Source organism: Rattus norvegicus, chromosome X, assembly GCF_021556685.1.
Source record: "Rattus norvegicus strain SHRSP/BbbUtx chromosome X, alternate assembly SHRSP_T2T, whole genome shotgun sequence".
NCBI lineage: Eukaryota > Metazoa > Chordata > Mammalia > Rodentia > Muridae > Rattus > Rattus norvegicus.
This window is the reverse complement of record NC_141554.1, coordinates 105,782,088-105,896,669: the sequence shown is the minus strand read 5'-3', so window position 1 is coordinate 105,896,669 and position 114,582 is coordinate 105,782,088. Positions and strand designations below refer to the sequence as shown.

Genomic DNA, 114,582 nt, shown 5'->3' with positions numbered 1-114,582 from the left:
GTTATTTGAAATGATAAATGCGGTCAGTAAACTATTTTCTAGAGTAATCACAAGAAAGGAAGAAGAAAGAGTTAGATGAATAAGATTAGAGGTGAAAAGGAGACACCACAAATGACCACTCCTCTGGACCCGAAGGAAAAATGGAAAACTTACTGGACATACAGAAGCCACACATAAAAACCACTAGAACTCAACTAAGAGGTGATGTTTAAAAAACTTAAATAAATCAATAAAGAGCAGCAAGATCGAATAAATAACAAAGCACCACTCAATCCAGGTCCAGATGGTTCCACTAATGAATTTACCATTTTTTTAAAAAAAATATGCATGTGTATGTTCCTGTGTCTCTCGATGGGTGCACATACATTTATGTGGGTAACTATGCAAGCCAGAATAGTGCACCAATTAAACTCAAGTCCTCTGGAATTGCAGCAACCCATCTGTTATGGGTTAACCACTAACCCATCTCTCCAGCTCCCTTTCCATAATTTTAAAAAAGAATTATGACCAGTGCTTTTCAACCTACTTTGTAGAACTTCCGAATTTATCTTATGAGGTCAACATAACGTTATTGGCTAACCAAAATCTGACAAGGAGCAAAGACAAAAATTATGGACCAGTACATCTGATGAATATAGATGCAAAAATTCTCAGCAAAATATTTGTAAACAGAATTTAATTAACACATTTAACACATCACACCATCAATTTGAGCAGGGTGGTTTATGCCCATAATTCCAGTGTTATATAGGCTGAGCCATGAGGATTGCCACAAATTTAAGGCCAGCTTGGTGTACCTAGTATGTTGGAGATACTGTCTCCAAACAAGAATCATACAACATGATTGAGTGGGTTTCATTCCAGGCACACACGAATGATTCAACATATAGAAATTGATAAACATATCACATAAATAGAATCAAGGAGCAAAATCACATGGTCATCACGAGAGCAGAAAAAGTTTGATAAAATTCAATATCCCTTCAGGATAAAGACTCTGGACAAATTACAATGGAAGGACTATAGTTCAAAGTAATAAAGTACACAGCCATACAGCAAAAAGTGCATAGCCAGTATTCTACTGAGTGGAGGAAAATGGGAGACATTTCCTTCTTTTAAAAGATATATTTATTTACTCTATGTATATAAGTACACTGTCGCTGTCTTCAGACACACCAGAAGAGGGCATCTGATCCCATTACAGATGGTTGTGAGCCACCATGTGGTTGTTGGGAATTGAACTCAGGTCCTCTGGAAGAGCAGCCAGAGCTCTTAACCGCTGAGCCACCTCTCCAGCCCCCGAGACATTTCCTCTTAATCAGGAACAAAGTAAATGTGCCATTGTCACTGGTCTCCTCCTACTCAAACATAGTAGTAGATGCCGTAGATAGGTAAATTAGCAAATAAGATTCAATAAAAGGCATTAAAATAGGAAGAGGGAAGTAGAATCACCCGTTTTCAGATGATATGCTGCTCTACTTAAAGAACCCAGAAGATTCCACTAAGAGATTTTTAGAACAGATAATATTTTGAGTAAAGTAGCACAGTGCAAGCTCAATCCCACAATAAGCAGCCGCTTTTCCATTCACTAGAATGACTGCAGCGAGAATGGAGTCAAGAATGTGATTCTATTCACAATAAACACAAACACATCAAAATATTTACAGCGCAAAGGATAGCTACAGCGAACATTTATAAAGGCCTGAAAAGCACAATTGAAGAAGAAACTTGAATGGCTGCGAGTGTTCATGCGTTGGAATTGTAATACCGATTAAATAGCCGCACCTCAAAAGCATGTATTCTTTCATACAGGACTATAGAGGCTAATGAATGAGTGAGCAAGTGAATGAAAACATTGTTTTCATACAGAACATACCTGGAAGGGGCAAAATTCAACTGTAGCTCTAGGCCAAGCAACAGCATCTGAAGTTATTTTTTTTAATTTGGCCTAGCAGAAACTGTCCAGAATATGGTATGTATATGTTTATATTCTTATTCATATTCTTGGAATGAGTGTAGTGGCACATACCTTTAATCCCAAGACTAAGGAGGCCAAGGCAGGCAGATATCTATGAGTTCGAGGCCAGCCTGGTCTGCAGATTGAGTTCTGGGTTAGTGGGCAACTTATAGCAAGAACTTGTCTTAACAAAACAAAAACATCTTAAGGCAGGGATTAGGGTTAAAACAGGACAAGCAAGTGGAGACTGATCTTAGGAAAGACTGGCATCAAGAAAGAGGGGACTATGCAGTCAATGAAACAGAAAGGTACCCCAGGAGGGAAAAAGTTGGGAACCCTTTAAAACTCTAAGCCTAGCAGGGTGTGATGGGTTTGCTAACTGTGAATTTTACTACACGTGAGGCCAGCATGAAGGAAGAAATCCATTACACTATTTCCTGTATTTCGGAGTGCTTTATAACCTGGGCCATTTTGAGAGGGAGTCTATTGTCTGAGTAACTCATAGCACCTAAAAGCAAGAATGGATCACAAGTCTGGGAGCCTGGGGACATCCTACTGGCGTCTGGATGGGAGATGGTCACAAGAAGAAGTTATGAGGAGATCATCCACATGTGGGATGTGCTAGGTTGAGCAGCAGGGAGCACAGGCTGTGGGAGACAAGGAAGGAGACAAACTCCTTGTCAGTGACTATGGAGCCTGAGGGTATAAAGCCGGGGCCTGGAAGACTGTTGCGTGCAGAGCTGTCCTGTCTGTCCTACGTGATTTGCCGCGAGGTAGCACTGAGAATTATGAGCTCGCATCAGGCCAATTGCTTGATTCTGCCTTCCTCTGCCTCTGTCAGGCTGCTTTACTGTTGAGTCTGAGAGCATGGACAGCAGCAGATGGACTTCTCAGTTGCTTGGATTCTCTGCAGGGTTTGGTGGGCTGGTTTCTTCCTTACCTCCTCTATATCTCCTATAGCATACAGCTTCGACATTTGTCACCCCTGCTAGCACAAACTGGGGGGTTTCTTGAGTAAGTGGGAAAAAAGTTGGGGCTGTGCATGTCAGATGTGGCTCTAGTTTCCCAAAATAGAAAAGCTTCTAAACTGACTAAAGCCCTGGCACTGAGAACAAGTCTTTGTCTGCTTAGGCACTAAACCTGTGTAAACATTACCAACATGTGTAGTGGGAAAACAAAAGAAATACAAAGGACTTCAGCCATGAATCACCACACTGCTAACAGACTCTAACATAAGAAGACTCAAAAAGAACTTTAATGACTTGTGGGGTTTTCTTTCTTTCATTCATTCATTCATTCATTCATTCATTCATTCAAGTATTATTTTCACTTTCTAAAAAAATCCTTTACGTTTCTCTTTTGGTAGCCTGCAGAGTACTGTCCCATACCAAAGGCATAGGAACATAGGAGTGAAGGATCTATGTAGGCCTCAGATAGTCCTCTCTATGTTCAGTGAACTTGTGCAGGTGTTGTCTTTAGCAATGGGACCCGAACAAAATCTTTAATATATAATCTGTTCTGCCTGCAAAATACACTACAACAATGGTAGAACAAAGCTTGTGGGAGTGACAAGCCAATGTCTGACTTGACTTAAGGCTCTTTCTATGAGATGGGATCCATATATGACACTGCTTGAGTGGCCAAGAACCAGAGAATTGATAGCCAAAGACCTAGGGTAAAAATCAAACGCTATTGATCTTTTTTTTTTTTTAAAGTAACAGTAAAGTAACTCCTAATGATATTCTGCTATACTCATAGATCAGGGTTTGATTCAGGTATTATCAGAGAAGCTTCCTGTAGGGAAGATCCACAGTCAGACATGGTGGGGGGGGGAGAGAGAGAGAGAGAGAGAGAGAGAGAGAGATTAAAACACATAGCTGTAAATGGGATGACTCCATCAAATCTCTCCCTCCACTCAGAGCTCAGAGGACCCTGTGGAAATGAAAGATAGATTATAAGAGCCAGAGGTGATGGAGGTCACCAGGAGAATGCAGCCCTCTGAAGCAATGGAGTAAGTAAGGCTCATATGAACTCACAGAAAGCAAAGAAGCAAGAACAGAGTCTACACAGGTCTTCTGCCACAGGTCCCCTGCATATGCATTATAATGTTCAGCTTAGTATTTTTTTTTTGGTTCTTTTTTTTTGGAGCTGGGGACCGAACCCAGGGCCTTGCGTCAACTTAGTATTTTTAAAGGCACTCCTAATTGTATGGAGGATCGAGTCTCTGACTGTTGTGCCTACCCTTGGGCACTTTCCGTTCTGTTGGTTTGCCTTGTCTAACATTGGTGTGACCGGTTTTGGCTTATTTTATATTTTATATTGTTATGATTTTGTTGTTATCTCTTAGAAGTCTATTCCTTTCAAAGGAGAGTCAGAAAGGGAGTGGATTGGGATGGGAGGGGAAGTTGGGGGGATTGGGAGATGAAACTGTAATTAGGATATATTGTATTAGAAAAGAATCTATTTTTAATTATAGGGGGGATCTTTTGAAAATTCTTTTCTCTTAGTCCCTTTATCTAATTCTCAGTATGTATTTCCTTATTTCGTAAGGAGACTTTTAAATCTCTTTCTGTTTTCCCTTCCTTACTTTCCTTTTTCCCCCTTTTACTTTAAGCTTGCCTTCCTCTCCCTGTATTCTCTCTGGGTGTCCCTCCTTCAGCTCACTTTAAAAAAATGATCAGAACTTTACCTTGGTTGATCTTAACTTTGCAGCTTATTCTACATCATTACGGTGTCTTGCTTTTTTAAGGTTAATAGTGAGGTCGTAATTATCCTTAACAGATATTTATTTCGTTTTTGCGTGTGTGTGTGTGGTCATGGTGGTATTATAAAAGTGCCCTTCTTATGCTTGGAGTAGTAGTGGGGATTGGATGCAAAAAAGAAAGCGGACCGCTAAGGAGATCCACACGTAAAATCAAGGAAATATTCATTCTAACAGATGCACGAACTAGAGCAAATAAATGAGAAATACAAGAGCAAGAGACTATGACTCATCCCTCAGAGTTCATAACTCTGAGAGATGAGTCCAAAGATAGGGAAATAGTTGAGATTCAGACAAAGAGCTGAAAAGTCTGGTTTCGGAATAACGAGTGTGGGGCTAGACAGCTGTCTCATTATTTGGTTAGAGGCACTTGCTGCTCTTACTGAAGACGGCGGTTTGTTTTCCAACACTCAACAGGAGCCTCATAATCATCTGTAACTTCAGTTCTACAGGATCTAATGCCTTCTTCTAGCCTCCAGGGGCCCTGCATGTGTGTGGTGCATTTTTATAGGTTCAGGCAAAATTTTCTTATACATAAAATAAATAAAAATTTTGAAAAAATGATCAGTGACTTCACACCGAATTCATATAAATAGGGGGATGAAGGGAAGATATCAGTTGAAGATTTGGATGAGAGATAGTCATTCAGTAAAGATAGACGCAGAAAATGTAGGGGATGTAAGAAATAAAATCATAATATATCAAGTAAAAATCTTAATATTTATCACTACCATTAAGCCAGGCCAGGCAGGAGAAAAATATACCAGCGAGTGAAGACAGCAGAGTTATTTGATTTATATGTTCTGTGACAGGCTTTTCTCAAAGAGACAACACACACACACACACACACACACACACACACACACACACACTCATGATTCACCAAACTGAACATTTGTACAATCCTAATTTTTGTCTGTGGTGGGTGGGCTCCCTTTCTGGGTTGAGTAGGTTTTAAGGTTAATAGTGAGGTAGTAACTATCCTTAACAGATATTTATTCCGTTTTTGCGCACGCGCGTGTCTCCCTTTCTGGGCTGAGTAGATGTGTGTGTGTGTGTGTGTGTGTGTGTGTGTGTGTGTGTGTGTGTGTGTGTGTGTGTGTGTGTGGTGCATGCCAGGAGTATAGGTGAGGATCAGGGATGATTCAGAAGCAGCTGCATCACTGAAAAGCCCACCCAGACATAGATGGCCACTTGGGGAAATGTGCAAACCTCCTCTACAATCTAAACATCTCATTTTCCTTTTTGCGGTTTGGTGGCTCAGAGTCTTCATCTCTAGTAACTGTTTATTCCTTTTCTATTGTTGGTAAGATTCCTCAAGAATCTTCCAAGCTTTTGTTCACCTAGACTTGTGACCTTTGGTTTATCTACTGTTTTCCCACTGAGGTAAGGTACATGAGCCTTCTGTTTTCCTGTTGAGGTAAGGTATGTGAGCCTCTTTATCTTTGGGACCAAATGTTACAATCTGGAGGAAATGTTGCAATCCCTAGAAATATGCCATACAAAAAGCATAAAACTAAAGAGAAACAATTCATTGTCCCAACATCCAACCCCTGGCATACAAGAGATCAGACATATGAATGCATGGTGTACAAGAGGGTGCCAGGGTACAGACTAAAGGCATAGAAAAGCGATTCACTAAAATCATAGAAGAAAATTCCCCAGACCCAGGACAAGAAAGTATAGCAGGAATTTAGAGCCCCCAAATAGCATGACTAGAAGAGACCCTTTCTGCCTCACATGATAGCTGAAGATGTTGAAACGGTTGGAAAAAAAATAGACTACTAAATGCTGCAAGAGAAAAATGGCAATCACCTTACAAAGGAATTATTACAGCAGACTTCTCGATACAAGGCCAGTAAAGCAGTATCTCAATCTCTGACAGAAAATAAATGCCAATCCATAATATTATAACCAGGAAAGTGACCCTTTAAAATGGACTGAGAAATAGGGACTTTTCCCCGATGAGCACAAAATGGCGCATGACGGCTAGGCTAACCTAGCACTGCAGGATTAACTGGAAGCAACACCACACAGGGAATGGGAGGGAAATGTACACAGATGCACACGCACCTGAGAAAGAAGAATACCTCTCACTAGAAGAGCAAACAAAAGACAAGTAGAGAGAGAATCAAACTTTATTAACTCAGCCAAGCAAATAAATCACTAGGATGAAGGGGAATTACGTTATAACATTTCATTAAATCAATGTAAAAAGTCCCTAGTTAAAATTAAGAGATGCAGACTGGGGCCTGGCGAGATGGGTCTGTGGTTAAGAGCACTGACTGCTCTTCTAGAGGGCCCAGGTTCAAATCCTAGTACCCAGATGGTGGCTCACAAACATCTGTAACTCCAGTTTGAAGGGATCCCGCACCCTATTTTGACCTCCACTGGTGCCAGGCACACATGTATTTACACACACACACACACACACACACACACACACACACACACACACACAATCCTGAAAGTTTCAAAGTATTAGAGGAAAATGGGAGCTTTGTAATATAGACATAGGAAGGACTTCGTGAACAGGACTCAAATAGCTAAGGAAATAATGTTGAGTTGACAAATGACAATCATAAAAATAAAAACCTCAGAAGAATTAGTAGAGTGAATTAATAGCCTTAAATGGGAGAAAAGTTTGTCAGCCATTATCCAGACTAAGTATAGACATATTCTCAAGACATTAAATACCAATAGAACAGCACCATCACCACAAAAACACAAACCGATAAACAGCAAAGGAACTGAACAGATACTTTAAAAATGAACACAATAAATACATGGAAACAGCACATCATCTTTAAATGCAAATCAAAACTACATTGAGATACTATTTTACTTCAGTGAGAGTGTCTATCAACAAAAGAAAACACAAACTGGCCTACCCAGGAGGCTGTCAATAAGATTGTAAGTTCAAAGCTTTCCCAACTACAGAGTGAGTTCACTATCAGCTGAGCAACTTGGTGAGACCATGTCACAAAGTAGAAAGTAAAAAGCAGTCCAGACAAGGAGTTGCATGTATGATGACGTAGGTTCAATTCCCCTGCACTGCAATAACAAGAAAGTGCAAAATAAAAACTCAGCTTCAAGCCAGGCAGTGGTGATGCACACCTTTAATGCCAGTGCCCAGGAGGCAGAGGCTGGTGAATCAGTCTGAGTTTGAGGCCAGCCTGCTCTCTGACAGAGACAGTTCCAGGACAGTCAGGGTCACACAGAGAAACTCTGTCTGGAAAAAACAAACAAAAAGACTCGGTTCTGCTGAGCAGAGGTAGGAGGACTGAATTCAAAGCCAGTCGGCTTCATAGCAAGTCTGAAATCTGTGTGAGTTATACGGTTATTGAAATTATGGCTCAAAAATGAGAAAACACACCTCTCTCTCTCTCTCTCTCTCTCTCTCTCTCTCTCACACACACACACACACACACACACACACACACACACACACACACACACACACACACACACACTCTCTCACAGAAACAGCAGATGTTAGAAAGGATGTAGGGGGAAATGAACCCAAACCCTTATATATGGCTGGTGGATATGTAAATTAGTATAGCCCATAACATAGAATTTAGTATGTAGATTCATCAAAAATTCAAAATATAGCTATCATATGAGTCACTTATATAGTTCAGAGTAAACACCTCCTAAATTCAGGTTACTTTAGTATAGATTTGCCTGTATGTTCATGTTTTGGCTATTCATAATATCCAAGTGTTAGAATCAGCCCATAAACAGATGGATGCATAAAGAATGTATAATACAATATGGAATTTTATTATTCTTTTTGTTCATTTTTAAAAGAACAAAATTATGTCTTTCACATAAAAAAAAAGATGTACAGAAACGGAGACATCATGTTGCACAAGATAACTTAGCCTGATAGGCAAGTATCGTGTGTTTATTTGCACATGTGGAGTTTAGGGGAGAAAAGAGATGTGGAAGGAAAAGGGGAGGGCTGGGGTAGTAGCTCAGTGGCACTTGCCTGGCATGTACAAGGCTCTGGTTCACTCCCCAGCACTGCAAAAATGAGATAGGAGTTATTTAAAAATATCTAGGGTAGAGCTAGCAAGATGGCTCCACAGGTATAAGTGTTTGCTGCCAAGTCTAGTTACCTGGATTTGATCCCAGATCCCACACAATGGAGTAAGACCGCCAGTTCACACCAGTTCTCACTTGACCCTATGAACACCATTGCAGAAATGTAAAATTAAAGAAAAACCCCAAACACCCCAGTATCTAGGATCTATATGGATCTGAAAAAAAAATTAAATGCCAAAACCAAAAACATCTAATCAGTAAGGACCAATGCACTGAATAGGTAATTTTCCAAGGAAGAAATACAGCCAATCAGCATTTGAAAAAGTGTTCCATGATCTTAGCCATCAGGAAAACACAAATTAAGATTGCTCACCTCATTCCAAATGACTGCTATCAAAGAAACAAAGGTTGCAGAGAAACCCTTTGATTCACTACAGCTAGAATGTATCTCAAAACACTAAAAACAGAAATGCCATATCATTTGACTATAGTCTTCTATACCTGAAAGACTAAAGTCACCAGAGCAGAGAGATCCTTGCACATCCATGGTTATTGTCGCATTATTCAAAACAGCCAGGAAAAGGTATCAACCTGATGCCCACCAAGAGATAAATGGATAAAAATGTGGTACACATACGTGAAATGGAATCGTATTCAGTCATTATAAAATGAAACATATTTTAATAAAAATGAGATCATGGGATAACAAAATGAAGTCATGACATTTACAGGAAAATGAATGTGACTGGAGATCATTACGTGAAATCATCCATACTCAGACAAATATCACACTTTCTTTTATATGCAGAACATAGATTCAAATTTATATATACAAGGGCTGGAAAGATGGCTCAGCAGTTAAGAGCACTTTCAGAGGACGTCAGTTCAGTTTCCAGAACTCACATGGTGACTAACAACTGTCTGGAACTTCAGTTCTAGGTAATGAGCTAGGCGCCAGACATACAGGTGGTATGCACACATGCAAGCAAAACACTCATATACACATAAAATAAATAAGTCAAAAAGGAAAATTGCATACATGTATTTTGTGTTTAGACATGCATTGGAGTCATTAAAGTGGAAAGGGGATCATAGGAAGGGAAGAAGAGATCTTAAGAGGAGAACAAAGAGTAATGGGATAGATGACGTTGTGGAGGGAGGGACTATATGGGCAAAAGAAGGGAGCCAATGTGGGGTGTGGGGGAAGTCTGAGCGGAAGTGAGCAAGTGGAAACAATGCATCGTGACACACACACTTATGGAAATGTCAATACACTATTCTAAAATTTATTTTTTAAAAAAGTCAATAAAACACATTCTGCTCTGAAAAAAGTAAAGGGGGGAAACAGGAAAGGTGAGACTGGTGAGGATACTAGAGAGGCAGAGTATGATCTGTGTAGAGAAATGCACATTCAAACTGTTATACTGCAACCCATTACATTAGGGACAATTACTATGGTACCAAAATAAATTCTCAAGCAATGCTTTTCGGAGTATTACACTTCTAAAGAAGCCGCTACAACACTCCCCTCTTCTATCCAAAAACTATTTCATCAGATATTTTTGCTAGAGCACTATTTATCTAATATTTATAGCTATTTTTTTTAAAAGTTCTGAGCAGTTTTCAGTGTAATTTAGTGTACATAAATAGGAATAAGGAAAGTAAAGAGAAGGGTTGACACATTGCAATCAGGTCAGTACTTTAATTTTAAGACAATTTATAATTGTTTATTATGTGTGTCTGTGTGCACATGAATGCAGGTGCTCTAGAGGCCAGAGGTATCAGATTACACAATGGAGTTGAAGTATCAGATTGTGCACAACCTCATGTGGGCTCTGAAGTGTGGTTCTTTGCAAAACCAATCTTTGCTCTTAATTGATAAGCCATCTCTCCAGCCCCAGGTTCAGTATTTTAGGTTGCAAGTTAGATTTGAGAGTTCTAGCAGACATCATAATCTATATTGATGGATTCCAAAACACGCCAAAACTTTCTTTTGAACTTTTTTTTTTCTTTTTTTCGGAGCTGGGGACCGAACCCAGGGCCTTGTGCTTGCTAGGCAAGCGCTCTACCACTGAGCTAAATCCCCAACCCCTCTTTTGAACTTTTAAAGATCTGATAATGTAGCGTCATTGAATATAAAAACCAAGTATATATCTAGAGGAAATGATTTCAGGAGTTTGTCAAAACAAAAAAAAAACACTTTAAAAATAAGCCTTAATTAGGTGTTTAAGCAGTAGAGATTATAAAATGTTAGGCAACAAAATGTCTTATTGGTGTCACTGTCTCTTTAAGGGAAATATATTGTTGCATAATTCTTGAACATTCTGGAAAACTCTAGTACCACGTGACAAAACTCGACGCCATTTTAGTCCCCCACCAGACTCTCCCCAGTTACTGTGGGGCATGGAGCGCGGTGAGGAAGCACCCGCTGAGGGTGCTCCGACTGAAAGAGCTCCGGCTGAGGGAGCTCTCGCTGAGGCAGCTCTCCCCAAGGCAGCTCTCGCTGAGGCGGGGGCCCCCGATATTTCTGAAGCCCCCTCAACACATGCTCCAACATCTGAAGAAACGGGCCCCAAAGAGCCCCAAGTTCCTATCAGCCTTGGCGCTGAAAGTGCTTGCGACACATCTGACACTGGAGGTGCTCGAGGCCTAGTGATTCCTGTTCCTAGTAGGGCCGAGCCTCATGGGACCCGCCCGAGTACAGCCCGTGGCAGAGCTCTTCAGAAGGCTATGCGAGGTGAGTGGCTTTGAATGTTAGCCTTCTACAAAGGGGAACTTGGGGGTGTCAAAAGGTCCTCTGAGGTGTGACACCCATGGGGACACGGTAGAAGCCGCAGCCTGGCCTTGCTGACAGAAAGAAATGGCTGATCCGGCTGGACCTGATCTTGGGCCCGGGGTAGCGGCGAGGGGCAGGGAGACAGCCGGGACAAATGGGTGAGATGACGGGGATGATGACACCCCCTCAGCACCGCTGGTGGCAGTTTGGGGCCTTGGCAGGGTGGCACGGTGGCGCCCCACAAACGGAGGGACCCGTGAGCCCCGAGAGGAGGCCCAGCCGCCATAGGGGCTTCAGCCTGGCCTATGTGGGCCTTGCTGAGGAGGCTTCCGCATTGGTTAGTCAGTTTGGGGCCTGGGAGGGGGGGCGGCCAGGGGCGTGGGGATGAAGGGGCAGGGACGCGGTGAGCACGGTGAGAGAAATTGGTAGTGGGGGGGCGGGAGCCGGGGGGCGTGGGGACGGATGAGTTGACTGCTTGTGGCAGTTTGGGGCCTGGGGGACCCCCACAGCACCGCTGGTGTTAGTTTGGGGCCTTGGCAGGGTGGCACGTTGGCGCCCCACAGGAGGAACCCGTCATCCCCGAGAGGTGAAAAGGTCCTCAGACGCAGCTGCTGTAGGGGAGGTGCAGGCTTCAGCCTGGCCTGTGTGGGCCTCTCTAAGGAAGCTTCTGGAATGGCTAGTCAGTTTGGAGATGGGCGGGGCGACCAGGGGCGTGGGGATGAAGGGGCAGGAATGTGGTGAGCACGGGGAGGGGAAGTGGGGGGAGGGGTAGAGGACGAATGAGTAGACCACCTGTGGCAGCAAAGGGCCTTGGCAGGGTGGCACGTTGGCGCCCCACAGGAGGAACCCGTGATCCCCGAGAGGTCAAAAGGTCCTCAGGCGCAGCTGCTGTACGGGAGGTGCAGGCTTCAGCCTGGCCTATGTGGGCCTCTCTGAGGAGGCTTCCGCAATGGCTAGTCAGTTTGGGGATTGGGGCCTGTAATGTTTTAACTTCCTCGCCAAGTGACAGACTAGAGGGTTGAGCATGTGCTGTGCCATCGTGTGTGTGTGTGTGTGTGTGTGTGTGTGTGTGTGTGTGTGTGTGTGTGTGTGTGTGCGTGCGTGCGTGCGTGTGTCCCAGGTCCTTCGGGTGGACTCAGGTCCCGCCCCGCTCTGCTCCCTGCCCCCACCTATGAGTTAGTGGCTGGGGTTTGAGGACGCCCCGTGACCTGTCCGCCCGTCCCAGCCTGGTTGCAGCAACGGGAGCCCGTGCACTGGCTGCGCACGCAGGCGCAGGCCGGCAGGAACAGGCTTGCCAGCTCACTGCCTAGAGGCTACACATGGCCTGGAGGCCTCGAGGCCCCAGCCCTCTGATTGATTGGCGGCCTCGTGGGGGAGGCGGGGCGAGGGGCGGGGCCTGGGCGCTCGCTACTTGTAAAGCGGAGTTCTCTTCCACGCTCCGACCTCTCAGAGATTCCAAGCTCCCTGAGTTAGGACCTCAGCCAGCAGGGATGTCCAAGAAAAAGTCCCGGCCAGCAGCGGCAGGTGAGCCGGAGGACCACCAGGCTCCGGGAAGGTGGGAAGGTGGCTCCTCAGCATCTTGCCTCGCCCGGGTTCATGGACCTCGAGGTGTGAAGGCTCCCGTGGCTTTGCAGGGATATTTTTTCAGCACAAATGCGCAAAAGCGGGAGGAGCGGAACTTTTTCCGTTGGGTTTCCCCAGGGGGGAAAAAAAACACTCTCCAAAGGGCAGGACAAGGTTCTGCGCTTTAAAATTAAAATGCGGGACCAAGTTTGGTTGTCTGGAGCAAGGGCTTTTGGGCTCTCTGGCTACACCTTTCCAATTGTCCCGCCGAAGGGAGATAAGCCAGATGTGAGCTGTGGGCAGCGGTTCGGTTCATTTAATTAGGCTTCCGAGAGTGCCTCGTGGAATTTTCAAAAACAAATTAAGAAAAATGAATATTTCTTGGAGGAAAATAGGTTCATTTTTTAAAATAGATAGTTCTTTTCGATTTTTTTTCTGCCTTGGTAAAGTTCGTGTTTAGTCAGATCTTTTTTTTTTTTTTTTGAGTATTTCTTATTTACATTTCGAGTGTTATTCCCTTTCCCGGTTTCCGGGCAAACATCCCCCTCCCCCCTCCCCTTCCTTATGGGTGTTCCCCTCCCCATCCTCCCCCCCTTGCCGCCCTCCCCCCAACAATCTAGTTCACTGGGGGTTCAGTCTTAGCAGGACCCAGGGCTTCCCCTTCCACTGGTGCTCTTACTAGGCTATTCATTGCTACCTATGAGGATGGAGCCCAGGGTCAGTCCATGTATATAGTCTTTGGGTAGTGGCTTAGTCCCTGGAAGCTCTGGTTGCTTGGCATTGTTGTTCATATGGGGTCTCGAGCCCCTTCAAGCTCTTCCAGTTCTTTCTCTGATTCCTTCAACGGGGGTCCTATTCTCAGTTCAGTGGTTTGCTGCTGGCATCTTTTCGATTTTTAAAAACTATTAAAACTTCTCAGAGAGGTTTTTCCCTTTCTCTCCCTTTAAACCTTTTTACTGGGACTATTAACAAGGAGATAGTATACTTTAAAACCTTTTGAGTTCCCTAAAGTTTTATTCTGTAAAAGAGGAGTCGCCAAAAAGGCGTTAAAATGAACGAAATGCCCTAATCTTAGTTCTGCTGAGGAGCCTAAAAAATAAGACTGATCTGTGAAATCTTGCTTAGCAGCTTTCTCCTTAAATTCTGTGTGTGTATCCCTGGTCTTAAGTTTTTTCTGTTTTCTCTCGTTAAGTGGTATATCCAGCCCCAAGGTTATTTCATTTACTTTTTACTTTCAAATTTTGCCCAAGTATGTATTAATTGTGCAAAGGGGTTTCATTGACATTTTCAGATATGTATCAGTAGGGGAGCTCTTGAGCTGTCTGTGCACGCATACCAGCAGGCACAGGCCTGCAAGCACGCACGCACGCAGGCACGTACGCAGGCAGGCACACACACACACACACACACACACACACACACACACACACACACGCGCGCGCGCGCGCACAGCTTAGAGAATGCTCGCATGGCCTAGAGGCTTTGAGGCTGGAGTCTTAGGGAGTCATACACTCTTATGTTTATTATTCATTATTTATATACATGGGTGTATATTTAAAAGTAGTAAAACAAATAAGTATCAAAAATAATGTATTCTCTAGCCCCTTCCTGGGTCTTTTTATAAATTCTTGCACTCTTTGTACTTTATAACAACTTTTAAAATTATACTAAGGGATTAATTTTTAAAATATTTTTATTAATTGACATTCTGCATAATGTATTTTGATCATATTCATACACCTTCCTCAACTCAGATCCTTCCTAACTTTCCTACAGATCTAATTTTGTGATCTTTTTTCTTTGCAGTAAATGGTAGTAATGAATAAATGAAGTAATACTTTAGGTTCTATGCATACCACTCAAGGAATTTATTCCAAGAAGCTAGTGTATATGGTCTGGATATGTAAGCATGGGACTCTTAACGTTCTCTCCGTTCTCTCCAGGGAGTGCTGAGCAATTGCAGTTGAAACATACAAAAGCTTCTTGCTATCCCATGGTCTCTGTTTAATTACCACTGTTAGTCTATTTGGATGACTTAAATATTGAAAATTAAATCTTTTTTTACTTCAAATCAGTGTATCTACATATAGGTTCAGAGGCCATTTAGTTTGTTGAAATTTACTATTTTATTTGACAGTCATTTCACAATAGCTTAGTTATTCATCAAATAATATCGTGCGTAATTTGGATTGACTTTGGAAATGACTTTTAGAAGTCAGATGCCAAATAAAATATTACTTAACTATATGCACATTTTTAGTGAGAATCATGGATAAGTTTTTATATAGCATAACCAATACTAACAGAGATGGTCAGCACAGTGAGCAAGAGTTTTTAATGACCTTCTTTTTTTTTTTTATGACCTCAAAAACAAGCTATGAGTTTAAGGCATGAGGAGTCTCATGAAATTGAGGAACAGTTCATATTGCGTCTGCCACCGGTAAGTAACTTTTATACCTCAGAATACATATCTTCAGTGCAAAAGTGTAGTTCTGCGTAGATAACATTGGTGTTTTAGGCTGCGTAGATAACATTTGTGTTTCAGGCTATAAAAGATCAGAACATTTCCTTCCATAAATCATATTCATTAAGCAGTCTTATTAGAGTGCATATTCTTCTCACAATCTTTCTTTCTTCCTGTATATACTATCAGTCATGTGGGTTAATTCTCTGGCAAAACAACTATGACAATTACGGATCATCCACTCACTCACTATAAACATTAACAGCCGGTGTTCCGGACAGCCAAGGTAAGATTGTTCTAAAACGTTTTCTGTCCTCTCAAAAGAGAGGTGCTTGGAGGGATTACCACTATATACCTGCAAATTCCTCACCAAGCAAGGTTATCAAACTCATTTCAACATTAGCTTGAGTCTTTCCCCATTGATAACCATGCTCAAATATTATTTCATTTATGAAGCTATGATAGAGATGTGCAGGAAGTTATTATTCAAGTACAGTTAATTAATATAGCTAGTAAACCATAGCCCAACCTTTCCAGTGGAAGGATAGCAGTAAGAAGTAGAACTGAAAGGCTGGGAGAAAGCACCAACTGTAGTTCTAAAAGATAATGTCAAAATTGCATAGACTGTATCTAGCTTGACTTATACAATGCATGGTCTTTCATGGTACATAGCATAATTAATTTTTGGGAAATGTAAGGTTCATTTAAAGGGAAGACTTGCCTTGAAATGTTTATTCCATTAGCTTTCACTTAGACAATCTTTCTGATTTTTAATTTTCCTCCCTTTTAGGAACAAGCTTATGCTGTCAGGAAAATTATACATTCTAGAAATGCTGCCACAAAGGATAAACTAAAAATTGGCTTTTCTCGTAAGTATTTAATATTAATTCACAACATATTAAACAATTTGCTACAGATTGCTATGTGCCAGACATAGGAGTTCTGAAAAAGAATAGAGTATGTTATCTTTCCAACTTTAGACAACATACAAATCCAATGTTAAAAGTGACAGCTTTTAACTGGAAGAGCTTGAAGGGTCTCGAGACCCCATATGTACAACAATGCCAAGCAACCAGAGCTTCCAGGGACTAAGCCACTACCTAAAGACTATACATGGACTGACCCTGGACTCTGACTCCATAGGTAGCAATGAATATCCTAGTAAGAGCACCAGTGGAAGGGGAAGCCCTGGGTCCTGCTAAGACTGAACCCCAGTGAACTAGACTGTTGGGGGGAGGGCGGCAATGGGGGGAGGGTTGGGAGGGGAACACCCATAAGGAAGGGGAGGGGGGAGGGGGATGTTTGCCCGGAAATCGGGAAAGGCAATAACACTTGAAATGTATATAAGAAATACTCAAGTTAATAAAAAAAAAGTGACAGCTTTTTTAAAAAAATTAATTTATTTACTTTACATCCATATTACAGCTTCCTTTCCCTCCTTTCCTCTCAGTCCCTTTCTCTCCTTTCCCTCCTCCCCTCCCCCACCCCCTCCTCCATTTCATTTCAGATAAGGGGGGCCTCCCATAGATATCAGCCCACCTTAGCATATAAAGTTGCAATAGGACTAGGTACATCTTCTTTTTTTTTTTTTTTTGGTTCTTTTTTCGGAGCTGGGGACGGAACCCAGGGCCTTGCGCTTCCTAGGTAAGCGCTCTACCACTGAGCTAAATCCCCAGCCCTGGTACATCTTCTTCTATTGAGGCTAGACAAGGCTGTTTTATTTTAAAAGAAATGCATTTAAATGAATGCTATTTGCTTTTGGTGATGACAAGAAAACAGTTGCTGTCTTTCTAATCTTTGCTACCATTAGAAAGAAATTTACTTTTTAATTAGTAAAATACAATATGAAAAAGCAAGCTATTTTTTCTAGAAGTTACTAATTGAATATTGATTTGTAGCCTTTAAAGAAATAGTAAGTTTCACTGAAGAAATTGCCTCTCACATAAGTCTTCATTATTCAAATTCTTGGAGATTAGAGAGTTCACTGAAATGTCAATATTTTTTCTACCTTCCTTTAGCTGATGGACATCATGCAGTTGTTCAAGTAGAAAATGTTTCACTGCCTGCTAAGCTGGTTAATTTGCCTTGTGTTATTGGAAGCCTGAAAACTGTTGATAGAAAAACATTTTATCAGACAGCGGATATTTCTCAGGTATGATTTTGTGAGATACGGTCTCATATATCCCAGGTTAGCCTTGCACTCAGTATGTAGTTGAGTATGACTCAAAACTTCTAATCATTTTGTCTTCAACTATGAAAGGCTGGGCTTACATGCATGCCTTTCTGCACTCTTAGGTGTACTGAGGATCTTAGGGCTTTGCGCATGCTAGATAAGCACTCTACCAGCTAAGTGATATCCCAATATCCACAAAACCTTGTTTTGCTTTTGCTTTTTAGTGATCATGCATGCTAAGGCAAGTGCTCGTGCATGCTAAGGCAAGTGCTTGTGCATGCTAAGGCAAGTGCTCTACCTGCCATTATGCTATTTCCCCTCCACTGGGTTGATTTTCCTAATCTTTTAGTTCTCGTAGCTTTTGTGGAAATCATAAGTCTTTCTGGCACTATTCCTACTACATGGTAAATGCTTTGGTTTTTGGTATCTGTTACTTAACTTTTCATTTCTTTGCTTTTACAGACTCCTGATCCCTATTGGCCATTTATAATGGCTCTCAATAATTTAAAAATAGGAAATGGCTAAGGTCTTTTTTCTGCACCTTCTACTAAAGCAGTATGCTAACTGAAGAAAAATTGGTTCTTACTCATCATCTCTGCTGGTGCTTTTTTGATTTTCTCTCTAATCAATGCTAAAATGTATGCATTTCATACTATGCCTTCTGCAATGGTAAACACTGGGTAACAGTGGAATCTATATATCATGTTGACGGGAGAGAGGGAGAGAAGGGAGAGCAGGAAGGAGGAAAGGATGGGAAAGGGATATAGTAAAGAGAATCTGAATGTATATTGCATACTACTTGGCTTTGGGAAATGCTGGGAATCTTCTGTGCTCCAGATTTATGGGGTATGATCATGATTTATTACTAACCAGTATTTGGGCAATAATCAAATTCTTTGTCTGTGCTCAATGTAGATGCTTGTATGCAGTCCTGAAGGTGAGCCTCATTCTTCTCCTGAAGAACCAGTTATCTCTACTGGTCCTACTGTTACTGGACATATTGAAGGGAAGGCAGAGAAAAAAAAGTATAACTGGAAGCACGGCAGTAAGTCACCAGTCCGTTGCTCATTCTGGCTGACTACACGATCTCTTGAATTGCAAGTCACTATGAACCAGGAACCTCTTACCTGGTTTATTAACCTCTTATTTTTAAAGAAAAAAGTCATTCTAGGAGCACAGCATAGTTCTTTACCGAATTCGTGTAATTCGAATTCGTATAGGTATAGGACAGTCTTCAGTTATATGGTATGTTTCATCATGTTTTTATTTTAGTTACTCCACCACTTAAGAATGTCAGAAAGAAAAGGTTCCGGAAAACAACAAAAAAGGTTAGTCTCATACAACTTACATTTCTCCAGGGTGGATTAGAGGAGGATTAAGAGGGAGAAAAGGGATTCATTTATATATATGTATATATATATATACATATATATATATACATATATATATGTATATATGTGTGTGTGTGTGTGTGTGTGTGTTCAATAAATTCCCATCATATGTTGTGGTACCTACCATAATCTGAGCACTTTGGAGGCTAAAGGAGGAGGATTATGAGTTTAAGGAATCCTTGGCTGTTTCTATTTCTATTTTGATCATGTCTCAAAAATGTAAAAATTTAAGAATATGCCAAATCCACAGCATTATGAGCAGTTGGGACTACAGCAGTAAATAAAAACAGACCCAGTTCTTTCGGTTACAGGCTCATTGTTAGGGGTTTAGAAGAATCATGAACTTGACATGCTTTCAGTTTTCAGCTCTATAGATTTAAAGTCAGGCATGTTGGTTTACACCTGTAATCTCAGCATTTAGGAGCCTGAAGCAAAAGGATTGCCATTAGCTGGAAGACATCTTGGGCTACATTGCTAGTGCCAGGGTAGCCAGGGATGCATAGTGAGATTTTTTTTGGCGGGGAAAGAGGAAGGGAGGGAGGGAGGGAGACAGGGAGACAGGGAGACAGAGACAGAGAGAGAAAAGAAGAAGAAGAAGATTGATTTTGATTGAAACCCTCTATTCTTACTTCAGGTGAGCTATAGGAAGAGTACTATACCTTGGGTTCATCTTAAGAATTAAATGAAAATAATGAAATAGTCAGATGTTCATATGAAATTGGAAGAAATAGAAATAGAAGTTTGTTGTGTAATCTTTTCACAGTTTACCCTTTTGTAGCATTTTTTTCTTTTCTTTTCTTTTTTTTTCAGAGCTGGGGACCGAACCCAGAGCCTTGTGCTTGCTAGGCAAGCGCTCTACCACTGAGCTAAATCCCCAACCCCCTTTTGTAGCATTTTACAAAGCTATAGAACAATATCACAAATCAAATGGTCATCATTGCAATTCATCCATCTTAGGAAATACTGTTTTATATTCCTGCCAATAATATATGACTGGTCCAAATTCTCCACCTCCTCTACCTACACTAGATCTTGTCATTATTTTATTTTATTCTACTAGTTCTGATAACTGTGTAGAAATTTTATTGTGGTATTTAATTGTATATGGATAGTTTATTAATACCTTCAAAAAGTTGATAGCTTGAGGGTTTAGCCCTCTTCACAAGCTCTTCCATACAGCAAGACTTTTAGTTTTGACAAGACTTAATTTATTGATGTTTTTAAGTATCCTGCTTTTTTTGTTAAATCTAAGGAGTCTTTGTTTGTTCTAGATAATAAAGATTTTCTCATTCTTTTTTTCAAGTTTTAAATTTTATATTTATGCTTGCAATCATGATTCTCCTTTTCCCGTTCTTCGTCCTCTACCCTTTCCCTCTCCTCTTCCACCTCTTCCTTGGTGTTAGATATTGTATGATATTGTTTATGGGTTCCTTATTTTTTTCCACTGATCCATGCATCAATCTCTCCACGGATACTGTAATGTGGTAAGTCTTGAAATTGGAAGGTTGATTGCTACCACTTCATTTTGCTTCAATATTGTTATAAACACTTTAGAATCTGTATACTTCCATATGGATTTAGAATAAACTTGTATGTGTAAACAGAAACCTTGTTAGAATTCTGAAAGAAAGTGTGTTAAATTTGTAGATCAACTGTTCTAATTTATGTGTTAACTTTGGATTAATAACCTGTCAGTGAATGAAAGTTATTGTCTTCTAAGTAAAGTAGTTAAATATAGTTGTAGACGTAAATAGAACAATCAAAATATAACATTGTTCTTTGTTGTACTTTACTACATAGCTCCCAGATGTCAAACAAATGGATGAAATCAACTTCAGTGAGGTACAGCATTGGTCATAATCTTCGTTGTTTACTTTAACATGATACACTCATATACATTTGCTGGGTTTTATTCATTGAGTAATAATTTAATGTTCAGTAATAACTTGTAGGTGAAAGGAGAAACAGTTTTGCTAATGATACCACGAGTCACAGACTGCTTTCTCACCTTTAGTTTCAGTTCAAAAGCTATTCCTTGGAGTTCAGGATTCAACTGACTAACAATTGGTTGAAATAATCAAAAGCCTTGTTTCATATTTGTGTCATGATGAGTTAATCGATGTAGAGTAATTGCTTAAAATTGTATTCCAGGGAGAACATGTAGATAGGGTCTAGTTTTGTAGGAACATTTTAATACAAAAGATAGGACAAGGAAATCTGGGAGTTTAGATTTTAAACCAATCATTTATAAGTAACTAACATTGAATTAGTGCTCTTTTATAATATGAGTCAAGGTAAATAATAAAACATAAGCACTTGAAATATTTTCCACAGAGCTGTAGAAAGATAAAATTAAACATCTCAAGTGATTTAATTGTGAAAAATGAACTCACTCTACAAAAAACAGAATAGCACTATTTAAGTAGGACTTGGATTGGATAAGCATGTAATAAGTCCCAATCATTTTAATTCAATAATATATAGGAAAAGGGTATTTACATAAAACAGTGTGCTAGATGACATTACCGGCATTTTTCCTCTACTTTGCTTCAGTACACTCAGTCTCCAAGTGTGGAAAAGGAAGTGAAGAGACTGCTATGCTCAGATGCTGAAGCTGTCAGTGTCCGTATCCTTTATAGCAAATACTTTTCTTATAGTCTGCTTCATCTTGTGTAAATGTGCTGACACATTGCACCTCTGGTTGGTGATTTCGCTTTTGTTTGTGATGTTTGGGATCAAATTCAAATATACATGCCAGGTAAGCCGTGTTTCACGAAGCAGCATGAGTAGTCTTTCAAGTGTCTGAGTACCAGTTTTGAAGTGTCTAACTTAAGATTTTTGAAATTTGATTTTCTAGATAGAAACAATAAATACAGACCACGGAAGTTTATTTATGTGTGTAACTTAATATAAGGCAGTTCTCCACACCAGGAATGCAGCTACAATGATTCAAATTTGGCCTAAATTAGATATTAAGAGCATTTTTAGTTAAAGAGCACTTCCCTTTCTACTGTGTTCTCTCTCTCCCTTCTGCTTTTTCCTTGACTGCTATCCTCTCAGGCTGGGAAGTTGTTGCTGATGATGATACTAAGGAAATAGAAAGTCAAGGGTGCATCTCAACTACTTCAGGAACCCCACAGATGGGTGGTGCTGGTTCATCAGGTAATTTATTGAAAACAGGAGGAGCCTCAGAATACGGCAAGTGCTAACTGTGTGAAAGATCCAGTCACAAAAGATGCCTTTGTCCTTCATCTTTATTGGTCTTCTTGTGCTTCTAGGGTTTTAGGTTGGAATTCTAATCTCCTGTATGCCCCGGTATTCAGTTTCCTATGAGCCCTCCTATTCTCTAGCATCTTGCTAATTGAATACATGGATGACTGTTAGTATCTCATATTCCTTGTTCTTATTTTACAAAGGGAATGATCTTTCCATAGGAAAATAATTTATAAAAGTCACTGGTTGCCCAGTGAATTTGATGAAAAGGTTATGATCACTTGTAAAGTTTCAGATCAGTTCAATGTTCCCTTGCTTAAAATCAATAGAATATGATGTGCTTCGGGAGATGATGGGCGAGACTGGCAGCAATAGTAATGATGTGGAAGATAAGAATAGCAAAATTGAGGATGAGGATGAGGATGATCAAGAGGATGAAGATGAAGATGATGGAAATGAAGAAAAAGAGGAGGAGACAGACAATTCTGAAGAAGAGTTAGAAAAGGAGCTGCAAGCCAAATTTATTCAATCTAGCCTCCATGAAAAAGAACAAGATTACACTTCAATAAGTAAGTCACGAAAAGATGAAGGAACTGGATAGGGTGGGCGGCAGTATTATAATATGACAGCTTGGGACATGCATTATCCACAATGCTTAGTTTTAAAAGGTCCTTGGACTTGGACTTGATCCATAATTTAAAGTTATACTTACATACAAAAATCCTTTCTCTGCCTTTTTCAGTCATGGAAATTCAGAAACTGATTCATATCAAAGAACAAAAGCTCCAGCAAATTTATAAAAAAGCCCAGCGACAGAAGGATCTCCTTCGGAATGTGGAAAACTTGACCCTCAAGGTAAGTTCTTTCCAGCTCAGATATCCTGATGTCTTCCTTTCACAGACCCATCTGTGTTTTTACTCATGCCGTTGCTGTGTGGTTCATTCATGAACCTAAACAACTTCTTAGAAATGTCTACTAAAACATCCCTGTTTTATTTTATCTGAGTAATTTTTAAAATCGAAGCAATTTTAAGGGAGAAATGGTACCGGGTGACCTGAGACAATGGCCAGTAACAGTTCCAAACTGTGTTTTGTGCTTCTCTTCCCTTGAGGTACATTTTTCATCACTGATACAATTTTTTTTTTCAGAGACATTTCCAGAATGTTTTGGAGAAGCTTAACATACTGGAAAAAGAGAAGTGTGAGCAGGTAAGAAGGATATTTTTAAATAAATATTTTGCTATGAAGAACTCACCTACCTCTAATCTAATTTCAGGCTGTGTGTCTCACAAGAACAGCATATTCTGAGTGAGAAAGCAGGGTAGATGAAGCTTTTTGAAAGTCTGTTCATTCAGTAGTCATTGAATACCTGTGGAGTGCCATGTAGGGTAGACTAGGAAAGGTGGATTTTAGTCTTAAGTGTGTTTAAGAAACTCATTGCTGAGTATGAAGGAGCAGAATCAGATCTAGCTTAAGCTTTTACTTTAAAATTTTATCGTGTGTGTGTGTGTGTGTGTGTGTGTGTGTGTGTGTGTTTGTCTGTGTATGTGTGTTACATGATATACATGGGAGGGAGGGGTCTGGAAAGAGGGAAGGGGAGGGGGTAATATAATCACAAAGATTTTATTAAAAACTTTAACATAAATTCATTTTGAGAAAAGACTATTCCACTTGTTTTATCTAATCTCTTACAAACTGACTACAATGATCTTTTTACCATGAACTATGACCTCTGTATATTTTTCGTAGAAGCCCAGATTCTTCTTTTCCTTTTTTTATTGGATAGTTTTAAATTTACACTTCAAACGTTATCTCCTTTCATGGTTAACCAGTCCATAAATCCCCAATCCCATCCTCACTCCCCCTTCTTCTATGAGGGTGCTCCCTGACCCACCCACCCACCCCTTCCCGCCTCCCTGCCCTGACATTCCCCTATACTGGGGTTCCAGCCTTGGCAGGACCAAGGGAGGAGACCAGATTACTGCGCACATAGTCAGTTTTGGGCATGTTCAGTTTTAAGCTTCCCTTTATAACTGTGGACACTAAAAGACATCATGCTCACAGCAATGGGCCTGAGTTATCCATGGTGAGACTGTTCTTTGGAACTCTGTGACACTACAATTCCAAGTAACAGTTGCTTTTTGGTCTATATAAATAAATATTACATGAAGTGATGCATTTTAAGATTGTAAATATCCTGTCTGTTTCCCTCTGGTTTGTGATCTGAAACAGTGAGGAATTATTTAATATGAGAGGTTTTCTTTTCTTTGTGTGTCAGTTTATGGGTTTTTTTTTGTTTTTTGTTTTTTGTGTTTTTTTTGCTTGTGTGTGTGTGTGTGTGTGTGTGTGTGTGTGTGTGTGTGTGTGTGTTTTGGAGAGTTTTCTGAATTCCGGCTACAAGTCAAAACTCTTAATACATTCTGTGAATGAGCTGCAATCCTATGATTATGAGTTGTATCTAGGGACTGGTCACTCTAACTAGAATCTTTTACCTTCTTAATCTATTTTCAGATTTGGGACATTGTCATTGAAAGTTCAACTTTGTATGAACCAGGAATTTTTAATATCAGAGGCCACATATCAATAATATATTCTGTTCAAAGAACATTTAGATTTATGTTTACAAAAAAGAGTTAACCAATAACAGTAGAACATGAGGGGACCCAGCTAAAGGACCGCTGGGATTCAGCACCATCGCAAGTTGAATATTTGGGAGTCCAGACAGGAACACTAGTCAGTAACAGTTTTTTCCTTTGTTGAACTGTCCATTTTTTAAATGGATAGTTTGGTTTAAAGTGGAGGGATTAAACTATAAATGTGGATGATGTAGGGAAGCCTTAAGAACTTGAAACAAACTAGCTGAGTGTTATATTACATCTCAAAAGTCACACAAATGCCTATGGTATTATTTTTCAACCTTTTAAATATTTTCCAAGAGTTTGTACATGTTTTGAAGTGGTACAGAAAGAGCTTTGTCATGCTTTTGAAATTGTAATGAAGGATTTTTTTTTTTAAAAAAAACAAAGCTTGGAATACCAGAAAAAAAAAACCTCACAGAACTTTTATAATGTTTCTCTGCTTCTCTCTCCTCAGATTTATCACCTACAGGAACAACTGAAATGTTTCCTGAAGGAGTAAGGAAAGCCTCAGCCTAGCACACAAAGTGGATTAACTTTCCAGATGAAGAAGACTCAGGGGGACCACATACTTCTGTCCCTCTAGTTACTTTGTTGGGTATTTTTTTCTAGTTAGAGTAAATTTGAGGATCATAGTTATATAGAAGGAGACATATATAGAAGGAGTTACATAAATGCATAATAAGTTTAGAAACCCCACTAAATAGGGGATTTTGTTTCTTTTTGTCAATTTGGGATTATATGTATGCATTTCTTTATCTTTTACTCTATGGTACCATGAGATCATCCAGCCATCTTTGTCAAAGATCCATAGGTGTTTTACGTAAGTTAGCTTTTCAAACACTGTTTTAAGTATTTCCTACTGTATTGAAAATAATCAATTTGTCAGCAGAAGCAGAAGGTCAAATTGAAGGCCAGGCTGGCCTTTATTGTAAGACCCTTTCTCAAAATAAAATTAAATTAAAACATGAAAACATCTCTAATTTCTAACAAGGGTTGGGTCCTGTCACAATTCTTCAAATGCCTACCTCTCAGCAATTAAGTACTAGGTCGTGCCCTGCCTTTCTCAGGTTAAAGGCTGCTTGCCTGCCCACAGATGGTTTCTTGCTACTCTTCTTTGCTCTATGAGTAGGTATTGAGGGCTGTGGCTGGTTGTTATTCTTTAGCTAAGAGAAGAGTCAGAGGAAAGATATTACTTATTCTAAGTCTTCTCATTGTAACTCCCATAAGAAAAGATTAGTAAATCTAGATTCCTGTAATGCCTTTAAGGCATTAACAATGCTGTAAGACTTTAACAACTCTGGATTTCATAAGGGTTTTTAAAGCTATGTGATTATTGTATTCTCATATGTGTGCTCTAAGGAAAATGATGTTTATCTTAAACAAATGGCTGTGCTTGTAATCAAACTCAAGGCCCACACAGGCTAGGCAAGTACTGTGTTGACAAGCTAAACCTCTTACCCCATTGATCTAGAAGAATCACACTTATATTAAAACACAACAGTAAACTCTACCTTGGTCCATTTAGGTCACCATAACAAAAATACTATAGTTTTCTAAATTTATAAGTAAAACCAACTTATTGCTCTGACTCCTGGAGGATGAGAAATGTAATATTAAAGCATCAACAGACATGGTCTGACCGCCAGATGGCATAAAACCTGACTTATACATCATGACTTCTGAGCATCTTTACATGGAAGAAAGAGCAAAAAGAATCCTCCAGGTCTCTCTTATAAAGGGTATTACTCAGGCCTTCTTGACCTAATCACTCAAAAGCTCCACATGTTATTGTAGGTAGGTAATGTTTTATTGGGCAGACACACTCACAGTAACACTTTCTGATAGGAAATGACACAAGATGCCATTAATAGAGAGCCTATTAAAAGAGTCCTTGGGATACAAAACAGTCTGTGTCTTTTTGAAGGAAGCAGACCATCACATCTTAACTATAACATTTGGAGAGCAAAATGATGGAGTACAAATGAGTAGCTCCAGTGTTCGAATTAAATATTCATGTAGTAGAAATGAACATATGGCTGCAGTTGCAGCTCTAGCTACCATTTGTCCTGTATGTAGGTCACCTATTCGAGTGTCCATCTAGTTATCAGCTAGACCCCAGTCTGGTTCCAATTGAAAAAGTGATTACTGCTCTAAGAAAGATTACAGCCAAATGACAATAAGCAACGGGAAGAGAAGAGTAAATCAGTGTATAAAGGTCGAGCCTGGGAGAGTAGGTCAAAGACAGCCAGAATGCTAAGGGAAATCCACAGAAAGTAGTAGAACCAAAGGACATAAGTATGTCCAAAAAAAGTAACGCCAATGTCAGGACAGAAGTATAAGAAAATCATAGAAGCAAAGATGATACATAATTGTTTTCTAGAAACCTAGAACTGAAAAGGTGTGAAGAAGGCGAAGATAATGGGGAAAATTCTGTTTTGGGTTAGGCTAAGAGGCTGAGTTTGAAGTGGGGCTGGACTTTCCAGGTCAGCCAAGGTGGAAGGCTGGGACAGAAACATCTAAACACACTGCTAGACCTCTGAGACAATGCACGAAGTGACTTGTAAGGGTGACCACCAGACTGTTTACTCGCCTTCCTATCTATGGAGGCTACCATGACGCAGTGTCTCATCTGCCTTTCTCATTCCTAAAGGGTGGAGGGCTTTCTGCTTCTGGGGTGCAGCTATTGGCCACAGACCTGCTCAGCTACTACATAGCATTGGCAACTCAACAACAGGGGTCCACCGCTGTCCATGTCACCTGATCTCTTTCACATCCGCATCATCTTTGAGACTAAAGGACCCAGGGAGCTTATAGCACATTCCATTTCTGTTGTGTCTCTAAGTAATAAACTGTATAGATCTGGGTGTTTTGTCTTATCACAAGCTGACATTTTTGAGAATTCCAAAGACTCAGAAAAATGTGAATTATTCCCAATAAGTGTTTAAATGAATAATAATTGGAAATGGATAGCTGGAAGGATAGTATTTGTTGTGTGGGCTAAAATGGATGTGATTGGCATTTGTACTGGGCAATGAATTGTTATGGACTGGCAAGGAAAGAAAAATTGGTGCAGATGAAGGACTAACAAAGCTTTATTTTGGCATGAAATGGCAGTAAGCAAAATGATTATCATCAGTTCATGGGGACATTTTAACACACACTCTCTCCATATATATGCACATATATATATATGCATATATATATTCATTCTACAATCTCAGAATAAAGGACAGAGCTTAACAGAGTAAATGCACTTTCATGGAAACTCACAGCAGTGACCCTGATTTTTCTCATACTGCTTCAGCTGCTTGAAAAACTCAGATTGATGAGAAAATTTAGAAACCATTACTTTTTCTGTGAGGCAAGCTCTTCCTTTTGAAAGGGGGAACTTGAGGGGCCACCAGTCCAGGCAACTGCCCGTCTGTCAGTATGCCTGTGGCTTCTTCACCTCTACTCTTTTCTGTCCACCCTAAAATACTAGAGGACGGTGGAAGGCCATGAGCGGAGAAAATAACCAGAGGGACCAAAGTAAACAAATACAAATTTATTCTTCAAAGCGGAATTCAAGGATAAAATGGGAAAAGCACCACAGTGAGTGGCAACTGACATTAACCCATTTGCTCCTAGCCCCCTTCACCCCGAACTTTAATACATTTGCATGCCACCCTTGACACCTCCCCTATCCCCTAATTTTCATCCTTGTGATCAATTCTTGCAGCCAGCAAGCAGCATAGTCAACTTCAGTCTGCCTTTTATACTGCCTTGGGAACAGCAAGGGCATTTGGCAGGTCTCCTTCCAAAAATGGCAGCTAAAGGAGGAGTTAAAACAGCGAGGAATTGCTGAAGTATTTTTCTTCCAAGTCCCAGGGTTTTGCAGGGAGGCCCACAGATTGGGCTACCCAGCTGAGGAGCTGAATTTCCACAGCCTTAGGGGAATGCCTCTAGGTTCTCCTCCAGGACTGTCCCTCAGTTTGTTGGTTATTTGTCAAAGTACCAAGGGAAACTGGATGGGATTAATAACAGAAAATAGTCCCAGAGGCCACAATTCTGCCATTGAAAATGTGAGTTCAGCAAATGCTCTAGCCTGAAGCTGGGGACTGAACCCCCAAACCCTTTAAAAACACACACCCCAGGAAGGAATAGTAGTCTTTAACATTAATCTGGTGGTAAGAAATTTCCCAGGCTTTGCCTCTGCCTTGCCCCTTGGTTTGTTTTTCACTATTGTGACCTGCCAGACCAGTTCACAAAACACCTGAATCCCAATCAGATTTCTCCATAGTGAAGTCCTGCCAGAGTCTCGGCCTTGTGAGGAACATTGAGAACCTTGATTCTCACCCTTGCATTCTGAAGAGAAGGGCACATGGCCTCCTGGGTAGAAAACTATGGAACTATATACCACAGTCTTGTGTCTTCTAGCCAGTCAGCCTTCCCTTACAATTGCCAACCAGTGTGAAGCTACTCTGAGCCGAAAGCACAGCTACCCTCCCAATGGCTTATTGCTCTCTATCAAATTCTGTCCAGAATAAATTGCCTACATTATTTGATAAAAAATCCAGTAAACACATTCCCCGTCACTGATGCTATCTCATAACGCAGGTTACTAATCCAGCAACTCTTTCACTACCTTCAACTGCAGGGTTATACATTACACAGGGCTCCTTTAGGACCTTCAACACACAACATACCCAATAACATAGAGCACATTTTGCTAAATTCAACCCCAGTATGGACTCACACTGTCCGAGGAGTCATTTTCATCACTGCAGGCAACTTGCCTACATAGGCAGCAGTGACTGCTACTGGATCCCTGAGCAATGTACTCGTCTGGGGTATGGCAGGTAAACACAAGATGGCAAAGTGCCAGTGACTCTCCTAGTGAGACTTCAACCTTGACCTGCTGCTTCGGTCTACATCCAGCACAAATTCTACATAACAAGATCAACATCTTCTCTACCAAGTCCAGTCCATTGAAGTTGTCACAGACCCTCGGTGGCCTAAGAACTCTTGGATGGGGCTTACAAAAGGACTCTTAGATTGTTTCATAGTATCCATGTCCCTAAGCCTTAGGGAGGCATGCAGTTCATAGTTTCTGAGTCCCCTATTCCACAACAAATTTATTTGAATCCTGCCCACAATCTAGGCTCCTACAAAGATGCCTCATTCTGACTATGACCTGGTTCTGTGTTTGATGCTTGCCTACCAAATGCTCACAATACAAGCAGATACCCAGTTCTTCTGAGAGATCTCCAGGCAGGAGATTTGACCCTTGAATCTGTGGCTTGGTTGGGGAGAATGCAATCTTGATTTCTGGAGCCAAGCTACTACTCTACCTCCCTGGAACAGATCAAGCTAGGTTCCTAGCAGGTCCATGTGTGTGCTGTGGCTTGGATTATAATACAGAACTGTAAATATCTCACTTTCTCCTGACTGTGATGACAACCACTGCATTCTATAAGGCCATGATGCAGACCTTAGGCCCTAATGGGATAGGATGTATTCTGTCTTAGCCTGGCAGAGACTAACATATGCCTTATTTATTCTTTCTGTGTGGAGTGGGTAGAGCTTGGATGTGTTCTACTTTGGTTCCCAAATCACTTTTTAAGGGTGGTAAGAAAATTTTACCTAAGGCTCAAGTCTCAGTGGAACAAAGTTTGAAATAGTGAAGAGAACAGAATGCCTCTTCCTGTTAGATTACTCTGTGGCCACAGACTTTCTTTGGATTGGTCTAAAGGTCAATGTACCTCAAATATCAGTATAGAGAAAAACGTCCTTAAGGGCCCAGCCAGGATGCCTTCCCTTCCCTTCCTGCTAGAGACTGAGGCTAACAAAGAGCAAGGCAGGACACTAATTCTTTAAGAACTATTAGAATTTAATATTTGAGTAAGGCTGGGAGAACACTGATGTACAGTAGAAATGTAGTATAGATATGTATATATAAACTCAAAATTGAGTCCATTGCAAGACTCTGGGGTGAAAGCTCTCCTCTGTAGAAAGTAGTCAAAGTGGGCTCTGCCTCTGCTTCAAGTTCTCCAACCCACTCTTTCCACATCCACATTCTGTTCTGAACAGTTGCTAGCCAAAGGAGTCAGAGTGTATACAGCCGAGGAGAAGTTAGTTCATTTTGAGGACCGAGTTCATCTTTCATTGTTAGCAACAGTTTGATATACAGGAAGACCTCGCTGCTATTCCACTTTGCGTGGAATGTGGCCAGTTTTCTGATTCAAGTTTAGTAGCTTTAAAGCAGGAATCACCATTCAGGCTGGTCAGTTGGAACTTTTCCAGTGAGTATTTGGGGGCAATCCGCCATCTTACCCAGTCTAACCTATGCTATCAATTGGTTATATCCTCGTTTATACTCCTCTAGGATAGAGGGTCTCTTTTCCTTTCTCTTTCTCTCTCTCTCACACACACAAAGAGAAAGTAAAGGCCTCTTTGTTGAAGAAGATGCCACTCCTGCCAGCAGCTCAGTGAGGACAGACTCAGAAAACCAGAGTGACTTCGGATGGCTTTCCAGAGCATCTCAACGAGTCTCTTGGGATGCCAAGGCCACCAGAAAATAGGATCATGGGGGGGGGTATTTAAAGAAACAAGTATTTTTTATGTTAATGTTTCCAAATATAGGGTGGAAGCGTGTCTACAATGAAAATGCTCCTCCATCAGAGAAGCTCTGCTAGGTACTGTGGCAGGATGAATTAAAGATATTGGAGGAAAAAACATGTAGATAGAATCCTCAAGAACTATGCTCTGGAGCTGAACTAATAGGACATAAACTGCCTAGACTTCCTAAGGCGCCCTTTGGAGGAATGTCTCAGGGATACCCATTTGTCTCTTTCAGTTGGGCCAGATAGTAGGAGATCAATAACGCAGAACCTCGAGGCCATTAGGCTTTCCCTTCTTTGATTCCATGGAGAAGCGAAAGGGACCAGTGGGCACTGCTTAGCTCTGCAAGGTAACTTTCTGCTCCTTATCTGGGTGACAAGTGCCTTTGCCTGGGCTGCAACAGCAGAATAACATAAGGGACAGGTTCAGTCTTAAGGATTAATGGGTACATTTCTAGAGTCAGAGGTAACACAGCTCTCCTCTCTTCCTCCACCACATCTCACAAGCCATTAGATCCCTGCTGCTGCCCCAGGCCCAAATATCTCTGGCTGAGGAATGTGGGGCCAGTGGCTACTGGAAAGGTTGGGCAAAGGTTAAGGGACGGCATTGACGAGAATCAGGAAAGGACTATGAACTACAGGATGGGGGTATGACTCCATCAAGAGGCCAGCAGAGTGTTCGCAGTCACATCAGAGCTTCGCACACTGGGGAAGGCGTGGCGGAGCTTCTCCATGATGTCTTCTAAGCATAGGCTGACATCCTGACTCTTTGAACCCACATCATCTAAGTTAGAAGAGAGATGAGAGATTTTGAGATTTCCTTTATAAGAAGAAAGGCAAGAGGCTGAGCTAGGCTGCTATTTGCTGAATAGTGGGTTCAGAGTACTTGTACCCTCCCACTCAAATGACCAGTATGGAGAATGCACTCACTAGACATTTTTAGAAGAAACGTATGAGAGAGACAGTCAACAAACCAATTATACACAACCCTAGTCCCAGCTCTAGTAAAGTGTTGGGCAGGACAAATCACTGGAGGAAGTGGGTTACATGAGGGAACTTACCTGCAGCCTCAGTGTCTGGAGTAGTCTGTCCCTTCTCCCGGGGATGACTGCCTTCTGACTGGCGTGGGGAGGAGGCTAGGGATGAGCCTGCAGAGCCATTGCCATCTGATTCAGTGGGTGGCTAGCAAGAGGTGAGACATGATTTAAGTGGCTTTGTCTTCATAACCTCATTCTTAGACCCCTGAGCTTAAAAAGGAACCTTAGAGACTCTGTGCCTGCCCTTTTGTACTGGGTCCTTAAGAAGCTTTTCACGGTGCCATAAGCTGTGCCTTCTTCCTTCAGGAAACCTCTTAGATCGTTGTTAGATCCTTTTAACAACAGGAGTCAAAGGTTCCTGGTTCTTACAAGAATGGCACTGCACCTAAGGGTCTTTTGATGCCATTTCAACTATATTTAGGCTATTTAGAGCCCATTTTTCCCTGCACTTTCATCGTTGCACACCTGATCCTCAGTTCATGGCATAGCGCATGTTAGAAAACTGCAGGAACTCATGGAAGATTGTCCCTGGAACTAAAGAGGCCAATGAAACACATGGCATAAGAGAGCAGAACGGAGGGCTGACTGGGAGAGAAGGAAGGGACTAGAGGGGAAGCAGGGACACAGAGGAGGGAAATGGAAGGCAAAGTATGGCGATTCAAATGTACAGAGGCCAGGATGAAAATAGTATTTTGAATGTGAGCTTAAAACTAGTTAAGAAAGGAACAAGGCTGTTCCTTGGATAGTAAAGAGAACAGGGACACTGTTGCATACGATGACAATGACAGATGACATGCATGATTAGTGTGCTATATTCCTGGTACCTTGCTGAATTCTGCATATACATTATTTGATTTTAGGATGGTTATAATCCTCTGATGTAAAATGTTTACCTATTATTAGTACTGTGTATATGTGTGTGGCATCTGCAGATACATTTATGATATGAAGCATGTGTAGGTCACAGGACAACTGCATAGAGTTGGTTCTCTTTCCACCTTTATGTGGGTCGCAGAGATTGAACTCAGTTTGTCAGGCCTGTGTGGGAAAGACTTAACCAGCTGAGCCACCTTGCTAGCCCCCCTTTAAAAAGGTATGTTTTTATTTTTATGTGTGTGTCTGTGAGGGTGTGCCGTGTGTGTGAGTACCTCCGGAGGCCAGACAAAGGTGCCTGATTCCTTACCCCTGGAGTTACTCATAGTTGTGAGCTGACTTACACCGGTGCTAGGCAGCTGAACTCCGGTCCTCTGCACGAGCATTCTTAACTTCTGACCATCTCTCACTGTCCATTGATTTGCTTTGTTTTGTCTTAATTTAAAGCTAATATTATCATGACCTCTGTTTTACAGAGAACCGGGGCCAAATAAGGTTAAATAACTTTCTGAGCCCCCACAGTCAATATATTCAAGCCCAGGCTGCCTGACCCAAGAGTTGCCTGACCTTCCAGAGACAAAAAGGGCAAATTGCAACAAAAGAGCCCTTTCTTGTAAAAATTTTTCTCTTGGGTTGGGGTTTAGCTCAGCGGTAGAGCGCTTGCCTAGAGAGCGCAAGGCCCTGGGTTCGGTCCCCAGCTCCGGAAAAAAATTTTTTTTCTCTTGCCAAACATGTCCAAACCTGAAAATGCCACATTTTGGATTATGACTTGGTGTTTATGTGTCCTTGAATGCGTACACATTTGTGTGCACTTGAGGATACATGTATGCACATGCGTGTGGAGGCTAGAGAATAACCATGGGTGTCAGTCCTTAGGTGTTGCCCACCTTTTTTTTTCCTGTTTTCATTTCTTTGTTTTAAGAGACAGGGTCTTCCATGAGCCTGGAATTCACCAAGTAGACTAGGCTAGCCAGGAAGCCCCAGAAATCCATGTCCCTGGCATGGAAATTCCAAGTGTGTGTCACCATACCTGGCTTTTTAAAAAAATTGTCTCTGCAGATGTAGCTTAGGTACTCATGCTTGGTGCAATACTGAGTCCCTTTGTTTAGGATGGTTTTTTGAAATTTATTCTTTTAATACCAGATTCCAGTGGGCTGTGAAATACAGCTTCCTTAAAAGTCCTTAAAAGTCCATAGGGATCTTAAGAGTGACACACAGAGGAGGCATGGAAGTGAACGGGAAGAGGACTGCTTAAGCATGGACCCATTCTGCCCACTTTCTTCTGCATTTCTTCATCCAATTGCCAGTCAGCTCTTCTCAAGAAGTCACCTGACTGCCACAACCTAAGTGGCACTTTCTCTTTCTCTGCTCCAACCCCAGCTCTCTGAGCCCTCCTGATTAGGGCTCTGGTTCTGTAACTGCAGCCTCACCTGCAGGAGCAGCTCTCTCAGGCGTTGCAGCTGAGACTCTAACTGCTTGTTGTGGTCTTCAAGGATCTGCATGCGTGTCTCCAGGCGGCTCTTGTGCTGCCGCAGGATCCTGGCTTCAGCTAGAAGCTCTTCATTGCGGTGGTCTGGGGTTGCTTCAGCAGAGCCCTCAGCTAGGGTAGGTGCCTCGACTGCTTCTTCGTGCTGCCATTTCAGGCGCCTCAGCTCTCCCTGAAGAATCCTGCCACGGACACAGATGCCAAGGCCTAAGGCTTTAACAGGATCACCTAGCTATCCAGAATCCACGAGTGCCCTGTTTCTCATGTGTGAGGAGGTCTCTGCGATCTCCCAACCCACCCCCTGGAGATGCTCTGCTTGAAATGGCCACAGCCACTTCCTCTCCAGCCTGCTTGACATTTACACTGCCATCCTGAAGCCTTGGAGCAGTAAACTGACATTTCACATAAGAAATGTCTTAGGGCTTTGATGCTTTGGGGATTAATTTTGACCTTAAAAAGCAGGTAAGAACATGTTCTGCAAATATTAGTGCCAATGGCTCGCCTATTACTCTACTTATAGATTTTTAGATTCTCAGCGAAGACATAGCATACATAAAGAGATCACCTATACTGCAGCCTCTCTCTGCATTGACCTGCTTTGAATGTTCATAATGGGCCATCAGGAGACACTCCACATTTAGGCATTATCACTTTCTGTTGTCCAGGCGAAGAGAATCCTGCTCTTTCTACCATTCTCCAGAGCCTGCTCTCTGCTGCTCCAATGTAGCAGTTTTCTCTCCTTCCCTGGAGAAACCAGGGCATTGATCACAGTTCACTCCATTGTATAAGGACCGCTTTGTCCTAATGTTCACAACTAGTCCACAGTTCACACCACTGCTGTGCCCTGCCCCACACGTTCAACAACACACAAATCGATCTTGTGTGCTTTTATCCTGACAATGTTACCTTTGCTGGAAAAGTCTCTAAAGGCTTGCTGTATGTTTGTGCATTTATCTTTCCAGGATTGGTGACACACACTTTGTGAACCAGACCTCACCTGCACTCCACCATCTGAGGAACATTGTTCTAAGACTTGCTAATCCGAGGGCGGTGTGGGGACCAGTGACACTAGCTAGTCTCCCTGACTGCTGGTTAGAAATAGAAACTCAGGCCCTCCACACCCAGGAGTGAGTGGGTGAGTGAGCTTTTTTTTCAAGCTTTGCCATTGACTCCTGTGCATACTAATGCTTGAAGTGCACTACCCTAAGAGGCTCTGCAGATGGTACTCCCCTCCCTCCAAGAGCCTTCAACTTCTGTCAGGCCCATGCAGCCACCTCTACTTCTGTGGTGATTAATGCGACTAGTGGCCCGTCATCTCTCTGCTTCGGAAATGCTATGTGTAGTTTCAAAAAGCCCTGGAATACTTTCATTCAGTAACAAGTAGTTCTTTCTACTTTCAGTACAGAAAGTTTTTTGACAGCAAGGACAAGTTATGTTCTCATCTGCATTCTTCTGGTGTTCTCTTTCCCTGTATCTCGTGGATACTCAGAAAAGGTCAGGGTTATATTACAAGGACTCAAACAATTATTAGAAGAATCAACATTGATTAACCCTTACTATAAGGACTGACACATTCTATGATTGATCTCATTTGGTCTTCACAATAAGCCTGGCAAGTTAGCATCGCTGTCATCCCTATTACAGAGCTGAGAAGATGGACGATCAGAAGATGTAAGTGACTTGATCCAGGTTACATAGCACATTAAGCATCAAGGTTGAAGCTCAATCTGCCAGCCTCCGGCACCCGCACTAATTTATGCCATGACCGTACCTACCGGTTCTCATCTTCTAAATGGGCCAGGATCTTCTCGAGTTCCCCCTTGCTTTCTGTGGCCATGCTGCACGGAGCCTGCTGTCCAAAGGCCGGCTCTCGGTCTGTGATGGGGCTGGAGTGCCTCAACAGGTACTGGTCCTCGTCGCTGCATGGGAGTGGGCAGAGCAAAGGAGGTGACTGGGTGTTGAACATAGAAACAGGCCAGGGAGCCAGTTCCCAGATCCTAGCTTGGAGCCCAGGAAATGTATGCTGGCGCATTCACTTTGAAGTCATATAAAGAAAGGCTTCGGGATACTAAAAGAGGCAGTGTCTGAGAGAGGATTGGGAGATATTTCCAGGATGCTGACGTTTCTGGGGTTTTCTCAAATATAATGAGAAAACCACCTTCCATTCCAGGCTGTTTCCCCATCTATGTGTCTTTCCTTTTTCACCTTCCAGAAGGATCTGGTCCCAGTTAGGACCAGACTGTCCCATGTCAGCAGTTCCTAGGCCTTCTTTACAGGCAAGGAACCTCTCTTAGAGATGCAAGAACTCCCTCTCTGTCCTATGGCACCAGGCCTCCCTTAGGCCATACTTGAGTAATGGTTCTGTTTCCTCTTAGGGTTTCTGTAGCATTAATGGGGTTTTGTATCTTAAGCTGCTTAAGCCGCTTTGTGCAGCTTTGGACAGGAGCTTTTTTTAAATTTCTGTCTTCAAAGTTGTGCATAGGAAGATGATATCATGTTATATGAAGGGACCTTGGTAGATGGTTCAGTTGACAGGTGAGAAATTGCTTCTCTTCCTAAACACTGTAGTCGGGAAGCAGCCTTCCTTCCTCTGGGAGTCAAGGACCCTAAGCACCGGCCTCCCATTCTCTTGGTGAGATACCATTCCCAAACAGTGGCAGAAGGATCCCAAGGACAGCTATTTCTGGGAAATTAGCAGCTGTGGAAACTCACATGCTGTCATCCGGGGACAGGCTGTCATTAAAAAAGGAACAATTTTGACTTTCCATCTCAGCAAGCCTAGAAAGACAGAGCCACAATAGGAGAGAATGTAGGATGTGGGGCCTGCTTCCATCCCCAGCACTCTAATAGAACAATAAGATCACTGGCTTAGGGAGCTGGCCCCAACTCCCCACCACTAAGGATTGGGCCTTGCTGGCCATGGTACGTTCTACTTCCCACCGCCCCTGGCTCATTCTAATTCTCCCTGTCCTTGGACTTCCTACAATTCCTACCCTTTTCTCTTTGGACTTCGAATAGTCCCCACTCCCACTGAAAGGCAGTGGTACCTGCTGGCAAAATGCTCAATTCGAGAGTGTGTGTCAGCGTGTGGCAACATCGGGGAAGAAGCAGGTCTAGAAGAAAGCAGCAAAGATTCAGAAGACCCAAAGCAACTGAAAGCCCATCTCCCCGCCATCCTCCCCGCCTGGATGCTAACAAGATACAAAGAGTGGATCCTAGTCTATAGCTCAGGCCAGAATCTAGGTCAGACATAAGCCGAACCACCCTGTCGCTGGCGATTTTTCACACTGTCCAGCTCATCTGTGACTCAGCCCCTGGCCAGCACATAGGTGAGCTGGATGAGGTCACCTGGAGTCTCTGCTCAGCCGCTACTACTCACGTCTCACTGCAGTCGCTCTCCAGTACTGACTGCACAGGCAGATAACCTCGCTGAGGGTGTTTGCTGAAATACTGCTTGGAGCGAAATTTATTCTTTAAGGTTGTGGCAAAGTCCCTCATGTTTTCACTAGATGTGGTCTGCAGGGAGACAGGACAGAGAGAGCCACGCTAGTGACATCAGGACACCATGAGATCTTGGAACTCCTTCACTAGAGCACAGAATGTGTCTGGTACCCCCCCCCCAATAAATCAAAACAGAGTCTCAACGAAATTCACTCTAAACTCTCAACACTAGTTGCCTCTGGGAAGGTAGACTGGAGCGGTGAAGAGAAAGGAAGACTTTCATTTTAAACTCGGAACACTCCTGTCTGCATACTTTGAATCTTTTACAGAGAGCATGTAATTGTACATTTGAGGTTTATTTTATGTTGTTACACTAGGGTTGTTTAGGTGATCACATTGTTGAAAGCTCATGGGTTCTTCAGTGTTAAACAGAGAAGGCAGCATCTCACAGCGGGTGCCCCGATCTCTGGCTCTTACAATCTTCCTGTGCCCTTTTCTGTGGGATCGGTGGGAATCAGGCACCCCCAGTCACTTATTATCTACATTTTGACTAATTGTGGATCTCTGTAAGAACACAACAGCAGATGACATGCCAACACAGACAGGGGAAATTCCACAGTCCCACCCCTAGAGGAAGAGCTATAAGGGGTCAATGCTTGCTAAGGGAGAAAGAACCATTCTTCTTCAGGGACAAGTTCCCATACAGGTTATCCAATGCCAAGTGGTCAGCTTTGGACACATGTACATACTAGCAAAGCTAAATGGACTCAGTGTGTGCATACATATGTAATATGTATATAGATATGTATGTTTTTATGATTTATTTATTTTGTATTTTATGCATCTGGGTGCCTTGCCTGCACGTATATCTACCCCGTTGGAACTGGAGTGGCAAACAGTTGTAGGCAGCTTTGTGGGTGCTGGGAATCGAACCTGAATCCTTTAGGAACAGCAGTGCTCTCAACTGTAGAGCCATTTCTCCAGCCCAAGTGGATTGTGGACAAACAGAGGTGTGTGTGTGTGTGTGTGTGTGTGTGTGTGTGTGTGTGTGTGTGTACACATGTATATACAAGTAACAATAATTAAAGAAGATATCATGCATTTGGGCGGGGTCACAGCAAAAGTTGGAGGGGATAGGAGTGCAGTTCACATATGATGTTCTCAAAAATAAAATTATCATATAAAAACTTCTTATTAATGTCTGTTTATAAAACTTGAAATTTTATTTACTTTGCGTGCGTACGTATGTACCCACTACAATACACAGATGGCAGTCAGAGGACAACTCACAGGAATCGCTTCTCTTCGTCTACCATGTGTGTTCTATGAATCAAACTGCAGTCATGGGGCCTGGCACACTTTACCCACTAAGCCATCTTGTTGTCCCTTTTCTATAAATTCCAAGAATGGGAAAGATAAACAGGAGGCAGAGGATTATCAGCTTCTCTCTTCCAGCGAGTTTCTTCTGTTTGTCCTTTATAATGTTTTGTGTAAATGATGATAAAGGAAAAGTAACAGACATGGCCCCTACTCTCGCTGCCTCACACATCCCTGTGCTAACATAATTTGAAGATAATACCTTAGAAAGGGGAATTCTGGAGAACCAGGTTAAAAAGGGAGAGGTGGGGAGGGGAGAAAGCCAGTTGGACTGCACTTGGGGTTCTGGAAGAATCTAAGGGAACAGAAAAGTATAAGATGTTAAGAGGGGGAGGGAAAGATGGCTCAGCAGTAAAGAGCTCTGATGTTTCAGAGGACTCGGGTTCAATTCCTAGCATCCACAAGGCTACCCACAACTATTTGTCACTCCAGTTCCAAGGGACCTGACACTCCCTTCCGGCCTCTTCAGGCACCAGGTATGCAAGTGGTTCGCATACGTACATGCAGCCAAAACACCCAGATGTATAAAACACAAAATGGATAAATCTTAAAAGATATTGAAAGGACAAGCTCAGGATGCTACCTACACATGTAGCAGCCCTGTGCCCAAGTTCTAGGACATGGCACAAGATGGGCTCAGGCAGTTTTGAAGGGAAGGTTGCCTATGGAAACCAAGTACAAATGGTGAGTATAGGTCAAAAGCATATGTTTCTCATTTTAATGGACTGTGTGACTTGAGCACAGACTTTGGTACGCAAGGAGGGGTAGAAAAAAAAGACAAAGTAGAAGAAAGAGACCCAGGGATTCAGTACAGGAGCTATACAAGAACGAGCCAAGAAAACTCATATCAGCAAGAGAAAGGAAGGTATCTAGAACCATCTTTCTCCTCCTTCCAAGACCCCCCCTCCCGCCCCAGGGTATTTTTCTGTAGCAAAACAGTTAATGCCAATTAAAGGACTAGGAGGGCACAGAGCTCCCTAGGCAACTATGGCCCCAGGGTCAGAAAAGCTGTGATGGAAGAGTAGGAACCCCAAACCAGTGAACCCCCATTATTTGGGTAATGCTCCATTGGGGAAATTTGAGACCTGTGTGCCAATGCTGTGCAAAGAGGATCAAAACCTAGTGTGTGAGAAATGCCTGCCCTCCCACCTGGTGTGGAGGCTGCATACCGGTGTGTAATACTCCATGATGGGATAGTGGAGCTTGTTGCCTTTGCTGGCCTTGCCTGTCAAGAAGCAGGTCTGGCAGATATCCACGTTAAATTGTTTCAGACTCCGGTACCTGGGGGAGAGAAGGTATGGTCATGGAGATCATCCAGCGTACCACCGTTTCCCCAATCCAAATACACACAGAGAAGGGAGTGGAGCTCAACCTCGACAGGTGAATAGCCTCATTCTACAGACCATAAATCCTGCATTCAACCACAGGACCCCAGGGAGTGTGCAAAGGGGCATTGTGTCAGCCAGGTCTTAAAGGGGGCCAGGTAGGAATAAACATCTCACTGTGGTAGCTTTCTAAACAGGGATGGTCCCAAAGGTCCCCTCCCTACTCTGGAGAAGTCAAACCTGCTAAATGAAGGCCATTTATTCACTGGCTGCAGTTAACAGAAGGTTGTTTTCAAAGGTTCTTATAAAACTGTATTTATATTATTACAGATTATAGAATAGTCCTCCCAATCTCCTTTTAAAGGCAAGCTAAACTTCTCTAGTCCTGGGAGCATCAAAGAGTGAAAAGCCTAGCCTTAGGTAATCCAATATCTATCCCTTGGTTTAGAGCTAAATAGCCAGTTTATCTTGGGCAGTTTACTCAAGTTATAAAAAGCAGAGTGTTTGTAGGGGCAGTTGTATGTTAGTAGTCTAAAAAGCTAAAAGGTTGGCTGGATTGAGGTTGGGACTCAGTGTGTTCCTAGCATGCCCAAGACCCCGAATTCTATCCTCAGCAGCACATTCACAAACTTCAGGCATTTTAGGAGAGCAGTTAGCTTTGTGGAAGAAGGAGTGGGTTATAATCTGGGAGGCTTCACAGGAGTTTCAATAATGTTTTATCCCTTAAGCTTGGCCCTGGGTATGCACAGTGTGCTTCGGTCAGTTGACACTAAAACATATTCCCATCTATGAGGTTTATAGTGGAGAGGAATGTGCAGTTGACTTACGAAAAGCCCTCATGTGTCATGAAAGTTGCTTTTGGGTTAGGGTGCATTCACAGCCATTCTCAGCTGCAGAGCTGTGGGTCGTTCATGCCTCTGAGGCCGTTACATCTATAGGACTGATTGGGTCTCCTTTAGGTGAAAATGCTGGCCGTGTTTGCTCAGGCTTTGCTGACTGAGCATCTGGAAATCCAGACATCCCTGATAGAGCATTGCATACCAATCTCAGATTTTTAAAGATTCACTTATGTATGTATTATATGCATATGGGTGCTCTGTCTGCATGTATGTCTACACACCAGAAGAGGGCAGCAGATCCCATCATAGATGGTTGTAAGCCACCATGTAGGTGCTGGGAATTGAACTCAGAACCTCTGGAAGGGCAGCCAGTGCTCTTAACCAAGGAGCTTCTCAGGTTTTAGATTAGGGATATGTGAGCTGCGTGGTGGAGTGTGTATCTCTTTCTAACTCTGCACTGGGATCTCCTGTGTGTAGCCTACTAGTCAGCTGTGTGGGGGACAGTATTTATTTATTTATTTATTTATTTTTCATCTTTATTAACTTGGGTGTTTCTTATTTACATTTCGATTGTTATTCCCCTTCCCGGTTTCCGGGCCAACATCCCCGTAACCCCTCCCTCTCCCCTTCTTCATGGGTGTTCCCCTCCCCATCCTCCCCCCATTGCCACCCTCCCCCCAACAATCCCGTTCACTGGGGGTTCAGTCTTGGCAGGACCAAGGGCTTCCCCTTCCACGGGAACAGTATTTATAACACATATGATATAAATCAGTTTTTCTTTCTTTCTGTGGAGTTGATTGTGAAATATATATGCTGATACAACATTTAGTATATAGATTATTTTTATAGCATCTACTATATATTTTTAAGAACCTGTAGTACTTTGTATTATAACTAGAATGAAAATTTTCCTTTATAATTTTTAGAAATTAAACATTTTCAATAAAAAAGGTTATAAGAACACACCATGGATAAATCATAAAGCATAATGACTAAACAAGGCTGTTCTGTAACCAACTTTTGGGTCCCATGATATTTTTATTATCCCAGAAGGTATCGTATCCCATACCTGAACCCTTTGATGGGGCACTGTCTACAGATAGAACACTTGGTCTGATGCTTCACTTGCTCAGCAACGGTGACCCGATGAAGAACAGCCAGCCACACCATAGACTGGGGCTCCAGGTTGACCCACTCCAGGAATTGGGAAGCTTCAATGACTGGCTTGCCAGTGCTCTAGAGAAATAAGAAATCTAATGAAGATAAGGCCAAATATCTTGCTGCTTGAGTGTCAGCCAGTGCCCAGTGACGCAGGGAATTGGGACCCTCTTCTGCAGGCTTCCAGCTCTACACCCCAGAGAACTGTTAGTTCTGTTTTCCTTTCTCCAAAGAGCTCCCATGCCTCTGAGTACTTTGCACCCAAAGCTGGGAGGCTGGTCTCCGTCTGTTCCACTCCCCACCCCTTCCGTCTTACTTCCCTCCCTCTGTGAAGCTACAGCTCCATACTTACGAAGCGAAAGCAACTACGGACACTGGGCTCCACATTGCTGCCCCCAAATGCTGCCACTTCACCCAGCTGACGGGGCACTTGGATGGCTTCATGAAGCAGGGCACCGAGGTGGCGCTGGTCACACTGGCTGCCTGAATTGGCCACTTGGCTGAAGAGATCTGCTGGGCCCGTCATCAACAATAGCCAGACCCGATTTAGGAATGACCAGAGAATGGTGCATGGAGGAAGAAGGAGAAAAGGATGAGAGAGAAAGAGCACACTGGACTGTGGAACTGATAACTTGAACGTGGCAAATGCAGAAATTCATCCCCGAGCTCAACTCCCAAGGGTTTGAAAAAGAGCATTTGTGAGTTTGGGTGGGGGAATGAGGCAGACACAAAGAGGACATCGTCAACGAGAAAGGAAGGGAGGGGAAAGGGGCAGTGAGGGAGAGAACAAAGGAGAGAGTGATAAAGAGACAGACACAGGAGCACAGGAGAAAGAAAGAAAGAAATGGATATCGGCGAGGAGGCAGGGTCGAGAGAAAAACAGAGAGAGGGAGGAAAGAGAAAGAAAGAGAAAAGAGAAGATCGGAGAAGGAGAGAGAGAGACACAGAGAGAGAGAGACAGAGACAGAGAGACAGGGAGAGAGACAGAGACAGACAGAGAGACAGAGACAGACAGAGCACAGAGAGCAAGCAGACAGAGCTAAGTAAGGGTAGCGCCAGACATGGATGTTACAGGAGTGGGAAAGCAGATGCTTCCTTGGTGTAGAAACACACACTGGACAGCTGTCTCCACCCTCAAGAGAGGACAGTTCTTCTAGAACCTTCTCAAGGCCAGACCAGTAACATTAGCAACCACCTGAACATAAGATCCATTGCTTCAAACCTCATCTAATTCCCAGAAAAATGCACCTGGGAACTGAAAAACACCACTAAGTGGCCACATACCTCTCTGCTGAGTCACAAGGTCAAAACTCTGCTTATCCTATGGTCTCGCTCCTTTCTCCTCTTGCAATAACCCTCCCCCACCCAACATCACTGCAGATGCAAGAGTTGTACTCACACTGAAGTTTTTCTTTCACTTCAGTGCCACACAGGCATGCGATGCCAGTCTTAAAGGACAATGCTCGCATCTTTCCACTGCGGCCACTAGGTTTAAAGGAAGAGATAGGAAATGTGAAGATCTGTGAAAGGCTAAGGTCTTGGCAGTCTTTCCTTATTGCTTTGATCCCAACAGTGCACTGGCCAACCATGGGGTCCTGATGCAAGTACACCATGGGAACAAGCTCTTCCCACCATGGCCAATGGAGATGCCCCAGTGGATTAATCTGGACGGTTTCCAGGACTGAAAGCTTTTACCTATCAAAAACGTTGAGGAGCCAGTTGAGGCTCATGTCTACACACAGCGGCACGTTGACCAGGATGCCTCTTTCCTCCTCCAGTCGTTCATACAAGGCAGTCAAGCAGTGAATGACCTCCACCACATCCATTACATGTTCACTGGCCTGCAAGTCGTGCTCATTGAAGATCTCCAGAGCTGTAGTTAAAGTTACCAGATCCACTGGAAAGGAGAGAAGAAAGGAGGATAGAGTCTGAAGAAGCAGCCCCGGGATTTGATGAGGCAAGGCTATGGCAGCATCAAATCTGGTATTAAGTCCACACCAACCATTTGCAAGTCTGACATAAGCTTGACTTTTGCCATGACTCCCATCCTATGGAAGAGCAAGGCACCACAGGTCGCCCAAGTTAACAAAGCATGTCTCTGTTTACATAGGTTCTTTCACATCCGTTCTGAGGAAACAGTGAGACAAATGAGCATACCTCCTGCACTGCACTGACTCCTGAGGAATCATATCTCATTTCAAGTTTCTCTGTTTGCAAAGGTTTCTTTTGTCTTTTTAAAATAATCTTGGAGGTACAGAGGGCTGATCATACTAGGCACCCAAACTAGGCACTCTATCACCAAGCCAAACCCTTAGCCTAATATCAGATTCAATTGAAAACAGATTTGTTCATGAGCCCTGTTCCAGGAAGCTTAGTCCTAGTCACAAAGGGTGGTGCATGACTGGGTGAATGTGATATACATCAGGAAGACATTACAACTACCTGTGAGGCTGAGTCAGCCTGGCCAGAGCCCCCGGACAGAAAATTTAAGTGGACAATACTCCTGAGCAAGGCCAGAGGGGACAATAACACATCTGCAGCACGCTGATGACTAACCACGAAAACTTGCTTTTACAGCTCTGTTGCTGTGTCTAATAAGCCCAAGATGGTGGACCATGGAGCAAATACTGCCTGCTGCAAAGCAATTTCTTGATTGCCCAAGCCAATGAGGAGGAAACAGACTACGAATTGGATAGGTGTGGAGTTACTTTGAAAACTAGTCTGGGGCTTGGGGTGAATAGCAAGATCAAGTTTTTTTTCAGCCAAGACGTCCTAACAAGTGTAGTATGTATAGTGTTCCCATCAAAACAATCATTGGCTCTGGCCAGGGTGGGGGGTGCCAACAGGAAGAAGCAGACAGGTGGGGAACAGGAAGAAAGGGGCAAAAGCCATGGGAAAGAACAACTGAAGATGTACAGCGCAGGGCCTTCTGGACTCGGCGGAGCTTCATGGCAGTGCGGTAAGCTGAGAACTTGATGTTGTTCAGGTCAGCTGCAAAACATGAAGGAGACCCACTGAGATCAGAGAATTGTGAAGGAGAACAAGTGCCAACAAGGAGATGTAAGAACGGGGGTTGTTAGTGCAAGTGTGCGCCGAGGCAGCCACACAGGGCAACGATGTGGTATTGTGCAATGCAGTGCAACACACATACATCCTGCAATTCTTTACTAGACTTAATAAAAATAAAAACAAAATTAATGGCAAACCTGACCCTTGCTAAGTGTCCATTGATAGCTCCCAGACTCTTTGAGCTTTTGAAGAAGATTGTTATAGCATGCTGAAATCGTATTATGACCTACATATCAAAAGTAGGCCCTGGAAAACCTCTTGCATATATGTACCAGAAGCCATGTACAAGAACGCCTCAGCAGTGTCGCACACAGTCACTCTAAACTAGAGAGCCATGTGCCCACCAGCAATAGACTGGGTAAAGAAAGGCCATGCTCCATGGTATCCCCTCCAGCAGTGGAGTGTTCTAAGTGTAGTCATATGGGGAAACTTGTGACATACGCTATATTTCTAGTAGGCAAAGATAAGGCATGAAAGAGTCTCTCTCACTGCAGCTCAGAGACTGCCTTTCAAATCAGACTAGACTTCGCGTCTTCAAGCATAGCTCTCTAATGACGTTAAAATGGTCCAGAGGGAAATGGAGAGTATGCTGTTGAGGAAGATGCAGAGGGGCTGTTTGATCCTTTTAAAAGCCACCTTATTGAAGTACAATGGACGTGCAGGAAGGCAGATGTGAAGTGACAGTTAGGAAGCTAGTATTTAGTGTTTATAGCTTGATAAGTTTGGCGATAAGTATACATTACCACAACCTGTATCCTAAACCTATCCATTGCTACCAAAGTTTCCTCCCAACCTACTTTTTTAAATTACTATTAGCAGTGGCATGCTGCTGGTAAGAACATTTAATATCGAATTATTCTCTTGGTAAAACTTGACACATTAAAACAATACTATTAACTATACGCACTATGTCATACAGCAGATCTCTAGGACCTAGTCTTGTTGCGTAATTGAAATGGTAGCCTGTGACCATTGCATCTCTTATTTCAGTTAACATAACATTCTTTGGGTTTGTGTACATTGTCTAAATGGTGTTGCTTTCAGACTAAAGATTCATTTTGTGCATATGGCACATGCTGTTCATCCATTCATTTACTGATGGAATACACAACAAAGACAACGGTACCGATTCCCGCCCTATGTAGGAATCTCGCATTCTCACCTAGGGTTTGGTATAACTCGGTCATCTTGGGATGGTCCCAGCATGTGGTCTGAGCCTGGTGGCTATAAACAAAAGCATCAATAGCACCAACATCACATTCCCAACATCCTTTGCAGACACACACACACACACACACACACACACACACACACACACACACCAGTTAGTGAAAGGTGGGTTGCAAGAAGCCGCACAATGCAGAGATAAACTCTAAAGATCCCGATGCCCCAGAGTTCACCATCACCCAGGCAGAACCTTAGCACTCCTTACAAGTTAGAGGAAGCATTGGACTAATCAGGGGAATCCCAACGCACAAGACGTGACAGAGTTTGGTAGCAGAAAGACAGGAGATGGAGGGGCTGGGCGGGTGATGACCAGCTTCTGACTCTGATGATCACTCACTTGATGTAGTAGGGGACTTTATTGGGAGAAATTGCTCTTTCCCAGGGAACTTGAACAGAAGCTGTTAAAAAAAGAAGAGAAAGAAAGCTGGCCACTAGTATTCTTCAAGCATCCTAGCCATCCTTAAATTAAATTTCTTAATTAGAGTAATCCATTTCATTTTATGTGATTTGTCTGCATGTATACATGTGCACCACATGTGTGCTTGGTGCCTGTAGAGGTCAGAAGATGGCATTATATCTCCTGGAATTGGAATTAGAGAGGGTTGGGAGTCACCATGTGGGGGCTGGTAATTGAAACTCTGTCCTCTGCAAGAGGAACAAGTGCTCTTAACCACCTCACTGGTTCATCTTCTTATACTCTGTGCTTCCTCAAAGGTGGTTAGACACGAAAGGAAATACCATTCACTTCCCAGTTAACAGCTCCCAGTGAGTGGCATTTACAAGAAACCCATGTTGTTGTTCCTTGATGTAAGAGCAGAGGAAGAGATTGTCACTCATGGCCCATGGAACCAGAAAGAGGGCTAGAACATGAACAGGGATACTTCATAACCCTACTATTTTCCCCAAGCAGGCTATAATTTTTACCTATTCAGCTGCAGGTAGCTGAACTGCTTCTGTGGCTATGAGACAAATAGAATTTTCTCTGGAGGCTCAAAGCCTTTCCCCTAGAAAGCCTATTTTCTCAGATCTGTGCAGAAGAGGGCGAGAGATGATACTGCCCATTTACCTCTTTCACCTCTCCGTCTGTATCATTGAGATCGTAATAGGAGAGGCCCAATGACCTGGCTCACTCCACCCACTCAGTGCAATGTTCCAGGCTATGAGAAATCCTCTGCAGATTTAGCTGTGTGGAACTGGTTAGAAGGCAATAATCCAAAGCATGTTTATTGAGCTCCTCCTATGTGCCAGATACTATGCTCATGCCTCGTGTGCACACCTAAGTTCCCTTTCTGCATATTTTTGACATCTCCTCTCCTACTTCCTTGGCCTAGGCCAGCCAGCAACACCTATTCACATGGATTATGGTGCAGTGAATTCTGAGTGGTCCCTCTGTTCCCACTTTGGCTCCCAACAATCTATTCTGAACATCATGCTGACGTGTAAATCAGATCATGTCACCCCACTCCTCAAACCTGATCAAAATCCTCTGTTGTGTTTGGAGTAAAATCTCAAGTTCTCACTTTTACCCACAAGGCCTTCTGTGCTCTAACATCTCCGCTCTTTCTGTTGCTTTCTTCTCCATAGGTCTCCTTGCTGTTCCTCAGCACACGTCCCTGAGCCCCTGCTTTATTAAGGGCTACATTTCTGCCTAGTGTGCTCCCTCGGGTATGCATGTGGTCCTTCTTTCATTGCCTTTAGAACTCTACAAACTGTCACCTTCTCAGTGAGAGCTCTGCAGCATCTCTTCCCATTAGCCACATGTGGTCAATTCTCACATCACCTTAGGACTCTGTAAAACTGTCACCTTCTCAGTGAGACCTCGACACAGTCTCTTTCCTTTAAGTCTAGTCCTCCCCCCCCCACATGCCTTCCTTGCTTTAATATTTTCCATAGCACGTGTCACAAATTTCTCTTATACCTGGCTACTTATTTAATTATGATATGTTTCCTCCTCTAGAATATTAGCTATTCAAATCTAAGGATTGTTTTTTAATACCAGCATGGTCCCAGTGCCCAGAAAAGTACCTGGCTCACAATTAATACTGTAGCACAAATATGCTTATTTAATTTTTTAAAACCTAAAGAGCTAGGAAATCCCTCCCCCTCAGATGGGAAAGGTGAGATTCAAAAGGCTACACCAGTTTTTCAAATTTGCATAGCTCTTAGGCTGAGGCACAGTGGCTCTGAGCCGGTACTCTGTGACTGGAGAAGCTGGTCTTTTAACCACCACACTACACAACTTTTCCTCATTCCTTCTTGAATGCCAAGACACAGTAGTGGGCTCCCAACGAACAGACCCCTAGGAGACAACAGTAGATTTTTTGGAAAATGGCTCAGGTTCTGCTTCACGAAGTCTAATTTGATTCACATACTGGAGAGGAAGTGCTGTGACCCAGGCCCAAAGTCCCGGTGGGCATCCTGGAGCTGTTTAAGCCTCTCAGCAACTGACACCTATGGAAAGAACAGTGGGTTACTTCTATTACTTATTGTGGAGTCTGCACTTCTATTCCAATATCATCCGTGCTCACCCAACTCCCACCCTCCTCTAGCACCGACAAGGATCAAAGAAAAGCCCTCTTATTTCCAAGCTGTAGTAATTCTCTCCAGTCTAATCAGTGTGTTTAAATCTAGACAAGCCCTTGTCATTCTTCTAGTTCAGCCACTGCCCACAGCTTAGAAGTTGAGAGCTTTATTCTCGGACCCCTCAATCTCCACCATTGTTTTCCTGTGTAGCTTTCATTTCCAAACCATTGATATTCTTTGGGTTTGCATATACTCCCCTTCCACCCTGTCCCACAAGCTTGGCCAGAACCAAAGGCCTCCCCAAAGCTCATTTCAGCGTGCTCCTCTACCTGGAGCTGTTTCCAGCGGACGTTGATCTGTTCCAGAGCCCTTGAATTCTCCATTGACAAGTGCACATCAGAAATAGCAAGCTGGTGGGCCAGGTCATTCACTAACTTCACCCCGTCTTTCACAGGAGAGAATTCTTCTTTGAATAACTAGAAAACCAGAACCCGAGTGCCACAGCAGAGAGAGTAAGGAACAGGGCATGTTACTCAGTCACCTGAACTCTCCCCTGTCCATGTAGACAGTTAGTTTCAACAACACCTGGCTACTTTGCTATTTGTGCAATAAACCAAGACATGACTGGTCACTGGTCTTATCCTTTTCTTCTATTCCTTTCAGAGAAGCATAGCAAGAGAAAACAGTAGGACACAGAAGACTATAGACAAACCAGTCCCCAATCTAACCCATAAGTAAAAGATGCTCAGCGGAGGCCCAGACCAGCAATTAAGTCTCAGCAGAAGGAGCATCAGCATTGTGAAAGGACATTAGGTCTCAGTCAGGGAAGGATCCCTACAAACCTTGATGGCTTGGATATGCTCTGGGAGGGAATCGATAAAGAGATCTCCTATGGGCTCCCATGTGGCTCGGACTCCCTCTGCTTGGGTCAAAGTACTGCTCAGTTCCTCCATTGCCCCTTGGATCTCCAATAGATGTTCCAGGGTGTGCTCAATGTGGCGATGCTGATCCACACAGCGGGCTGTCAGCTTCTCCCACAGTTCACTGGCCACTGTTGCCTGCTTCCACACAAAGCGACTGAGGTTTTGAATCCGCTGTCTTGGGGAGGTATCTGTGAAGACAACCAGGAAGACAAGTCAAGCTAACTCAGCAAAGGCAACCCAGAGAAAGACCAAGGCAAACTTACTCCCTTATAAAATGCTTGTCTATCAATATGGACTTGGAGACGCAGGTGTGCGCTTCTTTATATACATAGTATTTACTCATTCTCTCTCTCTCTCTCTCTCTCTCTCTCTCTCTCTCTTTCTGTGTGTGTGTGCGCGCGCGCGTGTGTGTGTGTGTGTGTGTGTGTGTGTGTGTGTTGCACAGTGCTTGTGTGGAACTTAAAAGACAGTGTGCTGGAGTTGGCCTTCTCTTTCTACAAGGTGGTTCCCAGGGATTTAATTCATGTCAGGGTCCTAGGCAAGCACCTTTCCCAGCTGAGCCACCTCACTAGCACCCCATTCAGAGATTTCTTAAAAGCTGTGTATCTTAAGATTATTATTAAGCTTTTCAATATAAGTAATAATATCGATATTTTCACCCTTTCCTAAAATGCTAATGTCTGTCATATCCCAAGAAGGATTTTGGCACTGGCATTATCTGCCCATTTGGTTTAGAGTTCCCTAGTTTTACCTACATTCACTTTTGTGCATGTGCATATAGACACATTTAGTTTTATGCAATCTTATGATGTCTTGTTTTATAAATCTACTGCTACATAAGAACATTTTAGTCCCCCCCCCCACTTTTACATTAAGGTTTTCTCATTATTAAATGGTAAGGTAAAGAGTGAATAAAGTATTTTAAGTGTAGTGAAACTCAGTCATCTAGTCCTATTCATAGACCACTGGGAAATGATTTAGGCACCAGTATCTGCTAAAATCCAAAGGAAGATTTTTTTTTTTTTTTTTTTTTTTTTTTTACGAAGCCCCAGCTCAGGAGTCTGGTATAATGTTTTCAGTTTTTCTATTTGGACTCTTCAATTTCAGGTGTCCTCTTTGTCCCTCAGACTACCTGTTGAGAGAGGACTTAGAGTCTATAGTGCCACGCTACATGGAACTGCCTAGCACTCTCTGGAGCTTGCCGTATTCGGGGCCCACTGAGCAGCAATTTATGTACTAACTGGACTACTGAGAGACCAGAAATAAACCGAGACCGTGAATAGAATCTACAAAGGACTCCACTGATGAGGACTTCTTTCTAGTCTATTTACTTCATGTGTCAGGGCTGAGGATTCTTTGTGGAAGGGTTTGCTAGAACATTACTCAGACGTGGTCGTTTATTGAAATCTAAACAGACGGTGGCCCTCCCTATGACATCAGGCCCAGATGTCATTAGGATCAAGTTGACAAGCCACAATCCATCTCAAAGGTCACTACCCAACTTCTTTGCTTTTAAGATTTATTTATTTATTTATTTATTTATTTATTTTAGTTGCTGGCTGTTACCAGTATTGCCAATGTCCCTCCATGTTGGAATAAAACAGATTATTTTCTAATGTTTTTTATTTGTGCTACCTTTCCTCATTAGTATCTTCACAAACAAATATGAAAACAAAGGTGCGTATCACATGGACAGTAAGCACAACCCTGGGTTGTCGCTTAGGCGACAAACGATACTCCGAAAGAACACACTATTCTCATTCCCTGAGGTGCTTCAATTCACTTGTGTCTTTCTTTTCTTCTGTCTCTGTCCCCCTGTGTCTGTCTCTCTCTGTCTATTTCTTTCCCTCTTTTCACCTTCTTTCTTTCTTGTTTCCTTTCTTTCTTTGTTTCCTTTTTTCCTTCCTTCCCCCCCCCTCTCTCTTTCTATCTCATGACAAGTCCATACATAGCACTCTGAAGAGTCACATGCTTCAGGCCACATGCCAGTCAGTGAGCCCTGCTTCAAGCTCTTTCCTTTTTCTTACAGCTAACTGTGACTCTAGCCCCTGTCCGACTTTGGACGGACAGAGAAAACTGCCTTCCTGAGTTACAGCTGAGACAGGGAGCGTGTGAAAGGCACAATGGTGTTTGTTTAGTAGTTCCCGCAGCTCGAAAGGAAGTGGAGGAGGACAGGAAAGCCACCTACCTTTGCTCTCAGAATGAGACTCCTCTAATTCCTCAAATGGGTGCTGAGACAGGAAAGCCTGTGCCGATTCCAGCACAGAGTAGATATAGGGGCCTTTAGACTTCACTTCTTCCATAAAGGCCTGTGAAGGTTAGCAGCCGAGTTAGCTCTTCAACCACTTCAATTTTATCTCACATCAACAACCTTTCTTCTCAAGGTAAGTTGGTCCTGTAGCCCTACTAGGTGTCTCAGGCTTACCCAGAAAAAAAAATTACCAGTCTTCTCAGAAAATAACTCTAATGCTAGAAAGTCTAGTTAGTGTGCAATGAGTCTAGCTGTGCCACAGAGTAGAAGAAATGTGGAGTAGGGCTTAGCTTTCCACAAGACTCAGTGTGAGATTAGCTTGGGTTTTACAATTAGCTCAAGGTCAGCCTGAGCTATATACGAAGTTTGACAGGCTTATGCAGTAAAAACTTGTCTCAAAACAACAACAAAAATCCTAGATAGAGTTGTCATTTTCTGATTCTGGAGATGATGCCATAGAAATATTTAAAAGTTCAGAAAACTGTAAAACACAAAATTAAAGAGAATTCCAGTATTTTCACCTAGAGTTAAACACTGTTAATGTTTTATTACATTTCCCTCCTGGGGCATCACTGTGTGGAGTGTGTGTGTGTGTGTGTGTGTGTGTGTGTGTGTGTGTGTGTGTTTGCATACATCTATATACATGTTTATGTAACTTAAATCCAGAGTTTTATTTTTTTTTCTTTTCTTTTCTTTCTTTTTTTTTTTTTCGGAGCTAGGGACTGAACCCAGGGCCTTGTGCTTGCTAGCTCTACCACTGAGCTAAATCCCCAACCCCCAGAGTTTTATATTTTGCATTTAAAACACCATATTATATCCATTTGTCCAAGTTCTCCTTATAAATCAAGGCAGTTTTAAATCGGAGAAAAGCCTTGACTCATTCTGTGGAGTGCAAGCCCTACACTAGGACTGCTATCACCATCACCTATTGCTTTAGGTGTCTGAGCAGCTGAGGGCCTGACTGTCAGGGTATTGTGAAAGGGTATTTCCTGCTGAGAGACTCCAGTCACACTTCCAGGAGTCTAACTTACAGCATGTGTCTCCTTCTCCTGTTGTACCAGGGCCACATCCCCTTGCAAGGGCAGCTGAGCTGACAATTCTTCATCCTTTTGGCTGAGCCAGTCAATAATCTCTTGGAGTGGGAGCTGAAGTTTTCCACTGTGGTCTGAGAAGGCCTCTAGGCGAGCGCTGCATGTAACAATAAGACCAGCGATTCCATCATCTTTTTTAAGTGGCAAAAATCTATTTTTCCTAACATTCCAGGCTTTTACATGAAGCTGTGATTCAAAGGAACTGCTCTAGCTGAAGTGCTGGGAGGCACTGATGAATGTCCCCGAGGTCCCACTGCATGGAGTGCAGTATTAAGAACAGTGGTTGGGAGCTAGCCTCCATTAAAATGGTTTAAAAGATCACTCTGTGGATCTTAGTCACTTCAGCTGCATGCCCAGAACCAGGCCATGAAGGGGAAGAAACTGAACAAGTGCATTAGGGGTGACAGCCATCTGGCTCCCATCTTGCCAAGAAGGAAACCAAATCACATCAATTTGCTCGGCTGCACAGGATGCCCTGCGCGCACCAGAGAAAGCAGTTGGTGGAAAGGGCAGGGTGGATGGTTGAATGCAGCCATGAACACAAGCAAGGATATATACACATCAGCAGCCTGAAGGGACTCAAAGGATGACAGAAGCATTGGCTCCAGTTTGGGAATACAGAAGAAATCATTTGTATGCTATAATCATAAGTCTGTTCATTCCTAATTCCCAAATATAATATGAGCTAAGGTGTAATCTAGGAGGTTGGAGGCTGGTCAAGCATGCTTCGGTGAAGCTACTAAGCCCATTCCTCTTAGCACTAACAACTGTCTTTGTTCACTGCTTCCCTATACCTGGAAAAAAATTTTCTCTTAGTCACCGTGTCAACTAATTCTTACAACAATCTTATGGGGTGAGCATGGCTATCATCCGAGGACGTTCATAACCACAGACTTAAGGGACCGACACGGGTCTTTGATTTGAATCTGGGTTATCTGACTCTACAACACACTCTCGATCCGCTTTTCTTCACTGCCTCACCTCATCGCCCGCCCCCTGAGCCCCACCCACAGAAGCCATGAGTTTGGGCTTTGATGGTAGGACATGGAGATTTTAAAAAGAATGAAGTACACACAGAAAGGCAGAAAGAAAACAACACGTAGAAATTCTCTTACGAAGTCGCACCTACCCTAGCTGAAGGCACATGGATGGGAGGGGGGCCATAAAAAAGATGCGAGTAGGCCGGAGATGCAGCTCAGGGGGTTGAGTACTTGCCTAGCTTGCACGAAGTTTGATTCCTATGCCCACAGAAACGGAATGTGGTGCTCTATGCCTGTAATCTGAGTACTCGGGCGGTGGAAACTGGAAGAGAAGAAGTTCTGGGCCCTTGGCTATGTGATGACTTTAAATGCAGTCTGGGATACATAAGACCCTGTCTCTAAATAAATAAATGAGTAAATAGTACAAAATACAATAAGGGGACGAGTGTATACAGATGAACCCCTCCAAAGCTGAGCAGTGGTGAGGGAGAGGAGGGGGAGATCACTTCATTTTTATCTACATATCAACACGTTTAGGTTTAGAGTGGATTTTCTCATGTTATATGAACGTACAATGCAATACTGTGAAGTAGGAAGGATAGGTATTATTTATTCTTCCATTGATTTCTTTTTCCTAAACAAACAAACAAAGCCAGGTGTGGTGGTGCTCACCTATAACCCTAGCACTGAAGAGGCAAAGGAAAAATGATTCCAAGGTTCAAGGCCAGCCCGCACTCTACAGAGAGTTCCAAGCCAGCCTGCACAGAAATCTCAGAACAAAATAAAACCAAGTGGAAGCTAAAGCTCCGAAAACTCAAGCAACTTTTCCAAGATGACACGCCTACTAAAAGCGAATTAAAATAGAAATAGCCTGACTTCTAACCCAGGTTTCTTCCTCTAGTGCCACAGAAAGAAGGGGAAAGGTAGAGAGTAAGGCTGGGTCAGGGGGCCACCCAAACACAAAGTGCAACAACGAAAGGAGCCCAATACTGTCCCAGCCAATTCCTAAAGCAACTGTTTTTAAGAGTTAGTCCTTACCGGAGGTTGTGAGACTTCTTTTTTATTTCATTCCAACACAGATTCATGGCTGATGGTTCCAGGGGGCCAACGGCTCCAACAGACCCGTTCAAGAGCTTTGGACTTAGGCAGGGATCCCCGGCACCATCCCAAGGTGGTGCAGGGATGGTAACCGCAGCTCTAACCTGGACAGAAACACAAATATTCTGTGGGTACCTGGACTTTCTCATGCTGAGCTAAGCGTGGGACACGAGTGAACGAGATGATAGAAAGCCTGGTCCCAGGGTCTTGAAATCCAGTCCTGTTTTGTGCAGGTGTGTATTCAAGGGAGTGAGCTGTAGGACTCTAGAGTCTCACCAATGGACGGGTCTTCTCTTGGGACAGGTGTGAGACATAGATGCTCAGTGTACTGTTATTGTTATTTACCCCCTGTTAGACATTGGGTTGGGATTACTATGCAAATGGGCTCCTGCATCCATTAAGAATCGAGGTGAAATTTGCCCGAGCATGAGCAACCACAGTATTCAACCTGAGCTACAGGCTCAATCCATGGGGGCTCCCACTTTACCCACGCTTTCGAAAATACAGCTGAGAGGCTGCCCCACACAGATTCAGAGAAGCCACAGATAAGCCAAACGACGTGACCAGTTCCCTATACCCTACTTTCCAAATGTACCTAGGCCTTTGAGGTCACCCCCTCCTCCAGTTTTAACCCACACTTCAAATCTCAGTCAAAAAGCCCACAAATCTTCCAAGGGCACTGGTCGTGAAGGTGAACGTGCCCTGAGAAAGGGCTAAAGGAACATCCTGGATTTTGCACTAAAAACACTCTGACCAATGTCGGCAGTCAAGGGGTTCAGTCTTGAAGCTTGCCAAAGTGCAGCTAGGGTTCTCAGACTCATTCTCTACTGTTGCTGTCCTGGGCAGTGGTAAGGCCCAGTAAGTACTATTGGGTCTAGGGGTCTAGTTGATCAAACCCTGAGCACAGTGCTGGGAATACCCAGCCAGGGGGCAGTAGAGGGTGAAGGCAGGGATATTGGAGAAAGCAATCTGTTTCTGAGCTGATCCACCCTACCCAAGGTGACTTCTGTGTCTGCCCACAGTCTTCCTTGTGCTTGCCTATCTAGCCGGCCCATCTAGTGGCTGGGACTCCTCAATTCCTCTCTTCGTCTTAAGACGAGTCTTATGAGAGTCTCCAGGCAATTAGGACACCAATCATCCCAGTAAAACTGCAGTTCAGGATCACAACGTGAAAGGAAAGTGAGGGGTCTGCCAAGTTCTGGGGGACAAGCTGAGAATCCAGCCCCTCATTGCAGCCTGTGTGCCAACCCTACCTGTGCCGCCTGAGGAGTCCATTGCAGGATCAGAGTGGTCCATGGTTTTCCCTCAGCAGGAATCGGGACCCCGTGTTTGGTGAGTGCAGACAGGCAGAATCTTGAAGAGCTCTGAGCAAGCGTGCTCTGGGTGACAGGCAGAGCTGAGCCAGGCCAGGAGGCAGGGGCTGCTACCCTGTTTGTTTACTGACCCCCCAGGAATCTAGAGGAGGCGGCCATGTCCGAGCCTACCCAGTGAATCAGAGCTTTGTTGCCGGGAATTCCAGCTAGCTCCCAGGCTGGCAAGGACTGTGGGAGTGGGACTGGGCATTCTATGGTGCCGAGAAGGGGTGTGGAGAGGGCAGCTCCTGTTGACTAACTTTCCCTTTCTATGGAAGACACAAAGTACTCACCGCCTCCAGGCCCAGCCCTGCTCTGAAGTGGACACAAAGATAAGACAAGTTCAGCAAATACATTTTTGAAGGCAAGTTTTACAACGCCTAATGGAAGATGATCTTGGGAAGTAAGCCTTGTTCTCATCTAAGTGAACCTCCCCCAAGGCAGGGAGGAAGGTGTGTGGCCCACCTGGCCACAGGGTCATGGAATGCTGCATTGGGAAGCTGGAGGAGCAGAATCCCTCTGCATTTGCTTATCCTCCGTGAGTACAGAGGCCAGAAGATTCACTGGAGGCCACTGTGAAAACAAGGCAGTGCTTCGCCCTGCTTTTGAGAGTTGAAAGGTAGAGCGAAAGCCATGATCAGTAGACCTCTATACCCTAATGGACTGAGTGACTTGACGGGCTCCGGGCCATCCCTTTAGGTCTCTGTAATGAGGATGCGAGACAATGAAATGTAGTAGCTTCATGCAGAGAGCCAGGGATGGAGACACTCCTGTGCCAGCTTGTGTTGTACTGGGTGGGATGGAGGGAAGCCCTTTCCATTATTCCACTGGCTGAGGCAGAGCCTCTCCTGGAAATGACCACTACTTTCCTTCTTCAGTAGACTTGCCTGAACAAAAGGTTAGCATTCGTCAGCTCAGCCCCACCCATGAGCACGTTTGGAAAACAGCATGTTTATACCAGAAAGGATTCTGTTGCTATCCTTATTTATCTCCCACAGTTTTCAGGGCTTTCCACAGTTCCACATTGTTTCCATGCTGAGGTCCGCCTACAGGAATAGCTGCCACAGCTGCCTGACCCTTTCTAGAGGCCCGTGTGGAGCCAACTGGGATGGCTGGAGGATGGCAGGGGATGAGTATCCAAGAGTGGGGAGCAGATCCTAGCTACAGGCATTACTTGTATTAGGAAAATTGGGCTAAAGCCAGTGTCACAAAGTCCTTTGGACCAGGGAATGCCCCAGAGTTGGAAACAGCCCTTTGTGACCCAGCCATGACCAGGCCTGGGGAAGAACACACAATGAGCTGGGCGCCATCAGTGGTAGCCTTTCATCTTCTCCAGCGCTCTTTCTTCTTCCTAACTCCCATCCAGCGCCCACACTGTTCTCTAGAGCCCCTTTCTCCCACCGAATCATGAAGAGTAATTGTTTTCTTTCCCATCAGTTGTTTTCTCTTTCTGGTCTTTGTGGCTACGATGTTTGCTACCCATGCCCCATCCACAATGGATCTCTACCCATACCCCAGATCCTTGAGACAATAATCCTACAGGAAGAAAACATACATGAAAACAGAAAAGAGGGACTGTGCCATGTCATTCACAACTGCACACTGAAGAATGCCCACCCAGGGAAGCTTTGTTGAGTGTGGGGGGGGGGGCAAAGGAAGTATCTCAGAAAGATTCAGGACTCTCACCATCCAGAGCCTGCCCCACATGGGGATGCATCCCATATGCAGCCACCAAACCCAGACACTGTTGCTGATGCCAAGAAGTGCATGCTGACAGGAGCCTGATAGAGCTGTCTCCTGAGAACCTCTGCCAAGCTTTATAAATACAGAAGCAGATGCTTGGAACCAACCATTAGACTGAGTATGGGGTTCCCAATGGAGGAGTTAGAGAAAGGGCTGAAGGAGCTGAAGGGGTTTGCAACCCCACAGGAAGAACAACATCAATCAACTAGATACCCCAGGGCTGCCAGGGACTAAACCACCATCCCAAGAGTACACAGGGATGGACCTACGGCTCCATCCACACATGCAGCAGAGGATGGTTTTGTCCAGCATCAATGGGAGAAGAAACCTTTGGTCCTGTTGAGGCCCAATGCCACAGTGTAGTAGAATATCAGGGCGGGGAGGTGGGAGGGAGTGGGTGGGTGGGTGAGGGAGCACCCTCTTAGAAGCAGGGTGTAGGATAGCAGGTTTCTGGAGGGGAAACCAGAAAATGGGATAACAGTTAAAATGTAAATAAAGAAATGCAATTTAAAAAAGAGAAAATTAAAAGAGAAAGATTCAGGCCTCTCAATCTTGACACTGAGAACCACACCCCAAGGAAGAGGCGGATTATCCTCTAAGTTGACCTTGCAGTTGAATTTCTCTCTGGCTAAATGCAATCCACCCTAAACCCACCACCTCCAACAACAAAAAAACCAAGAACTAAGAAAAACCTGACCTCACTCACTCTCCTCTGGCTCTTGACTTTTCCTTATTTAGCTTTCCCCAAATGATTCCCATAACACTTGTATTCTCGGTCTACTGTTTGTGTGCTTCCCTTCTCCCTATAGACTCACCTGCTATCTGTGCCCTTAGCACTGAGACTCAGCACTGCAGCTCATCTGTGACTCTCTAGGATACACAGCACTTCTCTATGCCAGAACAGTCTCTAGACCCAAAAGCATCGCAGGAAAACTCAAAGAATGCCTATCTCTAGACATCCTTTCTCATTGTCAGGAAAGGTGGTTTCTTCCTCTCTAGATTGCTACTTCTCACCAATTTACCAACACACCACACCACCACCCCCCACACACACACTGTACTGGCTTATTTTGTGTGTCAACTTGACACAAGATGGATTTATCACAGCCCCTTGTGGGTGGTGCCATCCCTGGGCTAGTAGTCTCGGATTCTATAAGAAAAGAAGCTGAGTAAGTCAAGGGAAGCAAGCCAGTAAGCAGCACCCGCACCCCTCCATGGCCTCTGCATCAGCTCCTGCCTCCAAGTTCCTGCCCTGTGTGTGTTCCTGTCCTGACTTCCTTTGGTGAGGAACAGCAAAGTGTAAGCTGAATAAACACTCTCCTCCCCAACTTGCTTCTTTGTCATGATGTTTTGTGCAAGAATAGAAACTCTGACTAAGGCACACATACACACTCCACCACCACTACCACCAACATCACAACACCATACTCCTAGAGAAGAGAGAGGCTGGTATGATCCAGGAGCTCCAAGACTGGGAGGAGAGAGAGAGAGAAAGAGAGAGAGAGAGAAAGAGAGAGAGAGAGAGAGAGAGAGAGAGAGAGAGAGAGATTGATTCTTAGGCCATGCCTTAAAGAATCATATCCCTTTGTGGCCTCCCCAGACCTATAACCCTCAGAAGGGGTTAACATGGGATCGATCCTGCCTTAGACATAATGAGCCATTGGGTTGCCTAGCTGTACATCTTTCTTTGCTGTATGTCCCTCATTAGCGACCTCATGGCTGGTAAGGGGTGAGCTGCTGCAGGCTCGGTGCTATCTAAGGGAGGGTTTTCATATACACACGAGTTTCCTTGCACCTTATGAACTATAGGTGCCATATTTGTTCATATAGATCCAGTCTTTTGACACAGGCCTTTCTTTTACTAATGGACACTTACCTGAGGCTGGGGACAGGTGTTTCGGAGGCTGCTGCTGTGATGAAACCTGTCAGCAGCATGCCACTCATGACATCGTGGGAGGGTGTAAGGGCATCCCTGCATGACCAAAGGTTGCATCAGAACCAAGGCTCATGGAGGGTGAGGATTGGCAGTAGACCAACTGTGGAGCATCAAACACCTGGAAGTGTAATGAGAAGAGATTTAGAGCTAAGCCTAGGAGAAGCCATTGGAGTTAGCATCACTTAACAGCTGCACGGATCAGCAAGCCATGAGACAGGCATCCCCAGCTAACGAACCCAATAGGTCAGCTATTGTATATCGTGTGCCATAAATGATTGACTGTTAGCCAAGGACGTATTTATTGTTACCTATTATGCTTTGTGCTAAAGACATAAAGGTGAATTACTATGATATAGGCTGAAGAGGCAGCTTTTAGGTAAGCTAATAATTGTAATAAAATAGTCACATGCCAAATACTATGATCAAGGCCAGCCTAGGTTATGGGGGTACAAGGCATATCTAAGATTACCCAGATTCAGAAGGACTGCATTTGAAGGCTTCTGGAGATAGATCAGTCAGTTAAGTGCTTGCTCCATAAGCACAAGGACTTTAATTTGATCCTCAGAACACACAAGTTTTAAAAAAGTGTGCATTATAGCATGTGTTCATGGGGTTGGGGATTTAGCTCAGTGGTAGAGCACTTGCCTAGCAAGCGCAAGGCCCTGGGTTCGGTCCCCAGCTCCAAAAAAAAAAAAAAAAGAAAAAAGAAAAAAGAAAAATAGCATGTGTTCATAATCCTAACACTGGGGGGGGGGGAGATAGGCAGATTCATGGGGCACAGCAGCTAGCCAGCCTAGCATACTTGTCAAGCTCCGTGCAATGAGAGACTCTGTCTCAAATTGTTTAAAAAAAGGAGGCTCCTGAGGTTGAGCTCCGTTTCCCATAGAAATGCATGCACATTAAGCATATGCTCCTGCACATACATGCACACACACAGACACACACATACACACACACACCACACACACACACACAAACACACGCTACAAAGAGTCCGCTTCTAACACACACACACACACAAATACACACACACACTACAAAAAGACTGCTTCTAACACACACACACACACACACACACAACAAAGAGACTGCTTTTAGGATAAGGCAGAATGGTTTGTCTATTTAGAAAAGGAGAGAGAGGGAGAAGGGCATTAATTGTTGACCCATCTATTTAAAGGCTGATGTCACAAAAAGGCAAAGCATATTCAGGTGAATTCAGTGTGGCTAGAGTTTAGGAGACACAGACAGGGCGAAGACATAGTGCCTGCTCCAAGGAGGTTCCATACAGAGAAAAGAAACAGGGAGAATAAAGACCATAAATTGTCACACGCATTAATATTAAAACGAGTGATGGGATGCAGTTTAGAAAGCGATGAGGACAAGATGAATTCTATCCAGTCGTGTCATGAAAATGTCCCTAGAGGAAGTGTACGGTAGATGAGTCATGGAAGAGCAGGGGATTGCATTAGGTAGGAAAGATAAAAAAGAATGTTCCGAGTGGCAAATAAAAATCATGTGTAGTGTAAAGAGAAAACAAAATAGGCGCCAGATCAGGCCCTGTCCTGAAGGACAAACAAAAGATTCTAGCTTTTGTCTTGTAGACAACAGGGAGGCACTGAAGATTTTAAGCAGGAAAGTGACATGGCCATATTTCCCTCTACTTGCCTTGTGTGGTGATTCTCCCAGGGGAAGAGCATGCCGAGAAGCCAGAATATAATAAACAGGTAGGCAGGATGTGTGAGCAGACAGCAAGCTTTGAGGTACACTGAAGAGGTAAAATGTTTGGGACTCAGTGACCAATTGGATGTGAAAGGTAAGGGAGGTGAAGGAGTCAAAATTTCTAATTTGGGAGTTAGATGGGTAACATTGCCAACAGCAAGAGCAGAAATACAGGGAAAGAAGACATTTGGTGGGGTGAGGGGTGAGGACAATGTTACATAATCGGCTATACTGGAGACATTTAGCCTTACATATCAGGATTGTTGAGTTTTGAAAAGGAGATGGATGAACAAAAAAGTAGATGCACAAACCAAGTGGCAGCTTAATAAATGCATACAACATGAGGAGAAGCAGCAACATTGATACTTGAAAATAATAACGGTAATCTCTTTTAATGTGTGGCCAAAACAGTCCCTCCTCCAAAGGGGAAGAAGCAATCATCTTTGATTCCCGGTGGTGATGATAAAATGGTGACCATTTTTAGACTCTATTCCACTAGTTCCCAACATTTTATATATAAAGGTCCCTTCCTAAGATGAAGAAAGTCTCACTTCACCCACTCACTCCTACTATAGTAGCTGTACTTTTAGAACTTCCAGAATGAGAAAACACTTAACACATTTAGACATCTGTAGACTTCATGCATCAAGTACCCTTCTCTCTTCTTCAAGGGTTCATGGTAGCCAAGATGGAGGACTATTTCAGAGTCTGAGGTCTGTAGCATGAGGGACACTTTGTCATGATTTAAAATCCCCGACAATTACACAACTCCACAGTTTTCTTCCTACAAAAAGATTGCCAGAGGATGGCTGAAAATATGATTCCCTCATTCAGATACCAACAGTAAAAGATCAGTCACTCAGGTGAAATATAACTTATTGAAATGGATGTGGTGGTGCACACCTTTAATCCCGGAACTCGGGAGGCAGAGGCAGGTAGATCTCTGAAGAGTTCAAAGGTAGCTAGTCCAGAACAGTTTTATTTTTGGTGAATTCACAAGTAGTTCACGTTCTTACAATTCAAAAGGTGTTTTTAACCTGCAGTGCTAGCAATTGAATCCAGAAACTCAGGCATACTAAGCAAGTTCTATATGACTGAACTACATTTTTAGCCATTAAAAGGTTTTCATTTGAAATTTATTTATGTATTTACTTGTAGCACTGGAGGTAGGGCCAGGGCCTTTCAAATGCTAGTCAAGAGCTCTACTACTAAACCTTCATGTACACTCTTTACAGAAGAGCTGGAAAATGTGAAATAAATTGTAGGATGGAATTGAATGTAAGCTATCATATTATCATAACCTAGAGATATCCATTACCGACAGATGGAAAGATATAGTATTTTGTCTTTGAGAAACATATTGGTTAAGTCCCAGGTGTTTTGGAGGACATGTATGCCACTTTTTGAGTCAAGTGTTTGAATGCTTGGCCTCTAGGGAGGAGCATTATTAGGTGAGGCCTTGTTGGAGGAAGCGTGTCACTGTGGGGAGCTGGCTTTGAGGTGTGAGAAGCTCAAGTCAGTTCTCTCCTTGCTTCCTTCCGATCAAAATGTAGAAGTCTCAGCTCCTTCTCCAGCACCATGTCTCCCTGATGCTGCCACGCTCCTGCCATGACAATAATGACTGGAACCTTTGAACTGTAAGCCAGCTCCAATTAAATGTCTTCATTTATAAGAGTTGCTGTGGTCATGGCCATTCCCAGCAATAAAATCCTCACTAAGACAAGATGAAACTGGTTGCCTGTAACCTGGGGCAGGAGAAGAGTCAGAGTAACTAAAAGCAGCCTATTCCAAAGAGAGGAGAGGAAGCGCTTTGGAAATCCATGGAAGTAGTGAGGGATGGTAACCCTGGAAAGCACAGAGAAAATGAGCATTGAGCTAACTAGGGGTACTCTAAACTGAACAGTTCTCTGCCATGTAGTCACTGCTGGGGGGGGAAGGCAAGTGGAATTCCCATCCCAAATCCTTTGTTTTCCCCTCTCTGCATTGTCCTAGGGAACAGAGCCCTCCAAAGCAAGCTGTTCAATCAAAACATCTCCATGAAAAACTAAAGAGATATGTAGAGAGCAGTTGTGCAGAAAGCCAAGAAAACATGAAAGAGCAAGGCATCTTGACTCATCCCCCAGAGTACAGCTCCTCAGTCACTGAATTCGAAGATAAAGGAAATGAGTAAATGTTAGGTTGACTTCGAAGGTTAACCAGTCAAGATGATCAGTGAACCCAAAGAGGCTACAGTAAGCACATGACTCTAACTCAGGACCTAGGCAAGAAAGAAGTAACATGGAAGAAAAGTTCAGCAAGAAAGTTGGGATTTGGAAAACAGGAAAAGATAAAATAGAAAAGTTAGAAAATTGGCCAATGAGAAGGTTTAGTGGGTTAAGGTGCTTGCCAGCAAGTCTGACAACCTGAGTTTGATCAATGGGAAATACTCAGTAAATGGAGAAATCAACCCTCAACAATTACTCCCCAACAATAAACAAACAAATTTAATAATGAAATGTTGGAAATGAAAAATCAATAAATCAAAACTTTAAAAACAGTGAAAACATCACCAATAGACTCAACACAGAATATGAGCGATGGCAGACAAGGTCAACAAAACACCACAGTTACAAACAAACATCAATAAGAAAAAAGTGTACAGCACTCAGGAGGCAGAGGCAGGTAGATTTCTGTGAATTCAAAGCCAGCCTGGTCTACGTAGTAAGTTCCAGGACATGTAGAGAGATCCTGCTTCAAAAAACTAAAAGAGAAAACAAATGAGCATAGTCATAAGTTCCAAGAATTTTGGGTCAAAACACCAAAGCACAGGATATGAGTTGAGACAAAACAGAGCACACGGAGAATCTATATAATAGGAGAGCCACATAACCATCCCTAAATCAAGAGAAATAAATGCAAATTCCAGAGATGTTTGGAACTCAACACAGCATGGCAAAGTAAGATCTTCCCTGGCACCCTGAGGTCAAGAAGCCAAAAATACAAACCAAAGAAACAATTTCTACAGCTGTAAGGCATACTATCACTTACATACAAAAGCAAACACATCAGAAAACATCCTGTCTCTTATCAGCAACCCTAAACCTAACCAATGGAGGAGAAGAAGATACTTCGGAATGTAAGTAACTGATGGAGACCCAATCAAAACATGATTTATAATAGCTGCAGAGAGTGCTGTGGTCATTGGTTCTGGCATTGGACCAGACCCAGAGTGAAATCTACACTCTATAACTACCAACAATGTGGCCTGGAATACCTTTATCTCTCAGAGCATCAGTACTCTCATCTGTAAAATGGGTATAAGAATAGTACTGACCTTATGAAATTGTTCTTATTATTAAAGTCAGTCATGTTAACATACTTCCTGGCAGTAGGGCATGGCTGAGTGCTACCTATAATCATCATTATATCCTATCTTACTGAATCGGTATACCACAATTCATTTTATGATGTGGTCATATATTTATAGTTCTTTTGCTTTAGAATTCAAATTGCAGTGAACAACTTTCTGCATAATTATGATCCTCAATATAATTTCCTGAAATGGGAGAAACAAAAGCTCCCCAAAAGCCCTCCAAAAGACCTTAGTACTTGACATGTATATTTAAAGCATCTTAGAAAAAAGTTACATTGGTTTATACTACCACAAACAATGTATGCGTGTGCCAACTTCCTAGAACACTTGCCAACAGCATGTATCCTTGTTTTGTCAATTTTGAGATTTGCCCCTCCACACCTGTTTAGTAGACACTTGCATTTCTTCTTCTGTAAACTGTTTTGAGAGTGGCTTTTTATAAAATATAGTGTGCTGACACTTGACTGCAATCCCAGCATTGCAGAGGCAAAGGAAGAAACATTGTCACCAATTCAAGGCCAGCTTATCTACATAGCAAGGTGCCCAGCCAACCAGGGCTATAGTGAGAAATCCCTGCTCCAATAAACACAACAACAAAACAGAATTCTTTAAAAAATATCACTTTCCTTCTCATTGTTCTGCTAACCTGTCACCAGAGAAAATTGAGATAAACTGAGGAATAAAAAAAAATCATACCTTTTAAGTCATGGTGGCCCTCCCCTTAAATCTCACTGGTCTTGAAGCAGAGGCAGGTGGATCTCAGTGAGTTCAAGGCCAGCATGGTCTATAAAGGAGGTTTCAGGACAGCCAGGGCTACATAAGAAAGAGACCCTGTCTCAATTTCCTTCCCCAAAAGATGAACATAACACAGACAAAAAGAATCACCTCTTCCTGTCCCAGCTTCCAGTCCCAGAATCCTCTGTTTTCAGCCTTTTGTTTTATGACCTTAAGCCATTCCGCCTCTTTAAGCCTCACTTTTTACATTTGTTATTCACTGACATTTCCGTACGTGCGTAGACTGTATTTTGATTAAATTCACTCCCGATTACCTTCTCTCCCTGCTCTCCAGCCAGCTCAACCTCTCCTCCCTAACAAATTCCCCTTCTACTTTTGTTTTTCCTTTTTGTTTTGTCGTTTGCTTACGGAGTTTAATTAGGGTTATTTGCATAAACATAAATAGGAGGTTGTTCATTGGAGCATGGACAACTAACCAGTGACTACACCACTGAAGAAAATGACTCCTCCCCCAAGCAACCATTAACTGCCAATAATAACTCCTCAAGGAGGGGTGGAGCCTCCTGAGCCCCTCCTCCATTCATGATTGACTGTTGAAGGGCCCCATCTTGTGCAGGCCTTGTGTAGGTAATCAGTCTGTACGCACAGGAACACAATGATTTAGGACTTATTTTGCTATTCTGTCAAATGTAAGTGTTTAAGATTGGCAGGCATCAAAACACTATTATTCCCACTCTGTACAGCGTGAGCTTGAAGCATGCTAAACTGTCTTTCAGGCTCTTTTACACAGGAGCCAGGCACTGTGGTCAGCACTTAAGAGGAAGAGAGAGGAGGATGGAGATTTCAAAGTCATTCTTGAGTACATAGCAGTTTGATGTCAGCCTGAGATGAGTGAGACTTTGTCTCAAACAAAGAAATAAACAAAAGCAAGCAAGCCAGCAAACAGAAAAAAAGATTTTTAGCATAATCTGGCAAGGCTGTCCTAGCAAAGAATTATAATTTCTTTTTCAGATGAACATGCTGAGATATAACTGAACCTATCCAGAGCCCTTGATTTCTGCTTTGTTCTATGGCGCGCGTGCGTGCGTGCGTGCGTGTGTGCGTGTGTGCGTGCGTGCGTGCGTGCATGCGTGTGTGTGTGTGTGTGTGTGTGTGTGTGTGTGTGTGTGTGTTATACAATGAGATGACTCAGTAGACACGGACAACAGCGCTCAAGCCTGACAATCTGAGTTCCATCTGACTTCCATACATACACTGTGCATGTACAGTTATATGTAGATCCAATAAATAAATAAATAAATAAATAAATAAATAAATAAATAAATAAATAAATAAATGTAAACAAGTTAAATAGACCCGGCATGTGTGCACACATGTGCAAGTGTGTGTGTGTGTGTGTGTGTGTGTGTGTGTGTGTGTGTGTGTAACTTGAGATTGAGTTTCATGCATGCTAGGCTAGTGCTCTATCACTGAATTACATCCCTAGCCATTTTCCGTTTTGAGACAGAATTCTACTTTTTATCAGACTGGCCGTGAAATTGAGGTCTTTCTGCTTCGGCTTCTTAAGTAGCTAAAATCATAGACATGTACCACTGTACATAGTTAAAATATATTTTCATAAATTTAAAGACAAGAAATAAACCAAGATGGTTACTCTTCATTTGCTCCCAAAAATGAAAATATGCCCTTCTATTTATATATTTCCAAAATATCATTTGGAAGTATATAAAATAATTTGTTACCATTGGAAAAGGGAAGTGAATGGCTATTGTAGAGAAATTCTTTTCCATTTCTTTGGAATTTTTTCCCTTAAAAATCAGTATGCTTATAAAAAAGTGTATTGGAGATCTATGCAAAATATATTAAATTATTGTACGTACATCCCAACATAATCACAGACCAGGTGGAAAAATAAAATTGTAATCTACACCATAAAAATCTCATGTCACCAACAGGAAATATAAATTTATGGATTGATTTTATTTATTTATTTATTTATTTATTTATTCATTTATTTATTTGTGTTTGAGTGTCTGCCTGCATGTATGTACCTGTACTATGTGTGTGCTCCTGGAACTGGAGTTACAGACAGTTGTGAGCAAAATATGGTGTTGGGGTAAAAATTAAAAAGGCAGCGGAACCAGTTCCTGTTCATTCTCATTCCACGTGGCTCCAGCTGTTTCTCTGCCAGTCGCTTTCACACACAGTCTCCTTGCTGGGTAAAATCAAAGTTCCAAAACTTGTAATTTAGCAATTAGATTTATATGTTAAATACTCCATCCATAATACATCCACACAATAAATTCACTGCCAATTAATAAAGATTTAAACTGCCCACCTAGACAAGATAAAATTGAGTCCACCTGGATCTGGATCATCCTGCTTTGTAGTCTCCATCTTGATTTGCCTTGCTCCTTGTCCTCCTCCCTCCTTCCTAGACTTTTCCCTGTCTACCCATCCTTCTCATCCAATGATAGGCTATGCCTTATCCTGGACCCGCCTTGCTGCATAATGACATCATTCTACAACATGGGTGCTGGGAACTGAACCCAGGTCCTCTGCAAGATCAATGAGTGCTCCTAACTGATGAAGCATCTCTCCAGTTTAGAAATGTAGGTTTTAAACTCAACATTCTTTTATGCTTTTTTGAATTTTCATCATGTAAATATATTAAGTGTTTCAAAGCAGCGACTTTCTCCTTTCTCCCCACTTTCCTCTAAGATGCCACCGGAGCCTGTGAAGGCTGGTGTGAATTGTCAACTTGGCAGAAGCTAGAATCACCTTGTAGGCAATGAGGAATTATCTAGATTAAGAGTGGGCTCTGAAGGTGCAGGCAGACAGGAGCCGGATGTAGATCTCTCCTGAGAGACACAGCCAGAATACAGCAAATACAGAGGCGAATGCCAGCAGCAAACCACTGAACTGAGAACAGGACCCCCGTTGAAGGAATCAGAGAAAGAACTGGAAAGCTTGAAGGGGCTCGAGACCCCAAAAGTACAACAATGCCAAGCAACCAGAGCTTCCAGGGACTAAGCCACTACCTAAAGACTATACATGGACTGACCCTGGACTCTGACCCCATAGGTAGCAATGAATATCCTAGTAAGAGCACCAGTGGAAGGGGAAGCCCTGGGTCCTGCTAAGACTGAACCCCCAGTGAACGTGATTGTTGGGGGGAGGGCGGCAATGGGGGGAGGATGGGGAGGGGAACACCCATAAAGAAGGGGAGGGGGAGGGGTTAGGGGGATGTTGGCCCGTAAACCGGGAAAGGGAATAACACTTGAAATGTAAATAAGAAATACTCAAGTTAATAAAAAAAGAAAAAGAAAAAAAAAGAGTGGGCTCTGAGAATGTCTGTGAAAGACTGCCTTCATTGTGTTAATCCATGTTTAAAAAAAAGACCCATTTTAACCGAAGGTGAGCCCATTCCCTGTGGAGAATCTTGGAATGAATAAAATGTACAAAGGAGCTGAGCATTCAGCTCTCTCTATTTCCTTATTGCTGGTGTGATGTGACAAGCAACTTCAAGCCCCTGTGTCCTTGACTTACCTGCTGTCTCAGGGTCTCTATTGCTGTGATAAAATGCCATGACTAAAAGCAATATGGGAAGGAAAGGGTTCATTACGTTACATATCTGCTGAGGGAAGCCAAGGCAGGAACTGAGGCGGGGGACATGGATGGGTGCTGCTTTCTGCCTTGCTCCCTATGGCTTGATCCACCTGCTTTCTTATAGAACCCAGGACCACCACCCCAGGGGTCACACCACCTACCATGAGTTGGGCCCTCTTACATCAAATCACTAATTAAGGAAATGCCCTACAGACCTTCTATAGGAAGGCAATTTAATGAAAGAATTTTCTCACTTAAGATTCTTTCTTTCCAGATGCATCTAGGTTTGTGTCCAGTTGAAGAAAACCAACCAGCACTCTAACCATGATGTAATACCTGAACGGTGAGCTAAAACAAACCATTTCTCTTTCAGTTACTTTCCCCCAAGTGTTTGTTAGAAGATTCATTTTTTTCACTTTGTGTATGTGTCTGTCTGTCTGTAGGTATATGCCAGTGCTGATGGAGGCCAGAGGCCCAGGATCCCCTGGAACTAGAGTTACAGGTAGTTGTTAATTACTTGGTGTGGGTGCTGGAAATTGAGCTAGCATCCTTTGGAAAAGGAGCAAGTGCCCCTAACCATTGAGCCATCTCTCTGGCCTCTACCCAAGTCCTTTTGTCACAGCAACAGAAAAAGAACTAAGACAAGTTCTTCATTTGTTTGGTGGAAAGAATGATGCAGTAACTTTTCTATACCCAAATAAACAACAGTAGTTATACTCTTCTAACCAGGCATGGTGATTCATACCTGTAAAACTCAGGAGTCTGCAACAGGAGGATTATGGGTCTAAGGACATCCTAGGTGACAAAGAGAGATCCTGTCTCAAAAAAAAACTCCCACAAAATTCCATATGTATGTATGTATATATATGTATATGTGTGTGTGTCTTCATTCTAAAGAGTTAACTAAATGTTAATATATAATATATAGTCCTCACAACAATCTTATAAAAGAGTCGTGATCTCAACATACAATGAAAAAACAGGTACACAGACAGAAAGTAGCTTGTTTGGTCATACTGAAACCATGTGGCAAACAGCTAAAGCAGTTCTGCCTCAGAATGCAAGTTCTTCATCATTACATTATGTTCTCTCTGTAAATTCTAGAGCCCACATTGTGAGGCACTGCTGTCACTGGTCCCCTAGCAAGCAGAGGAGGGAGCTTGTTGGAAAGATGAGGGACAATAGAGGAAGAGAGTGGGGAACAAAAGAAAGTAACATATGTGGCCATGTGCCTGTGTGTGCATGCATGTGTATGTACATGTGTGTGTGCGTGTGTGCTTGTGTGTGTTTGAGATTCAAGTACATTATATACATGTATGAAAATGCCATAAATTAAACACAGATACATACAGAGTTTGGGAGAAATGATGGATACCAAGGAGAGTAGCTAGGAGGGGCTGGAGGAAGGAAAGGGAGGAGGGAAAGCAATTTAATTCTATTTTAACTAAAAATATTATTTTAGGCAGCGTGTGGTCCCACATGACTTTAATCCCAGAACTCTGGAGGCAGAGGCAGGCTCTGTGAGTTTGAGACCAGTCTGGTCTATAGAGTGAGTTCCAGGACAGCTAGGAGTACACAGAGAAACCCCATCTAAAAACAAAATCATTTGAAATGGTTTTATATTTTATTTAGCTCAGAGTTTTAGAAGTGAATGCAGTGAAACAAGCATTATGACCCTAGTCCAGGCTGTGTCACATCACGGTGGTGCCCTTGCATCTCTATGTGTTTATGCCTTCCTGACCCTCCTCATTCTTCCCTCCTCTTAATAAGGCCAGTAGGCATTAGTCATCATGACTCTACCCTAATCATCTAATCACTTTCCCAAGTGGTGGTATTGCTTTTAATGTTTTTTTAGCATATACTTCTTTTACACAGTGTGTATATGTATATAAACAGACATATAATATAAATGCAACCTGCTGAGTCTGTTTTTGCTGGTACTGTAACTATGGTTTCAGGGCTCACCACTCTGTGTTGGCCAACCCCCAGTAAAGGGACTCAGCCTGGGAGATGCTAATTTTCCTTCTCCTAGCAGCCATTAGTTGCCTGTAGTACTTTGTCTAGGGGTGGTATCTACATTTATTTGTGAGTGTAAGGATAATTTTTGAACATCGTAAGGAATTTTGCTGGTCTAGCAAAGTGGCAGTGGGAGATTTTTTTTATAAGGTCCATGACTTCACTAGCCCCATGAAGCTAGTTGGTTTCCAGTACAGGGCCTGATTTCCCTCCTGTAAAGTAGGCTTCATCAAAGAAGCATCTCTTTACAGCAAATAGAGATTATCATAGAAAAACAGAACTGGCAGACACACACACACACACACACACACACACACACACACACACACACACGCACATGCAAAAGCAGAATGCAGTGACTGTCTGGGGCGGTATGAGGCTGATGGACCCAGGAAAGCACTTAAATGCCCTTTGCAGGACATCTGAGAAATAAATTTCTGGACTGACAAGCTTCTCAGTTTGAGTTCAGAGCGTCTCCAGTGTCTGGAGCTCAATCGATACTTTAAAATGAACAAATCAACTCTTTCCACCTAACACCCGGCAGTTAGAAACTGACACTACAGAGAGAGCTATAGAAATGGACAAGGATGTCCACTGTTGTGTAGTGTCAAAGAGCAAAAATGTGCAATTGCCTCAGATGTCCGTCACCAGGGGACTGGACAGTGGACCATGCCAGAGAGGAAGCACAGCATGATGGTTAAGGGCATGGGCCCAGAGCCGCAGCGTTTGCCTCTGCATCTGGCTCTGCCACTTACTAACGAAAATCTGCACAAACTCTCTAACCTTATTTTACTTCAGCTGCTACAGCTCTAAAATGGGGTGAACAAAAAGACTGAGCATGTGTGCGTCTTCTTTCACTGCCACGCTGCAAAAACACCACATTGTGAGAGGAAATGTGGTCATGCAGTCTCACCTTGGACTGAGGAGAGAAGTCTGTAGTCATGGAAAACCGCCTCATTCATTGCCTTGTTGCCAGTCGCTAATTCATGCTCTCTGGTGTTTAGCAAGCACTCAAATGTTATCTATGGAGGCCGCTCATACGGGATTGCTATGTAGTTGCTAAAAGGACATAGCTTATGTCTTGATTTGATTTCTGCTGCCATGACTTACAGGTTCTTCCAGAGGGAAGTCAGGGCGGAGACTCAAAGAAGGAACCGGGAGGCAGGAACTGAAGCAGAAGCCATGGGGAAATGTTGCTTTTTGCCTCGCTCCTCCCAGCTTCCTAATCTTGCCTTCTTATACAGAACCCTCTGCCCAGGGGTGCACTGCCCACAGTGGGTTGATCTCTCTGTGCCCAAGATGCCCCCGTGGACTTGTTTACAGCCCGATCTTGCCAAGGCATTTTCTCAGCGAAGCTTTCCTCCTCTGAGGTAACTCTAGCTTGTGTCAAGCTGACAAAAAGCTAACCACTACAGATGCCAAACATGTATATTTTTGTTAAAGAAAACAGCTGTTAAATAGTATGCTTGATAAAAGGCGAATTTTGTAAATGCCTTTACCAATCTATGTGTGAATACATGCAGAAAGAAAGCCTAGACAAATATATTGCAAACTGTTTATTGACACTTCTAGGGAGCTGCATAAATGAAACTCTCTCTCTCTCTCTCTCTCTCTCTCTCTCTCTCTCTCTCTCTCTCTCTCTCTCTCTCTCTCTTTAAAAAACCCTGGGTTTTTTGTTTTTTTTTTTTGACAAACCATTTATTATTCTCAGGAGAGAAAAAAGATTGAGTTTTAAGGTGGATATGTGTAGGAAAGAACCAGACAACGGAAGTCTTCCCACTGCTACAGACTCCTTGCCTCAGTCCAAGGTGAGGCTACATGACCACCTTCCTTCTCACAATGTGGCTTTTCTACTAGACAGCATGGTAGTAAGAGAGGAGGCACACATTATATATGTCTTCCTAAAATAATTTCCTATAGTTTCTGGCCAAAGCCAAGTTTCTACTTAGGATATACCTCAACTAATGAATCAGAGAAACTCCAACTGTCAAACTGGAAGAGACCCGTGAGAGTAAAGCAATCCCTTAATTGGCAAATGAAAACAAGGAATGTGTTCCTGAGGTAAGACCTGGAAAGTCTTCTTGAGAAATAAAATGTATTTCCCACTCAAAAGTCTTAAGATCCATCCACGTAGTTGATAATTTTATTCTAAGAGACAAAGAACTCAACAAAACTGGAATTTTCTTTTCTTTTTTTTTTTTTTTGGTTCTTTTTTTTTCCGGAGCTGGGGACCGAACCCAGGGCCTTGTGCTTGCTAGGCAAGCGCTCTACCACTGAGCTAAATCCCCAGCACCTGGAATTTTCTTATACCGCTAGTCAGAATGTAAGTTGGAAAGCCATTTTGGAGAGGGAATCACAATGACTTCTAATGATGCTGTTGCTCATATTTTGTGAGTGAACAATTCCACACCAAATAATCTTCCCGACAGAAGCATTCACCCAAACTCAAGTGCCTAAGAAGGAGCACAGAAGCCGAGGGGTCATAGAGGCAAGCTAGAGATCTAAACATCCACCTGCAGCAGAATGGGTGACTAAATTTCGCTTATGTTCATAAATGCACTCTTGAAAAATGAGTGAATTATTGCCACATATTTCAACATGGATATATTTCACAAGTATAATATTGATTATTAAAAAACAAGTTGCAGTATAATACATACACTGAACACCATTGGAATAAACTTTTAACATACATGAAGCATCAGCATAGGTTCTTTAAACACACACATGGTAAAGATTAGAGTATGAATAAATGAAAGAGAATAGCAAACACTACATCCAGGATACCGTGGAGTGGGGAAGCTTTAATTATGGAAACATAGACTCTATTGGTAATGTCTTTTTTAACCTGAACATCACATTATGTCCAGATCTTACTATGTCTCTCTTATGTGCTTTATGCTGCTTTGAATGTACAAAAACATTTCACAACACAGTGCTTTTTTAAAATACAACAAATCCCATGCTAAATGGAAAGCCAATCATTTTCAGACATAACAAGAGACTATGCAATGTAATAAATGCCGATGTTGCACTCAAAATTTAAAAGATTATTCCTTAGACCTTCTTCATTTTCCCAGGACTACTTCCGAAGGAGGGAAGCTACTAGAGATCTGGCAGTTGGGTGTAGTCAGACGGGAATTAGGAGAAAATCTTCCAGCCAGTCATTAACTACAGAAAGGAGAGCAATTTTACTAATCTCTTGGGTTTGCGCATTGAAAAATACAATGGTGGAGCAGATTGTCTTAGAGAGTTTTGTTTTCGGATGATTGTGTGTTTGTCTGGTGGGTTAATTGGTTAGCAGGATGCTAAAGCCGTCCTGGTAAAGTGCTCAAGTGTTTCCCATGTCAAAACATTATTCAGATTTATGCAAAGCAGAGTGCCTCATAGCCCTTAGTGTGCTTTATGGACATTGTCACTCTCCAAGAGGGCAATTCAGTTAAAAAGCATTTCCAACCCCTGCCCCCCGAACACATTTTAAATGGAATCTATTAACATTCTCCTAAAACTATTGTCCTAGAAAGATTTTAGCTGTCAGTGTTTGGAATCCTTTGGAAGGACTGGCAAGATGGCCCAGTGGGTAAAGACACCTGCTGGCAAACCTAAGGGCTGAAGTTGGATTCCTGAGACCCACATGGTGGAAAGGGCAGAACTGATTTTTTTTTTTTTTTTTTTTTTGCCAATTGTCCTCTCACTTGCACCTGAGAGTCATGGCACATGCCTCCGTCTCTCTCATATGCACACGAAATAAATTACACTGTAATAAAGGCTCTAGACTCCACTGAGTGGGCTTTCTCTCAGGGAGTGCCTTCTCTGTTTATAAACTCTCTTCTTACCTCCATTAATGACTTGTAACCTCCTCACACAGGCATTATGGCAGATCGATGCGGACACTTGTGAGCACATATGATGGGAAGGCTGTGCCCTAGATGGCCTCTTTATATCTACATTTTAGGCCTCTCCCCTCCTTTGGGTGACAGAGGAGCTGAAAGCTGTTCCTGGTGGGAGCTCAGAGTCACCCAGCTAGGTCCTAAGGGACAAGTCTCTTCCTTCACGCCTTTATCCCATATCAAGAGTTGCCAGGAAGCAGCACTTTGAGGCAGGGGAGGAGCAACTCCATCTTCTTTCAGAAACAGGACATTGACAAACTTCTAGTCCTGAGACTCCTTAGGACCCCCCCCCCCACACACACACACACACTCAAATCTCAGAAGAATCTGCTGGGGTTTGTGGCTTCCTCTGGACTCTTTGGGCAGGTGATTTACTTGGGAGTCTTTAATTGAGAAATAAAGATTCCTTTGGAAACGTCTATATGTGGAGATTTTCAATGCCTTTGTTCTTTTGAACAATGGAAAGGGAAGCAGAAAGGTATGATCTTTTCCTGACAGTATGTGCCATGTTCTTGACAAAACAGAACACTGGATCTCCTTTCCTAAGATCTCTTCTCCCCACTCCCAGCCACCTCACCTGCTTGGAACCCACAAGGTCTGTCCTTATCTACCTATCAAAAGAAGGATAAAGCATATTTACCCTTCCAGTCCCAGGCCCATGTACCAGGTTGTGGCACTTAGCCTGAGGCTAGGAGAGGCAGGAGTGTGGAAGGAAATGGGGTGTTGGACTCTAAAGAAGTAAGCTCTATTTCAAATCACTCCAAACTATGCTCTGGAGAGGTAAAAGGTGCCTCTCTGGTACAGGAAGACAGAAGAGACAATGGGGAAAATGAAGGGGGTCAGGAAGTCAGTGCAGGCTTGCCTTGAGCCCTTCACCCGGGGCTCTGAGGCCTCAACCCAGTTTACTTCTGGGAAGAACTCCTGTGTCCTGTCTCCTGGCCAGAATACTCATTTGCTCAGAAAATTGGAGGTCCACTGTTGCCTCTCTGAGTAAATGCTTTCCACACACACACACACACACACACACACACACACACACACACGCCCCTTCCCTCTTACCAGTAAATCTACCCTTGGACAAAAAGCATGTCATTGAAAAATCGAAGATAAATAAACACCCCATTTCTATCAGAGGAACAAACCTCCTTTCTCTTATTCTTCCTTTAGATCACAATTACTCTTGTAATTGTCTTGAGTTATGATTCTCGGATATCTTTTTCCTTCTTTATGAATCCAATCAGTTGCTACTTCATTAGAAGCATTTTAAATGCAAGTTTTTCCTCAAAGACACATGCAGTCAGACAAGAACAGGCATACAGACAGCCCCCTTAGACAGTACCCTTGAAGCTTCCCTTATTTCAGCCAGCTGAATGAGGGCAAGGCTCGGAAACAATTTCTCTGTGGCCTACCTTCTGATTCCGTCAGGTCTGCGAAGCAGGCGGTAGCTGGAAGCCGGGAGGCCCAGGCTAGGCTGTCTCTGTGAATCAGCAAAGAAGTCCCTCAGACAGGGATGCCGACAGCTGCTGTGTGCACACTCTCCCGGTCTCTCCCACCTCCCTGTCCTCCTCCTCCTTCTCCTCCTCCTCCTCTTCCTTCTCCTCCTCCTCCCCTCTCCGAGCTGCTCTGTGTTGCTATGCAATCATCACCAGTACTAACAGCACCATTCCGACCTCAGGCAAAGATACCCTTGACTGGACGAATGCAGAGAGAGCAAGGACAGTTTTATAAAAGTATCAGTGCCGTGGCGGCTCGCGGAGATTTCAATTCATTTGAAGCAGAAGAGCAAAGCGGAAGAGCCTGAAAAGCAGAGGGAGAGAGGGGGAGAAGGAGGAGAGGCTTCCACTGAGAGGAGGAGACAAAAGAGCTCCGGAGATCAATACAAGCTGCTAAGCTGAGCAAAGTGTCTGGCCCCCAACTTCCACATAACCAACCCAGAGCCAAAAGCAACTTTGGAGCCAGCGGCTGGCAGGGGCCCCTCGGTAGTCCGTCCAGGATTCAATTTCTGTGCCGGGAGCTGAAACACACTGCTCTAACAATTGTCATTGGTACCCAAGGTACGGTCTTGGCTGGGCACAGTGCAATCTGCCAGTGACCTGTGAGCTCTTGGAGCCACTCCCTCCTAGTCCTTCAGTGTGTGAAACTCAACAAGTAAAAGAAAGAAAAGGGACTTGGAATGATTTGAGAAAATAAAGCTTCCTTACTCCCCTCACTGACTACCTACCCTACTCACTATCACAGATTTTTTGCCACACCAGCTCTCACTCCTTTAACTGTTAAAGGTTTAAGTTCCAAACATTTCCAACAGATCTGGATGCAGGATATTATATCGGTGTACAGAGGGCTCGGCACACAGCAGGTCACTTAACATACACGTGCTGAGTGAATGAGGAATGAATGGGTGACCTGATAAAGGCTGTCAGAAAACCCTCGATGCCACCCCCCTGCCCAAAGGAGACTAAGGCTTGAAGCCCTAGAGCTCTAGGCCTTGGCAAAGGGACTCATTCTTTCCTCCCCCTGCGTCTGAGAATTGGGTATGTATGGAGTAAGGGGCTGCTTTGGGTGTTACTGAACTCCTCTGAGGAGGAAACTCCGTATGCTCTGACAGCACTAGAACTTCAAACAGAAAATGCTTCTGGATCTGTGGGATCTTGGATTGGTATTAATATGTCTAAAGTACTGAGAATCATTACAAAGACTATTATTATTATTTTACTTTATTTTGTGGTTTAAATGAAAAATTTTTATTTATCTGTTTGTTTGAAATAGGATATCAGGTATCCCAGGCTGACCTCAAACTTGGCACACAGTTAAGGGTGACCTTGAGTTTCTGATCCTTCTGCCTTTACTTCCTGGTGCTGCCATTACAGGGACTGACACTGTGATGGTTTATGCTGTGCTAGGGGACAAATCCAGGGTTTGTCTTTGTTAGGCAAGCACATCACTCTATTCCAAGCCCTGAGAAAGATATCTTTAAATAATTTTAGTGGAAAAATAGTAGTTGTTCATATTCGTGGGAGCGTATCTTTATGTTGTGAGCCAGTCCAACAAACTAATAGAGTACTGTGCCACGGATGTTTTCCGTCTTTTCTTGGTGAAAGTGCTGTTAGAGCCTTTTAGCAGTGTTGAAGGAAGCACATTATTATCTGTGCTCATATGGTACAATATTAGCGTTTTCAATATGATCATTAGTTAAAAGTCGGTGTTAAGAAGGATGATCAAAATGTGAATGCTTCACTCCTTCTTTAAATGAGGAAAAAGAATACCCTTGGCAGGGAAGGGAGAGGCAAAGATTAAAACAGACACTGAAGGAACACCCATTCAGAGCCTGCCCCACATGTGGCCCATACATATACAGCCACCCAATTAGACAAGATGGATGAAGCAAAGAAGTGCAGACCGACAGGAGCCGGATGTAGATCGCTCCCGAGAGACACAGCCAGAATACAGCAAATACAGAGGCGAATGCCAGCAGCAAACCACTGAACTGAGAATAGGTCCCCCGTTGAAGGAATCAGAGAAAGAACTGGAAGAGCTTGAAGGGGCTCGAGACCCCATATGTACAACAATGCCAAGCAACCAGAGCTTCCAGGGACTAAGCCCCTACCCAAAGACTATACATGGACTGACCCTGGACTCTGACCTCATAGGTAGCAATGAATATCCTAGTAAGAGCACCAGTGGAAGGGGAAGCCCTGGGTCCTGCTAAGACTGAACCCCCAGTGAACTAGACTGTTGGGGGGAGGGCGGCAATGGGGGGAGGGTTGGGAGGGGAACACCCATAAGGAAGGGGAGGGGGGAGGGGGATGTTTGCCCGGAAACTGGGAAAGGGAATAACACTCGAAATGTATATAAGAAATACTCAAGTTAATGAAAAAAAAAAAAGAAAAAGTGGTGTGTGCGTGCGTGCGTGCGTACGTGCGTGCGTGCATGCGTGCGTGCGTGCGTGCGTGCGTGCGTGCGTGTGTGTGTGTGTGTGTGTGTTTCAGGATGAGATTTAAAAGCTGAAGCTTCACCAGTTATGAGGCCAGCCTGATTTACAAAGTGAATTATGGGACAGCCAGGACTACACAGAACAATAACCTTGTATCAACAACAACAATAAATGATGATGATGATGATAAACAACTAACAACCTCTCCACCCCCTGCAAAAAAAAAAAAACCCTGAAAGTTACTAGCTTCAACAAATGGCTAGAAATAAAAGCCCTCTTCAAAGCAAACAAAATGGGAGCTAACTGTCCTTCCCTGAAGCTAGCTATTTATTTATTATCCCATGTGTGAGCGAGGTTTGTCTACCTATATGTATATGCACCACATGTATGTCTGATGCCAGTGGAGGTCAGAGGAGGATGTCAGATTACCTAGAACTGGAGTTAGGAATGGTCATGAGCCATCTTGTGGGTGCTGGGAACTGAAGCTGAGTCCTCTTTTAACCATAGAGAGAAAGAGATTAGGGCCCTGCCAGGTGTAAGAAAGGTCACTGGTTTCTGGAACACGAGGATCAGCCTTTGATTTTTCAAAGACCACATAAAACAGTCCCAGGAGGTAACAAGCTCCTGGAAACAAAGCCATGTCAAGATGTGTGGCAGAGACAATTAGATCCCTAGAGCTTGCGGGCCAGCTAACCTGGGCACTTGGCAAAGTTCCAAGACAATAAATGACCCTGTGTGAAACAAAAAGTGGAAAGCATAGAACCCTTGTGATTGTCCTCTGGCCTCCATACTAAGACACATCCCAATCCCCTACTCCCTACACGAACATGCAGAGGTCCACTCACACAAGCACTGAGCAGACTAGGTTTTTTGTTGTTATTGGTCAACTTGGTACAAGCTAGAGTCATCTGAGAAAGGGGGAATAGAAGTCAATAAAAGAATTTCCTCTACCACATTGGCCTATAGGGGAGTCTAGGGGAGATTTTCTTAAGCAATGATTGATGTGCCCACCCATTGTGGGCAGCGCCATCTCTAAGAAGGTGAAGCTGGGTTTAAAAAGCAAGCCTCGTAGGGGTTGGGGATTTAGCTCAGTGGTAGAGCACTTGTCTAGCAAGCGTAAGGCCCTGGGTTCGGTCCCCAGCTCCGGAAAAAAAAAAAAAAAAGCAAGCCTCGTAAGTCACGGAGCACAAGCCAGTAAGCAGCATTTGTGCATAGTCTCCATTTTAGTTCCTGCTTTCAGGTTCCAGCCTTGGCTTCTTCAACAGGGGACTGTAACGTGAAAGTCAGATAAACCCTTCCCTTCCCAGGTTGCTTTAGGTTGTGATCTTTTACCACAACAATAGAAAGCAAACCAGAAGAGACACTACTGCCAACAAAAAAGAAGTGGCTGGTTTCTGGGGGAGCTTTAGAGAACCTGTCCGATCTCAACAAGGATACCTTCAACCAATCTTTTACTAACTAGCGAGCACCACCCAGGCCTGATGGTGCACTTGGTCACTGGTTTTCCCATGACCTCCAGACCACGAGTCTCAGAAGTCCTTTACAACTGACTGGAAATGACTTTGAAGAGGTGATAACCAGAAAGAAGAGCAGAGGGAAGGTTCCGAGACTGTGTTTGGGCTGGCATGGACATAGAATAAAAACGCAGAAACAAAGTAAGCACAGGGAGCCTGAATCATTGCTGACCTTGGCACCACCTCAGGAGCACACCCCAGAGAACCACAGACAAGATCTAGAAGGAGGAAGGTGGGGGCGCCTGCTGGGGTACATGATCTTTATTGGCACTTGGACTTGTGTAAGTCACAAGAAGCATTTGTAATAATCCTTTACGTTTCCCTTTTCTGTTCCTAGAGCAAGCATTCAGACTGCAGATGCAAAAATACCACGTCAGTCTCAGTGAAAATATATCCATAGAGTTTATCCTGTGGGTGCAACAAAATGCTTCTCAAAATTCCTTTCTCACAGACTAGTATAGCAGAAGGGATCTTTCTTCCTTGTTTTTTAGATTAATGCTTCTGAGAGCCCCTTTGAGACAAAAAACATTAAACAGCCAATAGCTGGTGTCTTCTTTTCCTCACTGCTGTGACAGAACTACTGACAAAAGCAATTTAAGGAAGGAAGGGGCCTAGGGAGATGGCTCAGCAGGTGAAGGTGCTTGCAGCCAAGCTTAGCAACCTAAGTTCGGTTTGGAGACCCTGTTGTGTAACAGTTTCCTCTGAGATGAAACCATTCCAGCTTGCAGTGAAACTCTTCAAATAGGAAGGTAAACAGCTCAAGATAGCTTCAGGAAGTCCCTGAAACTGAACAGCGTGACTAGAAGAACCCTCCTTGCCAAAGTAAGCAGAGCCAAGTTGCAAAGAAGAATCTCAGGTCAGATGAGCTGCAAAGAAGACTCTGAGGCCAGCCCACCTGCCTGGAAGAAGCAGAAACCAGCGGAGCTGCCTGGAAGAGGTTTAGAGCTCTGAGGTACCTGGAAACGACAGTTTCCTACCTGTTAAGCTGCCTACAGGCTGTGCAATGTGCTGCCAGTTTCTCAGGTTTGTCACCTGTGCTGGGCTCTGGTGATGCAGCTGTCTTCGAGTCATTTCTGCTTCTGTAAGTAACTCCCACCCACAGTCCTCCAAGTAACCCCAATACAACTCATTGGTTCAGCAAGTGAGACTCTGGTGGTATCTGTACTTTGGTCTGTTGTAGATTCCCTATCTGGGGTGAGGAGATGTGCATGTTGCATCTCCTCAGAAAAAGTTTTGTCACACAACAGACCCATGTCAGAACTCCACATGTGTGCTGTAGCTTGTGTTTACTCCCTTACACTCTAAATAAATAAATAAATAAATAAATAAATAAATAAATAAATAAATGTAACAAAGGAAGCATTAATTCTGTCCCACAGTTTGAGGATGTAGTCCATCATGGCAAGGGCTACATGGGCAGCAGGACTGTGAAACTGTTGGTCCTCTTGTGTGCACAACCAGGATCAAGAGAGCAATGAACATTAATGCTCACTTCACTTTCTCCTTTATATTCAGTCCTGGAGTAAGATTGATCCTCGGGGCTGGGGATTTAGCTCAGTGGTAGAGCGCTTACCTAGGAAGCGCAAGGCCCTGGGTTCGGTCCCCAGCTCCGAAAAAAAAAAAAAAAAACAAAAAAAAAAACAAAAAAAAAATTGACCCTCCCACTTCAGGTAAACCCATTTAGAAAGTCTCTCACGTACATATCCAGAGGTTTGTCTCCTAGGTGATTTTCATAGCTAAATATCACTCTCATACTTCTCGTATTCCCTCTCCATGTTCCTTTCTCTGTCTCCATCTCCTTTGATTATCTTCAGTCCCTTCACTGCCTCTAACTCTTTCCTTGTTGCCTAAAACCATGAAAGGGTCAGAAGTTTGCTGACTCCTGTGACCTGGGAAGTAGAAATCATATCTACTACTAGAGAAAGTCCCCCAACATCCCACCATGTACTTCCCATGCACAGCCACATTAATCCTATGTCACGTACAAGCTGAAAAATATTTGAAGGAAAGAAACATCATCAGGGAAGAGAACTCCCAGGTTTCAGGTAAGGCTGAAAAGTGAGAAGTAGGACTAAAACTGGAGAGGACAAAAATAATTGTAAATTGTCATTTATTATTTGCACGGTGCCTCCTGACGTATTATTCCATTCATATAGAGGAAGGTATTTCCAAGGAATGGAAATTGCATGCCATCAAAACGAGACAGAGGGAACATATCTTGGGACAGTCATCAAGATTAATAAGGATTGAAATGGGACAAGGAGACCCACGGGAGGGAGAGATTTTCGACACGTGTGCATGACAGAGACAAAGAAAGCAACAAGTTGGGAGATAGGTTATAATTTTAGGAAGATCAGGTCACAAGGCTGAAAAAGCTGGCTTTTGTCCCTGGAGTTAAGGAATAATGTAAAGCTGTAATACACTAAGGGCTGAAGAATTAATGTTCCAGTCAATCCTCCCAGAACTCGGTTGAGGGTTGCTGAACATCTCAAGATGCAGAATTCATTTTACACACTTGACTACCTCCCACCCCCTTCTCCTGTTCTTCAGGCTTCTGTTAAACCAGACCCAGCAGCTGTGGTGTTACATAACCAAATAGTATGTTCTATTTATGTTCTCAAATATATTCCATTTCGACCCAAACTCAATCTGCAGTTAAAGTGGTAGAAAGAACACTGAACTAGGAGTCAAAGGACAAAGGTTCTAACCCCAATTTCATTACAAAATTACTGTTAATCTTTCTGAGCCCTGGATATTTTTTTTCTGATCCTTCACCAAAAAGTAGGTAATAGCTTTCTGTTTATTTCACTTTATTAGGCAGACAATCCAATAGAAGAGTCGGTGTGAATACACAGCGGATACATTGAAACTGTAAAGTGCTCTTTAAAGATAAGAGGTTATTATTTCCACTGCTTCAAGGTCCTGGTGGTTTCCATCTCTTAAAGGGGACACAAAGAGCGATCGCAGCAGAGAAAGCATGCTAGGGACGCATTTATCTTCCTGCTTCTACCATGTACCAGGTACTACAGTCCTTTAGCTAGATGGGCTAACCATTCAGTTTCAGACCCTCCTTCCTCACACGCACCGTCTGGCCTAGACCTTTAGACATACGCACATTCTCCAGCAGCCTTTCCCACGTGAGCTTCCAGGATACAGAGTGGAACGCAGCAAGAGCTGCGGGCTCTCTGGGCTAGACAGAACTGCCATTGATTTGTACTTCCGCTGGGTTCAGGTTGATGAGGCACCTGCACTGAGACAGGAAGGGAAGTAGTATTTTAGAGGGTCACATCTTCTGCCGGATGCAGCATAGAGCACTTGATATCTGTTACCTGTTGCCTGTGCTTACAACACTCAGCAAGGCAAGGATTGTTATCCCCAATTTTACACAGAAGGCAGCTTCAATTCCAAGAGGTTGAGCAACTCAATCACATTCATAGAGCTAATATGAAATGCAAGCTTGGATCCCATCCCAAAATCACCCCCTCCAAAGCTGATGCTCCTCCCACTGCTCCCCCATTTCCAGGCATACTCAATGTTAAAAAGGTAGGGCAGGACATTACCACTTCTGCATTGTTGGCACACTTGTTGTACACATTGCTATGATACCTGGCAAATACCTCAGCCACAACTGCTAAAGGACCCTTTTCAGGGTGCCTTTAAAACCTGGCATTGCCTCGAACTTTTATAAAGGGAGCCTGTGCCTAAAAGACAAGAGTTGGCTGACTTTTACAAAACTAGTAGCAAACTCTAGGTGCAGAGACCTGATAGTTTCAATTGAAAGGCTATCAGTAATAAGAGGATGCCCCACACATTCCTGCCTTGCCAACAACCAACCAAACTCAGAGCTACCACATTGACTCCAGCTTAAACTTGACCCTAAATTCCTGTTACTGGAGTAGGCTGTCAGTAGTTACCTCCTTAGTATAGTTTGAGGAAGGCTGACTCATCAACATTACTTCCCCTCTGGCCCTGCCACAGTGCCTGCAGTTCCCAATTAACCACCTCCTTCCAGTTAGGGCAATGGAAGTGCTACTTTAAGTCATTATACACCACAGACATTAGTTTGTCACTTTCCCAAATGATTTCAAAAGGGGAAGATCCAATGTGCTATACACTGCCCAGGTAGAGTGGAGCTGGTTCAGGTGAAGACATTTAGAGATCCCGAGCCCCAGTGAGATGGCAGTGCAAAGTCTATATGCCCAAGTAGTGTTCAATCCAAAAGACTACTATCCTGAGAAACCAGCCTAAATGGCTTCAACAAAACCTACTTATTTACGTGATTAACGCTGCGATACTTTCTTGTTGCCATACAATTTGATGGTTTTCAGTGGGTTTAGGGTTATGTAACCATTATTACAATCAAACTTTTTGTTTGGCATCTTTAAATGAAACTTTAAGTCCAGTGTACGCACAAAAATTGTGTGGATATAAATGTCTTTATAAATTAGTAAGTGTAAGTGGGGAAGGGGGTCCAGGTCACAAAAAAGGAGATTTATCAGTCTTTGATCTCTCTCTCTCTCTCTCTCTCTCTCTCTCTCTCTCTCTCTCTCTCTCTCTCTCTCTGTGTGTGTGTGTGTGTGTGTGTGCGCGCGCGCGTCCCTCTCACCATCTTGCTCACTTCTTTGAGTCAAGGGTCTGTCTCACTATGTAGTCCACAGAAGCCTCAAATGTAGACCAAGGTTATTTTACCCTCGGAGCAATCCCCCGGATGAACCTCCAGCGTTCATCTACATGGCTAGACAGTGTTTCTGTAAGGGGTCTTGTGACATATAACACAGCAGAAACAGAATCAAAGTTATAATGAAGTATACTTCATACAAATGAGTTAATGGTACTGGGTCTAAGAATAAAAAATTTTTTTCTCTAAAAACACATTTGGTAATTTTTTTTGAAAAAGCATGTGTTAGGGAAATTTTATTTTAAGTCAGTACTGTGTCTTTATATAATATACTAGATTCTGTATATCTCACTGAGAAAGAAACACCTCTTTTGCTCTAGTTTGCAAGATTTTTTAAATATTTCATCCATAGCTGTCTTCCAAACTTCCAAACCTAGTATTTCTCATTTCTCATTTCTTCCACACCCCTTGGAGCTCTGGGCAAGCACTAATTCAATGTATGTCTCAATAGAGAATACTATTACAGACATTCCACATACATGCAATCATTCATATTGTGATCCTTTGTTTATCCTGACTTTCATGTAGCATAATTTTAACAACACTTTGCCAGGTTGTGCCAGGTGTCAGTATTTCATTCCTTTTAAGGCTGTGTAATATTCCTTTGTATGGGCATACCACACTTTCTATCTTTTTATTCTTTGACAGTCTCATCTGCATCTGCACTGAGTTTTGACCCTTTTCATTTCATATCACTTTGCCCTTATCCTGAGGAACCATCCTTCTACCCAACCAGCCATGCTCCTGATTTGACATCATTTTCCCCATGTAACCCATGGAGTTTAGACATGGTTGCCTGCATGAACACGATGGGAGTTTATTTACAGGAGCATAGGCAATTTTCCAGTAGCTACACCACTGGAGAAAGTGATAACCTTCACCCCAGCCACCATTAACTGCCCATAATCTCACGGAGCTCCTCCTCCTTCCTTGATGAATGTTGACTAGCCCAGTCTTGTTCACGTAACCATAGCTGTAGAACTTGCTAGAGTACATTGGTCATGTCACATCCAGAAGATACTATTTTGTATCAGTCTGCCCCAGCCTCTAGTTCCTACGTTCTTTCTGTTCCCTCTTCCTTGATGTTCTCTGAACCTTGAGTGGAAGGATGATTTAAATATAAATATAAACATGGGGGGCACTAAGATGACTCAGCAGGTAAAGGCACTTTCTGCCAAGCCTGATGACAGAAGTTCAAGCCCCATAGTGGAAGGAAAGAACTGCCTGCCCCAAGGTGCCTCTGACCTCTACACACGTGCTGTGGCATGCCCCCTGTCCCTGAAGTAATAAAAGTAAAAATTTAAAAAGATAATTTACAAAACAGTTTGATACCATGTCTACGTAGCAAAACAACAGTAGTTCTCACCTAGAGTCTGACCTTCTCCACCATGAGTTGGCCAGATTTATCATATCAAACACAGGTTCCCTACTGTGGAACATGTGTCAAATACAAGCAGAAAGCTGTTGGTTGGCCCTCCACTTGTGGCACTATTATATCCAAGAGTATATTTTGCCAGACCGGTTGTTATTGTAGTTCACAGAGGACAAAGCTTTTGGTTACTCCACACCCCCTGCATTCTACAGTCCTTTACTAGCCATCAGGGAGGAAGCCTCTAGTTCAGTACGGCTTGGTCTCTCCATGTCCTGCAACCAAAAGTGAACTCTGTCTTCAGCAACAAGGTCTTACCATTACTTGCTGGTGGGCAACCAACACCAATAGAAATAGCCTGAATAGACAACACTTATTCATCCGTTTATGAATTATAGACATTTGGGTTACTATGACAAACGTCCGTATACATGTTTTCATGTGGACACATTTCCACTTTTGTTTTTAAACAGGGGTTTGCTATGTAAATTAGGTTGACCTTGAACTTACTGTTTTCCTGCTTCAATCTCCTAAGTGCTGAGAATATAGATTTGGGTCATTGAACTTAGCCTGTTTTCATTTCTTTCGAGTATATACATTAAACAAAATAAGAATTTCAAAATGATCAGTTACCTGAGTGTGGTAGTGCACATCATTCTTAACCTTAGCAGGGCAGACAGATGGATCTCTGTGAGTTTGAGGCAGCCTGGTCTATGTAGTCAGTTTCAGACAAGCCAGAGTTACACAGTAAGACCCTGCCTTAAAAAAATAAGAAGACTGGATGAGGGCTAGAGATGTAGCTTAATGGTAAAGCAACTGCCTATCATGCAAGGCCCTGGGGTCCCTCACCAGCCCTTAATAAAGCAAACGAAAGAAAAAAAAAGCAAGAAAAGAAATTTCTGTTATATTCAACAAAAGAATCACTAGGCCATTTAGCAAAGTGTTTGTACCATTTTAAATACTCACTAGTAAGTACAAGGATTCAATCTTTTACAGTACAGCTAACTCCTTCCCTTTTTAGGTATCAAATAGCAATTCTCTCTCTCTCTCTCTCTCTCTCTCTCTCTCTCTCTCTCTCTCTCTCTTTGTCTCTCTCTCTCTCTCTCTCTCTCTCTCTCTCTTTCTCTGAAGGATAATCTTTAATTACAGTGTATAGGTGGATTCCTGGACATGTGACTGATATGCCTACTAGGCCATCCAGGACATGGACCAGATGAGTTGATTGCATTGGTGTGGTTGGACAGCACATCAGCAAGGACACATTTGTGTAAAACATTACCAACTCTGAGTCAAATATTATTTTATTTTGTTTATTATCAGTATAGCGTTTTGCCTCAGTGTATGCTTTTGCACCATATGTACATGTGGTGACAATGTAGATCAGAAGAGGACATTTGATCCTCTAGAACTGGAGTTATAGATAGTTGTGGGTGCTGAGATTCGAACCTGGGTCCTCTGTATAAGCCATCTCTACAGCCCCCAGCTTTAAAGGTAGATAGATAACACAGTTCTTAACTAACACGGAAAGAAGAACCTATTCAAACAACGACAGCACAAAGGAGAATGCAAAAAGAAAAAAAAAAACAAAAAAACCAACAAAACAAACAAACAAACAAACAAACAAACAAAACCAAAGGAGAATGCAAAATTTGTTCTAGCAAGGTCATGGCAGAACCAAGGAGTGTTGGGGTAAAGCAGACACAACTCAACAGTGCCCTTCAAAGCAGCCCACAAAAGGCCACAAATCAGCTCAGATTTTTGTGATTTCTACCCAGCTCTCCTAGGAAACCAAGGTCTTCTGGATAATAGCTAGAAGAGCAGGAAATGAGGCACTTAGAAAAAATACCGTATGGGGCTACAAGGTTTATTTGTCATTTTCTCATTCCAGTGACTATCCATACTTGCTACCCACTTTCTAGCCTGGTCTCATTACTTTTAGTTCATGTCAATTTGTACAGCTGCACTGAAAATTGGCTACAAAGTGCCTTGTAATTTTAAAGTACATTATAACTAATAAACCCTCAGTGTAGTCTTTTTACCAAAAAAAACACAAGCAAATCTTACTTGGGCAGATCCTCAGCGGCCCCTTTCTAATCTATCTTACCTGACTCATTCCCATCACACCTCTTTGCAATCGATATACTCTAACAGCCAGAGACAACGCTGATGATATCGTGTGCCATCAGAGACCCTTTACTGTCTTAGAACCACTTTGCTTCAGTATGGTGCTTTAAATATAAAAAGCAGATCAGGGACGTTGCTTCTGCGTTAGCCAGCGTTATACCACTACCACAAATTGCTCTAACTTTTAAAGAGAAAAAAGCTATTTGGACTCGCAGGTTTTAACGTTTATGCTAGAATATGTTAGTTATACATAACAACAGGCTTCATTATGACATTTTCATTTATGTATAGAATTCCTTTTGATCACATCCTCATACCTCTGTTACCCCTTGTTCCCTATTCACCCTGGCCAATCCCTTTTCTCTTCCCAAGCTCCCCTTCTCCTCTCATGTCTTTTTTGTGTGTCTATGTGACCTAATGAGCTTCATCAAGGTTGCTTATGGTAACGTGGGGGAGGGCATGTTTACAGAAGCAAAGGGTTTCTCTTCTCCCCATCAGCCACTGGGTGCCTCAGGTAGGTGGGGCCCGGTCTAATGCAGATGTGATGCAGGTAACCACAGCTGCTGTGAGTTCAATAATCCAACCATCGGGTTGTGAGCAGGAGCAGTGATCTCTACTGCTTCCCGATGACTTCCTAGGGCTCTTCTTTTTTTTTTTCAGAGCTGAGGATCGAACCCAGGGCCTTGCGCTTGCTAGGCAAGTGCTCTACCACTGAGCCAAATCCCCAACCCCCACCTAGGGCTCTTCTTACATTCTTTCAGCTCTTTCTTCCACCATGCTTCCTGAGCCTCGGCAAGGGAGGGGAGGTGATAAAAGACGTCACAGTATGCCTGGACATGCAACAGTCAGATGCTCTCAACACTTGGAACAGTTATAAGTCTCTGTAGTTACTGCTTACCACTCCACGCAGGAGCCTTTAACCAAAACTGAGTGCAGCACCATTCTATAGGAATCCATATAGTTACTTAGAAGTCAAGTTGATGGACACCACTGGATTTGCAGTTTGCGGGGCTTCAGGCCATGATCAATTGGCCCAATTTCTTTGGGCTTATGGTGAGGTAGCAGAGCATGGTGGGAGCATACTGTGGAGCTAATCCCTCACCAGGAAGCAAAGAAGACGAGAGAGAGACTCGGATCTCACAGTTACTTTCATGGGCATGTCTCCAATGCCTCCCACTAAGACTTCGCTTTCAAGCTTTCCAGCGCCTCTAAGTACACCACTCTAGATGCTGTGGGGGGTAGATTGAAGGGTTTTTTTTATTAATTATCTTATTTACTTACATTTCAAATATTGTCCTCCTTCCTGGTACCCCCCTCCACGAGTCCCAGCCCAGCTCCCCTCCCTTTCGCCTCTAAGAGGGTGCTCCTGACTACTCCCACCTCACCACACTAGCATCCCTCTTCTCTGGGACATCAGGCCACCACAGGACCACACACATCCCCTCCCACTTGGGCCACACAAGGCAGCCCTAGGTGCTTTTAACACATGAAATTCTGAAGGACTGCCAAGACCCAAACTACAGACAATCCATTCTACCTAGGAACATACAGATTGGTGATTCAATAATTTAAAGGAAACCACTGCCAGGGGAAATTTCTATATGTCCTGCCTATCTTATTCCTACCCAGAAGAAGTTATTAAAGTTATGTTTTTAAGCTAGGAGTGGTGGCACACACCTTTAATTCTAGCATGCGAGAGACAGATGCAGGAGAATCACAGTATTTGATGCCAACGTGAGCTGTATAGTGAGAGTCTATCTCAACAAAACAAACAAAAGGGCGGGGGGTGTTGCTGATTGGTAGAATGCTTGTCTAGAACATGAAGGTCCTCCCTAAGTTTTGCCCTTAGCACTGTAAAGAGAAAAAAACAGCAAATATGAGTAAATATAAAACTATAGGCTTAGAGTACTTTTTCCTCTGTCCTCAGCCTTTCTTCAAAGAGCAAGCATCCTAGCAGAGCACAGCTAACTCATATTCAACAGGTCAGGGAAGGCAATTTCAGTTTTAAACTCTCTACTTTTGGGGGCTCAATTGTTCTTGAAAAACATCAAGTATAACCTAACTGCCTTCAGTCACCTGTCCAAACTCTCCTCCAAGCAATGGGACCCAACCATGTTCTGCTAGATAAAGCCTCAAGGAAGCCTTTGGAATTTAGAGATATCTTGTTCAAATGTTTGTTGAGCTCTTGCTAACTTTTATCCTTCAGAGTGGCCCTAGCTTCATCGTTATCAGCATAGGATACTGCCTACTTATTGACTTGAGTTCCTTCTCGGGAAAATTAGAGACTAAAGTTATTCACTGAAGAGTGGAGGTCAGAGGATGAAATGACCTGCACATGTACTACATTGAGCACATTGCCAGGCACGATAAACACTCAACGGACATTGTCTAGTAATGCAATTTGGGCTGAATCGGAGCAAATCTGTCAAGGATCACTGCACAATGGACACCAGTTGGTGGAATAAAATTTTAGCAGCTCTTTATGGAGCATCATGGACCTATTCGCTACTCAACGTGCTCTGGGAAAAAAGTCATGTGTGGAGAAGAGTGCTGGCAAAGGTGTCATGACTGGTGGCAGTTAAGTACAAATATCACTTCAATGTCAGAGAATGATTTGTTGAGCTACTTAAGTTGCAGTAGAACATCAGCACCACAGAGAACATTATTAAACACCCATGCATCCTCTCCAGCTAACTGATTCCTGTCAACACAGCCAAGGTCCTAGCTAGCATCTCTGCATTATATCATAGAACAAAGAGTGCGATGTATTTTTATCTTTTCTTCCTTTTTCTATTTCCTGAAATGAAAATCTAATTATGTCATTTCCCAGCACTTCTTCGTGTCATTGCTAGGAGGCTCGGTCTCAGGGCAGATTTACTGCTCTCCTGGCTTTTACAACCTTTCACCTTGTCTTCTGAGATGTTCCCTGATTGAGCTTAAGACTCATTCAACAGGAAAGACAACATACCTAGTACCATAAACCCAACTTCCTGAAGCTAGTGAGGATCTTAAAAAGCCTTCTTCCAAAACTTTACCAACTATATCGTCTCCATTCTAAATGTGTACCCACAGGTAAATGCAGCTCTCGCCCTTCCACTAAGAAATTTCTCTCTGCAATAGGCAAAGAGCATTACAGAAAACCGTAAGTGTTCAAAATGTAGTGGACAACAGATCTTGGGGGAACCAGCCCCAAAGGATACAGCGACACCACAGTGCCTTTTAAAGGCAGTGGTTCATAAATGTAAAGCCCAGAACTTAATATATGAGGCCAGTTTTCCTAAGCAACATTCTGTGTGGAATTATACTGACACCAAGAAAAGGTACATGAGCAGCGGAGAGAGAGCCAGTTGCCAAGCTTACTTTGAAGACCGGTTTAGGACTACCGCAAGGGTCCAGATCCATTTTAATGGAATATGCAGTTCAAAATAAATATAGGTGGGGGAGGCAGAATTTTGTTTTGATTAGACTTATGGAAGCCATGCAGGGATCTCTAACCCTGTTTCTGGCTTTTATGCATATGAGTGCCTCCTCTGTGCACAGTACTGGCAAGAATTGCAAGGGGCACAAAAGAAGCAACAAATGACTTTCCATCTCCCGACTGTGATTAAATTGAAGTGGGAAAAATATTCTGCATTTTGTGCCCATAACTTAATTCCAGATTGGAGACCACAATGGCAGCAGCTGCGCTAATTGCTTTTATTTTGCATACAGTGCTTGGAGTTGGGGGGCCTCTTGAACTCAATTCACAAAGTGACATAAAGCCATGCGTGGGCACTTCTGTTTGTTATAGGATTGCAGCCAGAACTGCATAAAATTCTATGTTTATGCTCTCTACCACACCAATCCCTCATTGAGCTGGCAGTCCATGGTCTTCAAGCAGTAACCAATGGGTTCGCATCACAGAGCACTACGAAGGACAGCTCTGCTGTTCCTTTTAAATCGCTTTGTCATCGGGAGACTCGGTTCCTGTTTTCCACTCCCCACAGGTTACTCTTCAGAGACAGGAGGCTGGGGACAGCCCTTTGGAAGCAATCTAATTGTTCAAGAGCCAGGGCAATGGCAGACTTAGAAGAATAAATGAACCTTAAGCACCAGGGAGCTAGCAACCCACTCATCAGAACAGGTCTTTCTACATTCCTCCAGAGTCCTTGGTCAGGGTTACCTGTACCTCCCACTGAGAGTAAGAAGACTCGTGGTGAAAGGAAGGTAGAAGAGGGAAGCAATGTGCTAAGATTAGTTTTGCCCTTTGCAAGACACTCAAAATATTCTCCATCACTAGTCTAGGGTGGCTCAGGTGCAGTTCTACCTGAAAGCAAAGAGACAGCCTCTTGCAGCCATACGCATCTCTAGTTACATGTACATCCGGATCCCATCCAAGATGAGCCAGCTTTACACCTACACTGTCTAGTCTTCAGTCTGTTTCAATTTAGCAGGATCCAAACTTGATGGGAAATCTCTGCTTATTGATAGCCTGGTGCTACCACTATAGCTACTGCATGTTAACAGCATCCCTTGCTTTGGAGGTAGTTCTTTTGAACAGAGACATGTATTATGACCTCAAAGAGAGAGCATCTATGGACCTCTAAGAGGAGTTGATAATTAACTTGTCACCTGGCTGAGAAGGGCATTCCCGAGGAGCAAGTGGCAAGCAAGGGAGCAGAGGAAGTATCCAAGGGCATTGTTCACAAATTCTAAGTGTGAATAGCTCAGGGTGTATAGTTGAGGCTTCGAGAACAAGGAATAAAATAAGATGTGGCAGATTCTGAAGGGCATGGAATGCCATGTTGAGGTGGTAAAGGCACGTCTCTAAGGCACAGAGCCTTCTAATCAGATGAAACCCAATCCAATGGACATTACACAGAGAACTCTAGCAGAAATATGAAGGCTTGGTTGGCAGAAGTAAGGAAAACAGGAGATTCTAGCAAATGTTTAGATTTAAAAAAACATCAACAACAAAATGAATGGCTGGCCAGAGAGGTAGCTTAGCAGACAACTGTACTTATTACCAGCCTGGTGACCTGAGTCTGATCCCAGGACGTACATGGTGGAATGGAAGAACGGACCCCCGGAAGTTGCTCTCTGACTTCCACACAAAGTCACAGGATTATGGTTCAAACTGAAGCCAGTGTGATTCCAAAATCAGCCTGATGTACAATAAATATGTGCTGTTAAAACAAAACATGGCAGGGAACTTTCCTCCTCTTCCTTTTTCTTCTTTTTTCCCATTAATTAATTTATTTACTTTACATCACAGCCTCCCCTCCCTCCTCTCCTCCCAGTCTCTCTCTCTTACTTTCCCTCCAGCCATTCCCCTCATCCCTTTCTCTTCAGAGAATGGGAGGCCTCCAGTGGATAGCAAGCAATTTTGGCATATCAAGTTACAGTAAGCCAAGTTGCTAGACATGGAAGTCCAATTAGGAAAAAGGGATCCAAAGGCAGGGAGCAGAGACAGAGACAGTCTCTACTCCTGCTGCCAGGGGACCCACATGAAGACCAAGCTGCTTATCTATTACCCATGTGTAGAGAGAACAGGTCTGTCCCATGCATACTCTCTGGTTGGTGATTCAAACTGTGAGCTCTTATGGGTCCAGGTTAGTTGATTCTGCAGATTTTCCCGTGGTATCCTTGACCTCTCTGAGTCCTTCAATCTTTTCCCTCCCTCTCTCACAAGATTCCATAAACTCCATCTAATGGTTGGCATGGTCTCTGTATCTGTTTCCATCAGCTGCCCCTGCCTACAACTGTGTCACCGGTGATCTTTTTCTCACGGCTGGGTCTCAAGTTGGGCCATTGGTTGGCAATTCCCTCAATTTATGCTCCATTGTTATCCTTGCACATCTTATAAACAGAACAAATTAGAGGTTTAAGGTTTTGTGGCTGGGTTGGTTTCCCCATCCCTTCATTGGAAGTCTAGCCTGGTTACAGGGGAGAGGCTGTTCCTTATCCCCTATTGCTAGGAGTCTTAGCTAGGGTCAGCCTATAGGTTCCTAGGAGTTTCCATTGTCCTATGTTTCTAGTTCATGTCAGAGAAGCCTCTCCCATCCAAATTCCAGGTCCCTTATTTATATCCATCTAACCCTGCTGGATCATAATACTACATACAATGGTATGCTGAAGGTCTGACATTCATTGTGACTATATGTGAAGAAAGGGCCTTTATCAAGCCATTAGGGCTGGGTGAGATCATAAGCGGCAGTTCCCTAATCTAGTGGGAGTCATCTATTTGTGAGAAAAAAGGTACTGAAAAAACCAGAGTTGGGACCAATCTAGGGCCAGTGGGAAAATTCCCACCACAAACCTCTGAGCACAAGGACACCTCCTTTCCAGGAAGAAAATAAGCTGGCTTAGTTTCTGGAACAGCAACAAGCCAAACCATCACAAAAAGCTTCCTGTGGCTTCCAACCAACCCCCCCCATTGGGCAAGTCTTAAATGGTACACTGAGTCCGATATGAAAGTTGTTTCGCTCCACCAAATGCACATAGTACCCTGCCTTACTTACATTGTGCAAATTCTGCCCCAATTGTTTAAATTCTGCCCCAAATTTTTTGCAAGGTATAAAACTCTTTGTTAGAGTGTGCTCAGGGTCATCTCCCCTTGGGAGGACCCCAACATGTCAGAATTAAACTCCTCTTGCTTTTACATTGGTCACTGCCTCTGCGAGTCTCATTCAAGAGGTCCTGGAAGAAGTTCAACTCAACCTCACAGTACTTTATTTCCAATTACACGGAGAAAAAAAATATACCCACAATGTCACAGTGAAGCAGCTGTGAATAAGGCAGGAAAAGAGAGCTCACTAGGGCACAGGCATCTTAATTGTGGAGGATCTTCTCAGCCTCCAGAACTCTAAGACAATTTTTATTTGCTGTTTAAACCACTTATCCTATGGTGTTTTGTTATAGCCTCCCAATACATTAATATACATGATATAGTATTCTATAACATTTGTTGAACGAATGAGGGTCAGTCTTAATGTTTATACTGGAATTACAATTCTTCAGAGGTGAGAAGTAGGTGTCTTAACATAAAGGATAAACAGGAATAAAAGGGGAGACCTCTATCAGAGGACATTTCTATGGGGCAGTCTTTTCTTTGTAACACTGAGGATTTTCCAGCTAGGGTCTATAGCATCTAGCATGGGTCCACATTCAGTGACCCAGTCCAGTCTGGCCACCCTTGCCTGCAACATAATAAACCTCTAAGTTTAGTAGAGGCCTGTGCTACCTGCTCCTGATTCACAGATCCTTCCACACTACATTCAACCTCTTCACCAAGCCTGCACATCCTTCATTAAGGCTAGGAAGGTGAATTTGTCTGATCTTCATCTCCATATACCTGCCCTAACCCATATATCACCCCAAAACTCCAAGCCTAGACCAGGGCACACATCCTGCATACTAGGTGCCCACTGTCGGAAGCCTTTTTGCCATTTCTTTGAAGCAGAAGAAATAGAAAGTCTGCCAGGCAGGCAGAAGGCAAGTCAGGGTCTGTTGGCAGCCTCCCTGGACTGCTGAGGCATGGAAAGATAAGGGGAGGTGCACTTGAGGCTCATGACCAGGGGCTGAAGATTCTATTGACCTTGGTGGAAGGAACAGAGAGGTTTCTGGGATGAGAACAAATGTATTGTGTGCATTTTAGCAAAATTGTTTCTGTTAGCTTGTGGCTTTGCTTCCCACGGTGCTGTAGTCTAAGAAGGCTAGGCTATGAGAAATACACTGGCTGCTGGCTGGTATTCAGCAAGCATCCCTCCCATACCTGTCTCTTGCATCTTTTTCTATCTTTCCCAAAATCAGCCTCACTCCCCTCACTTCACTCAGAGGACTATTCAACTTCATACTGGCTGGTTTGGTACAGTCTACTAGGCTTCATTCCACCTAAGCCATATCCAACCTACTCCCTCTCTTCTGCCCCAACCTGCACATTAGACTCGAAGTTAACAAAAGAACTCCATATGTCCAGATCTCACTGTTTAGTATTGTTTTTGTTTGTCTGTCACATGGTCTATGGTTCCCAGGGAAGTATTGATAGCCCAGATGGGAAATTTTTATTTAAGTTGTATATTTTTCTCTCCTAAGGGGCCTGAATCTCTAGGGTATATGAAGACGAGAGTTTGATTAGGACTTGGTTATCTAATGATACCACCCTAAAGAGTTCTCACCATTTTCCTGCTGCAGAAGAATGCACTGACAGTCTGTTCCCAGCCTTTCTAAATTCTGGTAGCACTCTCTCATTTCAGGCACGACATATTTCATGTCTTTTCAATAAATTTCATGTAGGTCAGGCTCATTTAGAGTCTTTTTAACTGCTTGCAGCCAATGGACTCTAACTAATTAAATCAAACTCAGTGATGCTACCATTTTCTTTACCCGTAGCTCAGGTTAAACAGTGAGCCCATATGCTTCTATGTATTAAGTCAGAGCGTGGGTGCAACTTCTCAAATCTTCTTACACTGTCTCCCTATTCTTATCGTTGCTGTCCTGACTTGGGCCCTTATCTCGAGTTAATTCTAGCAAAAGTACCCAAATTTATCTCATTCTCCCTAGTGTAATCACTTCCAACACACACCCTGCTGAATCTACTTCATTATTTTTGAAAACCCAACCAGACCACGTGTTCCCACCATGTGATACCTTTCATCGGCTCCACCTACCAATTAAATTCAGCACAAATGGAAATCTATGGTGAAATTTCTACCTGCCACTCTCTTCTTTGACATAAATGCAAAATAAAAGTCCAAAATGATGGAGCATGCCTATAAAGCTAGTACTCAGGAGACTGAGAGAGAGGAAGATTAGAGTTTGAAGCAACCCTGGGCAAACCCTGTCTCAAGAAAGAGAGCAAAATAAAATGGAAGGCTAACTTTATTTCTTTTAATTTTCTAAGATTAGGAATGGAAGATTATAGGATTTTTATTAATTGTGGACTGTGACAAAGTATTTTGAAATAAACCCTAAGGAACAGCCTCATCCTTTTCCTACCCATCCTAAATGTCTTACTATCAAGTTCTGGTGAGCAACCAAGAGCAACAGCAGTAGTTGGTGTTGATTTGGGGACCTTCATGACTCATCCCTCAGGAGGAATGTCACACCTGGCTCTGGGCTGGCTTTTAGGATTGCCATGATCTGGCCCATGTAGAAGACTTTCATCCACAACACACACACACACTCTCTCTCTCTCTCTCCCTCTCCCTCTCCCTCTCCCTCTCCCTCTCCCTCTCCCTCCCTCCCCCTTCCTTCCCCCACCTTCTCTTCCTCTCTCTCTTCCTCTCTCCTTTATCTCTTTCTCTCTTTCTCTCTTTCTTTCTTTCTTTCTTTCTTTCTTTCTTTCTTTCTTTCTTTCTTTCTTTTTCTCCTCCCCTCTCCCCTCCTCTTTTCTTTTTGGATTTTGAAGACAGAGTTTCTCTATGTAACAGCCCTGGCTGTCCTAGAACTCTCTTTGTAGAGAGACCAGGCTGACTGCCTCCCGAGTGTTGATATTCAAGCTGTGTGCTTACCACACCTGGATCAAGATTTTTTTTGATATAGATATCAAATCACAAGTTTATTCAATAGAATAAAAATAACCTACCTAAATATCTCGCTTTCAGTTTATGCATAAAACATATATAACAAGTCATTGCTCCTTTAAGCAGAATTATATATTCTTTTAGTTTTATTTATTCTTCACTCATGTAATACATGGTAACTACAACTACATCTCCCTCCAGTCCTCCCAGTCTGCCCCCCCACAACCTCCCGTCGATTCCCCTCAACCCAATAATGCATAAGGAAAATGTGATGCATTTACACTGGTGGAGTATTACTTAGCTGTTAAGAACAATAACATCATGAAATTTGCAGGCAAATAGATGGAAGCAAGATATTTTTCTTAAAATATACTTTATATTTTCATTTGTGTAGAGATGGGTGTGGTGGGTGGGGGTGAGTGCGGATAGGTGCCTGCAGAAGCCAGAAGAACGTTTCAGTTTCCGGGACCTGGATGCAAGGAACCAAACTAGGGTTCTCTGGAAGAACAGCAAGAGCTCTTAACTGCTGAGCCAGCTCTCAAACTCCTAACTTCTTCTACTCCCCTATTCTCCCATCCATTTTCCTGGTTAAGCCTTATCATGCTAGTATTCCTCCCACCTACTCTCATTTTATATGAGTTCTAAGACACCCCCTCATGGCTCCTCTCTAGCTTCATGGTCTCTACAGACATTCTTAGCTACACACAAAAACAAATTTGAAGCTGTGATCCACATGTAAGGCAGATGAGCCATTTTTCTTTGTGGGGTTATTATCTCATTTAGTATAACCTTTTCCAGTTCCATTTTCCTTCCAATTCCATAATTTCATTTTTCTTCAGTGCTAAATAGACTCTATTGTGTAAATGTGCTAAATCTTCACTATCTTGTTTGGTTTTTAGCCTTGAATTTGCTATGTACCCCATGCTGGCCCTGAACTTGCCATTCTCCTGTCTCAGCCTCCTGAATGTTAGGATTATAGGTTTGCCCCAAACCAAAACTAAACATTACATTCTAAAAGCAGAAGTTAGTAATTTACCCATTGTCCCTCTTCTCTGCCTTCCACCTCCTACTTTTTGATGTGTAGATTTCCTGGGCTACCTTGCTAACTGCTTTTCCTGTTAAGGTCTGCCAATAAGAAGCACTGGCAGGAGATCAGAAGTCAGGAGAGGCCTGCGGGGTTCACCTGAGTTGCAGCCAGCAGAGAAGAGCAACATGCTGATCCACTGTCAAGCCTACAGGTCCACTGACAGCCCAAGGAGTCCTGCTGGCATCAGGAATATCCAGCCAACACTGGGGACAACTGGATGGCTGAAGGACATAAGAAGAGAATCAATGAGAGCCAGGGCATTATGGCACCACCAGATTCCTACTACAGCAAGCCCTGGATATCTTTTTTTTTTATTAACTTGAGTATTTCTTATATACATTTCGAGTGTTATTCCCTTTCCCAGTATCCGGGCAAACATCCCCCTCCCCCCTCCCCTTCCTTATGGGTGTTCCCCTCCCAACCCTCCCCCCATTGCCGCCCTCCCCCCACCAGTCTAGTTCACTGGGGGTTCAGTCTTAGCAGGACCCAAGCCCTGGATATCTTAATGAACCTGAAATACAAAAGAAAAGGATCTTTAATACAGTCTTATAATAATGCATGCAGCCTTTAAAGAAGAAATGAATGAATTCCTTAAGGAAATACAGGAAAATACAATTAAACAGGTGAAGAAAATGACTAAAACTGTCAAAAATGGAAATAGAACCAATAAAGAAATCACAAACTGGGGGAATCCTGGAGATGGAAAACCTAGGGGAGAAAACAGGATCTACAGATACAATTTACCAACAGAATACAGGAGATGAGAGAGAGAATATCAGGTGTAAAAGATACAAGAAATTGATATATCAGTCAAAAAATGTTAAATCTAAAATGTCCTAACACAAAACATCAAAGACATCTGTGGTACAAGGAAAACACCAGACCTACGAATAATAGGAATAGAAGAAGGTGAAGATTCCGACCTACAAGACTCAGAAAATATTTTCAACAAAGCTTAAAAGAAAGTTATGCCTAGAGACATAAAAGAAGCTTACAGAATACCAAATATATTGCAACAGAACAGAAAATCCTCCCACCACATAATAATCAAAACACGAAATGTACAGAACAAAGAAAGAACATTAAAAGCTGCAAGGGAAAATGGCCAAGTAAAATATAAAGACAGACTTATCAGAATTATACCTGACTTCTCACCAGAGAATCTAAAAACCAGAAGGGCAAGTGCAGATGTCTTGCAGACTCCTAGAGATCACAAATGTCAGCCCAGACTATTATATCCAGCAAAACTTTTAATCAACATAGATGGAGAAAACAAGATATTCCATGACAAAATCATATTTGAACAAATCTATCCCTACAGAAGCTAACTACATCTAAGAAAACAGGAAATAAATAACTCGACTCCAGCAAATTAAAGGAAGGGAGGTACACTGTGATAGTTTGGATATGCCTGGACAAGGGAGTGCCACTATTAGCAGGTGTGGTCTTGTTGAAGTAAGTGTGGCCTTGTTTCAGCAAGTGTGTCACTGTGGGTGTGGGCAGTGAGATCCTCCTCCTATCTGCCTGGAAGACAGTCTTAAAATCAGCCTTCAGGTGAAGATGTAAAACTCACCTCTCCCTGTACCATGCTTGCCTGGACACTGCCATGCTCCCACCTTGATGGTAATGGACTGAACCTCTGAACCTGTAAGCCCCAATTAAATGTTGTCCTTATAAGTTGCTTTGGTCATGGTGTCTCTTCACCATGTAAAACCCTTAGTCAGTAAAACCCTGACTAAGACAGATCTCTCTCTCTCTCTCTCTCTCTCTCTCTCTCTCTCTCTCTCTCTCTCTCTCTCTCACACACACACACACACACACACACACACACACACGCAACACGCACCCCAACAATAACACCAGAATAACAGGAATTCATTCAGAATTCATTCACTGGTCATTCATAGCTCTCAACATCAATGGACTTAATTCCCCAATAAAGATAAAGGCTAACAGAATGAATATAAAACCAGAAATCATCATTCTGCTGCATACAAGAAGCACATCTCAGCAACAAAGATAGATATTACCTCAGAGTAAAGGGCTGGGAAAAGGTTTTCTAAACAAATGGGTCCAAGCAACCTTAAGCAGCCATTCCAATATCTAATAAAATAAAATTTCAACAAAAATTAATCAAAAGAGATAGGGAAGGACACTTTTTTTATCTTATATTTATTTCACATGTGTGAGTACACTGTTGCTGTCTTCAGACACACCAGGAGAGGACATCAGATCCCATTACAGATGGTTGTGAGCCACCATGTGGTTGCTGGGAATTGAACTCAGGAACTATGGAAGAGCAGTCAGTGCTCTTAACTGCTGAGCCATCTCTCCAGCCCAGAAGGACACTTCTTATTCATCAAAGGAAAAACCCCACAAGAAGAGCATACACCTTCATAAAAGAAACATTACTAAAGATTAAACAGCATATTGAATCCTACACATTAATAGTAACAGACTTCAACACCCCACTATAATCAATGGACAGGCCATTTGAGACAGAAACTAAACAGATATAATGAAACGAACAGAGGTTATGAATCAAATGGATCTAATATATATCTACAGAACACTTCACACAAAAGAATACATCTTCTTCTCAGCACCTCATGGAACCTTCTATATTGGTAGGATAAACATAGTAAAAATGGCCATTTTACTAAAAGCAATCTACATACTCAATTCCCATCAAAATCCCAACACAATTCTTACAGACCTTAAAAGAGCAATTTTCGACTTTATATAGAAAAACAAAAACTCAGGATAGCCAAACAACCCTAAACAATAAAAGAACTTCTGGAGGTATCCCCAATTTCAATCTGTACTACAGACAAATAGTAATTAAAAATTTCCATGGTATTGGCATAAAAACAGACAGGTTAATCAATGATATCCAGTGAAAGACCCAGAAAAGAACCCACATATCTAGGGATACTTGATTTTTGACAAAGAACTCAAAACCATACAATGGAAAAATGAAAGCATCTTCAACAAATTGTGCTGATCTAACTGGATGTTTGCATGTAGAAGAATGCAAATAGATCCCATATCTATCACCCCACACAAAACTCAAGCCCAAGTGGATCACAGACCTCAACATAAATCTGGACACACAAAATCTAATAGGGGAGAAAGTGTGAAAGAGCCTTGAACTCATTGGTACAAGAGTCAGTTTCCTGAACAGAGCACCAATGGCTCACAGTCCACTGTCAACAGTTGACAAATGGGACCTCTTACATTGTAAAGCTTCTATAAGGCAAAGGATACTGTCATTAGGACAAAACAGCAACATATAGATTGGGAAGAGATGTTCACCAATCCTACATCTACAGAGGGCCAATATCCAAAATATACAAAGAACTGAAGGTCAGAGAGAGAGGGGGGGGGCAGAGGCAGACAGACAGACAGAGACAGGGAGAATGGGAATGTGTTAGGAAAACATAGGCAAGTCAAGAAACTAGGCTAAGCCACTAGCAGATATTGGGATTCTGGCTCACTGTATATGAATCATGAGAACTGTATAATGTTGAGGCCTCTGAATTAGAAAACTTAGATGTCATTTAAGTTTAACACAAATTTGAAAAAACAATTTTCTAGATCATGCTGTAAATCATTCTAAGAAAAGTGTGACCTGAGTATATAAAATTAACTGATAAACAGCTGAAGTTTCTGTACACATGCTGTTTTCTGATTAATTATAAAGTTCAAACAAGGTAAGGAAAATTTAGACACTTCATAAACCCTAAGATTTGCCGTAAGTGTAATGTAAGGTACAATACATGAGAAGGTGAATGGGGTAAGATTAGGGTTTCAAAGAATCCTGAGAATAATTACCCTCAGGTTTCAAGCCAGTGCCTACTTAGGTGGCATGATTTTTAAAAATATTTGAAAAGGTCATTTTATATGCAAGGGTGTTTTGCCTGCATATATGCTTCTGCACCGCATGCATGCAGTGCCTCCCGAGGCCAGAAGAGGGCATCAGATCCTTCGGAACTGGAGTTACAGACAGTTGTGAGCCAAGATGCTGGGAATTGAACCCAGGTCCTCTGCAAAAGCATCAAGCGTTTTTAACTGCTGAGCCAATCTCTCTAGCCACTAGGTAGCCCAATTTTTTAAGAAGTAAAGTTCTGAAAATGTTTACTAAAATTCTTGAGAATTAAAGACAAAAATACATTTTTACATCCAGTGAATTTGGAGTTAATTTTATGAATAATGAACAAATATTTAAAAAGTATAACAGTAGATTTTAGATCCTTGGATCAAATTTTTGCTATAAAATTGCCTTTTCTAGTTTTAAAGCTCTCTGAGTGCTATGCCAAAGGCTTTCCTTTTATAAGCCTGCCAACACACTAAAGAGCTTGCATGTGGTAATTGCAGAGATGATTGATAATCAAAATTGGCTTTGCTAAAATTTCTAAGCCCATTCGAGAAAAAGGCATAGAGTCTCCTATTATCCCAGTCTCATATCGCCCACAGTAAATGGTGGGATTAAGAAGGTTGGCTTGAGCTACAAATTCTCTCTTAACCTTTTGGTAAGAAGTTTGCAATGTATACGGATTTCACTTATATTCTCCGCAGGTTACTATTAAATGTAGTACAATGAATGATAGATATATTGTGCTTCTGTGGGAGGTAGAGTCAGAAGTAACACACTATTTAAGAAAAAAATTCCATTTAACAAAAAATAGTTGTGTTGGAATTTTTTTGAGACTAGAGGAAATGAAGATAGAATAGAATGTTTAATATTCTTTTTACAGATATAGAAGACAAATGTTGTTGCGATTTTAAAAAATCTAAACAGATTGATGAATATGTGCATTGGCTAGAAAATTCATGTGAAGGGTCAATTTTATCCAAACTGATGTATAAATTCCTCTGCAATCTCAATTAAAATGACAGATCTGTTGTGGAAATCAATAAGATGATTTGCTTATTTTAATCATCCTACATTTCATACACATTATCAAATATTACATATCCTATAAATAGAAAAATCTTGTTTTTCCCAATAGAAAAAATGGTTTTAAATGCACATGGAAACGCAAAGATTCTAGAACCAAAGCAATTCTGAAGCAACAACAAAGCCAGACGGCTTGCATTATCAAAGACTTGCCCTAACACTACAGCAATGGCGGCGATGTGATATTTGTACCAGGATTGTCCAGAAGACCGATGGGACAGGAAGAGATCTCAGAGACAGAACAACCTCTACCTGTTGGTCAGGTGACAGTGAGGGTACAAAAATACTTAATGGGAGAGGTCAGTCTGACAATAAATAGGGAGTGACACTGGACATCTATGTAGAAGAAAAATCAAACTATCCCAACAGACAGAAAATTAATTTAAAATGGATCACAAATCCTTAATGTAGTACCGTCATCTGCAAACGTTTTGCATCCAGGGTCAGATGGTAATATTCTGGGCTGTTTGGGCCATACTATCTCTGTCATAGAAACCAGTCATAGACAATATGGAGATTAAGAGGCATAAGTGCATTCCAACCAAATATCATAAAGGTCAGATGTGGCTTTCAGATTACAAAGCACGACTCTTGTTCTACAGAGACACATAGGAGAAGCCTTTCTTATTCTTAGAAACAGGCACCCATTTCTCCATGTAGGAAATCAAGGGCATTAACCTCATAAAATGGATGAATTAAACAAAATTAAGAACATCCTGACAGGTTGGGTAGTCCATGCCAATACTTAGGAGGCAGACACAGGACAATGTGTGTGAAGCCAGCGTGATATGCTGTCTCCCAAACTCAAAATACAAGAATAATTTACAACTTCTAATCAAAGTTCCTGTTAAAAATATGAAAACAAAATGGTCACTCGTGCCTTTAATCCAAGCACCCAGGGAGCAGAGGCATATGGTTCTGTGCGATTTCAAAGCCAGCCTGGTCAGTGAGTTTTCCAGGACAGAACTACAGAGGCCATGTCTCCAAAAAGAAATGTGAAGCCTTAGGAAGACACATGACATGACATTGACTTCTTTCTTCCATTTGCATGTACACACACACACACACACACACACACACACACACACACACCCTTTACACAGACATGTGTATACAGAGACTCTTAAAGCTTTTAGAACTGGTTTGTGATAGCATCCTATGTCCAGCACAGTGGCTAAAAAGAAGCATAGGTACACTTATTGTCACCTGGCCAACAGATAGAGATCATTTTGTCTCTGAGTTTTCTTCCTGTTCCATCGGTCTTCTGGACGATCCTGGCATAAATGCCACACCGCCACCATTGCTGTAGTGTTAGGGCAAGCCGTCTGGCTTTGTTGTCATTTCAGATCCCTTTGGCTCTCCCAGGAACTTGGCTGTAGAGCACAGAGTTACTAAGGCTGTCATACATTTTTGTTAGGCAGATAAGCCTCTATACTCCTGCAGTTTTTACTGAAGTTAAACACACATCTATTCTATAACCAGGGAATCCACCCTTGTGTTAATATGGCTGTTCATTTTCCCTGATAGATAAAGACATTTAATAGCATTTTTTGTTCATGACTCAGAAACCAGAAAGCCAAATGTTCTTCTCTAGGGTTGATAAAAACAAGTGTGGTAAATTCATATAGCTAGATCAGTGCATAGCTTTAAAAAAACAGACCTAGAAATATGCACAGTGATGAAGTCAGATCACATTAGTGTCACCTTTTAAGAGCACTAGCTGCTCTTCCTAGCACCAACATAGGATCTCACAACTGTCTATAATCCCAGTTCCAGGGGATCCTATGTTCTCCTGTGACCTCTGTAGTGGTACATGTACATGGTGCACTTACATACACCAGGCATACACATATACACATTAAATTAAAAATATATTAATAAATAAAACATCTGTGCTGGTAGATCATAATATGGTTCTCCCTTTTAGATTACTGGTTGAGAGGAGAAATTGAGTCTTGTGATGTTCTAGAAATGGCCTACATCTTCATCTGTTTGGTAAATGATGGTGTGCATGTATGTCTGTGCCTGTCCACATGTATTAGTATGGGTGTAAATGAAGTGTTCTATACTTACAATCTGTGAACTTGAGTGTATGAGATAAAACTATTTGAAAAAGGAGAAAAGATCTTAGCAATTTAAAGCGAATACACTATGTCATCACCCAGGATTTAAAAAATAAAGTATGACTTCTCCCTCTAATTGACAGCTGCAAGAAGAGTAAATATTCATTTATAAAAAGTTCCTGCTTCGGGAAGGGAGAGGCAAAGATTAAAACAGAGACTGAAGGAACACCCATTCAGAGCCTGCCCCACAGGTGGCCCATACATATACAGCCACCCAATTAGACAAGATGGATGAAGCAAAGAAGTGCAGACCGACAGGAGCCGGATGTAGATCGCTCCTGAGAGACACAGCCAGAATACAGCAAATACAGAGGCGAATGCCAGCAGCAAACCACTGAACTGAGAATAGGTCCCCCGTTGAAGGAATCAGAGAAAGAACTGGAAGAGCTTGAAGGTGCTCGAGACCCCAAAAGTACAACAATGTCAAGCAACCAGAGCTTCCAGGGACTAAGCCACTACCTAAAGACTATACATGGACTGATCCTGGACTCTGTCCCCATAGGTAGCAATGAATATCCTAGTAAGAGCACCAGTGGAAGGGGAAGCCCTGGGTCCTGCTAAGACTGAACCCCCAGTGAACTAGACTATGCGGGGAGGGTGGCAATGGGGGGAGGTTTGGGAGGGGAACACCCACAAGGAAGGGGAGGGGGGAGGGTGATGTCTGTCCGGAAACCGGGAAAGGGAATAACACTTGAAATGTATATAAGAAATACTCAAGATAATAAAAAAAAAAAATAAAAAAAAAGTTCCTGCTTCAATGTGATATGTAAGTTAAGATACAGTGAGAACTTTGTTCTTCTTTCCAAATTTTATTACTGGGTCATACACTCACGATCTGTTCTTTAGAAGACTTGCTCTGGCAGAATTCAGTATTCTGTGCTTTCGCAAATTATCAGTGTGAAGAATGTTTCACCCTCACCATCATCTGCTTTTCTATTCACCTAGTGATATTCATATCCAGTGTGCCTTTGAGTAGCTGATCTAATCACAATTACTGTAGGGAACCTAGGAGTCAGCTCAAGACACCCCAAGAGCAAGTTTTCCGCACAAAGGAGAATGATTTGCCTCAGAGGTACAGAGGGCAAGGATAATAGAGAAATATAGGAGAGAGAGGGAGAAGGGGAGCAAAGGGAAGATGAGAAAGGGGGCAAGGGAGAGGGGGAAGAGGTACTTGTCCCAGAGGAGAAAGGACTGCTTCTGGATAGAGAGGAGACAGATGTGACACATGGAAAATGGTCATTTATAAAGGTAAGTGGGGAAACCCCATGCTAGGATGAGGTGTTTAATTTTGATTTGACAGATTAATTGGGGTAGCCACAAGTAGGCTTTTGATTGCTGGACTTCAATACTTTGATAGCTGGACCTTGGTAGTCAGTCTCAGGGGGAGGAAGTGGCCAAATAAGGGAATAGACCTTGGTGGCTAGCTTTAGGAATGTGATCTAAGGGTTTTTCACAATGCAGAGGGAATGGGGGAGAAGGGCAAGGCCTGGCAGAGCCATGTCTGTCATGCTTAGGCCATCCAGAGTCCCTTCAATAATTAATTGGCAGGAAAATACCTGAAGTGCTCAAAGGAACCAATGTCCCATTTTTTAGTGATGAGCAAAGATACCTTTATAGGTCATAAAATTATAACCCTTGCTTGGCATGGAGGACACTCCTTTAATCCTAGTTCCAGGCCAGGCTGGTCTACGCAGTGAGTTCTGGGCCAGGCAAGGCTCCATAGTAAGAGTCTGTTTCAGCCCCGCCCCCAAAAGAAATTATCCTTCTAATAGCTTCTGTTTGTTTATTAGCTGTGTTTGGCCTTTATGGTTTTCCTGGAGCAGGTATTCAATCAGAGGTGAGAGAAACACATAGTGCCTAAAGCATCAGTATCAGAAGTAGTCGTGTTCTGCTTCGATAAGTATTGTATATCTTTTGTCATTAAGAGTCAGTTGTGTGGCGTGTGTGTGTGTGTGTGTGTGTGTGTGTGTGTGGTGTGTATGTGGTGTGTGTGTACCTGTGTGTGGTGTATGTGTGTGTGTGGTGTGTGTGTGGTGTGTGTGTGTGGTGTGTGTATGTGGTGTGTGTGTACGTGTGTGGTGTGTGTGTGTGTGTGGTGTGTGTGTGGTGTGTGTGTGTGGTGTGTGTATGTGGTGTGTGTGTGTACGTGTGTGGTGTGTGTGTATGTGGTGTGTGTGTGTGTGTGTGAGGGCAGAGGGTAACCTCAGGCATGAGCCTTAGGAACACCATCCATCTCTTTTGAGATAGTCTCTTGTAGGCCTAGAACTCAGTAGCAAGTCAGGGAACTTCGTGTCCCCTCCACCTCAGGCCTGAGATTACAACTGTTAGTCATCACTCTTGGCACTTTTACATAGGTCCTTGTGCTTAAAGGTGTTTTATTAAAGCCATGCCCATTGGCCAAGGAATCGGGGTTTTTTTTGTTTTTGTTTTTTCTAAATTTGCAGAGGGCGGGGGTCCCTGCGGGGAAGTGATCCAAGAGCCATATATATATATATATATATATATATATATATATATATATATATATATTTACCCAGAGTCTTCAAATATATTTTTCTTTGGAGGAAGTTTTGCTGTGTTTTGAGTGTTTTCCACCAGGATTTACCACAGGACTACAATTCAAAATGTTTAAATTATGTGAAGGGCTTGGTTTTAATTCTCTCTGTAAGGAAGTGGTAACTGTGGATGGAATTAATTTAGTAACATTAAAGTGTTAAATAGAAAAGAAATTCAATTGTCTTTGCACTTGTATGATTTATTATGGTGTGGCCCCTCCTTACAATATATAGCCCCCTATTACAGGATAAGCTTTTTATGATACTATTAGTCTTTGAAAGGAAGTATTTTTCTGAAGAAAATGCATGAAATAGTTTGCAATGTCATATGACTGTATTCTGAACAAGGTATAATAAAAAGTGGAGAATCTGTGTCATGAGATGTGAAAAGGCTAGACTTGACTCCATTATGAGTGACTGTGAGAATGACTTCCTCTTTCAAAGCTCACCATTTGGTCACCTGTGAAATGAGACTATTAGCATAACAGCCACCATACTGAGGAAACGAAATCAGCCATAGAATATCTTAAACTATGAAATGGATATGGTGCTATTCTTTAAATTACAGTAGAACTAGAGGTTACAACCAATTTGATTCTGGTTTCAAAAAAATCCTGGAGTCGAAAGCTCATTATAAAAATTTTCATAATAATGGTAATAAAAATGTGTATTTTAATGGGAAAAGGGTATTTTCAAGTTCCATGGAATAAAATACCTCATTATTGTGAAGTTGAGTATGAGTGAGTTTTGGAAGAAAGAATTCAAAGAAATGAGAGAGTATCATTAAGCCTTTAGGCTCTATGCCATTTGTAAAAGCCTAAGCTGGGAACCAAATGATACTCTTTCATTATAACGAAAATGAGAAGAAAACCACATCAACCGTGAAACACTCTTGCCATAAGTTTCTATTACTTTTAATTAAGACAGAAAGGGGGCGGCAGAATATGTTAAATAATGCCATGGAAACTGAATCAGAAAAATTAGACTCTGGGTAACTCGAGAGGAGAAACAACCAGTTTCTTCAACAAATGAATTGTAGAATAAAAAAGGAGAAAAGGGGGCCTTTGGATGAATCTCGGTTAATGGCTGCTTGTCTAAAATGCATGAAGTCCTGGGTTCCATCTGAAATCCCACAGAAGCCACTTTATTACATGACTGTGATCTCAAAATTTGGGAGATAGCGGTAGCATGGTCAGAAGGTCCAGGTCATATCTAGATACATAATTACAACACATTTTATATATACATGAGAACATCAAAACAAAATAATGAAACTATAGTGTCATTTTAGCCGATTCTACTTCTATTTTCTGCTCTCCAGCTCTGCAGAGCACATTTATGAAGGGGAGCCTCAGCGTGGTAGACACATGAGGAGGAAGAATGGAGGTGGTGCTCTTCCAAACCTCAACCCCAGACAACTGCTACTGTTGCGTAAGATGGTTCCCTGGCAGACACTACTTAAAAGGCTGGATGTACCGGAGTGCATCAGGCCTAATGCAATATAAAATGCATCCTCTAGGGGGAGCATTTGTCAAAACCAAATTCAAACAACTGTTTCAGTATTTTTAGCTGAGGCAAAAGAAACCTTAAGATACACGACAGATTTTAGGGGGGGGGGCGGTGGGGAGAGAAGGAAATTTGAAGTGATATATGTTCATTTTTAAAATGTCCTGAAACTGGACATGGTGGTGCACACCTTTAAAGCCAGCACTTAGGAGAGGCAAGTAGATCTCTGGTGTTTCAAGTCTGTATGGTCTGAGGTTCCAGGCCATTCAAAGCTACACAGTGACATCCTGTCTCAAAAACAACAAAGACAAAAACATCTTACATTTTCCAGGGAATCCTGAAGGACCTATACAGGCAGATGACTTTGGGTCTACCTAAGAAATGCCTGAGAAAGCCCCTCTACTCTTACCTGTGTAATCTTGAGATTCTTCACAAGAAGTAAGGCAGCATTGTCAGTGGCAGGTGCCAAAAATGCACCTCAATGCTTCTCCACCCAGAGTAGATTTATTGGTTCCAGGCATTTAAGAAACATTGATTAATCCTGAGCTGACACCCAAACTAACCAACTAGACCACCAGTGGCCACACAACAACAACGACGACGACGACGACGACGACGACGACAACGACAAGAACAAAATACAAATGTTAAAGACTAGTTGAGGAAAGAAACTAAATAAGAAACTACAGTCCAAAGAAGCAGAAACAGCATCCACAGTGGGGAAGGATATTATTTCTAGAACTGCCGAAACAGACTATTCGAATGTCTATCCACTGCTGTAGCGGAGCAATAAAGCCCTTGCCTAGCATGCGAAAGGCCCTGGGTTCCACCCCTGGCACTGAAAATCAAGACAAACCAAAATGCTGGGTGTGGCATGCCTACATCACAGCCTCAGCAGGGTCATGACTTCCAAGGCAGCCTGGGCCACCGAACAAGTTGCAAACCAGCCTGGGCTGCAAAGTAAGATCTTATCTCAAAAACAAAAACTGGAACGAAGTGCACTTTTTAACAAAAAAAAGTGTCGAGGAGATAAACAAGAACACATGATCTATACATGGGACAAAAAGAACAAATAAAAAGTGTCCTTGAAACTAACTTGAAGTCCTCTTCCTGAGAACCAGCTCTTAAGGTACCAGAAGGCGCTATGTAAGCTTCCAAAGGAGGGAAGCACATCAACAGTCCTACCCCGCTATGAGGCCTATGGACCACATCAACTAATAGCATAATAACCATAACGCAGACCTTAGTGATAACCAGCAGCTGTCCAATTGGACTTCAAAAACTCTCGACCAATATCTGCTCAGGTGGTCAAGAACCTGAGTGTAGAAAGGCCAGGGAGCTAGGGTAAAACCAAATACTACTGGTCTGCTAAGGAACATAGCAGTGACTGCTAGTAACATTCCGCAATGCTCCTAGACCAGCCATCATCCGAGAAGCTTCCTCCTGAGCAGATGGGAACAAAAATAAGAAACCCATGGGCAGACTTGACCAAGAGAGACATTGGAACACTCGTCCCTAAATGGAATGGCTCCATCAAGTACCCCCCCCCGCCCCCATGGTTCAGGAAACCCTGCAGAAGAGGTGCAAAGATTGTAAGAGTCAGAGGGAAGAGAGGACACCCATGAAACAAGGCCCTCAGAATCAGCAGGATCAGTGCAGGTGAGACTGAGGCAGCGAGCACAGGGCTAACCCAGATGGGGTCCCAGAAGCTATCGCCAATGGATAACTGTTCGAACATGAATGAGTAGATCTCTCCAAAGGCGTCTCACTGGGGATACAAACCACTCCAGTCTTAAGGCCCGGCTCTGTGCCCACAGTAGATGACTAACGCAAAACAAATGGACTTTGTGAGTGGCATTTTTGGAGGAATTTGTCTCATGATGCTTTGTCAAGGCTTTTCATTTTTCCCTTACAGGTCCTTTGTTTATACACACTATGGTTTCCAGTTTTATGTTCTTATGGGATTTGTCTGTGTGGGAAAGCGTGTGTCTCTGCATCTGTGTTTGTTCAGCCTTTTCTTTGGCTTTTTTCCTTTGGATTGGTTGGTTGGTTCTAATTTGGTTTGTTTATATTTTCTCTAATTTGATTTTATCAAATTTGATTTGAGTGGAAAGGGAAGTGGAGGATGTGGAGGAGTTGGGGGAGAGAAACCATAATCAGAATATAATTATGAAAAAAATCTTTTTCTCAATAAAAAAGGCAAGTGAAATTCATACACGATCCTACTGTCAATAAAGTTATTATTTTTATATTAGGACATGAAAGCAATTTTAAAAGCAATTGAAAAATCAATTAAATATAGACTTCTAGTCTTTATTAACTTAAGATTAACTTTCAAAGAATGGAAGTGAGTCAGTAAACATTTAATCCCGTAATCATTGTCCTGTAAAATAATGGTACATAGTAATACATACTGACCACTTTGGGTTGGCATTTATACTCAATGAAAATAAAATATCTGAAATTAAGTGCAAGGAGTACTAAAAGTAAAGTTCCTCAGTTTATCACCATATACTTATAAAATAGAATTACTCCAATTTATTTGCACAAACGCTTTAGTTGTGAATTTCAGGAATCATAAGCTTAAATGCAAAAAG

General features: G+C 42.7%; 2 protein-coding genes across 10 annotated transcripts; one reads left to right on the top strand and one right to left on the bottom strand.

Moving 5' to 3' along the window:
* The first annotated feature begins 11,127 nt into the window (after positions 1-11,127).
* Positions 11,128-25,957, top strand: Taf7l (TATA-box binding protein associated factor 7-like). 2 transcript variants are annotated; one of them, NM_001434284.1, is given in 13 exon segments: positions 11,128-11,505; positions 15,483-15,547; positions 16,362-16,440; positions 17,590-17,723; positions 18,660-18,789; positions 19,017-19,072; positions 20,936-20,977; positions 21,689-21,761; positions 22,196-22,297; positions 22,678-22,917; positions 23,091-23,203; positions 23,497-23,556; positions 25,441-25,957. In NM_001434284.1, coding segments are annotated over 13 exon segments (1,473 nt in total). In that variant the 5' UTR covers positions 11,128-11,171; the 3' UTR covers positions 25,486-25,957.
* A 2,103-nt stretch (positions 25,958-28,060) lies between these two features.
* Positions 28,061-78,725, bottom strand: Drp2 (dystrophin related protein 2). Of its 8 annotated transcripts, none has more exon segments than NM_023971.2 (24): positions 28,061-32,369; positions 32,647-32,767; positions 34,926-35,163; positions 36,757-36,900; positions 37,694-37,759; positions 38,029-38,094; positions 38,361-38,497; positions 40,969-41,080; positions 43,033-43,199; positions 43,474-43,631; positions 44,521-44,606; positions 44,817-45,018; positions 46,038-46,112; positions 47,353-47,414; positions 47,755-47,815; positions 49,790-49,868; positions 50,270-50,416; positions 50,783-51,051; positions 53,052-53,172; positions 54,146-54,302; positions 56,224-56,387; positions 61,255-61,432; positions 78,045-78,112; positions 78,306-78,441. In NM_023971.2, coding segments are annotated over 22 exon segments (2,874 nt in total). In that variant the 5' UTR covers positions 61,372-61,432; positions 78,045-78,112; positions 78,306-78,441; the 3' UTR covers positions 28,061-32,244.
* Positions 78,726-114,582: the final 35,857 nt, after the last annotated feature.

Bases quoted from the DNA above. Each gene is read 5' to 3' on its own strand.
- Drp2 (XM_087600670.1), bottom strand. From the start codon at position 61,371: ATGCAACCTTTGGTCATGCAGGGATGCCCTTACACCCTCCCACGATGT. The intron at 47,816-49,789 runs GTATGTGAATCA...TTTTTTTAACAG, and splicing joins GTCACAGCACTTCCTCTCCA to CTTCTGTTCAAGTTCCCTGG. The intron at 43,632-44,520 runs GTGAGTACAACT...CGGGCCCAGCAG, and splicing joins AGTGAAAGAAAAACTTCAGT to ATCTCTTCAGCCAAGTGGCC.